The sequence below is a fragment of the Juglans microcarpa x Juglans regia genome, chromosome 3S (assembly GCF_004785595.1).
Source record: "Juglans microcarpa x Juglans regia isolate MS1-56 chromosome 3S, Jm3101_v1.0, whole genome shotgun sequence".
NCBI lineage: Eukaryota > Viridiplantae > Streptophyta > Magnoliopsida > Fagales > Juglandaceae > Juglans > Juglans microcarpa x Juglans regia.
The window spans coordinates 5,327,992-5,449,985 of NC_054599.1; the positions used below are offsets into that span (position 1 = coordinate 5,327,992).

A 121,994-nucleotide genomic window follows, 5' to 3' on the forward strand; every position below is an offset into this window, starting at 1 on the left:
TCTCAAAACCTGATAAATACTTAAGTCAAACTATCTCATTTATACTGTTTACAAACTATCTTATTATTATTTACAAAATTATGTTCCCATCTCATTAACCTTTTAGCTTTCTTATTTGACTTTAACTTAAAACATTAATTTTAGTTTATTTAATGATGTCTTTTGGGTTGTAAAAAATAAAAAAAAATAACTTCATTAGTTATGTACCTGTTTACACTGAGTTTTTCACCGCGAATGAGTGATAAAAAGTTATATAAAAATATATTTTAAAATATAATTTATGAAAATGAATAGATAAAGTTAAAAAGTTGTTTACATGTAATTTTTTAATATTATTTTTATTTTAGAGTTTTTAAAAATTATAATAATTTTTGTGTTTGAGTAATGATTAAATGAAAAAATTAAAAAATTAAAAATTAAAAATATTTTATATTTAAATAATACTTGAGATTAAAATTATAAATATTTTTTAAAATTCTCGTATTTACAGAATATGCCCTTAACAGATCTGTTAATACATGTTTTTCTTTGAAGACGTACGTGAGAAACTTCGTCCGTATACCTTTCTTTTTTCTTCTTTTTTTTATCCAAGCGTATTAAAGTTGCATTCGGATGTTGAGTTGAGTTAAATTTTTTATGAATAATAATAAATTAAGTAATGAAAAGAGTTATGTAGGGTTCATCTAAATTGAATTTAAAGTATATTTAAATGTTAAGATGAATTTAATACTTTTTCTAGAAAATTGAAAAGATTATGGATTCTATATATAAAGATATTTTAAGTTGAAGATTATTGATCCCATATATAAAAAAATTTTAAATTAAAATGAATTTAATAATTTAAGAATTAAATATTTAAATATTAAATTCAAATTAAAATTAGACTGTAATAAACTAAGCTGCCTTAAAAAAAGTAATCCCACCAGAGAGAGATATTTTATAAAGGTCGTTGCCATGATGTGACCGAACTGTAATGGTTAGTATTTAGATCGTATTTAGATATTGAAGTGAGTTGAGTTGAGTTGAATTAAATTGAGATGATAAAATATTGTTAGAATATTATTTTTTAATATTATTATTATTTTGAGATTTGAAAAAGTTAAATTATTTATTATATTTTATGTTAGAATTTAAAAAAATTGTAATGATGAATTGAGATGAGTTGAGAGAAATTAAAGATTCAAACGAAGCCTTTAAACATGAAGTGTTGATCTAATTTACACAATGAGGAAAATGATAATTTTATAATTTTTTTTACAATTATTTATATGACAATTGAATATCAAATGGAAGCCAATAGAAAATTACGTAAAATTGAAATTATTTTAATAAAATAATAAGTACAATTCTATCCATTGATTGTAAATTATTTATAAAAAAATTATAGATATATCATTATCATACAATAACTAGATAATCATACGGCAAGGCAACAACAATAAATGAAAATGTACAACCCACGTGTTGTCCCACATGACATGTTTAATACAATTGGCAATAACTTATATCCTAATCCTATTTTGTTTTTTTTTTTTAAGTAATGTTAGAGACAGTAGTAGTAGAGTGTATAAGCGTTGCGTAATCTTTTTAAAAAAAAAGTAAAATCTACTATTAAAAAATTAGTTTCTTTCATGTAAATCTCGTATTTATTCATTTTTTTTTAAAAAAAATTACGCATTGATTATGTACTCTACAACTGTAAATATTATTTTTTTTCCATTTATTTGTTTATTTATAATCATTATTTTTATGGTTAGTGCTGTTGTTATAGTCATCATCCTTAAATGACACTAAAATTTGTGTGGAGACAAGCTTCAAGCTCCAAAATCTCTTATTGATCATGGCAATAAATTTGGCCCTATTTGGATTGGGAGATTGTTTCATCTCATTATTATAATTTTTTTAAATTTTTACACAAAATGTAATAGACAATTTAATTTTTTCAAATCTTAAAATAATAATAATAATATTCTAATAATATTTTATCCAACTTATCTAAAACCATTCAATCTCATCTCACTATTCAAACCAGTATATACATTTAAGACTACATTTAAGACTAGGTTATATAGCTACTTTTTTTTGGAATAAAGATGATATATCTAGTTAGGATTGTGAGATAGGGAATAATATCATAGTAGACATTACACACACAAAAAAAGACAATCCATCCTCTTGAATAATAATAATAATAATAATAATAATAATAATAATAATAATTGATCTAAACCCAGTGAAGAAAATTACGGATTTTTTCAGCAAAATATAATGTTTTAATAGTAACAATAATAACGTGACCACGTCTAAAAGATAATGATATTCTTACACCTCATCTACTATTGGTTTACTATCTACATTTTTTTTATTCATTTTGCTATTTGAATCTGATTTAAAAATTTCAGAATATGACATTTTTGTATAATTTAGAAAATGTCAATTCTTATAAAATTGAATTTATTTTTAATTACATTATATGATTACGTTGATTGATTGAATTTATTTTCTACTAAATTATATAAGAAAGTCATGTTTTAAAATTTTTAATTCAAATTTAAATATTAAAAAGAAAAAAATAATTAGATAATAAAATAATAGTAAATAAGATATAAAGATATCATTATTCATGTCTAAAATCATCAGTATATCTACATATACACATGTGCACACATATACAGTGCAGGCTGTAGTAATTAATGAAATAAAAAAAGAGAAAATGTAGGGTCACAAATCTTCCTGGAAAGTTAAAAACAACTGTCCTCCACATGGGAATTGGCATCAAAGTAGGCAGAAAAGCAGCATAGGTGCAGAGAAAGACGAGGAAGGTCAAAGAAATAAAGAAAATGTATCACATGTCCTAAGTGGGACGCATATTATTATTATTTTTAATGGTCTGTTTGATTTTTTTTTTTTTTTTTTTTTTTTATTTTTGAGAGGGGTTCAACTGAATACCTTCATTTTAAATGTTTGGATATTATGCAATCAGACCATATATCTTTGATAAAATAAATTATTTTAATCTTGAAAATACACAATTTTTTTACAAGAAGTTTCTTAAAAATACACTTCCAATAATTTTTGAAAAAACTTTTCTATAATCCAATAACTATATGTGAATGCAGAAGTTTGAACCCAGATATTCATTTCAAGCAGATCTTGTTGTAGCAAGGGTTGGGTGTTCACTAATTTCTTTTCTTGTTAGCTTAATCCTCATGTTAAACCCATTTATATTTATTATGTACATTTTTATGATAAATGAATTAATGTTATATACTACATTCTTATTTTACTTTTATTTTTTTTTATATAAATATAATACTTTTAATTGCCCTTTATTATCTCTTTATTTTTTTAAAGAAAAAATTCAAAAATTTGATAGATAATACCACCGCATCATAGTGTAATAAGAGTGTAATATACATATTTTTTTCTGCGAGATTCAATATCTTATTTCGTAATAGTGATTTGGTTTTAAAAAGGATTTAAGTGAGCAAAATGAAGTTGAATTTCTTTAAAGCAAAAAATGATTTGTTTTACTTATCACTAAGAAGAAGAAATGGACAAGGCCCCTTAAGCTTGAATTGCCCAGAAAATGATTCCAAGAAATAGGAGTGTAACGGGTTCGGTCCGGTCCGGTTTTAGACAAAATCTAAGATCAAACCGGTATGTACTGGCTTTGTATTTTTCAAAACTGATTATGCACCGGTTACTTTCCTAAATCGGTACTTCCGGTTTTACCGATCCGGTCCAATCCGGTTTTTCGATTTTTTTAAAATGTAAGTTTGACAGTTTGTCATTAAAAGTTTGTTTACAAAAAAAAAAAACTGATTTAAAAAATCTGTTTTATACTTTTATTAAAAAAATCTGTTTTTAACTTTTACTAAAAAAATCTGTTTTACTAGAAAATACTTAAATAAAAAAATCTGCTTTACTACAAAAAATCTGATTAATTAAAATCTGCTTTCCAAAAAACTGTTTTACTAAAAAAAATCTGCTACAAGCTTATAAATATAACTAGTACAAAAACTGGAAAAAGCTCATAAATATAACTACTACAAGCTTATAAATATAACTACTACAAACTTATTAATTACACATCTTTTAAAGCAATCACAAGAAACTCAAGAATGGACATCAACAAGCCTATGAGCTTATGGAATAAAATAAGTTCAAAAGTCTAAATTAGAAATCTAAAAGTCCAACAAATTACAAGTCCAAACACTTAAATCCTCAACCTCAATTGATAAACATTAAACAGGACACACTACACATATGTTATTCAAGTAGAAAAATTACAAAACCCTATCAATGTAATTTCAGTTATCCAATCACAAAATCCAATCAAAGTAAAATTCGGATTCAAAAAACCTTAATATCACAAATATCATCTATCATAATTTTAAAGTAATTTCACAAACCCAATCACAAAACCTTAATATCACAAACTAAATAATAAACACAATCACAAAAAATCCAAAATTTCGGATTCAAAAACCCTAATATCACAAAACTGAAAACCCAATCACAAAAACCCTATCAATGTAATTTCAGTTACCCAATCACAAAACACAATTTCACAAACCCAATCAAAGTAAAATTCGGATTCAAAAAACCCTAATATCACAAATATCATCTATCATATTTTCAAATTAATTTCACAAACCCAGTCACAAAACCCAAATATCACAAACACAATAATAAGCACAATCACAAAAAATCCTAAATTTCGGATTCAAAAACCCTAATATAACAAAACTGAAAACCCAATCACAAAAATCTCAATATTACAAAACCCAATCACAAAAATTCTAATATCACAAAACCCAATTACAAAAATCCTAGTATAGTAGTATGTAATTTCAAAAAAAAAAAAACTTACCGTTCGGGGCAGACTCGGCAGACAGACAGGGGCCGAGAGAGTTGAGAGAAGAGAGAGTGAGATACAAGAGAGTGAGAGACGGGAGACACCGAGGCAGAGTCAAAGACGGGAGAGTTGAGAGACGAGAGACGCCGAGGCAGAGTCAGAGACGAGAGAGTGAGCGGACGAGAGAGTGAGAGGCGAGTCGTGAGACCAAATATTGAGAGTCTAAGACTGAGAGACGAGACTGAGTGAGAGACGAGAGACGCCGAGGGCTCGAGGCAGAGTCAGAGACGAGAGAGCGAGCGAACGAGAGAGTGAGAGGCGCGAGACCAAATATTGAGTCTGAGACTGAGAGTTTGAGAAGTGAGAGGTAGAGGCTATCCACTTGCGAGAAAGATGATTTTAGGGTTTAATTGTGGAGAAAATGGCGCCGTTTGGCGTATTTATAAAATATTTGATTATTTTCATTTTTCAATGTGTTTTTTTTTTAAATGATAATTAAAATTTATATATCTTTGTAATACATTTAATATATTATAGTCTAATATAGACTATATATAATATATATATATATATTTGTGATACATTTAATATACTATAGTCTAATAGTATTAATATTAGCCTATTACTATTAGTATAGTTATATAAAACTATTAGTATTAGTTAAATAGTTATAGGCTTATATATTACTTATTAGTATAGCTATATAATATATTCGACTAGTCTAATAGTATTAATATTAGCCTATCAGTATAGTTATATTAATATATTAGTATTAGTTATAGTGATTTAGTATAACTATATTAGTATAAGTATAACTATAGTCTATATTAGATTATTAGTATTAGTTAGACTATATAATAGTATTAATATTATACTAAAAATTATAGTGATTTATATCTAATACTATAGTATAATATTAGTTATAGTTATTTAGTATAACTATATTAGTATAAGTATAACTATAGTTTATATTAAACTATTAGTATTAGTATATATATTAGTATTAGTTGTAGCTATATAATATATTAGACTATATAATAGTATTAATATTGGACTATTAGTATAGTTATATATTAGTATTAGTTATAGTGATTTAATATAACTATATTAGTATAAGTATAACTATAGTCTATATTAGACTATTAGTATTAGTTATATATTAGTATAGCTATATAATATATTAGACTATATAAGAGTATTAATATTAGACTATTAGTATGGCTATATATTAGTATTAGTTATAGTGATTTAATATAATTATATTAGATTAAATATATATTAGTATTAGTTATAGTGATTTAGTATAACTATATTAGTATAAGTATAACTATAGTCTATATTAGATTATTAGTATTAGTTAGACTATATAATAGTATTAATATTATACTATTACTATAGCTATATATTAGTATAGCTATATAATATAAGTATAACTAGAGTCTATATTAGACTATAAGTATAACTATAGCTATAGTGAGTTTGTTAATTGTTATATTAGTATTTGTTAATTGTTATAGTGAGTTTAATTTATTATAACTATATTATTGATAGTATTATAGTGATAGTATTAATATAGTAATTTAGTATTAGTAATTAGTATTAACTAATTATTATATCATTATTTTATATGTGATTATTTAGTATAGTGATTATTTAGCTATATATAATATATCAATATAATTAGTTATATATTAGTATAGCTATAAATAAAATGTTATTAATAATTTAAATATATATTTTATGCTTAAAGCCGATGATAAATTAAACTTTCATATTTAAGATTTACATTTTATGTTATAATTTATAAATTATAATATGAAATTATTTCATATATAATTATATATTATATATAAAAAATATTTTGTATAAAACTTATCTATATATAAAATTTTTATTTTTTTTTCCAGCCGGTCCGGTCCGGTCTTGGAAATCATGGAACTGGAACCAGACCGGAACCAGCCGATTTTACGGTTGCAAGAACTGGTCCCAGACCGGGCCGGTTCAAAACCGGTCCAGTCTGGTTTTTCGATTCAAATTTATGCCCCTACCAAAAAACATGCTAAGAGTATCTTCATTAGCTTGACCGAATGTATTTTCAAAATTTAATCAATATCATACTTTTTTACATTTACCTATTCTATTTAAATTCAATCCCCACATTAGATTATCAATTCACTATCTATATAATAATAAAATATTATTAAATTCATAATTTTTTATTTAATTTATTTGTATCACATTTTATAATTCTACTAATTTAATAGTAATAATAATTATATTCTAATTAAATGAATATTAAAAAAAATCATATTTTTAAAAGTCATTTAATGCTAATAACAAAAAAATATTTGATTAAACTAATCTAAATTTCTATTTAAATTTCTTAATTACAAACTAATATTTTAATTTTTGTTTGGAGTGAGAAATTAATATCTTAATATTTGATAAATCAATTATGATTCTCTATCTTTAACTAATTATTATAATAGAAATTTATCTTATTTTAAATTTGACCAATTGAATATGACATATTTTTTATATTAATTATATAAATTTTAATTAATTTTTTTATTTGACCAAATCAATCTGATGTCATGACAGTGAAATGTAAACTGATGTATAAATATAAACTGATGTATAAATATATTCTACATTAGTCACAGATTGAGGTGATACAGAATAGAGAAATTTCAAACAGCATCATCATAAGACACGTGGAAACTAGTGGTGCAGCCAGATGCCTCAGGGTCCTCTGCCCCACAACAGTCATAGAACTTGGCAGCATACGGCGGATCATTGGGTCCCAATTCATAGTACCTTCATAGAGCAGAAATGATCAACCCACTAAAATTTGTTCCTGGAAAGAAACAAACAATGGCAGCAAAGGTACTCTAGTCCAATGGCAATCCATAGAGCTCGTGGTTCAATGCATTATCTTTAAAATAAAACAAATAAACAGAAAGAAACAGGATAGAAAAAACAGAGAACAATCTGAACATTAAATTATAGTTTCATAACAACAATTTTTCTGATGAATAATATAATATATTTATGAAACTGCAAGTTGGACTCAACCCACTCAGAACATCATCCAGTCCAAATTCCATCCAAAATAGACCAACTTCATTTGCTTTGGTTGAAAAGAGGATGGACCTCTTTGACCAACAGAAGAACTGTCAACCATAAGGACCTTTCATGATTTGAGACTTCTGAGGACAGGCCAATCTCATTTGAAAGATTGAAATGCGAGTCTTTTGCTATATTAGGATATGGATACAAAGATGCTCATTAAGCAGTACAAGAGCATCTATTCAACACAAGTATCATTCATGGAGATCACAAGCACCGCTCATGATCTGGCTTCTTATATTTTCAACTTTCCCCAAAGAACAGGGTACCATTTGGAGAACTTCAGGACTGAAGCCATGGACTCATGGCTACAAACACGATACTTTCACTCTCTCTATAATATGCCAATAGAACTAGAACTCCATGTTGGCTTGATTAAATCAACCAAATCCTCCAGCACATCCACCATTATAGTAGAATTCAACTCTTCTTCTGTTGTATAAATTTCATCTCCCAGTATCATTTTTTTTTTCCCTCCCAGTATCAATTCAGTACCATATTAACTCAATATCTTCAATAGGTCTCTCTGCCAGGATATAAGATTTCAAATCGTCTACCTCTCTCATGTTGGAGAGCTCTTGAAACATACTGGACGATTTCTTGCTTGAGTTAAAGCAATTTTCCCATTTTTTTTTTTTTTTCTTTTCACCAAAGTAAACCTACCAACATACGTAAACAACTGATGTCTGATAAAGGCTTAACATAGGAAACACGGATACAAATTGGAAGAGTTCTTGCTTGAGTTAAAGCGATTTTCCTTTCCATTCATTTTTTCCCCACCAAAGAAGACCTACAAACATATGAAAACAACTAAAATCTAATCAAAGCTAGACAAGGAAAACACAGATATGAGGTATCAAGGAGCACATGAAAACTAAGATAAGCGTCATAATTCATTGCACATATTGCAGTTCTATTATATCTATATCCCGTCTGCCTTCAGGAAGAAAAATTCCAGCATAGCCCATTCCGCGTACCAATTGTAAATCTCACGTTCCTTAAGGAGGCCATTAGCAAGAGGGAAAAAGAAAAAGAAAAAATATATATGGCCGATTTTGCATGCTGTAATTTTATTCTCCAATATAAATTGCAACAGCAAATAAATACCGTAATCAGGTAATGGATATCTGGTAGATAGAGAAAGTTATAAAATTACAGGTGGCTATAACTTTTGGTGTTCATGGAGAAAAGAAAAATCAACGTTGAGAAGATCTGTTGGGATAAACTGGTTATCAAATGCTAAATTTGAAGTATCGCAGCGGAAATAAACAAAAAAAAAAAATAACGATAATCACACAAAACACCAAGATTTAAATGGTTTGCCTCGATGTGAGACTAAGTCCACTGGCGGAGTTGGTTTCAATGAATTCACTATCAACAAAGATGGAGTACAAGAGATTAATCACAAAAAAATTCTTTACAAAAGAATCTCTCTCTCTCTCCTCTCTCTCTTAATGCTGCTGCCTCTCAAAATGAAAAACTTAAAACTGAGTTACAATGAACACCATTTTCTATTTATACTGAAACAACGGACCCTAGATTTCGAACATTCGGTCGAGTGAGTGTCGAGCGGTGCTCGAGCAAAACGTTAGGGTTTGGCATTCTGCTCGAGCGGGTGTCGAGCGAACTCTCTGTATGAATCTTCGCTCAAGTGGACTGTCGAGCTAAAGTTGCTTGAGCCAGGGTCGAGTCAGGATCAAGCAACAATCAAGCCAAGCCTAAAAAAAGCATTTTTAGTAGAAAATCAAGCCAAACTCAACAAATCTCCACCTTGGCTTGAATTCCGTCAAGCCTAAACAAAATCGATTAACCAGATAATTGACCCCCTCCAACAAATCTCCAAAGGGAGTCACAAATCCCGAACATAACGTCTATCCTATCCTTGAAGAACTCAATTTCCACCAAAAAGTCTTCAATTCCATAGATGACTTGATGAAAAGATTCAACCTCTTCACACCAAGGCAACAAACCACTAAACAGACTGCTTACTTGAACAATGACTTTTGAATACACACGAAGGCAAACAACAAATATTCTCTACCAAAGTAAGAACACCACCAAGTCTGCATGAGCATAACCCAAAGGTGGCCAAACTACCTCCTCTATCTATCAGATGAAACTATAGACTGCTCTCACTGTGCGCCAATGCCAAAGTCAGAATCATGCTGAATTTCAATAGTATGATCTAGAGTACCACCTACACTCTATTGAGAAGCTCTCCCAACAACTCCACCTTCTTGCTATAACCCTGCTCTCATTTCCTGTGAAAACAACAAATGAAAAAACTGTAAAAAGGAGAAGGTTCACACAATAGCAAGCTGTGTTGACCGCTTCACCCAAATCTGTAGACAAGCCTGGCAAATCCAAAAGCATACAACGGGCTCTCACACATGAGTCCGATTCATTCCATTCAACTGCCCCATTTCAGTAGAGTGGACCCAACTGTATGGTCTGAAGAACGCTCTACCTTCTTGTCTGTAGATCACTAGTCTTCTCAAGTGCTTGAACACATCAAACACATACAAAACGAATAGTTTAAAAATAAACAAATCCAGATTTTTTCTCAAATGGTCATCAACAAATTTGAGTACAAACAGGACACCACATCACACTAGATGCACCCCAAAAAATCAGAAAAAAATAAACTGCAGTAAACCAAATTCTGCATTGCTTCACAAGAATACAATGCAAACAAAAAATCAAGATTTTCTGTCATCTAATCACACAGCAAGAAACAGCCTACTAACAAATGATCACACTAGTTCACCCATATGACACAATCACATGTGCCATAAATGAGTAATACTTGAATTTGGAATGTCTGAAGATGCAGCTCCACCAATCATTGTACTACTTTGAAGAAAATAAAGATCATCTGTCTTCTTCCCTGTCATTACCACTGAAGAGCCCTTGTAGACTCGAATGACTCCACCTGCAGCTGAATACTGGTAACCAAAGGAATCAAGAATGCCCAAAGATATAAGATTTTTCTTCAAAAACGGAATATGCCGAACGTTAGACAAGATTCTAACGGTTCCATTATACATCTTAATTTCAACTGAACCGATCCCAACAATATCACAAGCCATATCATTCCCAACCAAAACGGAATCACCGTTGACTGATTTATAGGTAGTGAACTAATCTGTTCTGGAACACATATGGAACGTATAAGCTGAATCCATGACCCACTTGTCACCAAAATGACCACTAGAGTCGCTGACTGGTAGGACTATCAGAGTTGTTAGACTGTTCTTCAACGCTAACAACATTGGAGGAACTTTTACCTTCCTCCTTGCTTTTCAATCTAGGACACTCATTATTGTAATGACCAAACATATGACAATAATGACATTTAACATTTTTCTTGTTAAATTTAGAGCTACCACTGGAATTACTCTTACTCTTTTCCTAACCTCTTTCCTTGGATCTATCACCAGAAGAACATTTCACAAACAAGTCATTGGCTTGATTATCCATGCCTTGTACACCCAATTTTGTTCTCAACTTCTTAGATTTCAAAGAAGATTTTACATCTACCAAGGAGATAGTATCTTTACCATACAACATCGAGTTCACAAAATTATCAAATGAGATTGACAACGAACACAACACAATAAAGGCTTGATCCTCATCATCAAGCTTAATATCAATATTCTTCAGATCCATAATGATTTTATTAAATTCATCTAAATGATCAAAAATAGGAGTATCTTCCCTCATCTTGAGAGTGTATAATCATTGCTTCAAATACAAACGGTTGGTGAGCGACTTCTTCATATACAAGTTCTCAAGTTTCTTCCAAAGACCAGCAACGGTCTCCTCATCAGCAACCTCCCTTAAAACTTCATCTGATAGTAACAACGGGATAGCACTATGTGCTTTCTCATATTCTTCTCTTGATGGTGCAGGAGAATCATCAGTCACCTTCCCATCCAATACCTTTGACAAATCTTGTTGTCGTAGTAAAGCCTTCATCTTGATGCGACACAAACTAAAACTGTTTTGACCTTCGAATTTATCCACTTCAAACTTTGTCATAGCCATCCCTCCAAATCTCGCACATAACAACGCTCTAATACCAGTTTGTTGGGATAAACCGGTTATCAAATGCTAAATTTGAAGTATCGCAGCGGAAATAAACAAAAGAAAATAACGACAATCACACACAGAATATCAAGATTTAAGTGGTTCAGCTTAATGCGAGCCTACGTCCACTGGCGGGGTCGGTCTCAATGAATTCACTATCAACAAAGATGGAATATAGGAGATTAATCACAAAAAAGTTCTTAACAAAAGTTTCTCTCCCTCTCCTCTCTCTCTCTAACTGTTGCTGCCTCTCAAAATGAAAAACTCAAAACTGAGTTACAATGAACGCCGTTTTCTATTTATACTGAAATGATGGACCTTACATTTTGAACATTCGCTCGAGCGAACTGTTGAGCAAGTGTCGAGCAAACTTTTTGTATGAAGCTTAGCTCGAGCGGACTGTTGAGCAAAATGTTGAGCTAAGGTTTTTGAGCCAGGGTCGAGCCAGGTCAAGACAGGATCAAGCAATAATCAAGCCAAGCCTCAAAAAAACGCATTTTTAGTAAGAAATCAAGCTAAACTCAACAAGATCTTCGAAAGTCGAAACTAAAGGAAATGAAATTCAATTGAAAACTTTAACCTTGTTCCTGACTTCGAGTAAGAGCGAAAAAAAAAATCTCAATTTATAAGAAACTCTCATACAACTGAATCTAGAACACAAATACCCAAAATTTAAATGGACCAAAGCCTCGAGTTCTCGGTCATATATCCAACAGATATTCCAAATAAGCAAATGGGTATTGAAAAAAAAAATAGGAAATCTCAACTTCCCGGTTCGTATATCCAAACAAACATTAAAAATTCAACAGAGTGAAAGGCACACGATTATCCTCAAACGCATATGCATATTTAAGGATATCCAGACGGGAGGAAGGGTACCTTTTTTGGTCATCATGGCGGCGACAGACAAAGAAAGAAGTATGGAAGCGGCATGAGGAAGGGGTATTAGATGAAGGAGTATAGGTTTGATTGCATCTCCTGCATAGTTTCTTCTCCTGCTGTATCTCGCTCTGTTTCTCCATTGCCCTTCGTATGTGTGCGAACGTGTTCCCACTGTACGTAGTTTTTGTATTCTTATTTCCTGAAAAGGAGAGAAAATAAAAAGCATTTCTCTTATAATTATTATTATTTAGACTCGTCAAGTAAATAGAATACAAAATAGTAAATGAAATTATAATTCATATCATAGTTTAAATATAAAAAGAGCTAGCTTATAAAAAAAATATATAAAAAGAGCTTATCACATAGAGTTATAAAAAATAATTAAAAGTACCAACAATTTTGGCACACTGCATGTGGTGTATCCATTTTCTCTCCCGGATTTCCAATCATTTCTATAAAAAAAAATTACATAAATTGACATGATAAATACTACATTTGCAAAGAAATCTCATAAAAATAAATTTATAGATTGATATGAGTCGGGCTACTCTGCCGTCAAGAGTAGTCTGCTTAAGTTGACCGCTTGTTACTTTTTGATTTTTTTTTTTCGTTTTTCTTCTTACATTTTTTTAATATATTTAAATATTTTTAAAAATAAAAGCAGTACAACTCGGGAGGTAAAGTAGTTTTTTCCAATTGATATAACTTCATATATATGTTATATCTACTTAAAGTAATTTTACAATTTAATATACCACATCAAATCATGATAATTTGTAAATTTAATTTTATCAAATCTTTTTTGTAGCTAAAACATTTTTAATCGGGATAACTCTTTTTGTTTTAAAGTAAACATAGACTTATTATATCAACTCGTGAACTTTCTTGATACAAACTAAAGAGTTTGTTTAACTCCCCCTTTAATAGCTTTTCAATGGTTAATCAATTAATACACAATCTAACATCTCTTAAAACTTCTATTATATTAACAATGTTTTGTTTGATAAAAACATATAGCTATAGTCTATAGATGTATTATTCGTTACAATTAAATTATATATTTTTTTAGAAAAAAATAAATCAGACGTATTATATTACCTTCTTTTAATAAGAGGGTTGAGATATGAAAACTCGATTCCTCATAATTTTTTATGAAAGAGGGGGGAAGATGGCAATCTTCTATGTTATTATTATTATTATTATTAGCACATAAATCTTTAATTGTATAACATTCACTACTTGTTAAACTCAGTTGAGTCTATCTTAGGAATTTTGCAGGAAACTAGATAGATTGATAGTGGGGTGAAAATTATATTTTCTCAAAAAATAAAATTAAGTTTCATTGACAAAATACAAAAGTTGCTATGCATATATACACCTATAAAAGTTACTGGTAGAAAAAAGTAACAAAATAATAACTTAAAATAACAAAATATGATATATCACAAAACTATATTAAAATTTCACGTCCTTCATTGTCCTCTAATAATTTCTAGTCCACCACCAAACCAAATCAAGGGGATCTTAATAACACTCTTCACTAATGAACTTTTTTCATTTTTATGAAATTACAGTCTCAAAACTAAGGCTCTAACTGAGTTTTTTGAAGACTAATTGAGCTGAACCCAACTAAGAGGTGAGCTTGGCCGCCGAGACTTAGTTAAGACCAGCTTTGATAAGCATGGTTTAAATGTCTGCCTATATCAGAAAGCCATGCATCAAGATCGACAAATACATGCACGAAGACGACTGAAACAAATTAATTTAAGATTTTTGACTGTGCACATAATATTCAAATCTTTTGTAAAACAAATAGATTCTTCATCCTTCCAAGCCCAAAATGCTGTCAAGAGAAGAGCCCTAGATGATTATTTATGATTATTTACTCAACACTAATAGATAAGAATATATGATAGGCGTGCATTTGGGCATGGAAATATGACCCATTATTCACCACAGAAACTCAACTAAGCCTGCAAAAAACTTGCATACTTGGCACCCAGGAAAAGCCTTTGAATGCAGAGTAGGGCATTTTTGGTAACCTCTTCATTCCCATGGATCATCAGTTTCATCACCCTTTCCTTGGCCTTGAGGTCCATCACAATGATACACCCAGCTGGATGGTGCTGGATGAACTGTGACAGATCAAAACAAGCAACAGCTACAGCCCTTGGATCGCTGGATGTATCCAAAATTGTAAGGAGGACCCTCAAAACCTGTAACATACAATATATATCAGTACTACAAAATTTTCGTGTTGAGAAATGCTTCCTCCACAAAGAGATTTCATAAAAGTAAATTCACAAACTAATGTGACTTTATATGGTATGTCAGATTGTAAAGATCTTTTTACTGTAAAGAATATCTGATGTATCACATCAAGCTACGTCGGTTTGTGAGATCTCTTTATGGAGCATTCTCTTTGGCATGATATTGGAGAGTTGTTAAACTAAGAACACAATCATAAAACAAAATTTCTAGCCCAAAAAAGTATGGTGTGGCACTAGAAAATACCCCATTAGGACCAGTCATTGTTAGGGCTCCCCATTGTCACTTATATAGTTTAACTCCATCTAGTATACAACCAATGTGGCAATTGGTGCACATCTATACAACTTCTTCACAATCCAAGCCAATTCAATTTGAGGTATCAAATCCTCCACACTTAAATCTCTGAGGTCCTCATCAGGACCAAAGTTGAACATTGCGATCCAACCTAATATTTCCCAAGGTTGTCATCGTACAACCTCATGCTTCTAAATACATGAAATAAATTGTTTTACCAATTTGTATGAGGGGTGATTTTCAGTAGATTCAGTTGCTAAAATTACGGTAGTGATGATCGGAAGTTACTTTTAATAACGATCTATAATTGTATTTCCTATTCCTTTTTTGAATTCTTTTTTAATGGTGTTGAAATGGTGAAAAGCAAAGCATACTTTATCCATAACAAGTTTTTTGTGTTTTTTTGTAACCCCTAGGGGTTGGCTCAAGTGGTAAAGGCCTTGGGCTTGGGGGTATGCTCCCCCTAGGTCTAAGGTTCAAATCCCCTTTAGTGCAAACAATCTCTAAGGGCCATCGGACTGGGGATTTTCCCCTTGAATTACTCAAGGTACACTTGCGAGAAACTCCTTGCTGAGAGTCTGTGCACCCCCGGGATTAGTCGGGGCGTCGTTCCTGGACATCCGGTGCCAATAAAAAAAAAACAAGTTTTTTGTGTATTTTTTCTGACATATCTTTTCTGATATTGGTACAACGCAGAGGTTCAAGAAGGGTTTCAATAGCCACTGATAAAAAGAAACAGAGAGATCTGTTTCAGTTTCAGTTGAATAATTTGGATGGTAAAATATACTGGATGGATATGGAAAAAGCAAAATTATCAGTAGCATAATTGGTAAACATACCAGGAAATCATTCTCTTCAAATCTCGTCATATTATCACGCCAAAAAGAGGGATCTTTGTGCACAGGAGACCAGTCAAGATGACCAAGGAGGACTTCTTGCTTGTACAAATCAAAAGAACTTAATTTCTTGATGCTTTCCTTCAGACCTTCCTCCAGTTGATCCAGAGCCTCCAACAGATCCTATGTAACTTTGAAATAATTAGAAGAAAACATTATCATAGTAACATCTTTGTCTTTAAGATTACTTGGCAATAAGGCACATATGCTGAGAGTCTGAGACACATCTAACACAATAGATACCCAAATGTACCATAGTATCAGAGTGCATAGCACAATATATTTAGATATGACTAAATGGAGAAAAATTAATTGATTAGGTCGATAACAATAGTAATCAAGTTTAGCAGTGGTGCAGCACAATGCAGAAATCGAAATAACCATTGGTAACCGATACAGAAAGCATCATAAGTTTGGATTATCCAATTGAGTTACCATATTGACAGAAGGGACAACATGATTCAGATTTCCCACATTTTCACATTTGATCATGGTAGCATCCAAAATTTCATGTTCAAGTCCTAAAAAGGTCAATCCTATATTTTGCTTTATAGCATTAAAGCTGGACAAAAGTGACTACAATCCGACTTTTCTGTGATAAGTACCATTCAAATTAGATTTAGGTACAGAATCTTGGCAACCCAATATTGAAACGTTACATGAGAAAGAATACTAGATGTGAGGATGTCCAAATGAATGACAAGTAAAACAAGAATAGATCAAATCAGAACAAGTATACAATTGTAAGGCACTACTGGTAGCATATTTTGAGGGTAAAATTGAAAAAAAAAAAAAATCTCTAAATTGACATGGTCATGTGCAACAAGAACCAATGACCGTGCCAGCGAAAAGTAAGTGATTTGAGTCAAGTTGTGCACCAGATTCAAAGGACGTGCCATAAAGAATGAAGGTTTATAAGGGGTGAAGAAAATATTATTCCATGTTTCACAAAAAAATTACCCTATAGAAAGCTCAATAGTAAAACGAGGAATATTCTAGTTGAAGCAAGGTACAGGGCATATTAGCTAGGTCTAGGTAAAGTTCAATTGAAGACAACCACCAACAGAGAAACTCAGATGCATGCATGATGTAGACTAATAATCATTGATATCTTCAAGGCTTACCCTATAGCTCCATTCTACTGAGTATAGAATGGAACTCCATTCAAGGTTTATTTTTGTATAATCTCTTTGTGTCTGTAGCACTTCTCTTACCGAAAAATCAACAACTTAAGTATAGAAGCTTGCAATTCTCTCACCTCGTCACTCCATGCTTGGGTCTTCAAGCTTTGCACAATTTCTGGCAATCCTAGGTCTACCATTTGAGCACCAATCGTCTCTTTTGAAAGCAAGATCCTTAGGGTTAAGACAACAACTCTGACAACCTAGCAATAAATGGAGTGCCCAACACATTCAAATCAGATATATAATGTTCTTTTCCAGTTAGTAGATAAAATGCAACTAGAAGCTAATTTTTTTTTTTTTTTTTTTTATCATTAATCATAAACTTTATTGATAATATCAACCTATCAAAACTACATATTGACAATATGAATACGCATAACCCAACTACAAGGATTGTATACAAGAGAAACACCTAATTAGAATTAGGAGGTGGTAACTAGGAGCTAAAACTACATGCATGAAATCTGCTTGCAAGAAAAGGAAGTGTACATATTGTTCCTTATGAAAGAAAATTGACACACAATAAATGAATATGATAAAGGAAAATATAGAAAAATCAGAAAAAGTAAACTGCTACCTGCTTATGCACATCAAATAGATATTGAAATGAACCCTGCAGACTGAAAACTCACCTTCTCTTTTGTGGAACTGTTAACAACCTCTATTAGTCGTGGCAGGGTTCTTGATGTAGCCAAGTACTCAACTGCAGGCTCATAGGATGAAAAAAGCCAAACACAGAGACAAGATTCATACAGGAGCTGTAACCAAGATAAGTAGTCAAGTTCAGTCAAAGTTTATTTTAGTGTTTGAATGATGAAAAACAAACTCAAATTATAATTCCATAACTCCAAGCCTGCATAACGGCAAGGACTAGGATGCACATTACTGGTTGAAAACAAAATGATACTTGTCAACCATCCAGAATATGACAAAACTTGCCAGAATCGATTGCTGTGTGGATGCCGGAGAAATCAAAGGAATGAGCAACTTCACACCATCTGCTTGAACAAACAAGGATCTCACCACCTGTTCCTTAAGTAATGTGGCAAGGCCATTGATGGCAGTAGGAACAGCACGATTAGCATGGGAAGGCTTCTTCAGCTGCATTCAGGCATCAGGACCAGGTGACAATTGCAGGATCATTAAGAGGAGAATACATCGCACAAAGTTACATATTGAAAATGACGTAACATCCCCTACTTTTATATATATCTTCATATTTCCAAACCTCCCTCTGAAATTCTTAAGTTTAAAGAAAAAGCTCTCTACTGAAATTCTTAAATCTGTACTACTAAGATCATTGTGCAAATTGATGACAGTTTTGGCAGTTTCCCATCTTCCCTTTTCTCTTTATTCTCAATTTATCAAACTTTACAGAGTATCACTTTTAGGAGGGCCTCTTGTATAGAACCTGTACACTTTTTTTCCAGAAAATATTATCTGATGTAGGACAGAAGGCCATGCAGCAAAGTCCTCAACAATTGTTCCTGATGCAGGTGTCCAGAAGAGTTACAGAATGTCCTGTCAGCAAGGACATTAAAAACCTCATCCTGATCCGAGACTTCCAGTGAGTGCCATCAGCTATCATTTTAGCATCACCGTATATCATGGAGAGTTTAAACAGACATAACCACCAACTTATTGCCTAATTTCAGCACAATCACTTTCCATACTTTTCAAGTTTCAGCACCAAATAATTATCATAATAGTTTAATCTTATTGTTCTTTCTAACTTTAGATGATTTAGATTGATTTGGTCCACATAATATTTTCTTTCTAATTTTTAGTTTGGTTTCCATGCATGGAACTACTTAGGGGTGGGAGGCAGCAGGTCACTCAACCCACATGGCCCGCTCAATCAGCCCAGCCCGCTGGCAAAATAGGGAGGCAACCCGCCTGCCCAACAGGCTGAGCGAGTGGATTATGCTAGAAAGAATGAGTAAGTGGGTGGGCGGGTTGAGACCCGTCCGCCCGCTCCCAAGTATATAAGGAAAAAAACCCTACCTTTACCCCTCATTTTTTGCCCCTTCTTCTTCTCCTCTTATTTCCGAACCTCTCCCTCTCTTGTTTGAGTTATTTCTTCCTCTGTCATCATTAGTCTCTTGAAGCTCTCTTGAGGCATAGAGACCCACAACTATGATTGTGGATCTCTCCAGGTTCACAGACCCAGGGCTATGACCATGGGTTTCTTGAGAAGTGGGTTGAGGAGCAAAGATCCACAGCCGTGGCCATGGCGGATCTCTTGAGAAGTGGGTGCAGGGCATAGGTTGTTTGATTTTATTTTTCTGAAAGTTTTTCAGTTTAGTTGGAGGGTTCCTAGATGGTTGGGTTGTGCAATCCACTGCCCATGCAGCAGATACGGATGGGCAGAGATAAGGGCGGGAATGGGGCAGGGTCGTAAAATAGCCGCCTCGCTCAGACGAGGGCAGGGGGGGAGCGGTGGAGGTGGCTACCTGCTCATCTAGGGCGGATGTCACCCTAGATCCATTGGTATGAGAAGAGCACCAATCTCTTTCAACGTGTGTTGATTTTCTTTGATTTGAAAACACAACTTTTTAATCACTTTATCCCTTTTGCTACATCAATTGGTATCAGAAGCAAGATTGGCCAAATTTGATTGCAAATGATAGACACAGGAGCAACCACTCTGATGACAAAGAGTGTGGAGTTTTAGTCCTTTGGGCAAGCATTGATGCCCAAGAATAGCGGGTTCATGTCATTGAACACATGCTGCGAGAGAAAAATCAAGCCATTGCTAGACTTGAGATAGGTGGCAACAAACATCACAATCCCAACCAAAATCACATCCCCAAAGGAGCGAATGGCCATTCGAGGGCAAAATGTGGTCCAAAACCTCAACAAAGGGATCACGTTGTGGTAGAGTTTTTTTTAGCAATGGTGAGGTGGAGAAGAATGTGGAAGCAAACACTGGAGGACATAGAGATCAAGAAGGCACCCACAACTTCCAAGCCAATATTGCTTCCTTAACCTCAACAAACACACAAGTAACTGACACTTGTCAAGGTTAATTTTCTATTTGCAAATTTTACAAGGGAGAGGTCGTTTGCGATGTAGTATAGATGGATGCATACCATGTGTTTTTGGGAAGGCCATGGCAATATGATGTGGACATCCCATACAAGGGTTGTGGTAATATTTACCAGTTTTGGTGGCATGGTGTAACGCCCTAATGGAAGGCCCAAATCACATGACCTATACTTCAAAAGGACTAGTCAATGATACAATTGGAGCCCCATTGAAATCTTATAAAGAGCAATAACTTCTCCTTCCCAAGCAATGTGGGATCCCATACATCACCTACCCTTATTCATATCTTATGGGGTATCACACATGGTTGAAAGATTGTGTTGTTATTAACAAGCATAAAGGGGTTTCTCCCAAAGAGTGAAGATGTTTCAGGAGGGCAACCTAGGAATGATGTACCTGCGCAAGAATAGGCATCCTATAAGCACTTACAACAAGTGGAAGAACCGCAAGTATGGGCTATTCCGCATAAAGAAGATCAATGGCAATGCCTACATGGTGGAACTTCATGAAGATATGCACATATCCTCTACCTTTAACATGGCAGAATTATTTGAGTAACACCTGTCGGAACATATCTATTATAAAAAGCCAACTCGAGGACGAGTTATTTTCAACCAAGAGTGATTGATTCAGGACAGAATGTTGTGTCAGCAAAGCTGTCCACAACTGGTCTTGATGCAGGTACCCAGGGGAATTACAGAATATCCTATAGCAAGGTCGTCAACAAACTCGTCCTGAAGATAGAATTCTAGAGAAGGTTGTCAGCGAGTGTGGCAGCAGGGGTGTCCTGTCACAGCAAATCTGTGAGACTTTCAACAGATACACTACAGAATTTCTTCCCTAATTTCAGCATGATCAATATCCAAGCAACTTTTTTCCAAATTTCAGCACCAAATAACTTCCATTATAATTTAAAGGACGTTTGGATGTTAGGGATTTTCATGAAGTGTAAAAATGTTCATAAATAGTTGTGAAAACTTTTTGAGAGGAGGTTTTAATAAGTTTTATAAAGGTGGTGGGACCCATTGAGAATATGTATGGATGTAAAAACTTTATAGATGAGCTTTTATGGATGTAGTAATAAATAATTTAATATTTTTTTACTTAAAAAAGAACCTAAGCCACCCCGTGGTGGCCCAGTTCAGGCCGCCTTGGGGCAGCCCAGATCCGGCTGCTTGTGGTGTCCAGACCTGCCACCCCGTGGTGGGAGGCACTACAGGGTGGCTACAGCTATCTTTTAAAAGAAATTAAGAGAATATTGTTTGGGAGATGAGATTTTGGCATTTTTGAAATTCGTGAGGAGTTTTTATTCTGTAGATGGTACTATGTTGGAAATGAAAGGATCTTTGACTGTCGAACATCTCTAACTTCAGAGGGGATTTTGGCCTCGTTTGGTTACACAGATGAGATGAGATGAAAGTTGAATAAAATATTATTAGAATATAATTTTTTAATATTATTTTTGTTTTGGGATTTGAAAAAAGTTGAATTGTTTATTGTATTTTGTGTAGAAGTTTGGGAAAGTTATAATGATTAGATGAGATGAGAAACATCCCCTAACTGTTATTTTTCAATCACTTTATCACTATATGTTTAACCTATAATATTTATGTCTCTGCACACAAATATTGTAGATTGTAATTAAACATTGTTCTTATCACCAAAGCCTAGACAAGTATTTAAATGTGATTGGAGTCTAAAAACTGCACCAGAAATCTTAAGGTTGTGTCTATCCAACATATACAACAACTACCAAGATGCTCAATATATCCAGTCTTTAGACAATTGTCCGATTCAGAGATGTAGGCATACCTGTGCAAGAAGCCATTCTACCAACCCTTTCATCACATCATCAATATTAGTGGACCTTTTCTTTGAGTTTGAGGCTTACCCATTTGCAATTATACCATGCTGGGCCTTTGGCCTAGCACTATAATCACCAAAAAGTAAAAGCCCATTTACCGGGAAAGCATGCCATAAAATAACCAGTTGATTAAGCACTATGGCTTTCAACTTAAATGGTTTCAATTTCAATTTCAGAAACCTAGCACTTCACATTACAGATAGAATCAGATTTAAGGTACCTTACTATTAAAGCAAGTATCTTACAGCTCCTCTTGTATGAACCAATTACCCTTTGAAAGCAAACTGAAAGGGAACCAAATAATGAATTCTTTTAGTTTTCATCGAACTTTGGAAATAAAAATTGAATTATGGAATGATCAAGTTGTATTTAATAAAAATAGATGACAATCAAAGCAAACAATTCCAGAAATAGGTAAGATGCCTCTTTCTCTAGTGGTAATGTACAACTTGTTCGTAACAAAACATTATACTATCCATAACTCGATAAAGAGCAATAGTTGCTTTCTGTGAAAGTTCAAAGAAGAAACAAACAAATTGTAGAAGGCAACTTGAGGCAAAAGAAAGTGATACACAATTCCAAAAAGAAGAAAAATATTGCTCCCAGCTGGTTATAAATGCCAACATAATCAGGGTCCCTATAAATAAAATATTGAAAGGCATCACAGGTATAGTCATCTAATCTGTGAATTATACAAATAAGTGAGGAGACAATAAGCATCCAAGATGTCATTATCCTTCATGTTCAACATGAAATTATACCTCCTGACATGCAATTGAATGCTCCACAACAATTGTACCTAGCATGTCTATTCATACTTTCTAACAAGATAATTCGAAAGGAATGCATGCAGTATCAGACATGAGGACGGTCAATAAAGCTGGGATTGAGCAGTTTGGAAGTATCCTTTGCACCGAAGCATCCTTCGTACAAGCAACAACGTAAACATCCAGGAAAGCTTCTTTGAGCACACTACCACCACACCACAAATATGCCAGAATCTAATCCTGGTTTCGACTCCCACTTCAAATCTAATATGGTTAGAGAAGTTCCCCCAACCTTTTCTTAAGTTCTTCCATAAGACTCATTAGGACGTCACCCACCCCACAAAGATCTATATTTATAATCTACAACTGACCTCCACAAGGCTTCTCTCTCATTCTGATATCTCCAAAGCCACTTTCCCAATAGTGCACGATTAAAATAGTGCATGATTAAATAAGAGCAAGATTGTAACTACTAATCCACCCTCGAAAATCTGAGTGCATACTATGGCCAAACTTACTACGTGAAATTTGGCCTCTTCATCTAACCCACCTCAAAGGAAGTCCTGGTGCAGGTTGAAGCTTCTCAACGCAATTAGCCACACTAGAAGGAAGCAGAAATAGAGATAATTATATAGTTAGGCTAGAAAGAGTGCTCTTGATCAGAATTAGCCTACTAGCTTTGGACAAATACATTCTCTTCTAGCCAACCAGCTGTAACTTTATCTTCTCAATAACCCCATCCCAAGATCACCGTTCTTCTCCAAAAAACCACATCTCCTCAACAAGTGTAAAAATATCACCCAATTGACATGACCATATGCATTCTCCATATCAACTTGTAAAGCATCCCAGGCTCTTCAGATCTAAGTCTACTAGCTGCTAAACCCCGCTCACTAAACTAATAGGTCTGTAATCTTTAACATTCACAACCCTCGGTTTTTTGGGTATGAGATTGATGAAGGTAGCCTTAAAACATTTTTCCAAAACTTACAATGGGCATGAAAATAATGGAACACCAGCATAAGATCTTTCATCACATCCCAAAAACTTGAAAGAAAGGCATAGAGAAACCGTTTGGGCTTGGTGCCATTTCACTTTTCAATGCTTTCACCACTATAAGAACTTCCATCTTCAAGTCGTGAAGGTTCTTATAAATTGAATTACATATCAATTAAAGATGGGATTAGGGGTTGGCTCAAGTGGCAAAGGCCTTGGGCTTGGGGGTATGCTTCTCCCAGGTCTAAGGTTCAAATCCCCTTGGGTGCAAACAATCTCTACGGACCATCGACTGGGGGATTTTTCCCTTAAATTACACGAGGTGTACTTGCGGGAAACTCTTTGCCGAGGGCCTGTGCACCCCCAGGATTAATCGAGATGCTGTTCTGGAATCTCAGTGCCAATAAAAAAAAAATTAAAGATGGGAACCACAAAAAATTGGGAAAGGCTCTCTAGACCATGACCTGCAGTCAAGTTAAGCCAAATTTTAATGAAAATAAGATGATAAACAAAAACCTAAACTGAGAAAAAGTGTAACTTGCAACAACTAGGGACAGGCACTTCAGAATTTCCAAAGCATTTAAATGGGATTCAATCACACTTCCTCATGCTTCCACCATTGATCTCCTTTATTTTCCATGCTTTTGTTTCACTTTATATTTTGTATTCATACTTCTTAGAGTAACCTTGACCATGTGTTATATTGTCGAATTATATAGTCTCCTTAATCAAATAAGAATACTTAGATGTGCTTCTCATCATTCACGTTTCAAGATTTTAAGGAAACAAAGCATAATCTTAGCAACTCTGTGGAACTGATACCAGAAATCCTCTTTTGCCGCCTTTTTTTGCCTATTTCAAAAGTTGATGTTTATGTCACTTTAACTAAGGCTCCGTTTGGATGTTAAGAGTATATCAAATCATTTGTGAATAGTAGTGAAATAATAGTGAACTGTTTGTAAATAGCAGTGAAGTAATTTGAGAACAATTGTGTTCCCAAACAGAGCCTAAAGGTTTTAGGCTGTTAAAGTTGTTATATTTTCTATTATCTTATTACTCTTATAGCTTTAGGGTGTTATTGTAATATTTATACAAAGTCCAAAGTCTTTCTTTCACATTCTCTTTGTTTCCCTCTCCTTCTTCCCAATCTTTTCATTTTTACAATTCTACTTTTACAACTACATTTAGGCTTACAATGATCTCTCTCTCTCTCTCTCTCTCTCTCTAAGCTTGGGCCATTCTGAGAATAAAAAGAAGCTAAAATTGATAAAGGCCATTAGCAAGTGGACATATTCGCAGACTTGTATGCATGTATACATGCTCAGCAGCCTATCAAATGACATAATAAAATTTTGTTAGAACCATCACGCAAATAAGAATTATATCAAGATGTTTTGTAAGTAAAATTGGGAAATAAAAGAATGTGGATGTACTGGGATGCAAAGAATGATGAGTGCAAATTCCATTTTATTCTAGCGTCGTAAGTTGTATTAAGCTAGAGCAAGGAAAACTGGGAATTAGATTGTTTAAGGGTTGGTTTGGATTCAGAGATGATATGAGATGGTTTTAGATGAAAGATGAAAGTTGAAAAAAATATTGTTAGAATATTATTTTTAATATTATTATTGTTTTGGAATTTGAAAAAGTTGAATTAGGATTTGAAAAAGTTGAATTGTTTATTATATTTTGTGTGAGAATTTGAGAAATTTGTAATAATGAGATGAGATGAGATGAGAGACTTTCTGAATCCAAACGGGGCCTAAAGCTACAAATAAAATCTGAGAGGGAATTTGCTTTGGCATTTGAAAACTTAAAAACAAGAAGCTCAAACCAAGAAAGAAAAAGCATCTTGCAATTAAATCGGAACAAGATGCATCAATTAGATTCCATTTCAAATTATATTATTCCCAGAAAAGATTCATCAATCAGATCACTGTGTCTAAAATACACACAAGCAGAGAGAGAGAGAGAGAGAGAAGCATCAACTATTTCTTAACATCCCAAAAAATGCTTACTTATATACTTAAGAAAGGTTCATAAGTATCTTCATTGGCAAGAGAATTGTCGTGGAATAATCTTGCTCTGTTTGGGTTTGCTGTCAAAGAAAATAACAATAGATTCATTCCATTATTAATATGTACACAATAGAACACTAAAAATCTTCCAGTTACCAGTAAGCATTTCATCGATTAACGCCAGAACATATTCTTCAGTTTCCTCTTTAAAAATGTCACTAAAATGGTAACAAAAACCCGAACATAAGCTGGACCATCCTGCCACAGTTGATTCAACTTGTTAATATTATTGGAAAGAAACCAGATTCATTATTTCACTTTAATGCAGGGCACATTTCTCAACTACATTTATGTTCACACATCAAAAGTACAAACCAATGCAGCTGTAAATCAGGAACATAAGGATCGTTGGAGAACTAGATAGAAAGAGAAGGTAAAAAGGTTCAGAATACTATTAAGTAGGCAAAACCTATACCCAGATAAAAAAAACATGACAGCAATGAAACATTACATCATCTAGAAGTTGCACTCTATAACTTTCTGCGCTATTATCATAATGCCTTAGCAGCTGAAGGCATGTCCCTGTGATGAGATTAGTTGTCATGTAAGTCTCCCATGGAATGTCCCTCTCCAAAACCTAGAAAATGAAGAACACATTAATTCAAAACAAGATTTTCAGAAAATGGCAATGGAAGGATATGCTAAATGGTAATATAAGATTAACGAGTTTAAATTCTTGTTTTTTATCAATAAACAGAACTTTATTCAGCATAAAATAGACAAAGGCCCGACTATACAGGACATATACAAGAGTGTTGCCTATGCATGCTAGTTTAGCTATACAAGGAAGTCATGAAAAGACATGCCATTAAAATCAATTATAATCAATCAATGGAGTAAAGTATTGAAAAATAAACTTCTAAGCTCATCCATTAACCACTCTCGATCTTCAAAGCTTCATGCATTTCTCTCCCTCCAAATACACCACCATAGACAAATTGGGAGCATCTTCTACACTGTTGCAATCTGAGGACCCCAGATATCTCACCAAGAAGCTAGGAGGTTGATTATCTTTTTCGGCATCACCCAATTAATCCCATCCGAGCAAATTAGTCATTCCAAATGGTCTTAGCAATCTCACAATGAAGTAATAGATGATCTATGGATACTCCTCTCGTTTTGCACATACAACACCAATCCATGACTATGATGTGGCATTTCCATAGGTTGTCTATTGTGAGGATCTTCCCTAATGAGGTCGTCCATACCAAAAAAAAAATGTCTTTAGGGGTCCTTTTGTCTTCTAGATACTCTTTTCCATGGATTTATATTATGCGTGGTCATGGCATGATAGTAGGAGCGGATTGTGAACTTTCCTTTCTTAGAAGGGCATCAAAAGATCTTGACTTCAGCTCCCCTCATTATATGGGTGGAGTACACTAGATCATAGAACTTTGAGAAAGTGTCAACTTCGTAATCTTGTGCATCTCTAAAGAATGTAACGATCCATTGGGGAGTACCATTAGATAGGATTAAGAGGTCCGCAATTGAGGCTTCTTTCATTCTTGCTACGTCATAGAATTCTGGATAAGCTTCCTAGAGTGTTGTATTGCCACACCATACATCATGCCAAAATTTAATTTTAGACCCGTCACCCACCTCAATACAGATATTTCTTGAATATGTGTCCCATCCTTTTCATGCGTTTCCATAGCCCCATCCCATATGGCCCACTTACCTCATTTGAATACCATCCTCCCTATGGTTCACCAAACTTCGATTCTATGACAGCTCCATAATGTTCCCCGTTCATTGTGGTGTCTCCATAGCTATTTGCCAAGCAATGCTTTGTTAAAAGTTTGCAAGTTCCAAGTTTAAATTCTTGTATTGCAAGGAATTATGGGTGTAACATGACATGGGATTAAATGATCCACAATCTTAAATCAAGAAAAAGATTCCAAGGGTAGACCAATTGAGAAAAATTTAAACAATACCTCCAGTGTCAATGAAGGAATATTGGTTTTTCAAGGAATTAGTTGTGAAGTAAATTGAGGACTGATTAACTCACTCTCCACTTTTCTTTTTCTTTTCCGTAAGATCTCATTCAAAACAGATTATTCTTCACACATACAATGTCTACCAGAGACATTATATTTTCCTAATTTCCTTTCTATTCTATCAATGTTATGAAAAGCACAAAAGGCTGCAACCCAAGTACACTCTATCTATACAAGAGAAAGCACCCGACTAGGCTGCTTTCACAAAAAAATGAAAGAAACCTCACATAAGATGTCAGCCATTATGCTTCCATCAGTTGGTCAATGATATCTCCCCTCATCTTCCTGTGTTTTAGGGGTCAAAAAATTACTCGTATTTAATCAAGCATTTCCGAGCAAATGGTTGTGGTGCTATGTATTGGAAAGAGAGAGTACTATGGGAATTGGAGGTGGAAAATATGTATGCGAGCATGGGGGCAAATGGTGTTCTAATGCAATCAATGGACCTTTTGGAGTAGGGCTATGGAACATTTGCCAAGGGTGGGGTGAATTTTCTTGGTCAATCAGAAATGAGGTGCATTCTCTTGTATACTTCCTGTGTATTTGGGCTTATGCCTATTTTCGTATTAATAAAATTTCTTTTACTTGGCATAAAAAAAATGAGGTGGGGGATGGATGTAGATTTAGCTTTTGACATGATGTGTGGTGTGGAGATCATACTTTAAAGGAATTTTATCAAGAACTGATCAGAGTCATATCTTGCAGAGAGACATCAGAGGCTGAACTTTTCCAGATTACAAATGGCAGTCCACAATGGAGCAAATACTTAATTAGATTAATGCAGCATTGGGAAGTGGAATTGGTCTCTTTGCTCCTCAACCTCCTGCGTTCACTGAGGATGCGGGAAAACCATGAGGATAAAATGGGTTGAATGGGTTGGATTCATTCCAGAAGAAGGCAGTTTATGGTCAGAAAAGCATATGGCAAAATAAGGTGCTCTCAAAAGTGGCATTATTGTATGAATAACGGCTGTAAGAAAAATTTTAACTATGAATAATCTCAGGAGGAGACTTATAATACATGCAAGAAGTATGGAAAAAGCATTGACCACTTGTTGTTTCATAGCGAAGTAGCTAGTGCCTAGGTTGAGAACTTCCACTGCCTTGGAATAGATTATAGAATGGGTGATGCCACTACGAGTGGTGGAGTTGATGGTAGCTTGGGGAGGTAAACTGGATGGAACATGTGTAAATGCTGGGAGGATGGCTCCTTTGTGCTAACTGTTGTGTATTTGGATGGACTAATGCCCGCAACTTTGTAGTTTTGAGAGAATATTGTAAGAGTTAAAAGCTTATATATTCTTAAATCTTTGTATGAGTGGACTACAGCCAGTGACAATACCCGCTTTGCATCTTTTTACATTTTTTCAATTCTTGCTCTCTTCCCCTTCCTTACACAAGGTGTTCCCTTATGTATATTCCCGGTTGCCTTGGGTTGTGGCCCTTACGCTTTTTAATAAATTGTGGTAATTTTTATAAGCAAAAAGATATCAACCCTTTATGCATATAATTACATTAGTACCTGAGAGTAAATGAGTCTTGCACAGATTGCCAGGATAAAATGTCAGACTGCTACAGTCACTACCATTTAGGGCCCGTTTGTTTTCAGAGATGAGATGAGATTAAAGTTAAAAAGTTGAATAAAATAATGTTAGAATATATTTTTTAATATTATTTTTGTTTTGGAATTTGAAAAAGTTGAATTTTTTATTTTATTTTTTGTAGGGATTTGAGAAAGTTGTAATAATGAGGTGAGATGAGATGAGATGTTTTTCGAAAACAAACAAGGCCTAGTTCAAGTGTCAGACACATGACACATCCACCGTATATTTTCTCATCTACATGTATATTGACACTGTTTACCATCCTTTTTTCCTTTCAATTCTTCATTGGGAAAAATTTTGCATATAACCAAATTTTAAACAATAACCGGTTACTGCAATAACAAAAGTTTAGCCAGTGGGAATTCTTACATAAATGTGAAAGTTGAACTAGTGTGTCAATTTCTAAAATTCCCATATTTCTCAGAGTAAAAACACCTCTCTTCATGAGAAATTTATTAACCAGTGTCCAGCAAATCACCTTCCACTTTTCACAATCAGAAATTTGGCTTATTTAGAAGCGACAGGAAACCTAAAACTATAGAACTGCCGTCTTATATCTTTCCACTAAATCCATTCCAGTTGAGCACTAAAAATTATGCAATCCATGATCCAGAAATTTGCACGTTGATATTAAAAAAAGAACAACTGCAAAACAATTGAATCCAACTTCAAAACAAACCAGAAAAGAAACTAAAATATACATATAAGAAAGAAAAAAGAAAAAGAAAAAAGAGGACTGGATCACCAACCTGTTCCGTGGTTAGCTCGGCATGGTCCATGGATACTGAATTTGAAACTACACCAGACTTTCACAATTACAACACCTAAAATCAATAAATAAATTAATATTTTAGTAAAACAGAACCCCAAACAAAGCGCCTGTCAAGAAAGTTAGAGAAAACATGGATAAAAAATGAAACCTAGATAAAAACGAAAAGTTTAGCGATAAGATAAAACTTTTGGGAGGAAAACTTAGCACCCACTCTGCATGGAGCAAGCGGAAATGTGATCCAAAATCCTCCCAGAGGCAATGTCCTACCATTAATTTCTAGAAATTCGTTGAAGATTTTAGAGTGAGAGATGGGGACCGATAATTTACCTCAGAGAGAGAGAGAGTGATAGAGTTTTGAGAAGATGAATGTTTGATTCTCATTAATTTACAAAAATAATAGTGTTTAAATACACGGCTGTACAGACTCGTTGTAGGCAAAATAGCAAGCGGCTGGTATGCACGCTGCTGTACAGAGAATATTTGCAGAGTTTGTCACAACAGATGCCAAGCCAGAGCACTACACAACAATGACGCCTTGTCAGAGCACTACATAATATTTTCATCATAACAGAATCAGCACACAGCCAACCTAGTACTCTACGTGACTTCTGAACCTTCTGGAAGTTTGGATGCTGAGATGAAATTTGATGGATGAGTCATTTTTGAGCTGGAGGTGAGAGTGGTCTGCTTAATACGCCCCCGCGAGCCGATCAGTGTATCAACAACTGTGAAGCTTGTTCGTAACTGGTGAAACCGAGATAAAACTATTGGATTTGTGAGAATGTCAGCTAATTGCTCATTTGATGGAAGAAAAGCAATCTGGAGGCTTTTTGCAGCTACACGATCACGAACAAAATGGAAATATATTTCTATGTGTTTGGTGCGGGAATGAAGTACGGGATTGACGGAAAGATACGTTGCACCAAGATTATCACACCAAAGTAATGGGGGTTTGGGAAGAAAAACATGAAGCTCTTTGAGGAGGAATTGAATCCGAATCAGTTCGGCTATTGTGTTTGTAAGAGACTTATATTCAGCCTCGGTACTTGAGCAAGCAACAGTTCGTTGCTTGCGAGAGCTCCAAGAAATCAGATTTCGACCAATAAAAATATAATAGCCACTGGTAGAGCGACGATCATCTGGGCAACCTGCCCAATTTGCGTCTGAAAATGCTTGAAGCTAGAGAGTTGAGGATTTATGAATGAGGAGTCCGAAATTTATTGTTTGCTTGAGATATCGAAGAAGTCGTTTGACTGCTTGCCAATGAGAGTGTTTCGGATTGTGAATGAATTGACAAATTTTATTGACCGAGAAGGCAATATCAGGACGAGTCAAAGAGAGATATTGGAGATCTCCAACAACACTTCTATAAAGTGTTGGATTAGAGAAAGAAGGTGTATTTGAAAGGGAAAGATGACTTGAAACTGCTATTGGAGAAGTCACCCCGTTGGCAGTAAGCATGTTAGTCCTGGATAGGATGTCATGAATATATTTCCTTTGTGATAGATGAATCCCATCAGACAAATAAGTGATTTCAATTCCAAGAAAATAAAACAATTTGCTTAAGTCTTTAATGGGAAAAACTGAAGCAAGGAAAGCAATAAGATGATCAATTTGTGAGGGATGAGAGCTGGTGACAATTATGTCATCAACATAGATTAAAACAAAAATTGTAATGGACTAAGAAAAATAAACAAACAAAGATGGGTTTGATTTTGATGAAGTAAAACCATATTGACATAAACATGAACTGAGCTGTGCAAACCAAGCTCTAGGAGCTTACTTAAGGCCATAGATAGCCTTCCGTAAGCAACAAACATACTCTGGGTGGTCAGGGTGAATGAAACCTATGGGTTGAGCCATATACACGGTTTCAGTGAGGTCTCCATGAAGAAAGGCATTTTGAATGTCTAATTGACGGAGTGGCCAACCATGGGAGACAGCTAGGGACAGCACAAGCCAAATGGTTGTGGGTTTTACAACAGGACTAAAAGTTTCAGAATAATCAATACCTTCCTTTTGGTGAAACCCTTTGGCAACGAGTCGTGCCTTCCGTCGTTCTATGGTGTCGTCGGCTCTGTGCTTCGTGCGAAATACCCACCTGCAACCAACGATGTCAGAGGAGGGGGGAGGGGGAACAAGAGTCTAAGTTTGACTTTGAATAAGTGCCTGAAATTCGAAAGGATATGGCATTACGCCATTCTAGAAAATGGGCAGCAACAGTGTACGATGTTGGTTCATATGGAATTTCAAGGGAGGTGCTAAGACATTGACGAGTGGGTGGGTAAGGTATAAGGCCATCTGTGAAATTTTTGGGTCTGGAAGAGTTGGTTTTGGATCTGGTAATAATGGGTGATCTCGGTGGAGGAAGGGAAAGTGTAGAGGAAGTTTCGGGAGGATGATTTGTCGAGGAAGGCGGGTCTGAGGAATGAGTGGGTGAAGAAGAAAGTGTTGGAGATGAGCTTGGTAGAGGGGCTGGACTTAGTTGAGAGGAAGTTGGGCTTGGAGAATTGAGTGAGGGTCGTGGGCCAAGAATAGATGGTAAGTAAGTGGGTGAATGAGTTGTTCTGTGAGAGTTGAGTGTGGGCCGTATTAGACTGAGATGAAAGAGGGAAAGAGTTTTCGTTGAAGATGACATCCCGGGAGATGTATATGCGATCTGATGAGAGGTCTAGGCATTTCTATCCTTTGTGCATAGGACTGTAGCCGAGGAAAAGACATCGAGTAGATCGAAAATGAATTTTGTGATTGTTAATGGCCGAAGATTGGGCCAACACTCAGAACCGAAAATTTTGAGGGAAAAATAATCTGGTTCATGATTGTAAAGAAGGAGATGAGGTGATTTATTTTTAAGATTGGGAGTGGGAACAAAATTAATTAAATAGGCAGCGGTTTGAAAAGCATCCGTTCAAAATTTGTAAGGTAATGATGCCGTTGCTAAGAGTGTAAGGCCAGTTTCAACGATGTGACAATGTTCCTCTCAACGACACCATTTTGTTGGTGAATATGAGGACATGATAGACGATGCATGATTCCTTGAGAATTGAGTGCATGGGTTAGGGGGCGAAATTCGCCACCCCAATCACTTTGAACAATTTTGATTTTAGTGTTTAGAAGACGTTCAACGTATTTTTGAAAAATAAGAAAAGTGGAGGTGGCATCACCTTTAGACGCAAGTGGATAAAACCACGTAAAACGACTATAATCATCAACACATGAAATGTAATACCGAAAACCATCTCTTGATATATAAGGGGATGGTCCCCAAAAATCAACATAAATTAAGTGCAAAGGTCTTGGAGACCTATGAACATAATTTTTAAAAGATAATTGCCGACACTTGGCAAGAGGACAACTAGTGCAAAAAAAGTTGGATTGAGAGGGGAGAAATGGCAAGCACTTGGTCTTCAAAATATGTGAAACAAGCCGAAGGGAAGGATGGCCAAGACGGTGATGCCAGTGAGCTACGGTAGTCCTTTCTCCAACAAGAGCAACAGGTTTAGACTTGAGAGGAGTTGGAGATGGAAAAACATATAGGCCATTATGTGTTGGGCCTTTGAGTAGAGGAGTTCCCGTCCGCTTGTCCTTCACAAGGAAAAAAGAGTCATGGAACTCGAAAAATACAGAGTTGTCACAGCAAAATTGATTCACAGAGATAAAATTTTTTGTAATTTGAGGAACATGAAGCAGATTTTGAAGAAGAAATTTGGAGTTAGAAGTTAAGAACTGAGAATCACCAAAATGGGTCACAGAAAGAGCATTTCCACCGCCAACTTTAATGTGTTCATCACCTGAGTAGGGCTCTGCTGAGATGTTGAGATTTTGCATGTCAGAAGTGAGATGGTTTGTTGCAGCGGAATCAGGATACCATTGTTTATCAGTGAAGGACTGTGCACTGGTATAGTGGACAGAGAAAGATTTTTGAGGTTCAAACTGGTATGCTTGATCGAACCTGTGGTAGCATTGCAGTGCAACATGCCCAACTTTGTTGCACACTTGACAAGTGGGTTTGTTAGGAGATTTAGGAGATTGTTGAAAGGAATTAAACAAACGGCCTTGTGGCGCCCTCGATCCCCACGTGTTATTTTTGTGGAGTTCGTGACACCGAGATGTTGACCACACGGATCACGCACCCCAAAAGACCAGTGCTCAAAGTGTGTACAAAATGCAATAAGTGTATAAAATAATATTCGCAGCAGAGAAATAAAAAGGTCTTTCTTTATTAAGTACCATAATTTGTTCAAAAACAGTAAAATAACTTTACAAGAATTATACAGTCATCCGACAGATAAATTAAAGACAGGAAATAACATAAGGGAAACAAATCCCATAACGCTGAACAATATCTCAACTCAGACCTCCGGTGGAGCTGATCCCTCGGGTTCATACTCGGGCTTTACGTCAGACTCTACGGCACTATAAGACGGAACCGTAGGGTAAAACACCACAATAAGATTATGACATCTCAGCAAGTAATTAATCAAAACAACATCCAAGAAATTTAAAACATATTAATATATTCACGCGTCCCCATATGGACAAATATTGCAGAAAATGAAATCACATTATTTTTTCCAAAACTACCCTTTTAATACTCATGCCTAAAATCTCAATTTTGGCCCAATCATAATTATTACAAAATTACGCATGCACCACGGTCTCCCTTATGGACCGTGCGCACACCCTGGCTCTTATCGTTACATCATGAGTAACGTCCGTGCATGAGACTTCGTAACAAGCGATGCTCAGTTCTGCACCCAGCGCGTACATGGCCAAGCATCCTCTAACCTCGCTAGCCAAAAGGTCACGGAATCAGTACGAGAGCGTTACCGTCTCGTCCGTTTCCGTCGTCGCCCTGCGACAACTCAGGGGACGTCACGTCAGTCTGTTACGCTCCCGAGTGACCAGAGGAGCTCCACTAAGATAATGCCCCATCTCGGCTTGGGGTCGTGATACACACGCACCCACATAATTCAGTCTCAATTCCAACAGATAACGTGACATCACAACACAATTTATTAAAAACGATAAATATGCATTTCAACAGTTTATTGGAATACATTTAAATATCTCATTTACAAATTCTCAATAATTACCAAAATACAGTTTACAACCAACTACACGCGTAATCCCAACCTCTAATCCGGCCCAAGGCCCAAAACCAACACCAATTACAATTACAACCCAACACTTCAACGACCTAAGGCCTAATTTCCAACAAACCAACAGTTTACAAGTAAAACAGTTATAAAGCCAATTTAAATTATTTGAGTCACAATGGAAAATTACATACACGAAGATGGAAAATTTTCTGGAAGATCAAGAGAAATGGGCGTTGCTCAAAGCGGCGGCATAACGGCGGAGCAGTGCAAAAAAAAAAAAAGGGTTTTATCACACGGGTTGGCTAACTTACAAACATGTGGAAAATTCAACTCACTACAAATCAGTAATTTCACCAAGGAAACCGAGTGAAATACACAATTTTAGAACCAAAATAGAGCTCGGCAAAGCTTCAAGCTCTCGAATTTAACAACCAAAATACAGAACAAAATACAAAACACCAAGAGATGAAAATGGCTTGAATGAGAGAAAGAGGATGAGGATCTCGGAAGAATTAATTTGCTGAAGCCGTGGCCTATATATAGGCCAAGTGTGGCGGTTTGAAGCGCTGTGTGTCGCACGGGTAGAAGAAGGGTGAAAACGGCTGCAAGCCGTGAAGGAGAAGGAGGCTAAAGTGCGGACGTGTGGCACGGCAGCTGGACAACAGCTCTTCGAGTTCATCTGCCTCGATGACCTTGACAACCACCTCGATAGTTACTTCGACCACCACGTGAGGAAGAGACAGTGGTGATGTTTGCAGAGGGCTGAGGAAGATGACCTTGCTGGATAGAAGTAAGAGAAACGCGACTTTCAAATGTAAGGAGAAGATTGAAGAGCTCAGCAGATGTGATAGGGGTTGGACGGGTAGAAACAGCAATGACAAAGGCTTCAAACTCAGAATTTAGACCATTGAAGATGTAGGAAACCACTTTAAAATCTCTTAGTGGTTCACCGGCAGAAGTCATGGTATCGGAAAGGAGACACACTTTTTGATAGTAATCAGTAACTGAGAGAGAGCCTTTTTTTAGGTTGGTTAGTTGATGGCGTATTTGAAAAATTTTGGCTTGAGATTGAGAAGTGAACATGGTTTCAAGATTGATCCAACGTTCACGAGATGTGCGAGAAGCAACGGTTTGAGCAAGAATAGGTTCGGTGAGAGATGAAAGTAGGGCACTGAGGAGCATCTGATCTGTGCGACGCCACTGGAGGTAAGCTGGGTTTGTTGGGGGTGGGGAAGAAAGTGACGATGAGGGAGAAGAGGTTGGAAGTACCGAAGGTGGAGGTGGAGAGGAGCCCACAATGAAGTGGTAGAGTTCTTGGCCATGGAGATAGGGGATGATTTGGGCTCGCCAAAGGAGGTAATTGTCTGAGCTTAACTTAATGGAAACAAGATGAGAGAAATTGTTGGGATGATGGAGGGTGGGGGAATAATTTTTTTCGGAGGTACCCATGGAGGACGTTAGTCGTTTTTTTGCTCTGGTACCGTGATAGAGTTTTGAGAAGATGAATGTTTGATTCTCATTAATTTACAAAAATAATACAAGTGGTGTTTAAATATACGGCTGTACAGAATCGTTGTAGGCAAAATAGCAAGCGGCTGGTATGCACGCTGCTGTACAGAGAATATTTGCAGAGTTTGTTACAATAGACGCCAAGCCAGAGCAGTACACAACAATGACACCTTGCCAGAGCACTACACAATATTTTCGTGAATCAGCACATAGCCAACCTAGTACTCTACGTGACTCCTGAACCTTCTGGAAGCTTGGCTGCTGAGATGGAATTTGATGGATGAGTCATCTTTGAGCTGGAGGTGAGAGTGGTCTGCTTAATAGAGAGTGATGGTTTTTCCGAAACCGTGAAGAGCTCTAGACAGAAATAGACGGAAAGAAGGAGAAGGACGATATGGTACTATTTTCTAGCAATTTCGTAAGTTTTGGTGGCATTGTAGCACTGAGTGAGCGACACGTTTCACACGTCTAGTTGATTCTCCTTCTGAGTACATAGAGACGAGGCCATATTAGCCAGAGAGGCAGATGGGAAACTTTAAACCACGTAGATGAATTGACTAGCCGACAAATAATGTGATTGCCAAAGCGACAAAAAATATTAGATACGGTTTGGTTATAATGATAAATATGTAGATAGTAATGCGACAATTTGTGAATATGTAATACACTAAAAATTGTAACGTAAATGGTTAGGTTTTCTGTGGATGATTGTAATGGATTTGCTCACTTAGAGAGTGAGTACCTCCATAAAGAAGAAAGTAGAGAGATGGAAGGAGAAGAAGAAATAACAATTTTCATTAAGATTCACTATAATGAACGTGCACAGGACACTGCCCTCTAGTAGGGTCAGAACACCATGGAATAACCAACTTGATTCTCTTCTACAACATCTACTCATCAACAGACTATCGATTGAAATAAAAGAACTATGCTCTCGACCCATTGGACTGACTTGAACAAATACCGGACTCACAATTTATTAGATCAAACTAATGACTCTAGACTAAGGACTCTTAAGACGACCCATAAGTAAAGACCATAACTTGGCCTAGCCCACAAACCAACGAATAACCCTAGCATTATCAAACCTCCCAGCCCTTCTTCATTCCCATCCTCCAGCCCTAGCGTTGACGGAAGTGTGACAGAGCTCCTCTCTTCACAGCACCTTGCCCACAAGGTGTAGGAAGGTGGTCTTCAACTGCCCACATGGCTCCCAAATGGCGAAGTCAACATGTTTTCCTTGATATTGAACTAGGAACTCCGTTAAAGGCTGGTTTTTGAATCTTGAACTCAGCGAGCCAAAACCTATTCTAATTTTGGTTTGAGGACCCTGGCAGTGTCTATGGGTGGCAATGTGGGCAGATACAAATGTGTCGTTGGCCTAGTTTTTTCTTCAACTGTGATACTTGGAACACTAGGTGTATGGTGGTCGTGGCCGGCAACTGGAGCTTGTAGGCCACAAATCCAATCCTCTGGACGATCGGAAATGGCCATAGAACGTGAGATCTAGCTCCAAACTCTTTCAATGACCTACTGTAAGTTGCCGATACAGTTGGAGGCGAAGTTAAACTTGATCCCCAACCTGAAAAGTTTGTTCCTTTCTCTTTAAATCTGAGTACCTTTTCATTATATTCTGAACTTTTTGAAGATTGTGTTTGAGAATCTTTAACATGTGATCCTGTGACTATTAATGCCTTTTCTACGGCTTCCACTCTTGAGAGACCTAGTACATAACTGGTTAGTTTAGGGGGAGGGTAGCCATACAAGGCTTGGAAGGGTGTCGATTGTGTAGAAGAGTGTTGGGTGGTGTTATACTAGCACTCGACTAGAGTAACACATTGATACCAATCCCATGGCCTATCCCCTGTGAAGCACCTTAGAAAATTTTCCACACACTTGTTCACGACCTTTGATTGCCCATCTAATTGGGGATGGTCGGCCGCAATAAATGCTAGTTGAACAATTTGTATGTTAAATAGCTCCTACCAAAAGTGACTTGTGAATGTTCTGTCTTTATCTGAGACAATAGAGTTAGGTAACCCATGTAATTTTAGGACATATTTAGTAAACAACTGCACTATGATCTTGGTAGGATATGGATGGGTTATAGGAATGAAGTGCTTGTACTTAGTCAACTTGTTCACGACAACCCATGAACTGTTAAAGCCATGGGAAGGGGGTAAGCCTCATATAAAATCCATAGAAATCTCAGTTCAGGGTTATGATGGAATGGGGAGTGGCTGTAGCAAGCCACTAGGTCTGGTTTGATTAGTTTTAACGCTTTGTCATACCTCACAGTTTCGAATGAAATGTTTCACCTTAACCTCCATCCCCTCCCAATAAAAGTCCCTTCTAAGTCTATAAAGGGTTTTATCATACCCTAAGTGTCCTCCCATGGGGCTGGTGTGTAGTAAGTGCAACAACTTCTATCTAAAAACATTGTCAGCAGCCACCAGCAATCTCTACTTGTATAAAATAAGCCCATCTCTCACTATATAGGTTGGGGGCAGCTCCCCCTTCTCAAACTTCATCAAAAACTCTTTGTACATGATTAAAAGTTGAAACAATACATGTTTTCTCCAACTATTTGTACATGATATCCATCATCTTGGTTGTCTATTAGAGATGACGCCAAGACTCTACTTTGGAGACACTCTGGGGCATGTATGAATAGACTTACATTAGCACATCTTGTAATGGAAGTAGGAAAAGGGGATTGCCAATAGTATAAATAATCATCTGTGTTGCTTTAAATAAATTGTATAAAGCCTCTCCTATAGTTGGGTAGATTTCCAACAAGGAGCCAAATTCTAAACCAATAAAAGGTCCATTTCTTCGTTCTTTGCTCGGGTAGTTGTCCTTCACAGTAAGGAAGAAGAATTCACTTGGTTTTTTCCACTTAAGGGGAGAAAAAGGGGGTGGGGGGGGGGATAGAAGGTTAGGTTATGATATAAGCGTGTGTATATATATATATATATATATATATATTTGATAAGTAATAAGTTATTTTATTGATATAAAGGTAGGCATAGCCCAGATACACTAGAAGTATACATGTGAATACACCTAGTTAAGCACCAGAAACAATTATAAGAAAATCATGAAAGCTGAGACCATTCAAATTAAGAGCAATGGCCCACACAATTAAAATCTTCCAAAAAAAACTCCTAAACTCTTCCAAGTAGCGTTCATGATCCTCACACAGTCTCTCATTACGTTCATTCCAAATACACTAGAGAATACATATAGGGACCATCTTCCACACTGCTGCAATCTGTGGTGTCCCTGTGATCCCTTTCTAGCTTGCTAACAATTCAACCACCCTACCTGGCATCACCCATGCTATACCCATTCTACTGAGAAAATAAGTCCAGATATCTCGAACAAACTCACAATGTAAAAGTAGATGGTCCACCGTTTCCCCACTATTTCTGCACAATTAGCACCAGTCCGTAATAATAAGACCACGTCTTCTAAGATTATCAATGGTCATAATCTTCCCTAGAGTTGTCGTCTAGACAAAAAATGCAGCCTTTGTAGGTGCTTTAGTCCTCCATATGTTCTTCCAATGGAAATTGTGCCTTTGATGCATAGTAATAAAATCCTAAAAAGAGCATACCGAAAATTTCCCTTTCCTAGAGGGTCGCCATTCCATCATATCTTCCATAGTGGCAGCAGTAGAAATGTTGTACATCATGTTCAGAAATTCCACCAGCTCAGTCACTTCCCAATCATATGCATCCCGAGTAAGGTTGATGTTCCACTCCTGTGAACCTTGATTAATAACCCGCAAATTAGCCACCATAGCTTCTTTTTCCCGTACAATTCTGAAAATCATAAGATAAGCATCCTTCAAGGCCGTGTCTCCCAACCACACATCTTTCCAAAAGCTAATCCTACTACCATCCCCCAAATGCAACTGAATATTACTAGCAAAAGAGCACCAACCTTTTCGTATATACTTCCATAGCCCCACTCCATATGTCCCCCTACCCTATTTAGAACACCAACCCCCCTTTCACTTCCATACTTCATGTCAACCACCCATTTCCATAAAGCTCCCCTCTCATGGTTATAACGCCACAACCATTTTCCTAATAATGCCTTATTGAACGCCCTCACATTTCAGACCCCCAATCCACCGTCTCTCAAAGGAGAACATACATTTTCCCACCCTACTAAATGAAATTTAAACTCCTTTCCTAGCCCACTCCACAAAAAATCACGTTGAAGCTTCTCTATTCTAGAAGCAATACTAGCGGGGAGGAAAATAAAGATAAGTAATATGTGGGGAGATTGGATAAGGTACTACTCTTAATATGTGGGGATTTTTCTAGCACCATTTCCCAAATTGTCTTAGCTTTGACAGAAGCCCCCAACGGGAGACCAAGGTACTTCATTGGCAACGAAGAAACCCCACATCCCAAAATATTCGCCAACCCTCTAATATTGCTAACATCGCCAACTGCAACCATCTCCGTCTTGGCAAGATTAATCTTCAACTCAGATACCGCTTCAAAACAAAGTAAAATGGCCTTCAAAGATTGGATATGCCTTGCATCTGCAAACAAAAGGTGAGAAATAATGGTGGAGCCGTGGATATCTCCCACCGAGAAACCTGAAAAAAAATCCTCTTATTGCCGCCGACACCATTCAACTTAGAGCCTCCATTACTAGGATAAATAAAAAGGGTGATAGTGGGTCACCTTGTCATAGACACCGCGTGCTATTAAAGAAGCCCACAGGATCACTGTTTACCAGAACCGAGAAGCGAACCGTTGACATACAATGCCTCATCCACTTCCTCCATTTTTCCCCAAACCCACGTCTCCTCAACATATACATCAAAAAATCCCAGTTAACATGATCATATGCCTTCTCCATATCGAGTTTGCATAAAATACCTGGAGCTCCCGACTTGAACCTGTTATCCAAGCATTCATTAGCTATGAGAATCGAGTCCAAGATTTGCCTCCCTCTCACAAATGCATTTTGAGACTTAGAGATAATCTTCTCCATGATCGTGCCCATCCTATTAGCAAGAACTTTGGCAAGTATCTTGTTCACGCTGCCCACAAGACTAATCGGCCTAAAATCTTGTACCTCTCTTGTACCAGCCTTTTTAGGGACTAATATAATAAAAGTAGCATTTAAGCTTTTCTCAAATCTGCCATAAGTGAAGAATTCCTGAAAAACCAACATTATTTCCTCTCGCACCACCTCCCAACAAGTCTAAAAAAAGGTCATAGTGAATCCATTTGAGCCTGGAGCTTTATCTTTATTCATTTTTCTGATTACTTGTTGTACATCTTCCTCCTCAAATGGTCTCTCCATCCAAGCCATACTATTTTGATCAATGACCTCAAAGGCTAGACCATCTACAGTAGGCCGCCATGCATGAGATTCCGACAACAAATGTTCAAAATGCCCTGCCACATGCTCCTTAATCTCAACCTGATTTGAGGATACATCTCCATCTATGTTCAAGGACTCAATGGAGTTAAACCTCCTATGTGCATTGGCAATACTGTGAAAAAATTTTATGCTTTTATCCCCCTCCCAAAGCCATAAAGCCCTTGACTTTTGTCTTCATGAAATCTCCTCCATTAGAGTCAGTCTTTTTAATTCAAATACTACTTGACCTTTTCTGTTGTTTTCTTCCCCTCCAAGCCTTGTAACTCTTGAAACAAACTCTCTTCTGTAAGGTTACGTCGCCAACAACCTGATCATTCCAAGTCTTCAAGTCCTTCTTCAAAACTTTCAACTTTCCGGCCAATACATAACTTAGATTGCCCTCAATAAGGTATGAATTCCACCATTGCCTGACCAAGTGCACAATGCCATCCATCTTTGACTACATATTCTCAAACTTGAACGGCCTTCTACACCCTTGAATACCACTGTAGTCTAACATTACAGGAAAGTGATAAGAGCATATCCTTGGAAGCCTAGTTTGACTTACATCTGGGTATTGTAGCTCCCACGAGGGAGAAATGAGAAATTTTTCCAGTCTTGACCAAGTTTGATTATTAGACCAGTGTAATCACCTCCCATTAACGGTAAGTCCATAAGACCTACCTCGAAAATGAAATTCGAAAAATCCACCAAAGCTTGATTTTGTTGTCCCTCCCCTGATCTTTTGCTGGAAAATCTTGTCACGTTAAAATCCCCACCTATATATACACTATGGGACCTCTCACCAAGAACATAGGCCAACAAGCTCATCCCAAAACAACCTCATCTCACTATCCAAATTAGGACCATATATCCCAACAAACGCCCATAAAAAATCATCTTCAGAATTTTTAAAAGAACACTCCACCGAGTATTCTCTCACAAACTCATCACTATTCTCCACCACTCTCTTATCCCACATAATCAAAATCCCACCCAAGGCCCCTTTCGAAGGTAAATATGTCCAGCTTTCGAAGGTAAATATGTCCAGCCTACATATTGACAACTTCATATGCTCCGAATAATTCTTCTAGTGATAAGCTTCAACTTTGTTTCATGTAGGCAAGTGATGTCCACTTTCCATTGCCTTAATAAAGCTCTTATTCGCAGGCGTTTATTAACCTCGTTCAGCCCCCTAACATCCCAACACAAAATTCTAAGCTTCATCTATCAACTGTTCTAGCCCTCCCCTTGTTTCTTCCACGACTTGCACTCCCCTCCTTTCCATCAGAATTAATGGATCACGTCAACCTCTTCAGCTCCCTATCTCTTTTTGACCCTACATCATGTTTTCCTGCCTCAATGGCTATAATCAGTGCCTTAAACTGATCTTCATAGCCCTTGCACGAAATCCCCATGCAACTTTGAAGTTCCTTTACCTTTTTCAATACCCAATCATCTAAAACAGTAGGAAAAATCATACTTATTGGGGTTGGATCCACTCCTGTAGACTCCTCCCCCTTTGTTGAGCATTTGCGTGAATCAAACAACATCAACGGACCTTCCCCTTCTATATCTGATGTGCTCCCAGACTACACAGCAATAATAGCATCTGATCGAGCTCCCTCAAAAAGCATACTGTGGGCCAAATCCAAAGGCATATCTAGATGGACCTATCCTGAGAGTGACAATAGATCCAGAGGCATCCCATGGCTCACCGAGAGGTTCTGTGGCAGCCCAGATGAGGTCAAACAACCATCATCGAAAATGCTCAGTTACAGGCCTTCCTCTTTAACGATTTCCCCCACCTCCACCATCGACGGTTGCATTGCCACTGCCGAGCCACCATATGAGTTTTCGTATACTGTCACCCTATTCTGTGCCAAACCCTGCCCAAGACTCAGTCTTGGTGTAAGTGTTTCGGGCTCCTTCAGAGAACCCGAAACAACGGAAACTCAGGGAAAACTGCTTGGAAGCTACGTCACTGCCGACGACAATGCTTTCGTCGAAGCCACTACGTCCTTCGGAGACGTCAACTGAGGTTTCATCGACGTCGGTGTCATTGACCCACCCCCCGATGGGCGTGCTGTGTGTTTTGGTTTCTTCCTCCAGAAGGAGGACGCCTGTGGATTGGGCTCGGGCCTTAGAGCTGGTCCAACTCCTGCTCAATTATCCTGGGCCTTCCCTTTGGGCCCACCATCCTGACCCACTCCCTTCAGTTTCTTATTCCCTGTTTCCAGCCTACTTCCCAAGCCCAACCCCAATTATTCTTTTCCCAAAATGCAATGTATAAGTCCCTTTACTTTAAAATTCATCTCCTCCAACGAAGCCTGCATATCCCGTAATTCCTTCAAAATATTTACCTCTACTTGTCCAGACCACCTGCCACTTCCATCTTGTCTCTGATTTTTTTCCAAAACAGGAAGATCACATGCCCGTAATAGACTTGCCATATCTGACTTTCGCATGTCTCTAGTTGACTACAAAGCCTCCTTATACGACCAAGACGACGTGAAAGCTACTGCCGACGAAGACGGAAGGACTCTCCCCTTCCCACCTTCGTTGCCAACCTCCCTCAATGCCGCCGCAAGTTTTCTCCACCCCATCCCATCTCTGTCCCTAGGTATGATGATGAAGCTCCAACTTCTACCTCCGCTATATACCACCAGAGACAAATAACTGCATCGGGAATTTGAACCTTGCTGCGCAACAAAAGCTCTATTTCCTTCTCTATAAGTAGAGTAATATCCCTTACTACTACGCTTTTGACAATCCTCCAACATTCTCGAAGCCCAATGCACTGTGTCCAAACCCAACCTCAAGTTTTGCACTCCTTTCCACCCCCTCTCCGTAATAAGCACTCCACTCCCATTTGCCCGAACCTCAAACAACTTTGACTCAATTGCTAAACTTCTCACAGAAGGCATTTTCCTTCCAATAACACTCCAAACAACCTTCGTCAATCACCCACAACCACCATCCTCAACAAAATTTTAAAGAAAAAGATATTGTGTAAGGAGAGAAAAAAAAGGAGCAAAGATGATCAACACATTACATATAAGATAGCATGTATATATATATATATTATATTATAATTCAGATAGAAATTATCTGCCAAAATTATAGCTGGCTGCAACAGAGGGTCGAAAAATATGGTAGGGTCCTTAATTCATGAGAAATGATAGTTGCAGTCGTGAGTGCGCAATCGTCGCACAATTATTTTGAAAAAAAGTGAATATATACAGGACCTACATAAAAAAAATTAATTTTTTAATAGTAAACTCCACTCTTTTTCAAAATGACTATACGACACTTGTGCACTCCACGACTGCATGTAGCGTTGCTCTTAATTCATACTCAAACCAATTTGGATAGCTAGCTTGATTGAATCCTCAAAAACTTCAGCCTCCTTCCTGGATTTGGGCCGTTACTTTGTTTGATATTTTGGGCTGATTTTTCACGTGAATCCAAACATGCATGCAAGTTAGAATTATAATTATAATGTCCTGGTTATGATTTTCAATATTTCTCGTGAAATCCTCCTTTATTTTTTCAAAAAAGAAGAAAAAAAATTCTGCATTGTTCACTTATAAAACATTCGTTATAATTAAAGACCCGAGGGGCCGTAGTTGGGAAGAAAATAAATACTTATTTAATTTGTAAGACAAATATATATAATTGTATGATTTCTAGTTATAATTAATATGTTTGGTATCAATCAATTATATATGTGTAGGCAGTACTAGGCAATTAATAATTAGTCTTACTATATATATATATATATATATATATAGTTTAATTTTTTTCTGCGTTCTTCAGATCTGAAAAGTATTTAATTTCTAGTTTCATTGAGCCAAAACCAAGCCATAGAAATGATTAATAAACAAGCCTCTTATCCCATATGATTCTAACTGTTTAAGATTCATGATGCCTATAAATGAACTAATTAGGGTAATTATATTTTTCAGTAAATTCTTGTTTTGTTTTTGTTTTGTTTTTTTTTTTTTTTTTGTTTTGTTTTTTTTTTTTAAATCTGCAGCCGATAGGTATACTCTTTAATCCATTAATTATTCTCATTAATATTTTATAGCCCTCTTTTTTCTCCCTTTCTTTTGCACTGTAAACTACTGATCTTATATATTGAAACTAAGATCAGAGATAAACAACATTTCTAAATCAGAATTTGTACTGGTCATCGGCCTTTTAATCCAATGATATTTATCCTTCTCCCGATCATGTCCAACTTAAAACAAAATCCCTATATATATATAAGCCCTAAAAACCAGAATTGTGGCCAGCAAAAGAGATTAATCAACATTATATATATAAATATATATATATATATATATAATTCTCAGAACGGTTGAGTGATCAAGCAGACTTCAGTTCAATCATGAGGTTACTAACAGTGGACTGCATGCGGAAGTCTGCAAGTCTGGCAGGAGAAACAGCGACGCGAATGCCGAGCGAATTCAAGGCAAGGATTGAGTGAAACGAAGGCCCTAGGGATATACCGGAGGTGAATTAGAGTTGGTAGGTAGCACCTCGCCCTTGCAAGTTAGGAGTTGCATCCAAAATCAGAGTTTGAGTTATTGTTCCTAGGCGGGGGAGCCCTCTATCCCACACATCTAACCAACTCACGTGGTTCACCGGTTCCACCGAAAACTCTAATTTGTTGAAGCGGAGCATAGTGCGCTTTAAGCGCCGAGCGAGAAACGTCTCTTCTTTCGTTTCGGTTTATTCACTGATCTGAAACTTAGCACTTGTTTTCTTATTTATTCCAGGGGCAGCGACGTTCTTGAATGAAGTCTATCCGAACCGAATTAGCACTTCTCAGATTTATCTATGTTTTACAGTACCATATGCACACATCTTGAGGAACCATAAGAAATAAAATAAAACCCAACTTTTTCACTTAATTTTTTTTTTTTTTTTTTTTTTGTCAAAGGCATGTATTCTGATTGGTATAATTCCAACCTTTAAAATAGAGGTCTTCGAAATCCCCCTCTTCTAAATAATAATAATAATAATAATAATAATAAAAGTAGCTAGGTTTTTTAGTTTTCAATTTACTATCCTCCAAATAAATTAACTAAGTACTACCCATTGATCCGACCATGCATTGATAGGATTGAGCTTTCAATTAAAGAAAATAAAATGGGTTTGGGATTTCACTTTATTTATTTTTTTAGGGTGGATTAGGTTTCATTTTATGTCACTGAAACAAGCATAAAGCTATCACGTTGGATCTCAATGTTTCAGCTGCAAGTTTTTTAAAGTGGGTCTTCCAGTAATATATATATATATATATAACAGTTGGCGATGTGGATAACCTAGCGGAGAAGTTTAGCCAATTAATGTAAGCCAAGTAATAATTGGTGAACTGACTTGCTATGTGCAACCTCTTTTGCATTAATTACTAGGACACATCATCATATATATGCTGAGAGAGTGTGAACTAATTGGCATCATGGGTTAGGCAAGTTGCATCAAAGGTGGGCCCCCGCTCTCCACCCTATCCTCTATGGCCCTGGATGATGTAGAGTTTCTATGGTGGAGCAAGTGGACCAGAAAGAGGAGAAAGGACAAAATACGGTTGCTAGATAGCTCAAAAATCCTAAGATGACATATATATATATATATATATATATATATATATATAACTAAGTTGTGTTATATATAGTCATTTTTATGTATTTATTTTATATTTTATTAATATAATTGGTTAAAACAATTATTTTATATTAAAAAAAATGATACAACTAATCATATTAATGAGATGTATAAAGAATATATAAAAGTAACTGCACATAAAATTATTAATATATATATATATATATATATATATATGTCAGAGTAATGCTAAGGATCCCACGATATATAGTGATTGATGGGTACATAAAAATATTGTATTTGGCTATAAGCTAAGGATAGGGATCGAGAAGCAAGTTGGCCTCATGTTTGGGCTTATAAGTATTAATTAATTAATCTCTGATCTATAAGTAACCAGTATTTTTTGTGTTTCATGGATCGGTTATTTAATTGAGGCAGTGCTGATCTTTAGATTAATCTTGACATGATTTATAGTCTAATAAACATTCATTAATTGGTATGACAAGGAATTTAATTGCTACCTAGACAAATTAATATCAGGAATCTGATAACATAAATGAATGCAAGATCAGTACTAAAATTGACTTTGATCATTTGAACATCATGGAGAATTTTGTCAAATACTAAGTGATCGTGTCATTAGATATTCAATTTTTTGATTGTTGGCAATATTAATAAGTTAATTCGAGTTTCCATATATATATATATATTGAAACTAATTACAAGTTTCCCATTAAAAATAATAAAATATTTATTTTAATGTTTCTTCATTTCTTTCTTCTATATAAAAGATAGAAATATAAAATTATTTTTATAATATTCATTGAGTATTGATCATGCCGTCTAGAAAATCGGTTCAGTATTAAACATGAACATTAATATTCTGAAGGGTAAAATTTATATTAAAATAGATAATTAATGTTTTGTACTTAATATATATTATCCATTTAAAGTAAATTTAAGAGAATTATATTTTTGCTCCATCTGTCTATTCTTAATCCCACTCTAAAGTCTCTAGAATTCGTGAAAGAAGTTTTTTTTTTTTTTTTTTAAAGAATTGAAATTTAGAAAATATATATAATAAAAAAAAGTTGTATATATTGATGCAGGCATTATTTTTCATTAACTCTCTAACATTTTTTACAAAAATGTTTTATATACCAAATATAGCTTAACTATTATATATATATATATATATAATACTATATTGATCTTAAAATTCGAGTTCAAAATACACAAATTATCATTCTTATTGCATAAATATAATAGATTTTATTATATATCAGCTATTATTTATTTTTATATTATATTTGACAGTTTTTTTTAATAAAATATAAAATATAAAATAATAAATAATAATTAATAAGAAGAATTATTCAAATACGATTGATTGCCATTCAAACCATTAAAATTGAATCAAATCAATGCCCCCTTGTCGTTTTGCCACTCCAACTACCAGCAAAAACCTAATGCATTTTACATATTAATCCTTTTTTTTTGGTAGTTTTCCATTTTTTAGTGATTAAAAATTGTTTATTTTCAACAAAATACGGCGCGAAAGATGCGTTTTGATAATGAACAACAAAATGGACGGCTGAGAGCAGCCAAAAGGACAATTATTTGGGGTGCAAATTGCAATGGACCATGGTTATCGTTTGCCGGTATTACCGGTAGAATTCTCAGAATAATATAAAGTACACGTCACATCATCAGGAACTTCCCATTTACTGCAACAAAAAAAAAAAAAAGTCTTTTTATAATATTAATAAAAAGATTCTATTCAACAACATATTTTTTTATATAAAAAAACATATTTTATTTTATTTTATGTATTATGTGAGATAGGAATAAATTTATATTAATATATATTGTTTGAGAGCTTGTTTGAATAATGAGATGAGATAAAATAATTTATGATGAGTTAAATAAAATATTATTAGAATATTATTTTTTAATATTATTATTGTTTTGAGATTTTAAAAAATTGAATTGTTTAATATATTTTATATAAAAATTTAAAAAAATTATAACAATAAAATGAGATGAAATAGATGAAAGTGTTTCTGTATCTAAATGAAGTTTGAAAGGATAAAAATTATTATCATAGGAAAAAAGATGTTGGTTTGATCTCTTCGTCTTTTTAATTAACACAATACCTTGAATTATTTGTTGAAGATTTTAAATACCTCAATGCTATAAATTTAGTAATTTATATATATATATATATTTAGAAATAATGTGATAATTATATAAAATAATGAAAATCAATAGATAGTATAAAACTGATCAGTTAATTATGATTATAAGTTTTTCCACACACTTATTATATATAACTAATGGGTGCAATATCGATCTTACTTTATCCGCAAATAAAAAATGCTTTCTAGGATAACATTGCGAGATCATATTGTATACGGATCACAGAAGATCAGCAAACCTTCCTAAGAGATCAGAATGCTATTCCAATTAATATCAAACGTACACCTATAATATATGTCGTTTTATTGATTGATTTTCACAATACAATTCGCACTACAAACGTGTGTATATATATATATATATACATTTAATATGGGACACCATTTATATATATATATATATATATATATATATATATATATATATTCCTTGCTATGTATGTATGCTTGGTTTCCATATCATCCACAACATTTAATTTATACCTATGCATACAACATAGATCAGATATGACTTGTAACACCGGCCTGCATGGACAAAGGCTCAGATGTTATAACTTAGTGACATATATATAAGACACTGATTTTAAGAATATATAGAAGGTTGCCACCTAAGGCTAAAAGCAGTGGCATTGTGATGTTCTTGCCTATACTAATTGTTAAGTAAAAGACTACTATTTCTTAGTATTGTAAAATAAGGCCACCTCCCATTGGAGATCTATGGGGAACCCCCTTCCTTCTCTTTGCAGTTCTGTAATTCCTGGCTGTCGGAGGTGGCGTCGATGGTGTAAAACTGTGAGCTTTGCTTTTCATATACCCAATATTGCTAATGCCATTCAGTGATCCTTCAGTGTCATACCCTTGATGATCAGTGTCCATGCACATTTTCTTTTTCCTGAAATTCTTTGATGTCCCAACAATCTGAAATAACAGTTCAAAAAAAAAAAAAAAAAAAAAAAGGAGAGAAATTAATCAAGGGTCTGTCATATTGTCTTTCTCAAATTCATTTTCCTAGCTACCAAACACATACAAAAGCACCAAGAATTCATGAATAAAGTCCCAACATAAGGTATTTGTATATTATTGGTTTGTTAAATTTCAATAAGACTCAGTTTGAATGTTTCCCTTTAAATATATATATATATATATAACTGAAATGGAGATATTTGGGAAAAATAAGATCATCAGCATGCGTCAGTTATTGTGTAATGATATTACCTTGCAGCCAAGTGAGCAGAAACTGAAGGAATCAAGGAGGCTACGGTCACAGACTTGGCAGGTATTGGTGACTCCTTTGCCGGGCCTAGGCTGAGGCCTCTCATTCAAGAACACAATCCTCGCACTGTTTATTATGTATGTCTGCACACTTGTTACATCCACATATTTCTGAATCTCAGACACCCTTATCACATCATGATATGACGACCTTCTTATCTGTAGAACACAGCAATATTAATATCCATCGCAGAACCAGCACCACAAGATCAGCTTCTTTTTTTCTTGCCAAAAAGGAAAATACCTCCTCCCATAAAATAAATAATCTTCATAAAAATATTTTTAAAAAAATGACACTTTGGAAACCAAAAACCACGTGTCTTTGGTATATCGATAGATATCCATCATGTGACTTTGAGGGCTATGAAAGACATCTAAATAGGTTTTACCAATGTGATGATCAGGTGCTAAATGTTCAAAACCCCCATGACTGAAATCTGCAAAACTTTTAAATATATGATTTGATTGAGCCAAGAAATAGAACCAGAAGTTGCAGAATCTACTATATATATATATATATATATATTATATATAGGAAACATGACAAACCTGAATAGCCCGGTGATCTCTATGAGAAGCGAGGCAAAGAGAACAAAGGGCTCCATTCATGCAGTCCAAGCAGTACATATTGCATTCACTCTTGTGAGAATTTGTGTGAACCTTGCATTGAACAAAGAAGCTTGTTTGAAGAAGCGGCTTCAGCCATGGCGGCCACTTGTTTTCTTGATCATCATGACCACCATCTAAACCTCCTCCTCCCTACACCGAAAGATCAAACAAACACACAAAATAAAAAGAAAATACGCAACAGATCATCAGAGGAATATTAATGAGTGAAGTCATGTATATATTTTCATCATGTGGAGCTAACCATGATTCTTCTGGTTTTGGGTTTGATATGTCCTGTGGTGGGTTCTTGGTCATCGATAGCCAGTTTTGGTGGTAGAAAAGAGAGCTTTTCTCTGTATACTTTCCTTCAGAGAAAGAAAAAGAGAGGAGATCAGAGGAGAGAAAAGAGAGGTGGGATAGTTTTGTAGTGGTGGGTGGTGGATGGGGTGGGGATGGAGGAGTAGGAAGTGCTGATTATCTTGGGCTTAAAAGTCCACAACCGAACCTCTCTCCGAACCAAAACCAAATTTGATTTTTATATTTTTTTCCCTTCTTTTTGTGTTTTTTTTTTAAATAATTTACACAAAATATTTTTTATAACACTCTACATAACTATATTTTAAATAAAGAATATTTTGTAAAACATCTTATAAAAATAATATAATTTTATAAAAATATCCTCATTTTATAATATTATTATGCAATGTGTTATAGAATCTATTATGTATATATCATTACTCTTTTTTTTTTTTTCCGTAATGATTGCTTCAAATATACAGTATTTTTTTTATACATTTTCTTCACCCTTTTTCTCTCATCAATTAAGGGAAATATTATTTTTTGACTTTCTAAGTTTGTGATTGAGTGTTTTGATTTTGATACCTGGGTTTTGATTTTTATGTTTATTTAATGTAATCTTTAGGTGTCTAGTTGTAAATAAGTTTTTTCTCCTCCAAAAGTAAGGACTATAAATAAAATTAGGGTACTATCATCTTCTTAACAAAAATAAAAAATAAATAAAGAAAAGTATTCCCTATAACTCTCATGCGCAAGACTAGCTACCTTTTCACCGCGTCTACTGAAGAAAGAAAGGAAATTTTATAAAAAAAAAAAAAAAACAAAAGAAAGAAAGAAAAAACAAAGGAAAGAAGTCTTTTTTATATTTAAAAAGGAAATTTGTTTTAGGGTGCATATATATTATAAGTTTTATAACAAAGTTGTGCGGGAATAATTAACCTCAAATTATAAGTATAGGAACCTTATCATTCGTATAAAGAACGGAGGAAAGTGCCATCAAATCAATGTCGAGCCAGATCAGGCCAAAGGAAATCCACTTTAAATATTGTACATGACATTCTTGATTCTTCAGCTCACTCCGTGCTCATCTTTCTTAAAATTGATATTTTCTTGTGATCAATTTTCTATGGCTAAAAAGAAAACATCGACATCGGAAAAGAAATTAATTAAAGGCCCTAAAGCAAACCAAACCCACTAGCAAACCTGCATGCACTTCGATCCCTTTTTCGATCGTACGTCTTGGTCATCTTTCTGGTAGAATCCAGAGCCGATTTACGAGTAAAAAAGTCGAATATCTTGAGTACTTACGACTTTTGTTGCTTGATTTCCTTCACCACCATATCCATCCATGCTGCTTTAGGGATAATATTGAACAGGCGGCCTACTATTACGTAGGGGATTCCTTGCCCTCGAAAGGTGCGAGGATTATCGACTGGCACTTGTGACGATCGATGGAGTAATTAAGAGACTCTGCAATAACACATATTTAATGAGAGATCGAAGCCATGCACCACGCACCTGGCACCATGCACGCACGTACCATAACTTTCTCTGATGATCTGTTGCCTAATTCGATCCTAAACATTATACATTTATTTATTTTTGATAAATATTGAAATATTATACATAATTCACTTGAGGGATAATGATAACATTCTCAAAGGCATTGGATCATGAGAGGAGGTAATTATAAACATGTCATAATTAGTTAGGAAGAAATGGAGACATTCTTCAACGAACGTTCGTCGTCTCAACTTTAATTAAAAGCGATTGGGAAGTGATCATGGAGCTTGTAAATGGGTGCAAAAACCTGGCCATGGTTCTCATGATCTCCATGATCTAATATATATTGCCTATATATATATATATATGTGGTTATTGGGTTGACTAAAAGTTTCCCATTATACAAAAGTGTTTGAATTTGAAGAAGAAAATGAAACTCCAAATGTAAAAGTACTACAAGTGGATATAAGTTCTTAAAAATAATAATGAAAAAGGACTAATTACTTATATATCTAATTAATTAGTCCTATATTATATATTACCCTGGAGATCATGGAATTCTAGGGCAGGCCGCAGTACCATTTGTTTTTGTATGTGTCCTTTTTCTTTTTTAATTAAAAAAAATTGGTTGGCTTTTTGCCAAAAAGAAAAAAGAAAAAAAAAAGGAAAAAAAAAAAGAGAGAATTGGGCAAGTATAATTATAAGATAAACTTGAGGAAGTTCAATTCCTATTCCAAATTTTTAATAATAGAATATCCATTTAATTCGCATGCATACATGCATGACAAACGTACCTTAAATTAATACACTTATATAACTTAATACCTCGGGAAATTATTAAAAGACATCATGTGGACGTTTTGATTTGTAAATTAGCACGATCTTTGTGGCCACGTTGATTTAAGATTTAGTTTTTCTAACCATTAAACTATAAATGGTAAATGGTATGAGGGATATCTCAGATCGATACTGTGGAATATAATATGAGTAATTTTACATACAACCGTAAAATGTGCAACCGTCGCATAATCGCTTTGAAAAATAGTAGAGTTTACTATTAAAAAATTAATTTTTCTCATGTGGATCATATGTTTTGTTTACTTTTTTCAAAACAATTACGCGGCGGTTGCACAATTCAGTACGGTTGCAAATATATTTTCTCATATAATATTTATATGTTGCTTAATTATAAAATGCCCTTTATGTGCTGGCCGCATGTAAGCTTATATATATACTACAACGGAAATAGGTTTTTGCAACAACTATTTACAATGGTTTATATTTCTTTGCTAATAATACTCTTCTTGCAACGAGTATTTTTTTTTTTTGGCAAATAATTACAATTGCAATGAAATATTTTCCTTGCAAAATTATCGTTACAGTAAGTCTTTTCCAACGATCATAATTACATAACCAACAAATATGTTCGCTGCAAAAAATACCCACACATCAATTCCTTAATTATCAATGACTTCTTTTTGTTGCAAAAAATACACACCTAATTAGCAACTACAAGCTTGTCGCAAAACATAATTCTGAAACATTTACACAAATTAGCAACTGTTTTCATTTCGTTGCAAAAAGTAAATGTACGTATATGTACATTACCAAAGATATAATGATTCATTGCAAAAAGAAAAAAATTATATGTATATTGCTAACGATTATATAATGATTCGTTACAAAAAGTGTATTAATAATTCCTTGGTAAAAAATAAATATTTGTCACAAAATTGCAACGTGATACTTTCGATACAGTAATGATAGTTCCAAACTTATTTGCAACGAGTTTTGGGTCAAAACTCGTTGCAAATAAAAAGTTTTTCCAACTAAAGCTTAAATTAATCCTTGCAAATAACGAGTATTTCCCATTACCTGATTTAAACCTATTTTGATTTCTAATTTTCATCCCCGTTCATTTTTTATTTTAGTCCCGTGACCCTCTCTCTCTCTCTCTCTCTCTAGCTTATCTGTGTCGCTATGCAGGCATTTCTTGCGGTCACTGACTGCTCCTTCGGAATCGGGACCATCCTTTTTCTTTGGTGTGGCCTTTGCGGTTTTCTTGCCGAAGCTCACGAGTGACTGATAGAACCACCTCGTCAACGAGCTATCTAGCTATCACTATTATTGACTGACACAGCCGAAAACCATCTCATTTTCTTCTTCATCTTTGTCTATAGACCGAGGTATCGTATCCGTAAAGGTGCGCACAAATCGATCTAATTCGTTAGAAAATTTTTGTCAATGGGCTGTCGTTGCTAGCTTTAGAAATGAAAAGCTAAGATTGGATGTTTGTGATGATTCTGGAATATTTTGGAATATTTAAACAAATATATATTTGTTGGAGCTATGCAACAACATCGGGCTCAGAGATTTGAAGGGTATTTTGAGAGTTTCATGTGAAGCTATTTTCTATGGAGAATCAAAGGATATCCAAAAGAAATGTTTAGTGTTTTTTTTTCTTCAGTGTTTTTCTTTTGGATCTTTCCATCTAATTTTTTCTTCTGGGTTTTTCCATCCAATTTTTTCTTCTATGTTTTTCTTCTGGATTTTTCCATCCAATTTTTTCTTCTATGTTTTTCTTTTGGGTTGTTCCATCCAATTTTAATTTTAAAATGATTATTGCATGGGTTTGATTGTGATTTGGATATGAGTTAATGAGAGAAATCTCCCAAAAAAAAAAATGGTAATCGATTAACGATTAATGGGTTAACGGGTGATTGGTTAACGAGTAATTGGTATGTACACTACAACAAAAAAGACTTTTTAGGACGATTTTCTTTTGGAACGAAATGAAAATCGTCCCAAGAAAATGACGGAAGAACAAAACCATTCGAACGCGTTCGAACGGTATGACTAGCGACGAAATATTTTGTCCCTAATAATGAAACCGTTCGAATGTAATGTTTTAAAGTTCGGACGGTTAAATTTAACCATTCGAACGTACATTTTGGTGCGTTAAGTAATATTATGATAGCGGGAAATTATTCCACCGTTCGAACGTTCAATTTTAATCGTTCGAATGATTAATCAGCACTGTTCGAACGTACATTTTGGCACGTTAAGTATAATTATTATAACGAAAAACTGCATTACGTTCGAACGTAAAATACTACCTTTCGAATGATAAATCAGCACTGTTCGAACGTGCAATTTGGCGCGTTAAGTAATATTAATATAGCGGAAAATTGATATACCGTTCGAACATACAATATTCACCGTTCGAACATACAATATTCACCGTTCGAATGATGAATCAATACTATTCGAACGTTATTTTCATGGTTCAAACGATGATCATATGTTTTTTTTTTTAAGAATTATATTTATATTAACTAGTATTTATAAAAATAATTATAGGATCAATCAATAATTAGTTTAGAAAATATAAATTAATACTAATTCATAATTAAATACTGAATTTACAAAATACTAAATATTGTCCATTCTAAAAATAAAATAAATAAAATATAGAAAGTACTAAGACGTCAAATCTTTGCACACTTCCTCGACTGCAGCTAAGCGTTCCTCTATCTGTGTCAGTCGAGTACTGATGGTGACCTGAGTCGCAGACATAGCATCAAGCTTCGAAAGTAACTCAGAGATGGTACCGGTAATCTTTGTACGAAACTCAGACACAGCAGAATGGACCTCCATACGCATTGCATCGATCAACGCTAATGTATGTCCGCTGATCGCTGCACGCACGACCTCGACCATGTCCTCACGAGTAGCACTGTGTACTAATGCCTCAGTCTGTCTGGATGTCCCAACGGCCGATACTCCGTGATCTCCCGGCTATGCATCTCTCTGAGGATCAACCGGGTCTGGAACATGTCTACGAAGACGCAGTCTCGAGTGTCCCGTGCTGCGTGAGAGGGTGGTGCTGTTGATCAGTCCCATCGGCTCCCGTTTACGCTCGGCAACATCAGGCACGACACCGGCAAATAGCAAAAATTGAGTGATCAGGATCCCAAATGGCAGTATATCAGTCGAAATGTACTGAGACTCAGATCGAATCCTATCGAATATATACCCCACCAGGTCGATAGGAATACCACGAGTGACCCGTATCGTAAATTTCATCCAGTCAATGCCAACCTCTGTCTTGTGCTGCCGAGGGTCTATATTACTAGCGATTATCAAATTCAAGATCTTGAAGAAATAAGATAAATCTGTCTGCTTAATGCTCTTCGTCCCGTCATACGAGGGAGCATCTGGACCAACAACCAAATCCCTCACCTCATGATTAGTAAGGGTATCGACCTCATTTGTATAAACTGGTGCCTCCTCCTCAGCTATCTCCGCCTTACCTAAAGGATCAGACTCTCTAGGCACCACATTTGGATATGCATCTGGCAACCTAGGAATACCAAGATGCTCAGCGAGTCCGTCCCGTGAAAATTCAATTGACACTTCTCAGACAGAGATCCTATATGCCCCTCCATCATTTGGGCTGGTACCACCGACCTCTCTATAGAACTCAGAAATAACGTCAATATAGGAGACGGTCCCCATGACTCCTCCCGCTTCTCTAAGATAGGTCCCCAACCACCTTTGCTGAAGACTGATAGCAGGGAATGACCCTCCTAGACAAGACTCTGGAAGTCAGAAAGTTTCACTTGTCGCTCTACTGAACAGTCCTCTCTCTGCCTGAACTGATACTAGTCTCAGCTAGATTACGTCGCTTACGTCCCACCCTAGAAGAAGACATTTTAATAACCTGAAATTTACAATTAAAGAGTTTATCAATACATTAACGATAAAAATATAATAAATAACTAATCACTAAATTACATACGAATAGTAATTTAATAAAGTGAGACATTGTGAATAACAAAATTTTATAAAAATAATATTATATTATTTAATATTAATTAGATTAAATAATTAATAGAAATTAAATATAAAACAAAATGTGATAAATTTCTATATTAATTTAATTATAATATAATATCTATTCTCGTAAAGATTTAATAGAACTACAATATGAAATAAAAACATCGATTCACTAATGTTACTAAAATTAATTATTCTGTTCGAATGCTTAAAATAATGTTTGAACGGTATGCAAACCTGTTTGGCTATATACCATTCCTTCGAACGGTCTACTACTTGTTTGGATTGTACCATTCGAACTCACTAACAAGCGTTCGAACGGTATGCGAATTTAACTCAGCGCCTTCGCTGAGTCAACTCAGCCATTGAAATCGATAGAATCCTTACAATGAATTTAAGCAAATCTACGGTTAGTATTGATGGATAAATTGTTTTATCTTAATTTAAACAAATAATCCATCAAAAACTTAAATTTAAACGGTAAAATAGTTAGAAAAATAGCATACCGATGTTTAGAGAAAGAGGCTTCGATTGGGCATTGTTCACGGTGGCGACAGCGGCTTTAAACGGCAGAGATGGACGGTTCACTCGGAGAAAACGAAGTTTTGTTAATTGTTAGAACGTCTGTGAAAAGGACTGTCCGCGAGAACTTATTTATGCAATACCGTTCGAACACTTAGTAAATACGTTCGAACGGTCTACTTCAATACATTTAAATATTATACTAATATATTAATATATTATTATTTTAGTTATAGTCTAATTAGATGACATTATATATAATAGTATATATATGTTATCTATAGTCTAGTATATTAAGATATTAATTAAGTATTTATGGTCTAATTAGATGACACTATCTATACTAGTACTATAGATGACATTATATATGATACTATATATATGTTATATATATAGTATAATATATTAACATAATATATTTTAGTTATAATCTAATTAGATGACACTATATATATGTTATCTATATAGTCTAATATATTAACATATTATATTTTAGTTTTGGTTTAATTAGATGACACTATCTATGCTAGTATTATAGATGACATTATATATGATACTATATATATGTTATATTATAGTCTAATATATTAACATAATATATTTTAGTTATAATCTAATTAGATGACACTATATATATGTTATCTATATAGTCTAATATATTAACATATTATATTTTAGTTATGGTTTAATTAGATGACACTATCGATTATATATTATAATATGATATTACTATGTTACTAAACTATAGTATTATCTAATATATCTCTATATATTAATGTTGTTCTTTTATTTGAAGGGTATAGTGTTAAAAAAATATTAATAAACATTTACCAAATCGTTTGAACTGTTAACAATAACGTTCGAATGATTAATGATCGAGCGGGAAAGCATCCATTAACGTTCGAACATATTATTTGTACGTTCGAACGTGAAAAGTTAGGAGAGAATTTGATATGAACCCGCGAGAATGAAATCCCTTGAACCCACAATCAATTTGAAAACTCTCCAAGAAAGTCAAATTCAAGTCAATGGATGGAAAAACCTAGACCCGATGAGAACTCGTTTCAAGAACCTAGATTATATCAAAATTTAGACCCGTTGAAGAATCTGTCTCAAGAACCTAGATTACAAAGGAGGAACGCCACAAAAGTTGTGATTTACCTTTAATAAGTTCAAGAGTTCAATCAAGAATAAAAGAAGAAAACTCAACTCACAAATAACATTCAATATTGTCTAACGTTCAAATGAGGCTACAATGAGTATTTAAACTAAACCTAATTAAAACTATAGCCAAAATAAAGCCCATTTTTACCCAAAATGCCCTGATGAACAGTGTCACGCTACAGTACCCGCGGCTACAGTACGGCTACAGTAACACTACAGTACTTCTTGAAACCCTAATTTCTAAAAAGTAACTTTCCAAATAAGCCCTTGGTCAAAATACAAGACCTTCTCAAAAACCCTAGTTCATTAAATATAAGACGTGTGGGCTAGGCATCTTCAAGCTCACTTATTCTAAACTAACAAAATAAATCATTTAACCAAATTGGAAGTCTCTAATAACAATAGGCCCTATCTCTAAGTCATGTCTTCCACAGCTTGAATCAAGTGGATCAAAACTGGTTCTCCTTCTTCAAACCCATCTTGAGTGTTGGGCTCTTGCTAGCTTCATCTCAAGTGGATTGCACCAATCCGTGCATTGATTTCTTGATCTTCTTGGCCCTTGATCTTGTAATTGGCCCATCTGGAATTTGTAAATAATCTTTAAGACTAGGCCCACCGGGAATGAAATCCCTTGAACCCACAATCAATTTGAAAACTCTTCAAGAAAGCCAAATTCAAGTCAATGGATGGAAAAACCTAGATCTGATGAGAACTCGTTTCAAGAACCTAGATTATATCAAAATCTAGACCCATTGAAGAACCTGTCTCAAGAACCTAGATTACAAAGGAAGAACGCCACAAAGGTTGTGATTTACCTTTGATAAGTTCAAGAGTTCAATCAAGAACAAGAGGAGAAAACTCAACTCACAAATAACATTCAATATTGTCTAACCTTCAAATGAGGCTACAATGAGTATTTAAACTAAACCTAATTAAAATCCTAGCCAAAATAAAGTCCCTTTTTACCCAAAATGTTGTGATGAATAGTGTCACGCTACAGTACCCGCGGCTACAGTACAACTACAGTAACACTACAGTACCTCTTGAAACCCTAATTCCTAAAAAGTAACTTTCCAAATAAGCCCTTGGCCAAAATATAAGGCCTTCTGAAAAACCCTAGTTCATTAAAAATAAGACGTGTGGGCTAGGCATCTTCAAGTCCACTTATTCTAAACTAATAAAATAAATCATTTAACCAAATTGGAAGTCTCTAATAATAATAGACCCTATCTCTAAGTCATGTCTTCCACAGCTTGAATCAAGTGGATCAAAGTTGGTTCTCCTTCTTCAAGCCCATCTTGAGTGTTGGACTCTTGCTAGCTTCATCTCAAGTGGATTGCACCAATCCGTGCATTGATTCCTTGATCTTCTTGGCCCTTGATCTTGTAATTGGCCCATCTGGAATTTGCAAATGATCTTTAAGACTAGGCCCACCTTGGTTCCCATCAGAATTTATTCTTGCTAAATATTTTCACATTTGAACGGTTAGTAAATAACCTTTCGAACAGGAAATCTTCTGCAAATACACTTCAGAACCTCACAATCTCGCTCTCCTCCCGCACGCCACTCTCACTCTCTTACGAAATAGATCAGTCCATTCGTGAACTAGAGCCATTCTTCCTCAAACTAGCCCCCAAACTCAAAATATTAACATCTCACTCAATTATTCTTAGATTACTACTTGTTGGGGAGCTCATTCACACGACATCTAATCTAATCTCCTTACATTTTCATCTCAAAAAATTCAGATATGCCTTTTATATTCTCATTTTGGTTTGAATATAATATTTTTCAATATTAGAAATTTGTATGCTATTGATATTGTTGTTTGTGTTGCTGTGAGAAATTTGTATTCTCGGATTAATGGGGTTTTCGATTGTTGAAGACGACTGAAATCTGGAATGAACACGTTCGAACGGGTTAGGATTACCATTCGAACGTGTATGTTATGTTCGAACATAGTGTATCACCGTTCGAACGTAAATTATACATTAATGTATTTACAATTAGAATACAAATATAGTTAATATAGTTATAAATTATATGTACTACTAAATCTTTAAATTAAAATAAAATAGTTAAAGATTTAATAATACTTAAATACTTAATTCTAAATTAATAAAATTAATATTTAAATTATTTTTACTACTAAATCTTTAAATTAAAATACAAATATAGTTAGGAATTAAAAACACTTAAATAGTTAATTCTAAATTAATAAAATTAAATTTAAATTAAAATACTATTAAATCTTTAAATTGAAATAAAATAGTTAAGATTTAATAATACTTAAATACTTAATTCGAAATTAATAAAATTAATATTTAAATTATATGTACTACTAAATCTTTAAATTAAAATACAAATATAGTTAGGATTTAATAACACTTAAATAGTTAATTCTAAATTAATAAAATTAATATTTAAATTAAAATACTATTAAATCTTTAAATTAAAATAAAATAGTTAAGATTTAATAATACTATTTAAAATAGTTGAGGAAAATGATGAATCATCTGAAGTATCTATAGATGATGAGAGCGAATTGTCAAATAAAACTGATACAGATTATGATTGACCAATTATGTGTTAACATTACACTTGATAACAAATATTTTACTTATTGAATGTATCAGTAGTTTGAAATTATGCTGTCAAAGAGGAAGGAAGTTCGCAACCCATATCCACTTGTTCCTAACTCTTCTTCAGACTCACCATTAGAGATTGACTCTACAAAATAAGGTAAAAATCTAATACTCATAAAAGTTATCAATTAAGGTCCTATAATAGACATATAAATAAAGGTGATTACAATGTTATATTTTATAGAGTCTACAGTACAATCTCGTCAAGGTCGAGACACCACTAAAGGGGTGACGTTGGAAAAATATCGGAAGGTGGGTAAGATCAAGGTTAACATTCCTGACGAACATCCTGGGGGTGAAGGACAACCAGCAGCTTGGCTTGCATCGCATGTGGGTGCTCTTACACGAACTTACGCACCTTTGGCAACGACTTGATGGAAGAAAGTCTCCTAAGATGTTAAAGAGCTTATCAAGAAGCATTGTTTGGTAATGTTTAAAATATTGATTTAGTAGAATAAATTTCTATATTTTACTTAAATTTAGAATATTATAAATGATAATGTGTTTGTGACTATTTTTTTAAGGATGATTTCGAATTAAATTTTGGTCGGAAAGAGGAGCGTAAAACTGTGGAAGAGCTTATTGGTGATGCATTCCGCAAATATAAGGCGATGTATCATGAGCATTATAATAAGTTTGAGAAGAAGGAAGATGCACGCCAACATCATTTTCAGGATGTCCGACCTTCTGAGTGAGAAAAACTTTGTGACATATTTGAGGATCCATCATATCAGGTATAATTAAATTTAATTATTTTACTTGTCCTATTTGTCATTTTGCTTCATAATATTTTCAATTTCTTTTCAGGAGCGAAGTTCTATAAACAAAACAAATAGATCAAAATTAAAAATTAATCATCATGCAGGCTCAAGATCTTTCCATCGTCTCTCTAAGAAATTGGTATTGCTATTTTTTTTTTGGATATAGTTAATTATTTGGATGAATCATAATGACTTTATATCTTAACACATTTATTGTAACAAGATTCAGATACCAATTATGATCTGACAAAATTTTATGCTGCATCACACATTGATCGTAATGGAGAGTAGACTCATCCTGATACCCGTGAAAATTATGTAAGTATTATAACCTATTTTCATTAAATATATTAGAATATTTATGACGATATTAATTCTTTATCTTATATATGTCTAGGATAAAATGGTTGCCCTACGTACTGAATCTGCGTCAGGTTAAAATTCCTCAACAAGTGATATTGATATTTTTACACAAGTCCTGGGTCAACATTCATGATATTTGAGGGGTTTGGGTCGCTGTGTAAAGCCTTCTCCCTCTTCCTCTTCTTCTGGGAATACATTTATGACTTCTATAGAGCTAGAGAATGTGAATTCCAGAATCGAAGAATTGACTGCAATGCAGCATGAGTTAGAGGCTCAGCTGGCAAAACAAGCAGATATGGAGATGCACATCAACAACATGAAGAACAATAAGAAGAGTTCAGAAGAGAGATGCAACTCCAAATGCAGCAGCTTATGAAACAGTACATGCATCCAAGCAATTGATGGTTTTTTACGTACAAATTTTTGGATTATTTATTTATGTATGAACAATGTCCATCTCATGGTTATTTATTTAGTTCGCACTTATTATAAAACTTTTATGAGTGTTAAACAATTTCTAATGTATGTTTTCAAATATTATGAATGTCTATTTGAGTTTCTATTATTCACTTTAAATAAAATAGTTATCGTTCGAATGCTAACATAATGTTCGAACGTAATTTATTTTCGTCGAGTTCGAACGATCACATAATGTTTGAAAGTCATTTATCTCCATAGTGTTCAAACATAACTTATACCGTTCGAACCAATATACCGTTTGATCTGACCCTTTAACGTTCAAACGCAAAGCTACATTCATGCCATTCGAACGAATTCATGTTTGTTCAAACATATTTTGTTATCGTTCAAACACGTTACTACTGTTTGAATGTAAAATTGTTTCCGTTTGAACGATATTTTAAGACGAATTTCAACCGTGACAAAAGAAATTCCCGTTCGAACGGTTTCCTTCAATTTCATTCCAAAAGATATTTTTAGGACGAAATGATAATTTTCGTCTCAATATACCTTTTGGCACAAGCTTGGGACGATTTTTTTTCGTCCCAAAAGACCCTTTTTGTTGTAGTGGGAACATATTTGGGTCAAGTCAAAAATTGGTTTTCGGGTCGAGCCAAGTTAGTGAACAGGCCAATGCACACACGCTCCTCTATGCAGTAGCAACGCCACCACCCGTCGTTATTGACAACACCACTCATCGAAAACCCGCTGGTACTGCCCAAACATGCTTGCAGGAGGCAGGTCAACCTATTTTCATATTTACTATTATCTTGATCATTTCAAGACCTGGAATATCACGAGATTCTGTTTTTAATTGTGTTCGATGGTAGCTTCCTATTTTTATGCTATTTTTCAATTTTCTATTTGCATTAGTTTTGAAATTTGTTTGAGTTGTTATTTTGTCAAAATTGATGGATTTAATTGCTATGTTTCTGCTAATTTTGGAGTCTTTCTTGTGAACTTTAATTTTTTTTTTCTAGTTGATTTTATTATAATTTCTCTCCTTAATTGCTAGTACTATTTATAAACCAATAATTTCTGAATTTGAAGAGATTTTCTCCAATCATGTTTTTCTTTTTTAAATTGTAACTTCGAATTTCAATGTTTAGTTTTGCACAGACGTGTTTGGTGTTTTTGTTTTTTATGTGTCATTTTTACATACTTGAAGTTGAACAGATTTTTTTATTATCATTTTCATTTGGAAAGGGAATTTCAACTTTGACTTTGCAATCCATGATTTCATTTACGTTTTTATTTTCTGAACCAACTAGATAATTTAGAAAATGCATTAAAAATTTAAAGAATTTTGCCAAGAGTTAGACTCTTGTCAGTTTTGGTGAGGAAGTTGGAATTTCTTAGTCACTTAAGGAATTAGACTCTTTGCCAGGAAAAAATATGGCTTGTTGTAGGGATTAATTTTGCCACAAAAGGCATAAAAAACTGCTGCAAAAAACTTTTTTCTCGCAAAAAAGATCGGCCGCAAGATTGCAGAAAATAAAATGCCAACTTAAATATCTTATTTGACAAAACTGCAAAATTTAGTTATTCCAACAACTCTATTTGTCACAAATAAGAACAAAAATTGCCAGAAATAAGTCGTTCTACTCATTCATCATTTTTGGGAATACTTATTTGCAGCATTAACATATTGATGCAAAATATTTTTTGTGACAAAAAAATTTTGTCAATAATTTTTTTTCTCTACAAATAGCAATCGCTGCAAATTACTATACTGGCAGCATACATCTAAAGGCTCTCTCAAAGATGAATTTATTTGCACTAATAAGTTATTGATAGAAATAACCTATTCTGGTAGAACAAAATATTTGCGGCCACAACATATTGCCCCAAATAGAAAAAAAAAAATTCAAAAAAAAATTATAGACTATAGAACCGATGAAATGTGAACGAATCCAAAATTAGAAAAAGAATGACATAATATATGCCTACAAACATAAATATGAACGCAATGAAGATTCAAATTCAACAGAACATCATATAACAATTTCAAACAAACATGTACAAACTGTGCTATCAATTTCACCAACTCAATATTATAAAAACAACTTTGATCCATCCAAAAAAAAAAAAAAAAACTAAAACAACATAATTAATTATATAGATTAAAGAGCATGATAGGAGAACGATCTTCAAAAAAGTCTATAGCTGCCATTAATCTTGTGATGTTCCCTTGGTGTATTGCTCTTGTCTCAACTTGTGTTAATGTTTGTGTTGACATCTTCTCAACACAAACATAAACTCACTTTGCGTGGCAAAACATGACCTCCAAAATTTAGCAAACAAAGAGAAGCAATTACTAAATTTACTAAATCGAGACATACTTAATTTCTACATGGAATCATTGAAGAAGAAGTACTTGGAGTAAAGACAAAGGCAACATGCATACTTTATAGTCATTATTCTTTATTAGCATATCCATCTTGTGCAAAGAAAGCCAAAATCATGTTTCCTAAAAATGCTCCAGAGTTTTGTTAATCAAACAGCTAAATATAAATTGTAGTTATGCTCTTTGCCATGTTGTACTAAATTTCAATTATTGATGTAGATTTTGATATGAGAAACATTAGATACTAGTATGTTAACTAGAGTTCAATTATTCATGCAAAATTGGATATCATGAAAAACATTAGATATTAAATTATCCAATTGAAAAAAATAGATTCTACCATCACGAATATGCACATTTGGTCCATTCTCAATCTCAAAAGCAAAACTAACATACATAGAAACCTCCTTTGTGCATTATGCCTACCCAAACAACAACTGTACGCTGCAAGTTTTTGGAATGAATTTAGCTAATGATTGAATAGCATAAGTTGTAGTGATAGAAGCTACAGCTGTTGGTGTTGTAAGCAAATTCATACAATAGCAAAAGAGGTCAATCCCATAAAAATCATTAATTTATTTGGTGAACTTCTGTTGTTGAAAGAGTTGATAATTTAAATCCCTATAAATAGACGCTTCTTGCAAGCTAACCAAGCAAATAGCTTCTAGATAATTATAAAGAATGAAAATAAAAAAATAACTTCTTCTTGGAAAGTTAGAAAATAACTACAAAGAAAGAGTCCGGTGGAAATTACCTTTACTCGATTAAGGGGACTTTTCCAATAGATGGCATACCCTTCAAATGATATTGAAAAGTAGGTAACATAAATATCCTATGCATAAGAACATAAATTTATACAACTTATGGCACAAAAAAAAGCTATGAAAATCAAATCAACTAAGATTAACTTCTCAAATAACAAATGTTTCTGACATAATGTGTATTAAAAATTTGGGCAGCATATAATTAAGTTTTTGATACTAGCAACTACAACTAACAAAAAAGGAACAGTACTAGATTGTTAAAATATGAAAAAAGATCAAACCGGTAACATCATTTAATTTGTTATTAGTTATTTCCAGCGAAAATGATTATTTTATGTCAAATAGTCGTTATCGACGTAAATAATCTATCACAAATGCTTATTTTTCTTATATAGTATAAGAGCAAAATGATGAAAGATATGCTTTCTATGAGACTAATGTGAAGACCGCCTCCCCATTTTGTTCAATTGGGTGATTTAGTGTGTAAAGCTCTAGTATTTCTACATTACACAACATCCAATGTTAAAAAATAAATTAGAACTGAAACATATAAAAAAAAAAACTGTCCAGGGTAACCATTACAACCAAGCCTTTTAAGTGATAAGTAACTAAAAAAAGGACACCTAACTATCACTTTTGAGGCCACACTAAAGCTAAAGTTTCATAATGAGTATCAGTATAAGGTCTAGACACTATATTAAATATAATAACATAAATCAATTAGTTGAATTTATATATATATATATATATGTATATATATATATAAAGCAATTAGTCCATAAAAAGAAAAGAAAAAGAAGACAAATAGAGCATCACAATGAGTTGATAGTCCCACTCAAAATAAAATAATGGTGCTCATAAGTTTTCTTTCTCCATGATAATAAGCAAGAATCTCAAACCTAAGGCATTTATCACTTGAGCCAATCCCTAGAGGTTCAAAAGTGGATTCTAGTCTAATCATGACCATTAATTCAATAGGAGAGGAGCCAATTATGGCAATCCTTCATTCTGAACAAGCAAAGAGATATCAGTAGAGGCAAAAGTGCACAAATCCTAGGATCTTTACTTTGAAGATAACTCAACTGGATGCTAATGATTCATCTTAATTAACAGCCCACACAACAAAGCTCAACAGACACTCAGAAACAAAATATTAGCAGATATATTGGAGTGATTAAAGAGCAACATCATCTACTATTTTATTCATAAGTGAAAAGTTATAGAAACAAAAAGAAATAAGGGGAACTAATCCTAAGGAGTCATCGAAAATAAAAGGAATCATGTCAGTTCAATTACTACTAGTATCAATCCAAATGTGACTGGTCAAATAAGAGAACGTTTTGAAACCTCCTCAAACCAAAATAACCATTTGGCTTTCCTTCCGTAAAAGGTGAATTTGCAAATATAGTTGTTGCTATCTGTTTTATTTGTCATACTAGTAATTTGCCAAACAATAGACGATAAAGTTGTTGATATCTGGATTTATGAATTATAAAACCATGTAAAGCAATTGCAACTGAATTCGAGAGTTAATAAAGATAGAAAGCTTATGAATGCACACCTTAGTAGAGATTCATAACCACCCCCAAAATAAAAATTTCCACATAGGGAGAGTTGTACCAATGGTTAAAAAAAACATGTTACAAGCACATTTATGCAGCTATATAGAGAAAAAGATTTTCGAACAATATGCAACAATAACATATCCAACATCAATAAATCATAAGGAGTTATATAACAGAACTGTTTAGACAACCATAGACAAGCATGCATATGTATTTATAAGCATGACACCCCATTCACATGTGCACAAATACCTAAGAATAAGACCATTAATGTAGACAAATACCATCTTGAAGTAAAACAAAAATGATCTAGTTTGGAACTTAATCATCTTTACATACATCATGCTAAAACTATGGGATGAGAAAGCCAAGAAGAGAAGCTTACCCAACATATTCTGACCATTTACACCAACAACCAAATACTATTGGAGCATTCAACTAAGACACCTAGGTGCTTCGTTCAGTTCAGGGCTCTATAATATTCTACATAGATCCAGAAGCAAAGAAATTAAATTAAAATTATCAAGCAAAGTTAAGCCATAATATGCATATTATCTGGAAAAGAAAAAAACAATAAAATGAAGAAGTGGAAGGAAATAAAACATATCTACAAGCATCTAATTTTTTGCTATTATAACACAGTTTGCCTCTTCAAACTGAAATCCAATTCCATGATTATGTCAAATAACAAAGTGAAACCCACATATTATTCTTCCTCTCTTTTTTTGTACTAGAAATACACCCAATTTTGTTCAGCTTGAAATTTCAGAACTCAATAATATCAAAATGAAACCCTAAGACTAAGATTCCAGAACTCAATAACATGAAAATGAAAATCCAAACCTGCCAAACCAACATGTGAACCCAAGAAAATCCAACCCAAACATGTTGGCTTCAGTTGGATTACGATCGAGGGTTGATGGTTTGAATGCACAAATGAACCCAATTCTACTATGTGTTACTCGAAAAAGTGAGTTGCTCTTTTTTTCAAGTTTGGTCATTTGCAATGAGCAAAAAAGAACAACATTTGCAACTCGTATAATGCTTAATATTGCTCTTACTTAATTTATGTGACTTTGCATTTATATCAGTTGTGAACATGATCTAATATGGCCCACTTAGTGGCATACCTACAAGATTTCCAATAAGTTTGGTCTTGAATGGCTATATTAAGTTTTTGTGGGTGTATTTACAACTATGTTTATAGTCCTTATTGTAGATCTTTATTTAGTCTATAACATTAAGTTGACTGATTCAGTGTTCTTTAAAAACTTTTTACAAGTATCATTTCTTTTTGGTGTACCCACTTTCGAGAAAGTTGCATATTCCATTATTCATTTGATACTTAGGAGAATAGGTCAACATCTTTTTCTGACTGATGATGATGAAGGAAAGCCTCCATTGCTTAAATGCATGATAGAAGATAATGGTGACTGCTATTTCATGTACATTATTTGGATCCATTTTACTTATGTGGATATCTAGAATGATACTAATAACTCTTGCTGTTGATTTTGGGTGTTTTATTTTTGAAAAAGAAAGGAAGGGGTCTTGTTTAGGGACTTGCAATAAGAGGTCTTCTTTTTGTTGTACACTTGTATTGTGGACAAGGTGGAGGCTGCAATTCTAGTGTGTTGTTGTGTTTAGGGATCGTCCTTTTGATGAGTTAACGGTGCTCATCAAAAGTTAAGCTAAACATGAATCTAAGTACTTCAGGTTTTGAGACACTAAATCTATATCCATAACTTTTAAGATCAATCTCAAATAAAATTAAACAACTAAAACATATAATTTCATGGACAGTACACAAAATGGAAGTAAAATTAATTTTGTGTACCTCCACCCCCTTGCTCGTGCATTGAAAATCGGCCAAGCAACTCCCATTCACAACACTTTGTCCCGATCTCCTCAGTGTGCCATTACTTAGCCCTTCAATTTTGGTATAACCCTTAATTCCAAATCTCTTAGGTTAATATGCTTACTTGATTGAATGTGTTTATTGTGATAAATTGAGAAGTGATGGGATTAATGTGTAGTTGTGATGTGGTCATGCTTTGTGTGAAGGGATGGGATAGTTGTGTAGTTTGTAAAGTGGCCGAATGCCATGTGAAATATTTGGATTGTGGAGGTTCGCAAATTGTGAAGCATGATGCATGTTGTATTGGGTTGAGAAATTGTGAAACCATGTGGTTATGTTGGCTTGTTGTATATTGATCAATTTAAACGGATAATGGATTTAATTGATGCGTGTATGTATATTGATTTAGTTGAAGAGTTTTGGTAGATTTTTAATTAAATACAATGGTCTATGGATTATAATTTTATATGAGAACCATGATGTCCAAGAATGTGGATAGATTGTGTTTAACGTGATCTATTTTTTATTCTTAATGTTGTGCGGTGTGTATGATTATAGTTGCAAGATGGTAACATTTTGAAGATGTATGAATCTTATTACGTGCTAGATGGATGGAGTATGAGTAATTTTGTTAGATTGAATTATATGGACAACAAGCATGCTGGTATGTTTTATTAATTAAATTGCGTATATGGAAGTGTTTAGAAGAATTTGTGAATTGATGCTATGCAGTCAAGTGTATATATATTGAATCGAGTATTGATGTTTCGAAAACAATATATATATATATATATATATAGATGTTGATAATTGTAGTGTGATGGTTCAAGTGAAGTTTCTTATATAAATATATGTTAGGCTGTGGTTTAAAAATAACACAAATAATTTTTTCGCATCATCTTGGTTGAGGTTGCATATTGTCTACGTTGGATTCATTTTTAATTATTATAATACATGAATTAGTCCTTATTACATGTTTGACTAGATGATGAACCCTATCCCTAATATGTGATATTGTATTTTTATTTATCTTATGTAAGACTATTTGCAGTGAAATACATTTGGTGGAAATAATTTTTTTTTACAACTATCAATTTGCATATAATTCGTTACAAATAGACATTTATTTGCAACAAATGTAGATTTCATTGCAATAAACATATTTAATTGCAATTGCAACAATTAAGATACATTTCGATTGTAATTACATTCTTTTGCAATGAATGTACATTTCGTCGCAAATAAACATATATTTTGCAATGAATGAATGTACATGTTATCGTGAAGACATAAACGACGACGATAAATTGATTTGCAACGATCAAATTTTGTAGCTATAATAATTATTTGCAATGAAAAAAATCATTGTCAGGATATACTTTTCCATGGTTGCATTTGCGAGAGTATGGTGACGAAAATCATTGCAAATACGTTTTGGCAACGACAAAATGAACTTTTTGCAACAGTTGTAAAAAGTGATTTTTATTGTAGTGTATGTGACAACACGATATACTATTTATATTCAAAATATTTTGAAATTTGTGCCTATGTAATTATAAAATTGAAATTGAGATATTTTACAATTTTTAATTCAAACACTTCCTACAATCTGACCTCAATATTTAATGTACGTAATTAGGCTTACATGTTCCATCTATCAGTTTCTGAATTGTTAAAAGTACGTATTTGAATAAAAGGATTATAGTAAACCCAGATCAAATGAAGGTTAGAATGCAGGGTTACTTGATACATTTAATATCATACGAAATTTCTAGAACAACATCTAATATTGGATCATGTTTCATATTTTTTTTTTTTTTTAAAGAGTTGGAGCCACATGTTCAGGAGTGACTCATCTCTAATTTTATTAATAAACCCTCACTTATGATGGAGGAACAATCCTAATTACATCAAAGAATCTCCAACAAAGCTCCAACATAACTTAACGTCTAACATACAGAATACCCAACCTATCCATAATAATAAGACCCCTAAGCCTCCCCAACTCGTACTCCTCACCCAAGAAATCCCAATTCCCACCATTAGTACCAAATTTTCCCAAAAAATTTGCTAGCATATTTGCTTCTCTAAATACATGAGCAAACTGAATATTAAGAGTAAAAATAATAGACTATGCTTCCTGCTAAAAATTTCACAAATATCAATAATTACAAGCTCCCAAGATGAACCAACCAATAATAACACTAGAATCCGACTTCACCACCAAATCCCTCAACCCCAACTGCTGGCAAAGACGTAGACCATCTAGGAAAGCACGTCACTCAACGATGATATTAGTAGCATGCCCATAACAATGTGCAAATCCCCCAAGTACTTGCCCATTTGCATTCCGCACAATACCTCCACCACCAGATACACTGGGTTCCCAATGGAACCCCCATCCACATTGAGCTTGACCATACCCACTTTCGATGAAGACCAAGCAATCAACCTTAACCTACGCTCAACAACCGGCACCAATGGACAATTAAGCTCACACAAAACCCATCTATCAAGTGAACCCAAACTCTTGAACTTTCTCATCGGCGTAAAAAAATCAATGACCAACCCTTTGACCATGCGAATAATTCCAGTCATGTTTCATACTTGCTACTGATATTGGAGAGGTCTGTTACATCAAATAATAGATAATGTTTAGATTTTTTATAGCTCATGTAATAGCTCAATCCCACACTCACATGAACAAGTACTGGTACTGTATTGATACACCAGCTTGTTAATAGCTAGCAGATCTCTTCTATGGAGCCTTAATATCGAGGAGAAAGATAAAAAGATGAATATTGGATTGATTTAGATTCCAATAATAGGTCAGCTCCCATATATATAATATCTCTCACTTTTCAAGTCACTTATAACAGTTATTAAAGAGATGTTAATTATAATCATCTTTTATGTTTTAATTAAATATAATTTTATCATCCCTTAATATAACAACAATTATTTGATTTAACTTGTTCGCAAATTATTTTACGACACATCAAGAAATAAGAAATAATGAAAAATGATAGTAAAAATAATGATAAAAAAACATTTTTCAATCTAAATAAAATGACAGATCCAGATTCAGTGAAACCTATGCTATTATCCTTTTTAAAATTACAATAATATCATTTTCAAAATAGTACTTTCTTCTATTTAATAAAGGATTTGCACATGCAATCCCCGAGTGGGAAATGCAAATAGAATTTCTCTACTTTTATATATGCCATACATGTCTAATTACTAATTTAAATATTTGAAACCTTATTCCATGTACGATAATACTTCAAATATGTTTCTTTTATCTTAATTATCCTTAAACAGGAATGGTTTTTATATATTTAGGACTCATTTGGAAAGTGTGTACGCTTCCACAATGTTGCATAGAGACTCAGAGAGCAAGTAATGTTCTCTTAATATTTAACTTAATTTTTAATATTTTTTTAGAAGATCATCCAGCTTCATTTTCAACTGAGCCTCGAGTATCCAACTCAATTACACAAAGCACTTCTTCGAACGGCTGCCTCAAACAGCTTCATCTGCGTGATTTTTTAGGCACATTTGTGATTTCTTGGTCTCATTTAACTTTCTATTTGAGAAATTCATTGTGCTACTTAGTTATTTGTTTTGTTTGTTGGCTATTATCCTTATTTTTCAGTGCTTTTCATTGATGATGCACCAGAATCAAACATCGCTTTACATATTGGAAGAATGACTCCTTATTTATCCCCATCCTCCTTATTTAGCTTTTGTTCCTATGGATTCTTTTTGGTTAAATATTATCTTTCTTGTTTGCAGTTTTCTTGTCTATATTGATATTGATGAAGCTGGCCTTCTAGAGATGGATCAACAAGCAGCTAGCTATAACAAAAGTCAAAATGCCACTGTTTATAATATTTTTCTGTTTGTTATGAAGCAGTGATCCTTCAAGATTTGAGGTATGACTACAAGTCTACATCCCTGCATAAAGCTACATTAAGCTACAGATTAGTGACTTTTTTTTTTTTTTTTTTTTAGTTTCATGCTTATCTAGGATGCCCTAAAACCCAATATATTTATGCCCTTGGTTTCAGATTCTTCCTGAACAGTTGTGTTTATTTGGAGATTCTTACCATTGAACTCCGCCTCTGGATCGATCTCTGTCTCTCTATTTTATAGATCTGTGGATAGTTGTGTATATTCCTATGTATGTTCAAGAGTTATTTATTTTGTGGGGTTGAGACTGAGGACTTTTGCTTGTGTGTAATTTAGTACAGGAAATGGGTGGTCTTGATTGTGTTCTTGCATGAGGACTTTTGCTTCTTGTTAGATGAGAAAGTTCTTATGAGCAAACTGCACTTTCAGAGAAGTGTTCGGATCTCGACCGGATAATTTCTATACTGCTGAGGCTGTGAGGTAAGTGTATACCTGCTTGAACAAGTGTGGTTACATTGCCTCGTTTGTTTTTACAAATGTCATGAGATAAGATAAAAGTTGAAAGTTAAATAAAATATTGTTAGAATATTTTTTTTAATATTATTTTTGTTTTGAAATATGAAAAAATTGAATTGTTTCTTTTATTTTGTGTGAAAATTTGGAAAAGTTATAATCAATAGATGAGATGAGAATGATTGTAAAAACAAACGAGGATATAAAGGAAGATACTATAGGTGGGTTTCTTTTTCTTTCCTTAATTCAGGTCAGTTTCCTCTGAAGCCTCTAGTGATCTCATAATTTAGGCGAAGGGAAGCAGATACTTTAGAAACCTTTCAAAACTTCTGATTGAGGTTAGTTTAGTTTGATACTTCCAGGAACTGTCGTTTAGGTTGTGACACAGATTTAGACTTGTTCTTCACATACTCCTTGTTCTTTCTGATTTCTTCAGTTGCTTCCATTTTCAATTATTCAAGTTCAAGATTGGTGTAGAAAAGCTTCAGCTCCAGCTCATCCATGCCCTGACAAGTGTTCAAAACAGAGCTGTTAGTTTCAAATTGAGAGTTCAGAAAATAGCAGAGGAAAAATACGAGAATTTCAAAACAAATTAAATGCCATGCTTAGTGGTGTATGCTCTATTGAAGTAATTAGTATCCTGTGAAATGGTAGTTTATTGTTGTGTATTGGAGTTTGATTAAAGCAATGTATGTGTTTTGTAATGTCCTTAGTAAATTAGTTCAAACAATGTAATATGTAGTGGATTGCATCGTGTATGTCACATGCATTTTACATGATGAATATTAGAATTTTTTTATTTATTTTACATGCATTTAGTTAAAAAAAAGTTAATTAGTTGTTTATAGGCTTATAGCTTTAGCTATTTTTGACATAAATTTAGTTTTCCATTTTGATATATTTTTATTATTATGGACAGCATTCAATGCATTGGTATTATGCTGTTTAACATGAGTTCATGAAAAATCTTTAATAAAATATAGGCATTTTTTTAATAAAAATTGTAATAAAATAGTCTTTTAGATTAAAAAAAAAAAGGCTTTTCAACATTATTTTTTTCTTGAAAAAAATTAATAACATATAAGCTTTTGTTAAAAAAAAAAAATGGTACAGCCCTGAACCCGAATTTCCAGATTCCGGCCGGGGTTTGAAACCCAGGTACTAACAAAACAGAAGAATTCGTGACGTCTTTGCTACAAAGATAAAGGTTTAATAGACACAGAAAGGAGAAGCGAGAGCTGGGAGGGTGGAGTCATGTAAAGAAAAGAAGGAAACCACTCAAGTTTTTAATCTACATGCAGAATTATTTGAATTGAAGAGAGAAATGTGTAACTTGAACTCGATTAACGACTTAATCAGAAGATTATTATGTAAATCCCCCACTGATTCATGCACCATCAAAAGGAAACAAACAAGAAAGTTAATCCAAACTAATTAACATTAATTCTGTCATGCATTCAAAGCAAATCGTTCTTAAATAAGACCAGAAAAGAGTGAAATTTGAAAATGAAATGCCTCTCTCTCAAAGGTACAATACTATAAGATGGAGAAATTCCTCCAGTGTCAGTAACTCAATATTGTTACAATTGAAGACTTTACTAAACAAAACTGATTGAAGCAATCTCAATGATGGCTTCCCAATTGACAGCAATTTGATAAGCCATCTTAATTTCTGTCTCAATGAGTCAACTACAATCAAAATTATCCATTTAATTTGACCACCGATCGAGTTTCGAGGATATCACCACCACAATTGGAAAGTTTATAAACAAAACCAAAATTGGGGGGGGGGGGGGGGGGGGGGGGGGGGGTGGCAATTTCAACCTGTTATGTCTATTTCTTCCCAGTAGGCTCCAAATCCATATCCTGAAGGTTCAGCAACAAATCATCTGAACTCAGGAAAACTTTGTTGGATGAATTCGAGACAGTATGTGCAATCTCTCTGGCAGCTTCAATCTTCCTGAGAGTGATAAATGCCGGATTATTGGCAATAGCTTCACCAATCAGCTGTGCACTCTTGGCCTCACCCTGGCAATCGGTGTGGGAAAAGTTAAACAAGAGAGACCTTCATATGGGGAATCAAAACACATTGATTTAACAAATTAGAATCAACTATTGTTAAAAAAATACAATCATTTGAAGATTGTCCTGCTAGTTCATTTTATTAAGAATAAAACAGTATTCAAAGGTTGCTTTAGCAAAGATTCTCCACAGGTTTTAAGAACTTCCTACTGAATTCGATGACAGCCAAGCACCTATTAAAATAACAATAGAATCTCACTGACTATTGAAGGAACAAAAAGCTTTCTCAATGTTCTTGATAAAAATGGCCAGGATGTCAACAAAAGCAAACCACAAAATAAGCCACTAATCGTTAAATAGACTAGCATTTGATGAAGAAAAGATGGTGCAAACATGATTCCATTTCTTACACTATTCTAAATTTTTTCTCACTAGCATGACCTCAGGTGGAAATATATCAATCAAGTCAATCCCTGACCAGATCCTTAATTCCAAATGAAGACACTCACAGCATCAACCAGAAATGTGGTAGACCAAAGAATAAGCTAAGCAGATCTCTCCACGACAGATGATGAAGAGTTGAGAGAAAATAAACATTTGCTCAAACCTACACCAAATTTAAGGCAGCATCTATACATGAAGATTAAATGTCTGAGGTCTCTTCCATCTCACCTGTGCTCTGATAATGGCACTTTTCTTGTCTTGTTCAGCTTTTTCCACAATAAATTTAGCCCTCTCAGCCTCTTGTGCAGCCACCTGTTTGGATTCAATTGCAGCTGTAAATTCCTTTCCAAAAGTTAAGCTTGTGATTGACACATCATCCAATGCAATATTGAAATTGGCTGCCCTCGCTGTCAAAATTTCCCGAATATTCCTACTGACAGCCTACAAAGAATAAAAGACCAATCATCAATCAGTGAATTCTGAAAGCTTACATCAATCGTTAGAACCCAACCTTGATTTAATATAAACTGGAATTTTCTAGAGACAAGGAAAAAAACAAAATATAAGTAGGGACGTATCAAATGATTGGTCTTGCTTAATACATTGGATAATGGAAATCATTATTTTAGTGAAACGGTAGATAATCAAAAACGTGCATAGGAGAAAATCTTGACAAACAGTCCCCCTAACCCAATGCTCTTAACTATATAAGAAGGTTTGAGTATGTCTTGGTGTTCACCTCTCTCTGAGTAATAAGCTGGCTGGCATTATACTGGGCGACAACAGCTTTCAAAGTTTCATGAATAATTGAAGGAAGGACCCTTTCGTTATAGTTCTCACCAAGTGCTCTGTAAATTGTTGGTAACTGGTCGGGCACAGGGCGGGTAAGAACTCGAAGCCCAATTCTCACCTGTACAGCAAAGTCAATATTTACACAAAAAAATTCAGAAGGAAGATTGTGCCAAGTACTAAATGTTTGAGACCATAAATCTACCTCTAAAAGCAGGAAAATTGAACTCTAAAACAAAGCTATAATTGTTTCCCAAACACGGTGTGATGCCCCCAATCTTCGCTTGGGATTTGAGGAGACTGAAGCGTCAGGATATGTTCATGATAGATAATATACAATGCACCTAGCATGCTTCTAGCAATATGCAATAATCGCAGCGGATTTTTTTTTTTGTTCAACCAATACTTGCACCAGAATAGACTAAATCCCAAAATACCTTTCATAACATTAATACATAAATAGGTTCATCATCCATACAAACATAACCTTAACTCAAAGGAGACATAGTGCTGGAGTATGAACTCCATAATTACAGATGACTGCATAGTTTCTTAACTACAGGTTGAGTAGCTCACGCAGCTCGGCTACCAAAAATAAAATTACATAAAAAACGGGAGGATATATTAGGTTCTCCAGACTTAGCCTCTCACTAATCGATCTCGTCGAGGCTGGTTCGTTAGTTTACAAAGCATGCATAACAATAAACACGATGTGTACGCATGATTGACATGAGCTTGCTTTTACAAGAAAATAACATCATCGACATTAGAGTTTCATACTTCATAACATGCTTGCTTTCACAAAAAGATTTCTTTCATTCTTATTCTTATTCTTACAGTGGGTGGACACCTCACTGTTCCCCATAGACCGTGTGCTCATACTAGTTACATACTGCACCACATCACAGGTCCTTAAACCAGCTGTGAATACGTCATCTAAGTCTAACCTCATGATAGTTCGAATTAACCATTACCATGAATCTTAGCGACACCCACCAGCATTATCAAAAGAAAATTATCAGAAGGTTAGTATATCTCATTATCAAAGAAAATTCTGCAGCTCCGCCATTGTGCACTCCCTATCTTCAAAGCTCCCAATATACTAAGGTTAGGAATGTCCTTATCAAAGAAAATTCTCAGAATCTACACTCTTTGAGCACTATTTGCAAAATTTGTCCCTTAACTTTTCAGAATTTGCAAATAAGCCCCTAAACTTTCAATAATTGCAATCCAGCCCCAAACTTCAGAAACCTCATCTATTTTCTATTCTAAATTCATTTTTTAACAAATTCTAAATTCATTTTTAAGTTAAATTCACTAATTCAACTTAATCACAAGTTTCATGTTTCAAATCAAAGCTTAACACATAGATCTAACTCCCATTAAAAGGGTTTAGAGGATCCACTCACCAAACCAAAACTTTAGAGTTCAAAAGAATCAACTCACAAAGAAAGCTCACACTAACTTTCAGTTTCACAAACCCTAAGTGATTCGTGCAAACTTTTGAATGAGAGAACTTGTGTTTCAAGCTCAAACCAAGATTTGATACACCATACAAGTCATCAAACTCCAACACAACCGAAATCATCAAGCAACTCCTAAGACTAAATGGCATTTCAAGTCAAAATTCCAGAACCATACACAATCATGCTTTTCGAATTGAGTATGCTCTAACTTCACCAAGAACCAACCATTTCACTTCAAGAAAAACATTTTATCATGTTCCTAACTTTGAGTATAAAAAATAGAAGAGGAAAGGATAAAGAAAGAGGACTTACAAAGACTAGCACTTGGACAAAGATTGGCTCTCTTCCAGTCACTTTCTTACTCGCTCGGTTTCTCTCTATTGTGCAAGAGTTGATGTGCAAGTGAGGAAGAGCTATGGTGGACGTGTGAGACAAAAGGAATTGATATGAGAGAGAGTGAATTTCAGTAGGGTGAGGTATAGGGCTGATGTTTTCTTGCCTGTGGAGTTGGATGAGTGACTTGGTGTGAGAGACTTGAGGTGACCGGATGGCATGAGGGAAGGGGGTGGTGGCTGAAATGGCTGGTACATAAAAGGGTATGGGGCTGTGCAGGTGGTACAAGAAAGGTGTCTCAGTTGCTTGCAAAAGAGCTCAAACTCGTGTGAAGGGAACGGCAAAAACCGAGTGGCATGTTGCTTGCTTTTGGGGTTTGAAATTCAAAAGTGAGGGCTGGGCAGGGGGTGCATGGCTGGAGAGGGCAGGGTATGGGCTTCAAAAAGGTGTAAGACCTTTGTAAGAAAGGCCTGAACTTGCCTTGTTTCACACTCATCCTTCTTACATGTGTACTAAGCTTGACATGTGACAATGAGGTCCAAATGGAGGGTGGTGATGGTGCCATGTGTCAATGAGGTTCCCTAGTATTTTTTGGCTGACTTGGCCATCCTACATGGCATGGTGACAGCTGGTTGATAACATGGCATGCTAGACACCACGTGGAGCTCCGAAATTCATGAAAACTTTTATTGCACAATAAAATCCTAAAAATTCTCAAGAATCCAACGGTGCAATCCATTTTGTCTCACTATGATCCTAAGTGCCTAAAAAAATCCAAATGGCATTACATTCCCTTAGCGGATCATAATTCGCTATGCTTTCAAATCGAAAACCTAACTAGTTTTTAATCCATGAATTTTTCCAAAGTTTTCATGGCAGATCCAATATCTAAATAAAAGAAATTATTTCCATCGAATTTCTTTCGGAGCGTTACACTATGTACTTCTATATGTCAATTAGTACGCTGTTTAAAAAAACACATCATTTTTTTATAAGTTAAAAAAAAAAAAAAAAAAAGAGCCACACAAGCATGGGGAAAGAACTGTTTCAACTTCTCCAATACAGCACAAAAGAACCCCACAATACAACAGGTGGACGGGCAAAAAGGAAGAGAAAAACAGAGGCTTTTTGTATTTTGAGCCGGTTGGAGTAGATGTCAAACAAATGAGACTAGATAAAAATGAGGACCAGATTCAAAAAAACACCTATTTTCCTAGAGGACTAGATGCCAAACAATAGTGCAGTCACACGAGGACTGGCTGTCAAGTACACTAGGCGCGGGGGCAACTTTTGACCTTGGGGTGCAGGGTTTAAACAGCACCAGAGGGTTAGCATCTGCCACCAATGTCTCATATCATCTAGACTCAAGGGATTTTGCTGAAGTTAAGATTTAGATCTAGAAACAACATGAACAACAAACATGAGAAAAAACTAATATTATTGATGATTCGTATTGTCCCAAACGTGCTAGACTAGATGAAGCAAGGATTTCAAACCTTTAAGGTGCATGATTTTACACACGGCTAACTGCACTCTAATACTTAAGTCCATGCGCAGAAGTGAATCTTTAATATAAGGAAGGCCATGTATTATTTCTGCTTCAAAATTTTATTTATCTTGGCATCCAAAATTACAGATCCTTTTACAACAACATTTAACACAAAGGACTGTTGATCATTAAACTATCTAAAAATCAAAATCCCAATAGGCGGGGATGGATATGATATTCAGAAAATAACTCAAATGCAGGCCAAAACTGCACAAGTATTGAACCTTTCTCCTCCACAAGTTTTTCAGTTATGTAGTTCAATTGCAAGTTACAAGTTTCTGAAAGGGCTTTCAACTAACCAAGAGAAGAATATATTAATATCTTTAAAATTGGTTCTTTGAACGCTTTCTTTTTAAAGGCAAAAAATATTGCAGCAACACTTCTGTATAAAGCCATATTTATGGGCAAACATTATATGAGAGATATATATGGGAGGACTCAGTATCATCCAATGACCATTATCCAAGTTGCTGAAAATCACTCGCCATTGTAATTTACATGTATGCGTGCTACTATCCTATAAGCAGTTCTTCCTTTTTCAAAAAAATATCCAAAGAAATTTCTTCTCACTTATTGTGGTACAACTTCCAGTCTCTACTGTTTACTCAGAAGGCTTGTCATGCACTATAGTGAAGCTAACTGACCAACTATACTAGTTTAAATACAATTTCTAGAGTCAAAGTATTGTGCACAAACACAATTCTACACTTGCATCCACAATATGATCCATACACAAAGGAAAAAGAAAATCCAACACACATACACACATGTGCGTATACAATTGACACACACACACACACACACACACAAACACAAACACGTATATAGACTGAAAGAGTGCCCTAATGATCCTTCTTATACATGACTTGGACCAATTTTAAACCAAAAAGGAAAACAAAGTGAGGAATTTAACGCACATATATGATTAGTAGCAATCTAAGCAGAATTTGAGGAATTTAACGCACATATATGATTAGTAGCAATCTAAGCAGAATTATTCATCATTTTTAACGTTTCTAGATGAGTTGCGTACTAAGAAAAACAACTCCAAATCTAACTAAAGTACACAACATAGCCTCAAAATTACATGAATGGTTTTCGAAATACTTTGAAGAAAACCACCTTTTAACAACATAATCATGCCAATTTTCCGCAACAGCAACAAGAAAGAAATTTACCATCTGGAGGTCGCGGCTCCCAGAATTACTCTCCACAAGATGGGGTTTTGCACGGACATCATAAATTACGGGCCTGTCAAACCATGGAATCATAAAGTGTGTACCTTCAGCATAAACCTGTGCATCCAACATTAATATACTGATATAGTGAAGTACAGAACTTGGAACAAAGGATAAGGTATTTTACAAACAACAATTTTGTCAAAATACTAACCTGGTCTTTCACACCAACTATACGGTTAAACATGATGGCTCGATGGCCTCCCTCGACATTGTAGAGACTGTTAGCAGCACCATACAAACCAAGTGCACCAATGACTCCCACCCTAAATAAAGCAGAAGCTGCACCGCCGCCGGGCATCTTTGGAACTTTGACGTTGTTCAAATTCATTCTTTTGGTAAATGTTGATAATGGGCAACTACCAGTGTGGCCGTCTCTCTCACAATTACAGAAATTAAACAAAAGATATCAAAACCCACGGCCTATTATACACATTTTTTTCAAAGCAAAAGAAAATTTAGGTCTTGTTCATTTTTACAAAATTTTTTAATTTATTTCATTTAATTATTATAATTTTTTTAAAGTTTTACACAATAAAGTAAAAAATTCAAACAAAAATAATATTAAAAAAATATATTATAACAATATTTTATTTAACTTCTAACTTTTATCTCAACTCATTTCATCTTATCTGCGAAAACAAAAGAGACCCTAATGGAAACAAGTAAATAGGCAAAGTCTAAGTACACAGGAAGAATACAATAGAGAACACCTAATTATAAGTTAGGAGCTAGAAAGCGATACAAAAAAGTCATCTAAGCTGGCTCTGTTAAAACCGCCTATTATAAACATGAAGCATAATTCACTGCTGCAAACCATACCGAAATATAAGAATCAGAACAAGGTAGTCAAAAATGGGGATGCAGGTACCTGATATACAACTTGAACTATTGGGATGGAAACTCTACTTGAACACAATAAAAACAAAAAATTTCTTTCCGATTAGCATCTCAGTTGTTCTTTCGATTTTGAAGATATACAATGTGAATAAATCATACCGTATTCTTATGCAAGACCCAAACTCTTTAAATCTTCCCAAATTTTCTAGGAAATAAAACTAGTAACAAATAACAAACATAACAGATGAAAAAAAGCTAAATATTCGATTGAGAAAATAAAAGGTGTGACGGAAAATGTGAAAGTGCATCTCGATACCTGATTGTTCCCAATAGGGAAGGGTTTAGAGTAGAGAGAGAGAGAGAGAGAGGGTTTAGCAGATCAAGGAAAATATATTTGGCCGAGCGCGGTATTTTCAAAATAGCTTTATGGGCTTTTGATAGAAAGGCCAACAACTTTTTTTCTTTTATTCCTTTCTTGGATGGTGGGCTTTGGCCTTTGGGTTTTGAACATTAAGGGCCCGTTTGGATATAGAACATTTCACCTCATCTCATCTCATCTAATTTCAATTAATAATCTCATTACTATTCATAATGCATCTCAACTTATCTATTCTTATCTCACCATCCAAAATAACCCTAAGTTAAACACCATCCATAAAAGCTACTAACAAATTTTTCCTGGGTAAAGGATTTTGTAATTTTCATATGCCCTAGTTTTCTTTCTCGTGTTCCTCTAATATTTTGGAATGTGAAAGAAGGCATACTCAAGCAAGAAGCTCACGTCCTCCCTTTTTCCATCCAACTCTCTCTCTCTCTCTCTCTCTCTCTCTCTCTCTCTCTCTCTCTCTTTTATCCTATAAAAAAGAAAAAAAAATCTACATACTATAACCCCATCCCACTATGATGAGGTGACATTGTCCATCAACTTGTAAATTTTTTCTTTAAAAAATAAAGGGTGATTTGAGTGTCATAAGAATGCACATTTTATTTGCTGGGATGAGAGTATGATGAGAGTGTGGTTTATAACATTACTAAAAAAGATCCACAATCCTTTGTCTTCCCCAAGAAAATATATTGTAACATATTAAGTGATTATTTTGAGAATAGAATAGCATAATACAAAAAAAATAATAATAACAAAATGCAAGTAGTGCATGTAGTAACACACTTGAATGTAAGGCCACTGTGCTTCTATTACACCTGAGAAAAGAATTAAAATTGGGGAAGAAAAATAGCTCTTGACGTACCAACCAATATCTCCCCCTATCATCTATTCATCTTCATCTTAAGATTCAAAATAAAGAAAAATAAATAAATCTTGAACGGTAATAGTGGTTCAAGATTTTAAGCCACTAAAATGCAAAGCAGAAAATTCTCGAACAATACCCAACTCCTAAGTAACGTTTCTTTCCTTCGGCATATACCCATAAAGAAAGCACAACTACATGCAAAAGATGAAATAAATAATCAAAGGTAGAAAATCAATAAGCATGTGAGAGCGAAAGTGTCAATCTCAATTTCAAGCAAGCGGGATAGTTGTTTGAGGTATAAACCCTAAGAGACTCTATGAGAAAGTAAAATTGTTAGCCCAATAGTGTACTACGCTTCTATCATTTTTTAGAAGAGAGAAGTGGTGCTAAAACGAAATTTACATCCTCCAAAAAATTTGTGACAGGTATGATTTTTAACAAGTGAAAAATAGAAGTAAGCGTAGATTATCAAATCCCATAACCTCCTCCCCGGTACTCTCTTTCTCCCCCCATTTCTCTCTCTTTCTCTCCTCTCTCTCTCTCTCTTCATCCACCTTTCTCTCTTCAACCAAAGGTGAAAGGTTTGATTTCACACCACCTTCTCTCTCCTCTCAAGCTCTCACCCTTTTTAAGTGCTTAGAAAAATCTCTTCTTTCGCAAATATGCCTTCTTTCTGGGGGTCAGTCCTTTTCATTGATGGCAAGTCAATTGGAGAAGGCAAATATTCCACTACAGCATCAAACTGCCTATTATACACATGAAGCAGAATTTGCCCCTGCAAAACATACTGAAACAGAAGAATCAGAACAAGGTAGTCAAAAATGGGGATGCAGGTGCCTGATATGCAACTTGAACTGGAAGGATGGAAATTCTACCTGAACACAATAAAAACAAAAAATTTCTTCCCAATCATCAACTCAATTGTTCTTTCGATTTTGAAGATATACAATGCGAGTAAATCATACTGTATTCTTATGCAAGACCCAACTCTTTGAATCTTTCCAAAATTTCTAGGAAACAAAAGTAACAAATAAGAAACAGAACAAACAACAAAAGCTAAATATTCCATTGAGAAAATAAAAGGTGTGATGGAAAAGACGAAAGTGTATCGCGATACTTGATTGTCCCCAATAAAGGTTTGACATTTACAACGCACAACAAGAAAGTGAGAGAGAGTGTTTAGAACTCACAAGAGAGAGAGAGAGAGAGAGAGAGAGAGAGAGAGGGTTCAGCAGATCAAGGGAAATATATTTGGCCGAGCACAACGTTTTCAAAATAGCTTTATGAGCTTTTGATAGAAGGCCCACAACTTTTTTTTCTTTTATTCCTTTCTTGGATGAAATGGTCGACCCAAAGCACCACCCATAAAAGCTACTAAATAATTTTTCATTGATAAAGGATTTTGCAATTTTCATATGCCCTAGTTTTCTTTCTCCTTTTCCCTCAATATTTTGGAATGTGAAATAAGACAGATTCAAGCAAGAAGCTCACGTCCCCTTTTTTCCATCCAACTCCCTCTCTCTTTTACCCTATAAAAACAGAAAAAGAAATTCTACATACTACACCCTCATCTCACTATAATGAGGTGACATTGTCCATCAACTTGTAAATTTCTTCTTTAAAAAATAAAGAATGATCTGAGGGGCATAAGAATGCACATTTAGACATTGGGATGAAAGTAGGATGAAAGTGTGGTTTATCGTATTACTAAAAAAGATCCACAGTCCCTTTGTCGTCCCCAACAAAATATATTGTAACATATTAAGTGATTACTTTGAGAATAGAAAAGCATAATACAAAAATAATAATAATAATAATAATAATAATAATAATAATAATAATAATAATAAGAAAATGCAAGTAGTGCATATAGTAACACATCTTGAATGTAAGGACACTCTTCTATTACACCTGAGAAAATAAATTATACAATATATAAATTGTATTTTACTTTTTCACAATTTGGTCATTGGTAGGCAGATTACGAAGAAGAAAAAAAATTGGGAAAGAAAAATAGCTCTTGACGTACCAATCAATATCTCCCATTTTCAACTATTTGTTTTTATCTTAAGATTCAAAATAAAGAAAAATAAATAAATCCCCAACGGTAATAATGGTTCAAGATTTTAAGCTAATAAAATGTAGAGCATAAAATTCTCAGAAAATACCCAACACCTAGGTAACATTTCTTTCCTTCGACTTGTAAAAGTGCACATTATGGTTGTTAGGAAATTTGATTTTGATGGTTCTGGTGAAGAACCCAGGAGTGAAGAACACTTGAGTAACCCATAAAGAAAGCACAACTATATGCAGATGATGAAATAAATAATCAAAGGTAGAAAATCAATGGACCTGTGAGAGTATAAGTGTTAATCTCAGTATGAGGTAGGCAAGACAGTTGTTTGAGGTATAAACCCTAAGAGACTCTATGAGAAAGTAAAATCATTGGCCCAATAGTGTATTACGCTACTATCATTTTTTAGAAGAGATAAGGACTGCTAAAACTGAATTTACACCTTACAAAAAATTTGTGACAGGTATGATTTTTAACAAGTGAAAAATAGAAGTGAGTGTAGATTATCAAATCCTGTAACCTCCTTCCCAGTACTCTATTTCTCCCCCCTTCTCTCTCTGTCTCTCTTCTCTCTCTCTCTCTCTCTCTTCAACCAAACGTAAAAGGTCTGGTTTCGCTCCACCTTCTCTCTCCCCTCAAGCTCTCACCTTCTCTTACCCCTTATAAGTGCTCAGAAAAAACTCTTCTTTCGCAAATATGCCTTCTTTCTAAGTTAATCCTTTCATTGATGGCAAGTCAATTGAAGAAGGCAAATAATCCACAATAGCATCAAACTGCCTATTATATACATGAAGTAGAATTTGTCGCTACAAACCAAACCGAAATAGAAGAATCAGAACAAGGCAGTAAAAAATGGGGATGCAAGTGCCTGATATGCAACTTGAACGGCTGGGATGGAAATTCTACTTGAACACCAAAAAAACAAAAAATTTATGTCTAATCATCAACTGAGTTATTCTTTCGATTTTGAAGATATACAATGCAAGTAAACCATACCGTATTCTTATGCAAGACCCAAACTCTTTGAATCATCCCAAAATTTTTAGGAAACAAAACTAGTAACGAATAACAAACAGAATAGATGACAAAAGCTAAATATTCCAATGAGATAATAAAGGGTGTGATGGAAAAGGTGAAAGTGTATCTCCATAACTAATTCTCCCCAATAGGGAAGGTTTAGCATTTATAGCGCACGGCAAGAAAGTGAGATAGAGTGTTTAGAGCTCACAAGAGAGAGACAGAGAGATGGAGACAGAGAGAAGGGGGTTTAGCAGATCAAGGGAAATATATTTGGCATAGCGTAGCATTTTCAGAATAGCTTTATGGGCTTTTGATAGAAAGGTCTACAACTTTTTACTTTTATTCCTTTCTTGGATGATAGAAAGGGTCCTTACTTGGATATAAAGACCCACAACACTATCCATAAAAGCTACTAACAAACTTTTCATGGATAAAGGATTTTACAATTTTCATATGCCTTAGTTTTCTTTCTCATTTTCCTCTAATATTTTGGAATGTGAAAGAAGGTAGACTCAAGCAAGAAGCTCATGTCCCCCCATTTTTCCATCCAACTCCTTCTCTCTTTTGCCCTATAAAAATTAAAAAAAAAAATGAAATTGTACATACTACACCCTCATCCCATTATGATGAGATGACATTGTCCATCAACTTGTAAATTTTTTCTTTAAAAAATAAAGGATGATCCGAGGGTCATAAGAATGCACATTTTATACACTGGGATGAGAGTAGGATAAGTGTGGTTTATATCATTACTAAAAAAGATCCACAGTCCCTTTGTCTTTCCCAAGAAAATACATTGCAACATGTATATTAAGTGATTATTTTGAGAAGAGAAAAGCATAATACAAAATAATAATAATAATAATAATAATAACCAAATGCAAGTAGTGCATATAGTAACACGACTTGAATGTATGGCCACTGTGCTTCTATTACACCTGAGAAAAGAAATTATACAATATATAAATTTTATTTTACTTTTTCACAATTTGGTCATTGGTGGGCAGATTATGAAGAAAAAAGAAATTGGGGAAGAAAAATAGCTCTTGACGTACCAACCAATATGTCCCCTTTTCATCTATTCATCTTCATCTTAAGATTCAAAATAAAGAAAAATAAAGAACTCCTCAACAGTAATAGTGGTTCAAGATTTTAAGCCACTAAAATGTAGAGTAGAAAATTCTCAGACAATACCCAACTCCTAGGTAACATTTCTTTCATTCGACATATAAAAGTGCACATGATAGTTTTAGGAAATTTGATTTTGATGGTTATGGTGAAGAACCCTTGAGTGAAGAAAACTTGACTAACTGAAAAAGAAAGCACAACTACATGCAAAGTATGAAATAAATAATCAAAGGTAGAAAATCAATAGACCTGTAAGAGCGAAAGTGTCGGGTCTCAGTTTCAGGTAGGCGGAATAGTTGTTTGAGGTATAAACTCTAAGAGACTCTTTGACAAAGTAAAATTGTGGGCCCAATAGTGTAGTATGCTACTATCATTTTTTTAGAAGAGAGAATGGGTGCTAAAACGGAATTTTACACCAAAAAATTTGTGATAGATATGATTTTTAGCAAGTGAAAAATAGAAGTGAGTGTAGATTATCAAGTCTCGTAACCTCCTCCTCGGTGGTCTCTTTCTCCCCCTCTCTCTCTTGATCCCCCTCTCTCTCTTCAACCAAAGGTGAAAGGTCTGATTTTGCCCCACCATCTTTCTCATTTCAAGCTCTCACCTTCTCTCACTCCTATAAGCGCTCAGAAAAATCTCTTCTTTTGCAAATATACCTTCTTTCTGGGCCATTCCTTTCATTGACGACAAGTCAATTGGAGAATGCAAATAATCCACAACAGTATCAAACCGCCTATTACACACATGAAGCATAATTTGCCACTACAAACTATACTGAAACAGAAGAATCAGAAAAAGGCAGTAAAAAATGGGGATGCAGGTGCCTGATATACAACTTGAACTGCTGGGATGGAAATTCTACTTGAACACAATAAAAACAAAAAATTTCTATCCGATCATCAATCAATTGTTCTTTCGATTTTGAATACAATGCAAGTAAACGATATTGTATTCTTATGCAAGACCCAAACTCTTTGAATCTTTCCAAAATTTCTAGGAAACAAAAATAGTAACAAATAACGAATAGTACAGATGACAAAAGCTGAATATTCCATTGAAAAAAATAAAGAGTGTGATGGAAAAGGCGAAAGTATATCTGGATACCAGATTGTCCCCAATAGGGAAGGGTTTAGCATTTACAGCGCACGACAAGAAAGTGAAAGAGAGTGTTTAGAGTTCACAAGAGAGAGAGAGAGAGAGAGAGAGAGAGAGAGAGAGAATTCAGTAGATCAAGGGTAATATATTTGGTCGAGTGCAACGTTTTCTAAATAGCTTTATGGACTTTTGATAGAAAGGCCCACAATTTTTTTTTCTTTTACACCTTTATTGGATGGTGGGCTTTGGCTTTTGGCTTTTGAACATTAAGTTAAACACCATCCATAAAAGCTACTATCAAATTTTTCATGGATAAATGATTTTGCAATTTTCATTTGCCCTAGTTTACTTTCTCGTTTTCCTCTAATATTTTGGAATGTGAAAGAAGGCATACTTAAGCAAGAAGCTCACATCTCCTCCCCCCCTTCCCCCCCTTTCCATCCAACTCCCCTCTCAAAAAAGAAGAAATTCTACATACTACATGATCATCCCATTATGATGAGGTGACATTGCCCACCAACTTGTAATTTCTTAAAAAAAAAAATAAAGGATAATCTGAGAGTCATAAGAATGCACATTTTATACACTGGGATGAGAGTGGGATGAAAGTGTGGTTTATAACATTACTAAAAAAGATCCACAGTCCCTTTGTCTTCCCCAAGAAAACGGCTATTGATGCACCAACCAATATCTCATATTTTCATCTATTCATCTTCATATTAAGATTCAAAATAAAAGAAAATGAATAACTCCTCAACTGTAATTGTGGTTCAAGATTTTAAACCACTAAAATGTAGAGCAGAGAATTCTCAGACAATACCCAATTCCTAGGTAACATTTCTTTCTTTCGACATATAAAAGTGCACATGATGGTTTTTAGGAAATTTGATTTTGATGGTTCTGGTGAAAAACCCTTGAGTGAAGAACACTTGAGTAACTCATTAAAGAAAGCACAACTACATGCAAATGATGAAATAAATAATTAAAGGTAGAAAATCAAAAGACCTGTGAGAGCGAAAGTGTCGGTCTCAGTTTCAGGCAGACGGGATAGTTGTTTGAGGTATAAACCCTAAGAGACTCTATGAGAAAATAAAACTTTTGGCCCAATAGTTTACTACGCTACTGTCAGTTTTTTAAAAGATAGAAGGGGTGTAAAACAGAATTTACACCCTCTAAAAAAATTGTGACAGGTATATTTTTAACAACTAAAAAATAGAAGTGAGTGTAGATTTTCAAATCCAGTAACCTCCTCCTCGGTGCTCTCTTTCTCCCCCTTCTCTCTCTCTCTTCATCTGCCTCTCTCTCTTCAGCCTAAGGTGAAAGGTCTGATTTCGCCCCCACCTTCTCTCTCCCCTCAAGCTCTCACCTTCTCTCACCCCTATAAGCACTTAGAAAAATCTCTTCTTCCGCAAATATGCCTTCTTTTTGGGCTAGTCCCTTTCATTGTCGGCAAGTCAATTGGAGAAGGCAAATAATCCACAACAGCATCAAATCGCCTATTATACACATGAAGTAGAATTTGTCGCTACAACCTATACCGAAACAGAAGAATCAGAACAAGGCAATAAAAAATGGGATGCAGGTGCCTGATATGCAACTTGAACTGTTGGGATGGAAATTCTACTTGAACACAATAAAAACAAAAAATTTCTTTCCGATCATCAACTCAGTTGTTCTTTCGATTTTGAAGATATACAATGCGAGTAAACCATACTATATTCTTATGCAAGACCCAAACACTTTCAATCTTCCCAAAATTTCTAGGAAACAAAACTAGTAACAAATAACAAACAGAACAGATGACAAAAGCTAAATATTCCATTGAGAAAATAAAGGCTGTGATGGAAAAGGCAAAAGTGTATCTCGATACCAGATTGTCACCAATAAGGAAGGGTTTAGCATTTACAGTGCACGGCAAGAAAGTGAGAGAGAGTGTTTAGAGCTCGTGAGAGAGAAAGAGAGAGTTCAGGAGATAATTGGAAATATATTTGGCCGGGTGTAGCGTTTTCAGAATATCTTTTTGGGCTTTTGATAGAAAGGCCCACAACTTTCTTTTCTTTTATTCCTTTCGTGGATGGTGGGCTTTGGCTTTTGGGTTTTGAACATTAAGTTAAACACCATCCATAAAAGCTACTAACAAATTTTTCATGCATAAAGGATTTTGCAATTTTCATATGCTCGAGTTTTCTTTCTCGTTTTCCTCCAATATTTTGGAATGTGAAAGAAGAAGACTCAGGCAAGACGCTCATGTCCTCCTCTTTTTCCATCTAACTCTCTCTCCCTTTTAGCCCATAAAAAAGAAAAACAAAAAAAGAAATTATACTTACTACACTCTCACCCCACTATGATGAGGTGACATTGTTCATCAACTTGTACAGAGGGATGAGAGTAGGATGTTATATCATTACTAAAAAAGATTCACAGTCCCTTTGCCTTCCCCAAGAAAATATATTGTAACATATTAAGTGATTATTTTGAGAACAAAATAGCATAATAATAATAATAATAATAAAATGCAAGTAGTGCATATAGTAACACGAATTGAATGTAAGCCACTATGCTTCTATTACACCTGAGAAAAGAAATTATAAATTGTATTTTACTTTTTCACAATTTGTTCATTGGTGGGTAGATTATGAAAAATATTGGGGAAGAAAAATAGCTTATGACGTACCAACCAATATCTCCCATTTTCATCTATTCAGCTTCATCTTAAGATTCAAAATAAAGAAAAATTAATAAATCCTCAACAGTTATAGTGATTCAAGATTTTAAGCCACTAAAATATAGAGGAGAAAATTCTTAGACAATACCCAACTCCTAGGTAACATTTCTTTCCTTCGACATATATCTAGACATATACCCATAAAGAAAACACAACTACATGCAAATGATGAAATAAATAATCAAAGATAGAGAATCAATGGACCTGAGAGAGCGAAAGTGTCATTCTCAGTTTCGGGCAGGCAGGATAGTTGTTTGAGGTATAAACCCTAAGAAACCTGAGGCTCTATGAGAAAGTAAAATCGGTTACCCAATAGTGTACTATGCTACTATCATTTTTTAGAAGAGAGAACGGGCACTAAAAGGGAATTTATACCCTCCAATAAATTTGTGATATGTATGATTTTTAACGAGTGAAAAATAGAAGTGAGTGTAGATTATCAAATCCTATAACCTCCTCCCCGATGCTCTCTTTCTCCACCATTCTCTCTCTTCCTCTCTCCTCTCTCTCTCTCTCTCTCTCTCTCTCTCTCTCTCTCTTCATCCACCTCGCTCTCTTCCTCCAAATGTGAAAGTTCTGATTTTCGCCCCACCCTCTCTCCCCCTCAAGCTCTCACCTTCTCTCACCCCTGCAAGCACTCAGAAAAATCTATTCTTTCGTAAATATGTCTTATTTCTGGGTCAGTTCCTTTCATTGCCAACAAATTATTTGGAGAAGGCAAATCATCCACAACAATATCAAGCAGTGGTTGAACTCCCTTATTTTTAAAAGCTGAGCTGCATAATACTGGGACAAAGCTTATTGAGATGGTTCCCTTCCTAATTAATTTCTTAATTGTTTCCTCTTCAAGTTCAACTGCTTCTAGGTAGCTCTCCATAGCTTGATCATCTAACTCAACTATGGTTTCTATCATCTGTGACTGATACTCTTGTGCCAGTTCCTGAAGATTTGCTAGTATATCCTCGTACACAAACTTAGCACCTAACTCTTCACCTGACCAAATTGTAGCTTTCATCTTCACAAGATCAATGACTCCCTTAAAATTATCTTCTGAACCAATTGGTATTTGAATCACTAGTGGTTTAGTATCCAAAATTTTCACAATCATGTTTTTTTTTTATTATTATTTTTTTAAATCAGTTTGGTTACCATGAGATATAGCAAATGAGAATAATAAAATCATATTCACAACAACACAATTACAACATCAAATTCATAACACGATATCTATAATCACAACAACCTAAAGTGTGAGAGAAAGTGACAGCCTAAGGAGAGGGAGAGAGAGAGAGGGACAAGAATCATGCGGCTTGAGGAGAGAGAGAGAAAGAGAGAGGGATAATTTCTTCAGTTTGCTTGAGGAGAGAGGAGAAAGAGAGAAACAATGATTACTTGCAATCTATTCTATTTTCCTCTTGATAGAAAGTATACGTGTTACAATATCATTGAAGGTTGTAAATCTCCACTTAACACCAATCTGGTTTGAAATTTTTTTCTTTTTAGAAATGATATTTACAGTCGTGGAGTGGCAGGAATATGCAAGCACCGCGTAATTTTTTTTAAAAAAATTGAGTAAATACAAGATTCACAGAAAAATAAAACTATTTTTTTAATAATAAACTCTACTATTTTATATGGTTTAGTATTTAAAATGATTTATGTGACTTTTCTTAAGAGATTAGTCTCTAAAATTTAATTTTGTTGTATTTTTTTACTTCGATCAAAGCATTTATTCCTTTGATATTTCGTTAATAATCTAATATGATGTTACATCAGCTCCAAGCTTTCAATACCACGTATCATTTATAAAAAAAATCAAATATAAAAGATTATTTGAAAAGTAAAAATTTAAAAAATTAGAGATAGACTGCAATGACCCGGACATAGCCTAGAATGACCCAAGCCCCACTTGGGTCACTCATGCAATGACTCGAGAGGGGCCAAGCAATGCTTGTGTGCCGATCGAGGTGTGCCTAATCGCCTAGACAATGCCTAGGTGAAGACAAGTGTCACTAGATCGCACCAAGGTGGGGTCTAGGTCGACACCCAATCACATGCGTCAACTGGGAGGTTGCACAGGCCGATGCTTGGGTTAGCACTCAACCACTACCTGGGTCGCAACCAAGCACCATTTGGGTGCACGACGCACGGTTTGATTGAGCCGAGTAGTCTATGTTTGTTTCTTTTTTAATCTTTTAAAATATTTTTCAACTTTATTTTTTAGTTTTGAATTAACACATGGCACATAGTGATTGGCGCTCAAGCATTATTTTAACGGATTATTAACAAAAACTAACGTAACAATGAATATCTCTAAAAATAAAGATGAATTATAAGAATTATTTAAGTGTTCAACTGTATATAGGCAGGCAAAATATTGAATTTTTCTTTTTTAATGACACGACTATTTATTGGAGGCATGTGGCGACTATGAGAGACTCTCAATCAGGTAAAGGGTTAGCCCTATGTTATAATTCTGAGGGTTAAAATTTTAACTAAATTAGTATCCAACAATCTTAAAATTTTTGGATCAATAGTTGAGTTTTTAACAATTGATATCAGAGCAAGGATCACGTCACCAGTTCAAGTCACAGAGGGAGCGACTTATAGGCTGGATTAAAATGATTTGTTACTATGTATGAGCATAGTGTTAAGTTATTGAATATTGATAGATGAGTGAAGCTGCCAAAATGAAAATAGCTACCACCGGACCAGTATCGATAGAATGGGCCACCATGGATGTCGGATTTGGAAGCATAGTAGAATGATATGATCCTGAGGGTTAAAGATTTAACCAAATTAGTATCTAACAATCTTAAAATTTTTGGATCAATGGTTGAATCTTTAACACTCTCAATAACGCCACCACCATCAGTAAAGGTGGCAGGATTATTGATATTGTTTGGGGCGTTGAGAGAGTAATAGGGTCGAGGGTTATGTGAAGAGGAAAGATTGGCCTCAAAACCTCACTTTCCTTGACCATATTCAACTCTCTCTCTCTTTGTTCTTCCCGACTAAACAAAAACAATAACAAGAAAGAAAAAAAAAATTAACTACGCATTATTTGTTAGAAAATATTTTAGGAAAATTCAAAAGCACATATAAAGAACGAAACTTAATCTCTTAAAGTTGCTTTATTCTTTTACCACTCTTTTAATATTGCATGACTTTTTAAATTTTGTCCTCTATCTATTCAAAGCTTTGGATAATGAGATAGGATGATATAATTTGTGAATAATAGTAAAATAATTTGTAAATAGTAATAAAATGTTTAAGTTAATATATTTTATGGGATTAACATAAATGAGAGAAAAAAATTGAATAAAAATATTATAAGTTAAAATATTATTAAAATATTATTTTTTGATATTATTTTTTTAATATTGAAAAAGTTGAATTAGTTTTTGTATTTTGTTTAGAAGTTCAGAAAATTTGTAATGATTAAATGAAAAAATTGACAATTTGAAATTGAAAAATATTTGTGATTTTTATGTTTTAATATTGAGATGAGATTATGGGATGACTTAGAAGAACTTTACTATCCAAACCAAGCAAATGTAGTGTAATATGCCGAGTGATAGAGTTTATATTATTTAAAAATATAAAATACTAATAAAATATTTAGAATTACCGTCGAAGAGACATAATTGCTGTGCATCTTTGCTTCTTCAAATTTTACATGTAGTCTACATTTGTGGTCTTCCATTATTTTTTCTTAATTCTATTCATTTTTCAATCAAAAGCTTACACATGTCCCCTTAATGACATATCAAAATAATAAAAAACTTTGAAACCTGAAAGTTATTAAATATATTCGATTAAAGATGTTAAAACCTTTTGGATGAGAGGAGATTTTCCTTCCCCTTGGATGGCTGCTAGCCACCTTGCGAGTGGATCTTTGGGTTGTAGGTTGGCCACGAGCCACCTCACAAGTAGATCTCTTGCTCGTAAGGTGGCCGCAAGCCACCCCGCAAGAAATCTGCTACTTGCGGCCATTCCATGACCATATTAGCACCTCGAGAGTGGTCACATGCCACCCTGCGAGGAGGGTGTAGAGAAACATTCCCTAAACTAAAATATGTTTTTAATTTCTTTTTCAATTTTGGATTTATTTAATATTTATAGCTTCATTATCTTTATTTAAATATATGGAGTTAGATCGGTTACCTTTTGAATTAATTCAAATTAGTTTATTATATTTTTTTAATAAATTTGTTGAGTTATTAGATCGGGAGATTTGTCAACTTTCGATTGATTAAGAGTGCTCGCATTGGTGTATGCAAACACCAATGCCAACCAACTTTTACCTACTAAGCCCATTAAATCCGCTACGTTGGTTTATCAAATATTTTTTTTTCCATAATAGGCTACCATGTTTGGAGAAAAACTATTCCCCATCCATACATTATTTTATCACTTATTTCTCTTTTATCACACTCACCATTAGGGGTGAAAACCGACTCCTTCGACATGATTTTTGGACAAAACCGACGTCGACTGATGCTTCATTTTTGGGAGAGAAAATCAACCGAAACTAGTTGATGGGGAGGAGAAACACCGGTTGTCTCGATATCGGTGGTTCTCTGGCTATTCACGGTCAGTTCATCAGTGAGCTTCTACTGAAAGAGTAGAGAGAGAGAATGTTGCAGAGGAGAGAGAGAGAGAGGATAAGAACTGAGATCAGGGAAGAAGAAGTGAGGAAGAAGACGACCTAATTTCGAAAAGGCGATGTTTGGTTTAAAATACAACTACACTGTTAGAATGGGGTCGTTTTGAGTACAAAATATATAAAAAAATAATATAATTTCTTTAAACGGCTGGTTCAGTGATTTGAACTAGGTTCAAACTGACGCCGAATCGACCAATATCGATTTTTTCTATTTTCTACTGCACGCCGACCGATTCTCCACCAGTTTTGGCCAGTTCTGAGCTCCGATGGCCGGTTTGAGTCAGTTTACATCGGTTTCTCATTTTCTTGTATAGCCCTACTCACCATCCATATATTTGTTGACGTACAATTATAAGACAACACAATTAGTGTATATTTATAAAACTTATGTAATGGATTTTAATTGCAAAATATACAAAAAAAAAAAAAAAAAGGAAAAAAATTTATAATAAAAAATAATAATATTTTATAATTATTTTGGCTAAAAAATGCAATAATCTAATATAAAAATTTTTCTTGAATGGCAAAAATAATCTCTAAAATATGTAATTTTACATTTGCATATTCCACTACCGACGTTCTAATACGCATCATATTTATAGCATGGCAAAGTATGCTGGTAGTAGATTGGACGAAGATGGACGCAAGTTGTTAATTTCAATTTGTTAAATGTCAACTATGAATGTTGTACATGTCAGAAATGTGGTAGCCCAAAGAATAATGCCGCCTTTCTTTTCACAACTCTTCTCAATTAATCTAATTTCATCTAATCTAATCATTACAATTTTTTAAATTCTTATATAAAATAAAATAAAAAATTTAACTTTTTTAAATTTTAAAATAAAAAAATATTTAAAAAATATTTTATTTAATTTTTAATTTTAATTTTAATTCAACTTATTTTATCAATAAAAACAAACGAGTCCGCTAAACAGATCTCTCCGCACCAGATGACGAAGAGTTGAGAGAAAATAAATATTTACAAAAACCTACACCAAATTCAAGGCAGAGCATCTAAATATGAAGATTGAGCACTGTTATACATCAGTTGTACTCTCTGCACATTATATATAATTTTATTTTTCCTCTCCTCAACACGGTATGTTGTAACTGCAACGGCTGATGTAAGTAATTTCTCATAAAGATTATGGCAACTGTGATCTGATAATGGAATTTTTCTTGTATAGTTCAGCTTTTTTCACAATAAATTTAGCCCTTAACTTCTTGTGCAGCCACATGTTTGGCTTCAATTGCAGCTGTAAATTCCTTTCCAAATATTAAGCTAGAAAATTGACGCATCATCCAATGCAATATTGAAATTGGCTGCCCTTGCTGTCAAAATTTCCCGAATATTCCTACTGACAGCCTACAAAGAATAAAAGACCAATCATCAATACGTGAAAACAATCATTAATATTAAGAATGTAATCGGTTTGGTCTTATTTATTTTTAGATAAAATTTAAGATCGAAATCGATATGTATTGATTTTATATTTTTTAAAATCGATTGTCTTGATTACCCTTATAAATCGATACTTTCGATTTTACCGGTTTCCGGTTCAACTTTCCGATTCTTTTAAAATATAAAAAATATATAATAAAATGTTATGTCTTATGATAAAATATTATTAATAATTTAATATATATAATGTTTAAAGCATATTATCACTTAAATTTTCATCTTTAAGATTAAATTGTTATTTTATAAATTATAATAACATTATCTTATATATAATTATATTAATAACATATGATCAAACAAATTACAAAGGTTCATATTTAAGATTAACATTTTATATTATAATTTATAAATTATAATATGAAATTATTTCATATATGATATATAATTATATATATTATATATAAATATTTTATATAATATATAAAATTAATTTATATATGTATTTTTTCTAACCGGTCCGGTTCCAGAAATTACAGAATCGAAACTGGACCGGATTCGGCCGGTTTTCATAGTATAGGAACCGATTATGGACCCAGGTTCAAAACCGGACCAACTGGTCCGATTCGGTCTAATCCATACCGGTTTTTCGGTTTAAATTTACACTCCTATTTGATATAAACTGAAAATTTCGAGGAATAAGGGAAAAAAAAACAAAATATAAGTAGGGACCTATCAAATGATAGGTCTTGCTTAATATGACTGGATAATGGAAATCATTATTTTAGTGAAACGGGAGATAACCAAAAACGTGCACAGGAGAAAATCTTGACAAACATTTCCCCTAACCCAATGCTCTTAACTATATATAAGAAGGTTTGAGTGTGTCTTCGTGTTTACCTCTCTCTGAGTAATAAGCTGGCTGGCATTATACTGGGCGACAACAGCTTCCAAAGTTTCATGAATAATTGAAGGCAGAACCCTTTCGTTATAGTTCTCACCAAGTGCTCTGTAAATCGTTGGTAACTGGTCGGGCACAGGGCGGGTAAGAACTCGAAGCCCAATTCACACCTGTACAGCAAAGTCAATATTTACACAAAAAAATTCAGAAGGAAGATAGTACAAAATGTTTGAGACCATAAATCTACTTCTAAAGCAAAGCTATAATTATTTTCCAAACACTGTGTGATACCCCCAATCTCTGCTTGGGATTTGACGAGACTGAAATATCAAGACATGCAACACAAAGTTACATAATCTCTCTTGGGTTCATGATAGATAATATGCAATGCACTTAACATGTTTCTAGCAATATGCAATAATTGGAGTGGAATTTTTTTTTTTTGGATCAACCAATACTTGCACCAGAATAGACTAAATTCCCAAATACTTTTCATAACATTAATACAGAAATAGGTTCATCATCCATCCAAACATAACTTTAACTCAAAGGAGACATAGTGCTGGAGTTTGAACTCCTTAATTACGGATGACTACATAGTTTATTAACTACAGGTTGAGTCGCTCATGCAGCATGGCTACCAAAGTAAAATTACATTAAAAAATTGGAGGATATCTCTATTAGGTCCTATTAGCCTCTCACTAATCGATCTCGTTGAGGCTAGTTCGTCCGTCTACAGTTTACAAAGCATGCATAATAATAAACACGACGTGTACACATGATTGACATGAGCTTGCTTTCACAAGAAAATAACATCAGAGTTTCATACTTCATAACATACTTACTTTCATAAAAAGATTTCTTTCATTCTTATTCTTATTCTTACAATGGGTGGACACCTCACGGTTTTCCATAGACCATGTGCTCATACTAGTTACTTACTGCATCACATCACAGGTCTTTAGACCAGCTATGAATACATCATCAGAGCTAACCTCATGATAGTTCGAATTAACCATTATTATGAATCTTAGCAACACCACTAGCATTATCAAAGAAAATTCTACAGCTCCGCCATTGTGCACTCCCTATCTTCGAAGCTCCCTATATACAAAGGTTAGGAATCTCCTTATCAAAGAAAATTCTCAGAATTTACACTCTTTGAGCACTATTTGCAAATTTGTCCCTTAACTTTTCAAAATTTACAAATAAAGTATGGAAAGAATGTACAACGGCCAATTTCCTAAAATCATGGTGTTGCTGAATTTGTCGTTGATTTTGTCACTGATTTTGAATTGTTGAGGAATAATTCAACATTGTCTGTATATATTTGTTGATGTTCAATTATAAGACAACACAATTGGTGTATATTTATAGATCTTATGTAGTGGTTTTTAATTGCAAAATATATTAAACAAATTAATTTTAGGAAAATAAATTAATAATAATAAAATAATAATATATACAGATAACATTATTTTGGCTCAAAAATACATAATTCAATGTAGAAGTTTTTCTTAAATGGCAAAGATAATCTCCAAAATATGTGATTTTGCATTTGTATATACCGCTGCCATTGTTCTAATACGCATCATATTTATCGCGTGGCAAAGTATTCTGTTAGTAGATTAGACGAAGATGGCGCAAATTGTTAATTGCAATTTGTTAAATGTCGACTATGATTATGAATGTTGTGCATGTCAAAAACCCAAGTGACAATTCATAAACAAACCGGCAAAAACTCAAACAATGAGTCTGTAATTAGCCCTATTAGAAAAAATAACGATGGTTTCATAGTCATTGGGTAAACAGAAATTTTCCATTTTTTTTAATTTAATTTTCATCATTATCTCTTATGAAAGTGTTAAATAATGTTGGGATAAGATCTTTGGAGTCTAAATAAATACAATTGTTGGAATTAAAAAAAAAATACTTTGAGATTCATAAAAATAAATTTATAAATTGACGTGACTTGATGTGATATGTAAGATTGTAAAATAATTTTTCTTGTAAAGTAGATTTCCCGTTTGGATTGAGAAGTAATCTCATTTTATCATTATAACTTTTCTAAATTTTCACACAAAATATAATAAACAATTTAATTTTTTCAAATCTCAAAATAATAACAATATTAAAAAAATAATATTCTAACAATATTTTATTCAACTCATCTAAAACCATCTCATCTCATCTCTCTCAATCCAAACGGGCTCTTAACGTATCATATAAAGTTACGTCAATTTGTAGAGTTATTTTTGTGAAATCTCTTTATGGTTTTAAAAAATTTGAAGTCATATATCATTGCAAAAATTTTTAAAGATCTTGATCCATAATGATATATATATATATATATATATATATATATATTATACTAGTAGTGGTTTAACATTTGCCTAATTGAAATAAAAAATAAAATTCCGGAAAATAATGTGTCCAAACAACAAATAAAGTGTGACTCCTTACATGCTGCTTACATGCAGCACATAATTTTGAATTAGTTGTTAATTCACAATCATCAAGATTGAAAAAGTACATACGATTGATTAGTAAATAGCCTAATGCATAGGAGCATAAAACCTAATATAAGCAAACATCTATGAATTTTCATCTTTCTCTACTTTAATAAGAAGAGTTTGTTCCAACCGCAATATCTCCAAACATTTCATTTGGGTTGATTATCTGTACATAAAAGATCAATTACAATCACATAGCTTACCCCGGGTTGCCGATTCCTTCTAACATATTTGACAGTAGAGATCAATGCATGCATGTCATGTTACCTCCAATCATGCAAAAGATGTAGCGAGCTCGTATGAAGTAAATCCACCCTCCATGTTCCTGCTCTCACATTCTTTCATCACTAAAGTAAACCTCTTATATTTTAGAAATCCCAAAAATATTATAATTATAGAAAATCATTTTATCTAAATGATTTTGATTAATTAAGAATATTATGAAATTTAAATTATGTTAAAAATTCTAATTATTTATATGGTTTTACTTTCTTAAAAATATTTAGTAAAACTTCATCATTTATTTAACGATGAAAGATTAATATTTTATAAATTAAAGTTGATTTTAAATGTATGATATGATTTTTATATTTTAATTATCTATTTTAAGTGAGTTTATTTTCTGTATTTGAACCTCCACCATTGGATCAAATATGGAGACTAAATATGAATGATTGGGATTTAAAGCCCCAAACCCTAACTTTTCCCTCTTCCTTCTCTATCCTCCCTCCCTCTAGCCGCACGCCCCTCTCCCTCTCGATCTCTCTTCTCCTCAGCTCCTCCCAGCGCCGCCGACAGTCGTTGCCGCGTCACCACCAAGTCCAGTCACTAGCGAGACGCCAATCTCCTCCCCACAGACCTCTCTCTCTCTCTCTCTCTCTCTCTCCCTACAACAGGCCGAAGCCCGTAGCTCTCTCTCTTCTTCTCCCTTTGATTTCCCTCCACCGCGCCGTCATGAGCAACTCCTCCCACAAGCTTCGACGACCACCTCTTTCCCATGATGCAGCTCCCCAATCTACCTCCCTCTCTCATGAAGCCTTTCTCTATCTCACAAGTTCTTGCCGTCGCACTGCCTAGATCCGCCGCCTACAGCCCACGACGCCACCACCAGCCCTTCACGGCATCTCCCCTGCTCCTTTACGCCCAGCCGGGCCTCTATCTCTCCCTTGCTCTGTTTTGTAGTATTTTGTGATGATTTACGATGATTTTGTGATTGGCAATAGTGGCTATGATTTTGTGATGATTTACGGTGAGGCTATGCTTAGGTTGTTGTGAGGAATATAATTGTTGTGAGGTTATACATAGGGATATAAGTGAAAGAAGAAACTGTCAAACAAAGATACTGTTCATTCCTGTTCATTTAGTTATAGCAGCTTTTAAGATATAAGGGATATATAATATATATATATATATATATATATATATATATATATTTAGCTTTATTGGCATCAATCAGTGTCACAATATTAATAACTTAATTTAGCTATATATATATATATAGTTTGCGGAGTTATCCGTAATAATATGCAACCAGATTTCCTGTCCAGATCCAGCCTGCGGCATTTAAACGTGTACATGTGTGTATATTTAGGATTTTCACATTTGATTTTGTCATGAAATAAATACATAAAATACCTCCCATGATTTTTATTGAGCATCTAATATTTTCCAATAAATTCATATAAATAATAATAAATATTATATGAACTATTTTATGTCTATATCTTTCTCAATCTAGACCTTAGAGTCTGAATAAAAACTCTAAAAAAACTTATTTATATGTACTTTTGTTTATATTATATGACCTTGAGCTACAATTACTGAACAGTACACTGTAGATGAAGTCACTGATTTATTATTAATGGGTTATGCCATTAACTATTGTTTATGTTTATAGATAAGATAAAATGATAATGTATCAAAATTTAAAAAATGAAGAGAAAAGTACAATTTGCACCCTCAAATATTAAAGGTTTTATACTTTATACCACACAACTACAAAAACTGACACATATGTGTTAATATAATAGTTTATAGTATCAGCCTTTTATAGGTTGTGGGTGTAATGTGTTAATATAATAGTTTATAGTGCAAAGTGTAAAATCCTTAGTTTGAAGGTGCAAAATGTAATTTTCTCAAAAAAAAAGAACAAAGAAAGTAAGCAAAAAACACCATGCTCGAAATCATCAGGAGAAATGTACAACAACATACCTACAAATCTTCACAAAATAGAAGTTGATTACCCTTTTGGGTGGATTTGGGACTTACCTAATCAGTCTTCATATTCTTAGTTTCTTACGGTCATTTTCCATTTTCAACTTTCAGGCCTATGAAACCACTCTTTTATTGTTCAATATCATACCAATGAAACCAAACTTCTGTTGAGTTTGACACTGCTCAAGACTGCTCCAAAGGATGGCACTCCCACCCAATCTGTCAAAACCAAAATGAGCACGACACCAGCTCAGTGCTTTTGTCAACAAGACCTTGAAGCAGCTGATGGTCATTTTACTCCCGTCTAAGTTCTGGCCATTCGAATTCAAAGCATAGCTTCTTTGATGTTCTATCAAATGCATTGAAATGAACCTACTTTGCATAAACCAATCAAAGCATCCCCTAAATGCAACACATCTTCAAGTAAGATTTTTCACTTCAGGGGACAAGATGATATGCTTTGCTCTCAGTTTCAAAGACTGACCTATACAATAAAAGTTACTGAAGCACTCAAAACAACAGAAATAATGTATGGTGCGTTTCTTAATAATCTAGAGGCCCGACGCCCGACGTTTAGAGTAGATTTCGCTTGACAACTGTAGAAAAAAACTACTCTGAAACTATGAGAGCAACCAGCTGTTAGGTTATTGTAGGTCGCTAAAATTACAAACTAACAATGATAAAAGAAAGCTCTCAGTGCATCATATAGTCATGACCATCGCATCTCACATCCAATAGATCCAGCCTTTTAATCGAGAATCATTTACACCATTCATTGTGATCCACAACGATCTAGCATGACAAACTGGATCAGATTCATTTTCAAGTACATATAGAAACCGATGTGAATATTGATGACTCTATTTAGCTTTTCTTTAATATTGCAGCTCTGTAACAACATGGATAGAACTATCAGACACTTATACCTGTGTGTCACAAGAATTAATTTAGAAGACAATGTAAAATTTGAAAAAATGTATAGCAAGTCCAAACCTTATTTATCACTTAACTCATTGGTTTCTGTCAGTTGTTGTGTCCTGCATTGGTATATAGAAATTATAAGTAGCCCACAATAATGATAAAAATTACAAAAGCTAGTTAAATTAACATTGCCCAGCCAGTTCTGCTGAATCAAATGTACCAAATCTAAAAGTATTGAAAAATAAATCAATCTATGATTCTAAAATGGCAGTTGGATAGACTTTGCTGGAAATGATTCAGTATAGGAAATCAGGCTTGAGAAGTTTGGAAGGAAAGCAACTGACAATGCAAGGGAATGACCTCATGTGGAGAGAGATTGGAAAGAAGAAATTATAAACTGAATAAAATGATGCCAGGTCTGAAAATGCATAGAAGAGCTCAGAAGAATGTAATCAACAGAAAAATAGGGTAGTGATTCTTTCATGCTTGTGATGTTGTACAATAAGGCTCTAGAAGAATGAAAGAGGACCATTGCTCAAGTGAAGTATGATGAGAGCTTCACTTCTTTGGAAAATGATAGGGGAGCAAAAGCTAAAAAATTGCTTTAGGGAGGTCTAAGATTTAGATTTAGAACACGTCTCAGATTGCGGAGGAACAATCCATGTCTACGAGCCCGACTAACAAAACTTCACCCAGAATTTCCTAAAGTCCTTTTCCGCTATGCTTCAATGTCATTGGCACTCAACTTTAGCCAAAAGGCAAAGAAAGGTATAATTAGTGGTTAATCACCAATCAACAATGTGATTGCCTTCCTAAATGGACCAGAACATGGATGAAATTTAGAAAACAAAAATAGAGTCAGTTAATGGTATACTAAAAAAAATAGAGGTTAGGATATATAAGTATTGCCTTTAGAGTATATATGGCAGAAAAATTCTTGCCTAAAGAATGAAGTCACAGGCTAACTTAAAAAGTATCAGCTCAATAGGCTTGCATTCTGTGACCTTCAGTTCTGGCTTTCATTCTGAGACCTTCAGTTCTATGGAGAAACGAAACATAAGTAAGCTGTGATTTGCATTTTCAACATTGTAATGCAATTATTTTTATTAAAAAATATGTGAAACATGTATTTCTACATTCTTCTTCAGAGCTAATATCTTAATTCTTTACAATTGAAAGAACTTTACACAATAATATTCAGATACTCAACATCACACAAACACACACACAAGCAGATTAACAAACATGCATGCAAGCTTTCATAAAGTTATTTATCCTATAATTCACAGCACATTTGGCAACACTATTCATATTAATTAAGGTTTACCATATTGGCAAATGACTAATACCAAGCCCATTGCAGGTAAGTATCATTCCTTTAAATCTGGCAAGATATTCCTGCATCAGAAGGGTAGAATATTCCAAATAGTCACAATGCAATATCAGTGATTATTACCAAGATGCTTAGAAATAACCTAACCATGTATAAGTTGACATTTTGAGGTGCGAATATATATATATATATACATATATATATATATATATCTGTGTGTGTGTGTATCTTTTTCCCATTTTCTTACCCGCAAAGTATACTTATCAATCTCATAGATTCCAGTTAGATCATAGTCAAGTCGTTTAGCAGGATCACTCAAAACTGCAAAAGAAATTAATGGAGGCCACTTTATATAACCTGTAGAATAATATAATTGCATGATATAAAAACCAAGGAAGTTATAAAAAACATGTAATGCTGCCTTCCACCAGCAAAAAAAGTGATGATTATAAAGGAAAAAAATTCCTATTTGCTTTTTTTTTTTCTTTTGTCTTTTTGTAACATGTAGAAATACATCCATGATGCTGAAAGCAAATCTATGGATATTAAACTTTTATTGTAGACAATGAGATGTTGGACAACTCAACATCCTAATCAAAGATCTTGAACTCTGAAAGAATACTAGTCAAGGAACCTTAGTCTGGATTCCTCAAATACTTGTCAAACTCTTGAAGATAGTAAAGATGCAAGATCAAGCTGATATCTAAAGGTTGAAAATGCTACGAGTGGGTCATTACCTTAGCTTTTTTAAAGAAAAAAGCATAATAAAATCATATGCAACTAGAAATGGAAATGCAGACCCTTGGACTTGTATGCCTAAGTACATGTTTGGCAGCAGATTTTTGTTAATCTACAATAGAGTGATTTTCACTCTACAGTAAAAGTTTTTTCCCAACTCCTTCCCAGACATACAAACTTCTTGTCTCAACATATTTTCATTTCTACAATTAAAATATATTAAAAAAACAATTAACTTAAAAAAAAAAAAAAAAACTGAATGGGGTGGCGACCACACAACAGCCACCCATTCAGTTTTTTTAAATGAATTATTTTGAACTTAATAATAATTATTTAAAAAATATTTCTCATAAATTCATTATTTAAACATATTTTTAAGGTGAGACCCACAACTTTCATAAAAAAACTATAAAACTCTCATCTACTTCATTTCTTCACAATTCATCAAAAACTTCCCAAGTTTTTACATCCAAATATCACCCAAGTGATTAGATTATTACCTTTGTAAGCCGCATTGATCTCTTGGAACTTTACAGTAGCAGCACTGTCACCCTTGTGCTTATCAGGATGCCATTTCTATATGGTCCACAGAATCATGTAGATTTCTCGGTCAATGTCCCATTGAATTTAATGACAAGAACTTTTGACAATGAAGCAATGGAAAAAACACCATTCAAGGAGCTATCAGAAGAGAGATCACTAACCAGTGCAAGCCTTAGGTAATTTACTCTGATATTTTCCTCAGTTGCATCATAATCAACCTCCAAAACTTTGTAGTAGTCCTTCAAATAAATAAAGACCTACATCAAATATACATATATATATATATATATTATACACACACACACACATACTACTTCTAGTGCTTGGGGTTAGTTCTACGAACCAAAACTCTGGGAAACAACTAATGTGAAGTTGTGTCACAAACAAGTCATGTGAAGTTGTATACATTTCTTGAGGAAAATGAAGTGCACAACTGAACTCAAGAGTCATGTTGAGTAAAATTCAAAGAGAATTCAGTTAAGAAAACATCAATTGCTGAATGTTCAATGATAATTAGCTCCATTGAGCTCAGGATTTAGGAGATGTTTGGAAACAATTTCCATCTCATCTCATCCTACCTCATTTCCTTCCCAAACATCATTCAAACACAAACACTTTTTCAAACTAATCATTACAATTTTCCGAAACTTCCAAACAAAAAATAAAAACAATTCAACTATTTCAAATCTCAAAACAAAAATTATATTTAAAAATTATATTCTAATAATATTTTTACTATATAATATTTTTTATTAACCTTTTTCTCTCTCATTTCCCAAAACCCAATAAATACCTAACTCAAACTATCTCACAACTATTCTCAACCCACCTTACCACTACTATTCACAAAATTCTCATCCCATCTCATTTTATTTCCCAAGCATCCCGCAAAGGACTTTTGTTTCAATGTCTTCTGTCTCATTCCCTGAGCATCTCATTCCCCAAGCATCCCCAAGCATCTTACTACTACACCAAGAATGCTACTTGCTCTATCCTTGACCACATAATTTAAAAGGCTAAACCACTCCAACCTGCTTTAATGCTTTTCCAAAAGGACAAAGTATGTCACCCTTCACCCTTGGGGAGAAAACTTGTAAGGTAGAACATCTATAAAAATGACGTCCTTGATCGAAAGTACCTCAGGAAGAAAAACAATCAAGCTGGTAATTGAAGTAAGGCGGGCCATCTCAGTCTAGTTCCATCAGCCCGTTTGTAAATGCTCTTCAGTATAGCTTGTTAAATACCACTTGATAATTCATCAAAGCAGAGATGGAGTATATTCTACTTTCCAGTTAGTTACCAGCTATTAAAAAAAAAAAAAAAAAAAAACCCACAGAAACAAATAACTACAGCTTTTCCCCATTTCAGGCAGTCTCCCTTGCAGTAAATTTCACAGAGTGTTCGATATGCTCATGCCCTAAAGAGTTTGAAGAACGCATAGTGGGAATTTGGACAGATTCATTCGAGTTGCACATTATTTATCTGAGATAATCCAGCCATATCTGGCACAGTACATTTTCGACAATTATTGAATCCATAGCGTTTTCCTTTTTTTACTTCAAATTATTGAATCCAGCCCTAAGTGTTAATGAGCGGAGTAGTTACTAGTCATTTAAACTGCAAATTAAGTCTTACTTTTTTTGCCCATTACTAATCAACACCATTGTGCATCAACTAACCCAACTAAATCCTATCGAATGTCTACAAATTTCATCCATTCCACATCTATACCGAAACTGTAATAAACCAAACTCGGTAATGGACAGAAGACATTGAAACAAAAGTCCTTTGGTTGGTTACTCAGAAAGCTGTAGAAATGAGACACGCATATACAAACACACATACTATTATTCGGCGACCGAAATCTCTCTTTCTTCTTCTGTCTTATCTTTTCTTAACTACCAAACCGAGCAACAACAACAACAATAACAAAAAAAAAAAAAAAATCCCAGGAAATTTTTATACCTTTTGGATAGAATTATGATTGCCTTCCATCTGCTGGGTTTGTACGTGAAGATTTGTCAATCAATTTCATTTGAGAAGTGAGAAAGCACTTAGCTTGAATTAGCTGAAGATATAAATACCCTTCGGAAATCAATCGAAATTAATTTGAATAAATTTGGAAAGAAAAATCAGGAGGAATTTGGGCTTTTTTGTGGTGGAATTTTGATGGGGAAAGAGAGACGAGTGGAGCTTTGAGTGCCACAACTCCTATGAGATACTGTCTTTTTCTTTTGCTACTTCGGCTTTCTTTTCAAATTCTTTATATTCAGAAATATTTCAGTTTTCATTTTAAATTCTTTTGTTTTTTTCAAGCCCTCAAAAAAAAAAAAACAAAGGAGTTTCTTGGAGGGAAAAAAATAAAATAAAAATATCGACAAAAACAGATTAACAGCTTTTTCTTTGACGGAAATGCCTAAAACGCGAGAATAGTGGACGGAAGAATAAAAGGATTAAAAAGTTAAAAACACCTGGGGATGCTTCGAACGAGACGGGATGAGACCAAACGACGTGATAAGTGCATTTTATAAATAATAGTAAGGTAGTTTATGAATATAACGAGATAGTTTGAGTTAAGAATTTATTAAATTTTAAAAAAAAAGAAAGAAAAAGTTGAATAAAAAATATTATAAAGTTAAAATATTATTATAATATAATTTTTGTTTTGGAAAGTTATAATGATTAGTTTGAAAATGTTGTAATAATTAGGACTGGTTTGTTTATACAAATATTTTTATTTCATCTCATCTCATCTCATATATAGTTGTAATCGAGTCTAGCCGAGTCGATTTTTGACTTGCGACAAGATTTAAAAGATAGCATATACATGAAATTATTAAATTTTAATACATATACATAATAAGATAGCATATATCTATTTCATATATGGTTCTCATATACTGATATATTAAATTATTAAATTTTATTGACTAATTATTGCATATATTATAAAATATAGTTATCAATATATAGGGATAAGTAATTAGGTTACATATTATAACTGACGTGGCAAGGCGATTTTATGTTCTCTACTAGGGTTATGATCGTGGGGGTGTGCGAGAAGTTTTGTGTGCCTATGGCCCCTGGTGGTCTCTGTTGCCGACAAGATGGGTTCTGAGATTCATGTGGGTGGGTCTGATGTCGCTAGGGAGATGAAACAGGGTGTGACGTTTGCACAGGCGCTCCAGAGGCCTTTGTCACAACCGAAATTCCTTGTGCCTTTGAGGAAGCCTGAGAAGATAAATGGGGAATTAGGTTTTGTGTTTTCCGATGTTGAGATGGAGCGGGCTGCGAAGGATATGAAATTTGCTCTGATTCTAAAATCTACATCGACGAGGCCCTCCATTGATGTGCTGCGAATGAAGATTATTAAAACGTGGGGTTATAGTGAGGTGCCAATAGTGAGTTTTATGGATAATTATCATGTATTATTGCATTTGGCTAATGAGAAAGATTATATTCATGCTTGGGCGAGAGAAGTGAGAGTTGTGGTGGGTTGTCAATTTTGTCTGTTTAACTGGACGGTGGAGTTTGATGTTAACAAAGAGCTTTCCATTGCGCCGCAATGGATTTTTCTCCCTGGGTTGCCGCTACACTTATACCGGTTGGACTGTCTTCAGAGTCTTACGACAAGATTTGGGCAATTTCTAGGGATGGATAATGCAACTATGTATCGTACTAGAGCGACAGGGGCGAGAATATGCATAGAAGTGGATTTACAGGATGAGTCGGTTGAGGGCTTTCCTATTGTTGTTGGCCAAAAAATCCAGATTTGGTAGGGAGCAGTATATGAGAAAAGAGGGTTTTATTGCAAAAAATGTTTCGGCAGGGACATACAGAGGTGGTATGCAGAGCGGGTGTTAGACCTAAAACCAAAGCAGAGAATAAGAAGGGGATGACTGCGGGAGGGAAGAAAGTTGATGGTAAGGTATGGAAAGAAGTGGGGCATAAACAGATTGGCTTAGAAGAGGGGGGAGATTGAGAATGTGGATGTTGATGATCATATGAATAAAGAGGATGAACAGGCGGTAGATGTTGTTATTGATATAGGCAACCAGATTGTAGTGGAAAGGAATCCTACTTTGATTATTGATTCTGGATTTAGTGTAGGTGGGTTTGAAAATATGTTGAAAGAGCATGGTGTGGAAGAGAGATTGCCGATGGGTGAAGATAATGCAAGTAAGGACAATGTAGCTGAGGAGAATGTAGTGTCTATCAGAGTTGAGGAGATTGATGTGCCTATCGAAGTGGTTCAGGATGCAAGGGCAGTGCTTAACAGAGTTGAGTCATGCAATGCGGACAAGGACGATGTTGAGAAGGGGGATGGAGATGGGTTGTGTAACAATAGATTCGAAGTACTTTATGAAGATGACAATTACACGGAGGTAGATTGTGCGAAGGATTATTCCTTAGATCCTGGAGCTAGGCATGGGGACTCAAGGACCAAAGGTATGAATGATGTGGCTATTAGGAAGTCTAGGCGGTAAGGCTCAACCAAAAAAATTAAACTTATGATTGATAATATGTTGGTGTGGAACATCCGAGGTTTGGGCACTTCTAGAAGATGGTTATGGAAGATGGTTCTTAAGTATAAAATTTCTATTCTTGTGATTTTAGAACCTTTTTTAGCAGTTGATAAAATTCAAAGGTGGGCATTGAGGCTTGGCTTTAGTAAATTTAGGTCAAACATTGATGAGGGGGGAAATTTTGGTTATGTTGGAGGGATGAATTAAATATGGATTTGGTTAGTATTACTAATCAGTCCTTTTCTGGTTTATTCTCGACAAATGGGAGTCTTTTGTTAGCAACATTTGTGTATGCTAAGTGTTTTATGGTGGAAAGCAGATAGCTTTGGGATTATTTTTGTAGCTTTTCATGCTCTGGTGTTCCATGGGTTGTTATTGGTGATTTTAACATTATATGTTCTAATAATGAGAGAGCTAGTGGTCATCCTAGATCGAGGAGCTCAATGTATGAATTTAATTCATGTATTCAGTCTTGTGGTTTGATTGATTGGAAGATTGAAGGGAAGCAATTATCATGGTGTAATGGGCAGCAAGGAATGGCGAGAAGTTGGGCAAAGCTGGACCGGCTTCTTATTAATAATGAGTTTGTGGTCAAGTTTGGGGATGTTGGGCTCGGTTTCTTGGTAGACGAACATCTGATCATGATCCTTTATTGGTGTAGTTTGTGGTCGAAATTAATAGATATGATCCGGCGCCATTTAGATTTCAAAACATGTAGACTTCGCAAGGGGAGTTGATGAATGTTGTTGAGAGATCTTGGAAGGAACCTATTGGTAGGGGGTGGCTTATGTATCTTGGCTGAAAAATTAAAGAGATTAAAAGTACACATGCGTTCGTGGAATAGTGAAGTGTTTGGTCATGTGAGAGGAAGAATTCAAGCACTAGAGGAAAGAGTGGAGGTGTTGGAGTCCGAGACGCAAAGTCAGTGCTCGATGAAGATTGAGTCAAAATTTCTTGAAACTAAAGCTCAGTTGGATAGGTGGATACAAAGAGAAGACACCACATTATTGCAACAGGTAAGACAAAGATGGGGGGCTGAAGGAGATCAAAATTCTAAATATTTTCATGCGGTGATTGCGCAAAGAAGAGGAGGTTCTACAATGACAAAAATGCAGCTTTAGGATGGTACTCTTGATTTACCGGAGTTAATTCATGAAGAAGCTGCGAGATATTTTGAGAACTTCTTGTCACAAGATGATCAATTGGAGTTGCTGAGTTTAACTAATTTGATTCAGCCAGTGGTGGGAGAAAATGATGAAAGGTGGATGCGGTTTGAACCTACAGATCAGGAAATTCATCAGGCCTTGCTTTCAATTCCTATGGATTCTAGCCTGAGTCCAGATGGGTTTAGGTCTCTTTTTTATTTATCTTGCTTGGAGTTGGTTCGAGAGGATGTGGTCAGTGAAGTAAATGAGTTTTTTCAAGTTATGGAGCTACCTAGATTTCACACTTCTTCTTTCATTGTTTTAATTCCCAAGGTGAAGGATCCCACAAGTTTTGATAAATTTAAACTCATAAGCCTTTGTAATGTGATTTACAAGGTCTTTACTAAGTTGATCTTTACTAAGTTGATTGTGAATAGGATGTCAATGGTTATTGAAGGGTTGATTTCCCCAGAACAAGGAGCTTTTGTGAAAGGTAGGAGTATCTTTCAAAATATTTCTCTCACTCAAGAAATGATTAAATTATTACATCAGAGATCCCAGGGTGGAAATGTTTTGATGAAAATTGATATGAATAAGGCATATGATAGGGTGAATTGGAGGTTCTTGTTGCATGTTTTGCGTGGCTTTGGTATTTCGGAGACTTTTTGTGCCTTGATAATGAATTGTGTGATGACGCCATGGTTTTCTATTATGATGAATGACACATTTAAAGGCTTTTTCAAGTCAAAGAGGGGGCTTAGACAAGAGGATCCGCTCTCCCCGTATTTATTTATAATTATGGAGGAGGTCATTTCTAAGATGATAAAATTAAAGGTGGCTGAAAAAATTATTAAGTTGTTCTCTCATCCAGTTAATGCTCCCATTGTTTCGCATCTTCTTTATGCCGATGATATTATTTTGTTTGCAAATGCTTCTAAAGGAAAAAATAACATGCTTGATGGAAATTTTGAAGCAATATGAAGTGTGGACAGGGCAAAAGGTAAATTTTGATAAATCAACCATTTATTTTTCTAAGAGGTTGTCTACTCATCGTTCTAGAGAAATTCTAAGGGAGACTGGTTTTTCTCAAGGCCAATTTCCGTTTTATTATCTCGGGGCTCCGATTGTTGATGGAAGGCTTAAAGTCAGACACTTTGATCCGTTAGTGGAGAAAGTGGAAAATAAATTGGCAGGATGGAAAAATCGTCTATTGACACAAGGGGGAGGCTGATCCTTTTGAGGCATGTTCTCTCTAGCATGCCAGTACATCTTTTATCAGTTCTTCCAATGCAGAAGTTAGTGATTAAGAAGTTACAGGGTCTGTTTTTAGTTTTTTTCTGGGGAGAAAAGGAGGGAAAAGGGAAGAGAAGATGGAGAGCGTGGAATAAATTGTGTGTCCTGGTGGAGGAGGGGTTATTAAGGTTAGAAAATTGGGGGAAGTGTTGCGCTCGTTATTTCTTAAATTTGGGTGGCAGGTTTTGACACAGGAGACCCTATGGGTAAGGTTTTTTTGGGCCAAATATGCAAAGAATAAACATTTGAGTTTGTGCTCGGGGGGTGGGTTGGGGTCCTTGTTCTGGAAGAAAGTAGTTGAGGGGATTCATTATCTCTTGAAAAATTCTATATGGAAGGTGAAGGAGGGTGATCTTTCGCTTTAGTATGATAAATTCTTGGAGGGAGGTCCTTTACATGGTGCCTAGTTGATTAGGTTGCAAGTCCAGAAGTAAGAATAAGAGATCTGGTCATTAAAGATGCCTGGGTTGTGGACAGGTTGCAAGACATGCTAGGTCATCAGTTGGCAACAAATGTGATGGCAATTGTGGGGTCTTTGAAGGAAAATAATGATTTGTTGATATGGTTGCCGGATAGAAATAGAGTCTTCTCAACAAAGTTGGCCTGGGATCTTCTTCGAATTAGAATGCCTGGTTTTGAGTGGGCTACATGGGTATGGAATAAGTTGCTCCCAAAGAAGATGTCTCTATGCATGTGGAAGGCATTTTTGGCTGCTTAAGTGTTGATGCTCAGGTACAAAAAATTGGCATTCCTTTAGTGTCTTGCTGTAACTATTGTGACAGGGGCATGGTAGAAGACTTAGAGCATGTGCTGGGTAGTGGTCAGTTTGCAAGAGGTTTGTGGTGAAAAGTCTTGACTGAAATGTCCATTCCGTTTATGCCCTAGCAAAGATGGTGTGAAAGAATTCAAACGTGGTTCAATAGAGCATCGTGAAAGTCATAGTTTGGTATTATTATTGGCATTATTCCTATTATTGTGGTTTGGAGGTTGTGAAGGAGGCAGTGTGTAGCCCGGATGGAAGGAAAATTTGAGAGTTTGGGTGTGGTTTGGGGTTCAATTAAATATTGGGTTCATGTAGTGGCTAAGAAGGTTTATAAGGTTAATCGTCTGTCTAATTTAGATGTAGCTATACTGAATCGTTTGGACATTCGGATTGTGGAAAAAAGTCGTTTTAACATTTGAGTTGTACGTTGGGCTAAGCCTAGTCCAGGTAGATTTAAATTAAATTTAGTTGGAAGTAGTTTGGGAAACCCAAGTAGTGCTGGTAGGGGTGTTTTAAGAGATAGTACAAGAAAGATTGTGTTTGCTTTCTCTAAATCTTTTGGTTATTGTTCCAATAATGAAACTGAATTGAGAGCGGTATTAGAGGGTTTTATTTTATGCCAACAGATGGAGTGTTTAGTGGTAGATATTGAATGTGATTCCTTGGTATTTGTAAATTGGGTTTTGTCTAAAAGGTGTAAGTTTGGTATCTTTGGGATTTTTTGGAAAATTTTTTTATTCTTTTAGAGGAGTTTGATTTCACTCTTCATCATTGTTTTAGAGAAGCTAATAATATTGCAGATTACTTGGCAAAAAAAGGTGCTATGGGGGAGAATAAGGTGTTCCGAATGGATGGACAGCTTCCCAAGGAATTAAGAGGTTTGTATAGACTGGACAAAGTGGGAATAGCTTACCTGAGGGTGAAATAAGGGATTTTTTCGGTTAGCAGTGCTGTTGTTTTTGGGTAGTTTCTTCGGGTACTATTTTCGTAGAGGTGCTGGTTTTGTTTTGTTGGTGTTGAGGCTTAGGATAGTTTTGATTCATTGTTTATTTGTAAATCCCATGTAGTTTGGCTGTTTCTACGGTATTCCTCTGCTATAAATGAGGGTTTTTAATAAAATGGGAGGGGGTCGCTCGTGGATAGGTGAGCTCGTCTATTGTTAAAAAAATGTATATATCAATATATAAATAAGTTTTAATCGAGTCAAACGAACAAGTCGACTTGGACATAAACGAGCGGGCCTTAATGAACCTTAGTCGAGTCGAATTTAGTCAGGTATATGTTATTTACTAATTGAGCGAGTATCTGCATTCATGGCCAATTTTTTTTTTTTTTTACAAGACAAGTTCGATTCAAGTTTAACTGGATGAATACTGAGCTCTCTATCGAACAGAATGGTTTATTTACAATCCTAATCCTATATAATCATTACAATTTTTTCAAAATTTTAAATAAAATATAATAAATAATTCAATTTTTTTAGATTTTATAATAAAAATAATATTAAAAAAATTTATTTGAACAATATTTTATTTAAATTTAAATTATCATAACGAAAGAAGACCTAAAAAATACTAAAAGTTAGTTATTAAAAAAATAAAAAAAAAATTATCTAAACTAATCGATCTTAACCTTGAAATTTGAAAAAAAAAATCAATTCTCAAGTCCACAGTAAAAAATAAAAAAATAAAAAAATAAAAAAAAAGAAGAAAAAAGAAGAAGAGGTTAGCAGGCTTAATATATACTCTGCAACTTCACTTAGAAAAATCAAAAGTCACAACAAAATCTCAAAAAAGAAATTGCAATCTATCTGCCAAAAAAAAATTCAGAACATCTCAATAACTCTCTTTTTATACCTGAAATTTCCAAATTTTATTTCATCTCTTTTATACTCTAGACTTCCAATCTACAATCTCTAATCTCTGCCCCATTTGGATTGAGAAGTGTCTCAACTCATCTTATCTCATCATTACAACTTTTCTAAAATTTCACATAAAATAGAATAAATAATTTAATTTTTTTAAAATCTCAAAATAATAATAATATTAAAAAATAATATTCTAATAATATTTTATTCAATTTATCTAAAACTATCTCATCTCAACTCACTATCCAAACGGTAGCTAAACTCTCTTGCATCTATCTTGCTCGTATTTGGCACTAGCAGCCTCTCCCATCGCTGCATCGCACTTGCAGAAGTTGAGCGGCATCTCTGTTGTGCTGTGGTCGACTAAGGCAAAGGTAAAGCTCAAAAATCTGTGTTATATATAGAGTAAAATTTTGTGGCAATAAAACAATCACCTGACTTGTCTTTTTTTTTTTTTTTTGTTCTACTTCTTCTAGACTTCAATTAACCACGACGACCAAAGGTTTCACAATTGAATTCCCATGGTCGATGCCACGTATTCCTTGACTTTTTTTTTTTCAAATTTTGTTTTTATTTTCAACTTCTATAATGTATAATTTATTTCTTGATTTTGAATATTAATATTAATATATTTTATTTTATTGTGCAGATTAACAATTTTATATAAAAGTGGTGCTCATCTGTTATATAAAAGTGAAGCCCATTTCCTAACTAAAAATACTATAAACACAACTGAACCCCACACATAAATCCCACACAATGATGTGACACTTGTGCCACGTCTCCTTCATTTCTTTTTCTATTTCTTTCTCCCCACCCCCTGTGCCGCCACACCTGCCCTCTTCCTGTGTCCTCTCTCCATGTCGGCCATGGTGGTCGGCGGACCACCTCCAGGATGGGTAGAAGACACCGACGGTCCAAGTGACACCACCTGCGTGGAGCACGGCGAGTGGGATCACATTTCGCACACTATGTGTGTGATGACCGCACGCCGCTAGGTGGCTGGGGTGGCGAGATCTAAGCTGATGACATGTTCTTTGGCCGCCTGTGGTGGTCGAAAACCACCTCGAGAGGGCAGACAATGCCGACGAGGAGGGAAAGGGGGAGGAGGGGAGGCACAGGGAGAGGGAGAGAAAGAGAGAAAGAGAGAGAGAGAAAAAAAAAAAAAGACGTGGCACACTAGCAGCCCTCTTTGCTAAATCAAGTTCTATTGTTTTATGTTAATATTTATTTTATTCTAGAATATTCATAAGCATAGTAAGAATATTGTAGTCATATTATCAATTGAGAATGAGATATTAGAAGAACTTAAACATAAAAATTTTATTAGCAATTGTGCATCTCAACAAACAAGAAGTATACTTTTTAAATAAAAATATACTTTGATACAAGAAAAAGCTCACATTTTAACTTTTCGCCTTAGGCATAAAAATCTATTGAGTCAGCCCTGCATCTCATTTGTGTAACCAAACGAAACCGTCTGAAAGTGTTTGCGTTTGAATGATGTTTAGAAAGAAAATGGGTTGGGATGATATGAGATAAGATAGAATGAGATGAAAATTGTTTCCAAACATCCCTCGTATACATAAAAGTTTTATACAAATAACAATTATACCCTATTACAACTTAATTTGATCTATTAAAGTGTAAAATAATTTTATTATAAAGTAAATTTGATGTATTACATTAAATCACATTAATATATAAATATTTTTTATTTATATATTTTTCATGTGAAATTTGAAAACAGTGTATAAATAGTCCTAACTTTGCCCTTTAGTTTTTGGAAAACACTATAGACATAAATGAATCCTACAAAGAGATCTCACACACTGATGTGGCATACTACTAGTGTGTCACGTCTTCACCTATTTTCTTTTTCTTTTTTCTTTCTCCCCTCCCCCCTGCCCTCTCCCCGTGCCCTCTCTCCTCGCCGGCCATGGTGGTCGGGGACAACCTCAAGATGGGCAAAAGACACCAACGATCCAAGCGGCATCGCCGGCATGGAGCTCACATTAGCTCGCTGTGCACGTTGGTGGCCAAGGACAACATTTCACACATTGTGTTCGTGATCGACTGCACACCGCTAGGTGGATTGGGTGGAGGGATTTGAGCCGATGGCTTGTCCTTTGGCCGTCTGTAGTGGTTGGAAACCATCCCGAGAGGGCAAACCATGCCGGCAAGGAGGGAAAGAGGGGAGAAAGAGAGAGGCAAAGGGGGAGGAGGGGAAGCATGAGGGGAGGGGGAGAAGGAGAAAGAAAAAAAAAAGAAAAAAAAAGAAGAAGGGAGATGTGACACATTGGTAATATGTCACATAAGTATATGAGATCTATTTGTAGGATCACTTTGTGTCTCTAGCAGCCTCTTGTTACACATTGCTAGTTTTTATCATGTTTGCACTATTTGCATGCACTATAGCATTCTTTTCTTTAATTAAAATTATTCTTTCATGAGAAAAAAAAAACACACTGTTGGATCATAATTATTCTAAGAAACAAAGAGATAGTAGAACGTCCTATATAAGGATGTCATGTCTAATATAACAATATATTCTCTTAAAGGGCTTGTTTGGGAAACACATTTCATTCCATCTCTTCTCATATCATCTTAAAATTTTTTATAATTTCATTTTTAAATATCATTCAAATACAAATAATTTTCAATTTCAAATCTCAACCTTTTCATTTAATCATTACTTAATCATTACAATTTTTCCAAATTTCTAAACAAAATACAAAAACCATACAGTTTTTTAAATTTTTAAAACAAAGATTGTATTGAAAGTTATATTTTAACAATATTTTAATTTTATAATATTTTTACTCAATTTTTTCTTCTTCATTTCTCAAAACCCAATCAAATATTTTAATTCAAATTATTTCACAACTGTTTACAGATTTGTCATTTCATCTCAATGTTGATAATCCACTGATTACTGTATTAAAATTTGCCGACTCTTGCAGACAAGTTATGTTGATGGAAGATGCTTTTCCTCGGAGTGCAGCTTTAGCGGTAGCGTTTTAAAAGGTTGAATGAGACATTAATTTGAAGCCAATGTTTTGGCTCGACATGATTTATCAGAAACGTTGTCAGTGGTGGCATTTGACAATAGACAAAAGTGGAGATGTTATTTACTTTGGACATCATCCATATGTGGTTCGTACATGTCAATGCATCGTAAGATGCTTTCTTTTGTTGATTAAATGATATATATTATACGAAACCCACTATAGTTTAGAAAAAATCAAAATACCAA

General features: G+C 34.5%; 4 protein-coding genes and 2 pseudogenes across 11 annotated transcripts; all 6 read right to left on the minus strand.

Moving 5' to 3' along the window:
- Positions 1–7,457: 7,457 nt before the first annotated feature.
- LOC121257701 lies at positions 7,458–13,160 on the minus strand. The gene is made up of 2 exons (XM_041158864.1): positions 12,959–13,160; positions 7,458–7,678 (listed from the first exon to the last, which is right to left on the minus strand). Exons 1-2 carry the CDS (start codon positions 13,099–13,101, stop codon positions 7,552–7,554), a joined length of 270 nt encoding a protein of 89 aa, XP_041014798.1. The 5' UTR covers positions 13,102–13,160; the 3' UTR covers positions 7,458–7,551.
- A 1,551-nt stretch (positions 13,161–14,711) lies between these two features.
- LOC121257702 lies at positions 14,712–37,906 on the minus strand (annotated as a pseudogene).
- A 12,966-nt stretch (positions 37,907–50,872) lies between these two features.
- On the minus strand, positions 50,873–52,894 carry LOC121257990 (protein RGF1 INDUCIBLE TRANSCRIPTION FACTOR 1-like). 2 transcript variants are annotated; one of them, XR_005939305.1, is made up of 5 exons: positions 52,688–52,894; positions 52,366–52,575; positions 51,760–51,975; positions 51,108–51,462; positions 50,873–50,973 (listed from the first exon to the last, which is right to left on the minus strand). XR_005939305.1 is itself a non-coding variant. In XM_041159300.1 (4 exons), exons 1-4 carry the CDS (start codon positions 52,688–52,690, stop codon positions 51,223–51,225), a joined length of 669 nt encoding a protein of 222 aa, XP_041015234.1. In that variant the 5' UTR covers positions 52,691–52,894; the 3' UTR covers positions 50,873–51,222. The 2 variants fall into 2 exon arrangements, 1 of the variants encoding a protein (XP_041015234.1); XM_041159300.1 differs by having other exon boundaries at positions 50,873–51,462.
- Positions 52,895–76,248: 23,354 nt separating this feature from the next.
- On the minus strand, positions 76,249–84,177 carry LOC121258431 (prohibitin-1, mitochondrial-like). Its single transcript, XM_041159942.1, has 6 exons — positions 83,936–84,177; positions 83,722–83,838; positions 79,146–79,316; positions 78,635–78,847; positions 77,765–77,968; positions 76,249–76,446 (listed from the first exon to the last, which is right to left on the minus strand). Exons 1-5 carry the CDS (start codon positions 84,110–84,112, stop codon positions 77,774–77,776), a joined length of 873 nt encoding a protein of 290 aa, XP_041015876.1. The 5' UTR covers positions 84,113–84,177; the 3' UTR covers positions 76,249–76,446; positions 77,765–77,773.
- A 15,550-nt stretch (positions 84,178–99,727) lies between these two features.
- LOC121258637 lies at positions 99,728–101,046 on the minus strand (annotated as a pseudogene).
- A 2,337-nt stretch (positions 101,047–103,383) lies between these two features.
- Positions 103,384–111,474, minus strand: LOC121258771 (dnAJ-like protein slr0093). 7 transcript variants are annotated; one of them, XM_041160309.1, is made up of 8 exons: positions 111,110–111,468; positions 109,306–109,401; positions 109,102–109,177; positions 108,111–108,184; positions 107,858–107,928; positions 106,603–106,646; positions 103,677–103,720; positions 103,384–103,633 (listed from the first exon to the last, which is right to left on the minus strand). In XM_041160309.1, the coding sequence occupies exons 1-6, from the start codon at positions 111,137–111,139 to the stop codon at positions 106,604–106,606; spliced, it is 390 nt and encodes a 129-aa protein (XP_041016243.1). In that variant the 5' UTR covers positions 111,140–111,468; the 3' UTR covers positions 103,384–103,633; positions 103,677–103,720; position 106,603. The 7 variants fall into 7 exon arrangements, 6 of the variants coding, with proteins under 6 accessions (XP_041016243.1, XP_041016245.1, XP_041016244.1 ...); XM_041160311.1 differs by lacking the exons at positions 103,384–103,633; positions 103,677–103,720 and adding an exon at positions 105,865–106,011 and having other exon boundaries at positions 111,110–111,469; XM_041160310.1 differs by lacking the exons at positions 103,384–103,633; positions 103,677–103,720 and adding an exon at positions 106,335–106,498.
- Positions 111,475–121,994: the final 10,520 nt, after the last annotated feature.

Bases quoted from the DNA above. Each gene is read 5' to 3' on its own strand.
- LOC121257701 (XM_041158864.1), bottom strand. From the start codon at position 13,101: ATGGAGAAACAGAGCGAGATACAGCAGGAGAAGAAACTATGCAGGAGA. The intron at 7,679-12,958 runs GTACCCTTCCTC...TGCTCTATGAAG, and splicing joins CGCCATGATGACCAAAAAAG to GTACTATGAATTGGGACCCA.
- LOC121257990 (XM_041159300.1), bottom strand. The intron at 51,976-52,365 runs GTTTGTCATGTT...TGTGTTCTACAG, and splicing joins GAGATCACCGGGCTATTCAG to ATAAGAAGGTCGTCATATCA. The intron at 51,463-51,759 runs GTAATATCATTA...CTGTTATTTCAG, and splicing joins TCTGCTCACTTGGCTGCAAG to ATTGTTGGGACATCAAAGAA.
- LOC121258431 (XM_041159942.1), bottom strand. From the start codon at position 84,112: ATGAATTTGAACAACGTCAAAGTTCCAAAGATGCCCGGCGGCGGTGCA. The intron at 79,317-83,721 runs GTAAATTTCTTT...TTTGCTGTACAG, and splicing joins GGAGCCGCGACCTCCAGATG to GTGAGAATTGGGCTTCGAGT. The intron at 77,969-78,634 runs GTGAGATGGAAG...ACCGATTGCCAG, and splicing joins GTGCCATTATCAGAGCACAG to GGTGAGGCCAAGAGTGCACA.
- LOC121258771 (XM_041160309.1), bottom strand. From the start codon at position 111,139: ATGGAAGGCAATCATAATTCTATCCAAAAG. The intron at 109,178-109,305 runs GTTAGTGATCTC...TGGACCATATAG, and splicing joins ATTACCTAAGGCTTGCACTG to AAATGGCATCCTGATAAGCA. The intron at 107,929-108,110 runs GTAAGAAAATGG...CTTCTGATGCAG, and splicing joins TTGATAAGTATACTTTGCGG to GAATATCTTGCCAGATTTAA.